Below are 124,930 nucleotides of genomic sequence, written 5' to 3'. Positions count from 1 at the left end.
CTCAAAAATGTTCAGGCGCATCATTTCGTCGTTATTTACCGATTTTTTATCACCTACAAATAGTAGGTGATATATTCCGCATCCCATTGACTTTAATGAAGTGTGGAGGCTTAAGGGCTGTGCTTGGTGGACTTTAAAAAAAAAAATTTTAATCACTTTTTCATGCGACCTTTTTACCGCATGATTCCCGCATGAATAATGGCTGTTTCCGCATCTTTTTTCCCGCATGCGGAAAACATGCGGAAAATATTAGTGAATGTGGAAAAAATGCGGAGTTTACCTCTGGCGGGAATATAGCGGTAAAATTTTGTGGAAAATTTGGCTCTTTGTGAATAGAGACCAATATACGCTATATAAATACTAAATAAATAAAATAAAGTAGCAGGATTCTGAAAATGTTATGTAGACATAACGCTGGTTTAAACTGAACGTGTAAAAGGATACCTTAGTGCTAACAAATATGCCAAAAATAAGTGTGTGTGTGTGTGTGTGTGTGTGTGTGTGTGTGTGTGTGTGTGTGTGTGTGTGTGTGTGTGTGTGTGTGTGTGTGTGTGTGTGTGTGTGTGTGTGTGTGTGTGTGTGTGTGTGTGTGTGTGTGTGTGTGTGTGTGTGTGTGTGTGTGTGTGTGTGTGTGTGTGTGTGTGTGTGTTAGTAGTAGTAGTGCAGAGTCTTACCGAACCTCCCTTGCCCCAGCATCAGTCTCCGTTTTCCTGAAAAGCCACCTGTTCCGAAGTCCGCCTTACGTGTTTCGTCCGTCAAGGACTCATCAAAGTCAGAATCAGCTCTGATGAGTCCTTGACGGACGAAACGCGTAAGGCGGAGCTTAGAGAGCCTGACGTCACTGGGAGCATACTGGGGAACGCGAGCCGGCCTAAAGTATTGTACCAGCGGAAGCGCCGCAGCGGAGATGGGACGCCGATACCGCAGTGGAGGTGATACCGCTAGGCTGATCCTAAGCCTGATATGCGCACAATTCATCTGTATGACGTGAGTGCAATCCAGCGCAGGGCATTGGCAGCTATTGTTTACGGTTTTACGCTATGTTTTGTTTTTATTGTGACTTTTAAGTGGAACTTGGATTAAACCCTTTGGAAACCTAAGGCTGCTTGTTCGTTGGCTGATTGATTCATGCGAGAGACCCACATGAAAACTGAGGTGGATCACATCTGGTGAGCCTGTATTTTAAAGGGGGTGTGTGAATAGTCGCACCGAGAGTGGAGCACGAGTGAAGCTCCATTTGCACTGGGGTGTCAGTGTTGTAATATTAACAGCAATGCACTATGTTGAGGTCTTTGTAACCCTGCAGGTTGTGGTGTAAGAAGAGGAGCGCTGTCAACATATAGATATAGGTACCCATTTGTGGCATTTTTTTCTCATTATAGGTACACTTTAAAAACAGGAGTTAGTCTAGTTGAGGTGACCCTCACCTCATAGACAACTGCCATTCCATCTGCCACGCCTTCAATAAATCACAGCAAACTCACCCCTGCTAAAATGCCCAACAAGTACATACATAGACCACTAAATTAGTAAATTCTAAAATTGCACACCAGGACCCTTGCCTTCAGCTGCTGGGTTTTGGGCATGACCCTGCTTCGTGGGCTTTGGGCATGACCCTGCTTCAGCTACCAACTCTGCCCACACAATTTTACTAACCTGGCATGAATAGTGTGTAATTGTATATTTCGGAGGGCAAATTAGTGATCTATGTATGTACTTGTTGGGCACTTTGATTTTAGAAGATTGCAAGAAGGAACAGAGGCGCCAGCAGAATAAAAATGTATCACATATAAAACCAATAAAAACGATGGGGGTAAGGGTGGACTTACCTCCCCAGAAGTCACAACATAACCACTATGTATGGTATAAAACAGGTTTTTTAATTGATACTCCAAAAAACAGTTGCAACACATTTCACGGGTCTCAAGCCCGCTTCCTCAGGCAAAACACAAAAAGGAGTAAGTCGAGATTTGTGCAAGTGGGTGCAGCGCCTCAGGCAACTGTCTTTTGGAGTATCAATTAAAAAACCTGTTTTATACCATACATAGTGGTTATGTTGTGACTTCTGGGGAGGGAAGTCCACCCTTACCCCCATCGTTTTTATTGGTTTTATATGTGATACATTTTTATTCTACTGGCGCCTCTGTTCCTTCTTGCAAAGTTCTATCCACCTGGTGGAAGGGTGTGATCATCCTGTTTTTTCCGACTACAGAGTGCGACTTCTTAGCCTGAGTGGGGACAGGCCTAATATCCCCATATGTGCTATAAGTGGTTGCCTAGACCTGGCAACCTACACTTGTGAGTATAATCCTTTCACTTTCAATCAAATTTTTCTTACCATTGGTAATACACTATTGGGGGCTCTCGGTTGTTGTTTCTCTTGTTTTTCACTTTGATTTTAGAAGTGAGGAGTTTGCTGCCATTTATTGCAGGGAGCGTCAGTTGGAACAGCAGTTATTGCTGCAAGTGTCAGTTAGAACAGCAGTTGTCTATGAGGTCACCTCAACTAGACTAGCTCCAAAACTGATAGATCACTTGTTCTGCAGCAGTGCATTGTGACATAGGGAAACACTGATATTTCTTTTATCTGGGCTGTACATCAGTTCTCCGTTCAGTTATAACTGACAGCAACTGATGTAAACCAGGTGCTCACTAATGATATGATCCTTTTGGTGATTCCTACTTTCATTATTTGCTACTACCTCACCCCATGAATCTAATGGCCCATACTCACAGGCTACAATTGTCACCCGTGAGTATGCGCCGTTGCACGGGCGCGCACCCCGAACTGTCGCCCGTCGCTGATGTCGCCAGGCGATTGAACTGCTCAATCGCCTGGCGACAGTCGCCGCCGCAACTCCGCCGCAACTGTCGCTAGTCCGCGTGAGTACGCGGACTAGCGACAGCAACCTCCATTGAAGTATACGGAGGTTCCGGCGGGGGGAGGAGGAACGTCCGCGACAGCTTCCGTCGCGCCGCTGATCCCTCTTCCGCGTGTGTACGCGGAGGGACCTGGCGAGGAGCTGTCGCCGACCTGTCGCCCACACGCTCACGTGTGCTGGCGACAGGCCCTAAAAGTTGCCCGTGAGTATGGGCCATTAGGGCCTGTTTCCACTACTCGCAAGTTCTGGATGCAAGAAAACTGACTCCAATTAATGCCTATAGACCTGTTTCCACTAAACGCGATTTTTCTGATGCAGATTTCCCACTAGGCATTCATTGGAGTCAGTTTTTGCATCCAGAATCCGCATGTAGTTGAAATAGGCCCTAAGAATATAATTGTTGAAACCAGGAAAAACAAATACAAAACAGCATACCCTTCTAAAATCTTGTTACAAGAGTTTTTTCTTACTGGAAGAAACATTACGAAGGTTCTACTTCTTCAGGAAAATTCTTGCCACAAGTGGAATGCCCCAGTGATATTGAGGAACAAAAAGGTCCATGGACATAATCTGCTGATATGGAGGTGCAGAACAAAGTGTCAGTCCTTTGCGAAACAGCTGTCAGACAACTTTCCTCCCCCCACTGCTGTAACCTGTGTGTCGACCCGGTCACAATAAAGGGCATTTTTATGCAGCAGTGCCCTTCTCTCTTCCTTGATTGACTTTGTCAGTCCTTTCCATCAGTAAGGCCTGGTGCACACCAAAAACCGCTAGCAGATCCGCAAAATGCTAGCAGATTTTGAAACGCTTTTTCTTCTTTTTCTGCAGCGTTTCAGCTAGCATTTTGCGGTTTTGTGAAGCGTTTTTGGTGTAGTAGATTTCATGTATTGTTACAGTAAAGCTGTTACTGAACAGCTACTGTAACAAAAAACGCCTGACAAACCGCTCTGAAGTGCCGTTTTTCAGAGCGGTTTGCGTTTTTCCTATACTTAACATTGAGGCAGAAACGCATCCGCAATCCAAAATCTGCAGCAGCCCGGGAGTATGCGTTTCTGCAAAACGCCTCCCGCTCTGGTGTGCACCAGCCCATTGAAATACATTACCCTAGTGGATCCGCACCCGCAAGCGGATCGCAAACCGCAGCAGAACCGCTCTGGTGTGCACTAGGCCTATGAAAGGGTAACAAATTCTTCCATTACGCTGATTTGAAAGATTCCACTGTAAATTGTAATTTAATTTAGACTTCATGAAGGCTGCTTTGTAGTGCTACTATAGCTTGAACATTGATGGTAGGAATCACACTATAATTTGTGGCACAAACTATAGTATGGTGGCTGGATAGTGTAATGGTTAAGGGTTGTGCCTCTGCCGTGGGAGACCAGGATTCGAATCTTGGCTCTGCCTGCTCAGTAAGCTAGCACCTATTCAGCAGGAGACCATAGGCAAGTCTCCCTAACACTGCTGCTGCCTATAGAGCGCGTCCTAGTGACTGCAGCTCTGGCACTTTGAGTCTGCCAGGAGAAAAGCGCGATATAAGTGTTTGTCTTTTTTTCTTTATATTAGCATGGTAGGAATCAGGACATAGGAAAACACTGATGGTAGGAATCACGCTATAGTAGCACTATCTATTTTTTGTCCAGTCAGTGCTGCCACCAGCAAAGCGAGGCCCCCTCAAGTGTGGCCCCAAGCAGGGGCGTGCCACGCTTCAAGCTGGAGGCGGCCAGCCTGCCCTGTGCTGCTCCTGGGGCCCCCAGTAACCTACTTAAAGCGGAATATAACCCAGCATTTCTTCTTTGCTCTAAAAGATTATTTACAACATATTATATGCAACCAGCATTTTTTTTACTAGACCAGCATTGGAAGGGTTACACACAGAGCTTGAAAGTTCAGTGCATTGAAATCTGGATGCATCCGAAGTTGTAGATAATGTTATCTTGTGTTTACCGTATATACTCGCATGCAAGCCGAATTTTTGACCCCCAAAAAAGTGGCCCAAAAGTGGGGGTCTCGGGTTGCATGCGAGCCATCACTACTGAGAGGTGCATGCAGATGAGGGCCGCCATCCTTCTGAGCACAAGAGGGCAGAGGAGTAAGAGAGATGCCAAGAGAAAAGCCACATTTAGGAAGAGGCCCAGGCAGCAGCAGTTAACAGGTGAGAGCAATGTGGCTAGGCCTCACCTCACTCAGTACAGACTGCACATCAGTAGCGCATTACAAGTCAGCCATACATGCCACTCTGCTCCAGGGGGTAGGACAGTGACACACAGCCCCCTCATCTGCATGTACATGTACAACTTCACCACAGCAGTCGCTGCAGCTGGCTGGCACAAGTTGGTAATCCCTCTGTCATTTATTCTCACAGTGGAAACTCGCCAGTAGCCGCGGCATTTCCTTATATGCGAGTCAATCATTTTTTCCATTTTTTAAGGTAAAAGTTTGGGGTTTGGCTTATATGCGGGTCGGCTTATATGCGAGTATATACGGTACTTAAATGTATCAAGTGAGGAATGTGACACATTCGCTGACTGTGCAGAAGCAGCTGGAGACAGAGAGACACTGAAAGCATGTCTGCCTTCAATACATAATGAATAAAACCAGTTATTAATAAAATGCAAAGTCAGCTCACAAAGCAAAAAACTGTACTTTTGGGAACCTATAATTTCTAAATGAATAATAATACTTAAACACAAATGCAAATATGATAACCGTATGACATATAAAAAGTAGGAAAACATGTTTTTATTGAATATTATGTCAGGGTTTTAAACCGCTTTAACCCTGTTCCATCGCAGACTCCTCTCACCGATCTCTCCTCCTGTCGCTGCGGCCACCTTGTGTCTTGTCTCCATGGTAACTGCGGCACCTCTCATGGGAATTGATTCACTAAACAGTGTTATTGAATAGCGCTGCATGAATTAGGTCCATCATTGTTTGTGGCGTTACGCGTTTTACGCGCATTAAAATTACACAGTGCGTGTAAAACTACACAGGGCACATTACAAACTGCACAGTGCGCGGTGGGGTAAACAGCGCTCATTACACATGCACAGAACTGCTGGGAACAAGCTTCAAAACTGCATAGAGCGCTATGCGTGCTGGAATTATATACAGTGGTTTGCAAAAGTATTCGACCCCCTTGAAGTTTTCCACATTTTGTCATATTACTGCCACAAACATGAATCAATTTTATTGCAATTCCACATGAAAGACCAACACAAAGTGGTGTACACGTGAGAAGTGGAACGAAAATCATACATGATTCCAAACATTTAAAAAAAAAAAATAACTGCAAAGTGGGGTGTGTGTAATTATTCAGTCCCCTGAGTCAATACTTTGTAGAACAACCTTTTGCTGCAATTACAGCTGCCAGTCTTTTAGGGTATGTCTCTACCAGCTTTGCACATCTAGAGACTGAAATCCTTGCCCATTCTTTGCAAAACAGCTCCAGCTCAGTCAGATTAGTTGGACAGCGTTTGTGAACAGCAGTTTTCAGATATTGCCACAGATTCTCGATTGGGTTTAGATCTGGACTTTGACTGGGCCATTCTAACACATGGATATGTTTTGTTTTAAACCATTCCATTGTTGCCCTGGCTTTATGTTTAGGGTCGTTGTCCTGTTGGAAGGTGAACCTCCGCCCCAGTCTCAAGTCTTTTGCAGACTCCAAGAGGTTTTCTTCCAAGATTGCCCTGTATTTGGCTCCATCCAGCTTCCCATCAACTCTGACCAGCTTCCCTGTCCCTGCTGAAGAGAAGCACCCCCAGAGCATGATGCTGCCCCCACCATATTTGACAGTGGGGATGGTGTGTTCAGAGTGATTATTATTATTATTATTATTATTATTTAGTATTTATATAGCGCCGACATATTACGCAGCGCTGTACAGTGTATATATATATATATATATCTTGTCACTAACTGTCCCTCAAAGGAGCTCACAATCTAATCCCTACCATTGCCATATGTCTATATTATGAAGTGTAAGTACTGTAGTCTAGGGCCAATTTTAGAGGGAGCCAATTAACTTATCTGTATGTTTTTGGAATGTGGGAGGAAACCGGAGTGCCCGGAGGAAACCCACGCAGACACGGAGAGAACATACAAACTCTTTGCAGATAGTGCCCTGGCTGGGATTCGAACCAGGGACCCAGCGCTGCAAGGCGAGAGAGCTAATCACTACGCCACCGTGATGCGCAGTGTTAGTTTTCCGCCACACATAGCGTTTTGAATTTTGGCCAAAATGTTCAATTTTGGTCTCATCTGACCAGAGCACCTTCTTCCACATGGTTGCTGTGTGGCAAACTGCAAATGGGACTTCTTATGCTTTTCTGTTAACAATGGCTTTCTTCTTGTCACTCTTCCATAAAGGCCAACTTTGCGCAGTGCACGACTAATAGTTGTCCTATGGACAGATTACCCCACCTGAGCTGTAGATCTCTGCAGCTCATCCAGTCACCATGGGCCTCTTGACTGCATTTCTGATCAGCACTCTCCTTGTTCGGCCTGTGAGTTTAGGTGGACGGCCTTGTCTTGGTAGGTTTACAGTTGTGCCATACTCCTTCCATTTCTGAATGATCGCTTGAACAGTGCTCTGTGGGATGTTCAAGGCTTTGGAAATCTTTTGTAGCCTAAGCCTGCTTTAAATTTCTCAATTTTATCCTTGACCTGTCTGGTGTGTTCTTTGGACTTCATGGTGTTGTTGCTCCCAATATTCTCTTAGACAACCTCTGAGGCCGTCACAGAGCAGCTGTATTTGTACTGATATTAGATTACACACAGGTGCACTCTATTTAGTCATTAGCACTCATCAGGCAATGTCTGTGGGCAACTGACTGCTGTCAGACCAAAGGGGGCTGAATAATTACGCACACCCCACTTTGCAGTTATTTATTTGTAAAAAATGTTTGGAATCATGTATGATTTTTGTTCCACTTCTCATGTGTACACCACTTTGTATTGGTCTTTCATGTGGAATTCCAATAAAATTGATTCATGTTTGTGGCAGTAACATGACAAAATGTGGAAAAATTCAAGGGGGCCGAATACTTTTGCAAACCACTGTAGGGCGCATTACTTTGAACGCGTAGAAGTTTACGCATGTAATGTTGAATGATGCAAGCATTTTGATTAGGTGGTACTCCTTAACATTTGTTAGCTGTTTTTGGCCTATATAAACTTTGCTCATCAGCACCTGCTTCAGAATAGTTTGAGACTGGGTAAGGGCTGGTGCACACCAGAGCGGTTCTGGAGTGTTTTTAAAAATGCTAGCGGTTTGAAAACTGCTTGGGTAATGTATTTCAATGGGCTGGTGCACACCAGAGCAGTTTGTTTTTTCCACAAACGCAAACCCGGGGGCTGCAGCATTTTTTTAGATTTCTAAGGCGTTTCTGCCTCAATGTTAAAGTATAGGAAAGTGTAAAACCACTCTAAGGGCTGGTGCACACCGAGCGGCTTTTTCAGCGGATCCGCTTGGTCAATGTATCTCAATGGGGTGGTTCACACCAGAGCGGGAGGCGTTTTGCCGAAACGCATACTCCCGGGGTGAGGAATTTTTTGGATTGAGGATGCGTTTCTGCCTCAATGTTAAGTATAGAAAAAACGCAAACCGCTCTGCAAAACGCCTGTTCAGAGCGGTTTTGCAGGCGTTTTTGTTACAGTAGCTGTTCAGTAACAGCTTTACTGTAACAATACATGAAATCTACTACACCAAAAACGCTTCACAAAACCGCAAAACGCTAGCTGAAACGCTACAGAAAAAGAAGAAAAAGCGTTTCAAAATCTGCTAGTATTTTGCGGATCTGCTAGCGGTTTTTGGTGTGCACCAGGCCTAAAAAACGCTAGAGCAGAGCAGTTTTCCAAGCGTTTCGTTACAGAAGCTGTTCGGTAACAGCTTTACTGTAACAATATATGAAATCTGCTACACAAAACGCTCCAAAAAAACGCTAGGCAAGTTTACAAAACCTCTCTAAACATGCCTAAAATCGCTATGAAAGGGCTGATGCACACCAAACTTTTTGGTAGCATTTTCAAAACCGCTGCCGCCTGTGAAAACGCTTGGCTAATGTATCTCAATGGGATGATGCACACCAGCGGTTTGCAGATGCGTTTCTGCCTCAATGTAAAGTATAGGAAAAGCTCAAACTGCTCTGAAAAACGCTAGATCAGAGCGGTTTTTCAGGCGTTTGTTACAGTAGCTGTTCTGTAACAGCTTTACTGTAACAATATATTAAATCTGCTACACAAAAACGCTCCAAAAATACATTAGGCAGGTTTAGAAAATCTTGATGGTATAGTTAATCAAATGTTATTGCTGACATAAATGTTTAATGTAAGACACTGTGAAGCTGCAGCACACTGTGAGTATGAATAGTATTTATGACATTTAAAAAGTATGAATAGTCCTGGACAATTGTTAAATTTTTTTTATACTTTTGCTTAAATTTTCCTTCAGTGATGGAACGATTTGAGGCTTGGCTGGAAGAGTGCATGTTAGGTAATGAATGCTAACTTTGCTGTTTTTAAAGCATGCACAAGTACATACTATTTAAATTAATAACACATAATTTTGTATGCGCATAATTCTTTACCAGCGCAAAGTAATACGCACATTAAAACCATCAACACTCTTTATTGTTTCACTACCAACCGCTATCTAATGAATGCAAGCTATACCTTACTTGCTGATAGCGCGATTGGTTGTACCATTATACAGATAATGCACAAAGCGTTATGAAATACGCACAAAATGAAATAGTGTTTATTTATTTATTTATTTATTGTACTTGTAAAGCTCCAAAATATTACGCAGAGCTGGACATTAGTTTAGGTTACAGACAATATTTAGGGGTGACATACAGCAAAATGACAATACAGGAATACAAGAAAGACCAGATCACGCAGCACAATATGAGTACAAGGTAATGCTTTGTCAGTCACTGAATGGAGCATGGAGATTAGGCAAGTTAGGTTCACTCAGATGCATAGCATGGGTTCACAGTAATGGAGGTGCATGATCAGGTAGGACACAAAAGGAGGAGGACCCTGCCCAAAGGCTTGTTTAGTGAATCAACCCCATGGCGTCAGAAGTGCCACTGGAAGTAACCATGGCGCAGGACACAAAGGCAGCGAGAGCAAGGAGGAGAGTGCGGTAAGAGCAAAAGAGCAAGGAAGCGAGCGTAGCGAAGAGTCGGCGCTGGAACTGGGTTATGTAAGTCTCCTGACTACATATACTGGGACGCCACCTGTACCTGACTACCTATACTGGGGCACCTATAGCTCGCTACCTATACTGGGGCATCACCTATACCTGGCCACCTATACTGGGGCACCACCTGCACCTGACTACCTATACTGGGGCACCACCTGTACCTGACTACCTATAGAAGTAGAAGGGTAAACGGAGTTGAATACACTTTGAATGAATATTTTAAGTAGTCCCTCATATTACATAGAAATGGTAAGATTGAAGCCAAGATACTAACCAATTACATTCACACTTGCAACTGCAGTACTATAACTGTAAAAGGAAATCAAATACATTTTTAGTGTGGCGTCAACTGGGCTCTCCTCTATATCCTTTATTTGATTTAGCCGAGGCATTATTGGAATTTACCTTTACCTTCTGCAGTATCCTCTGCAGTATTTTGTGGGAGGGAGTCTCCATTGGGCTACCACTAGCCTTCTCTCCAGAAAGGTGTTATGGAAGTGTGACCTGAAGGTGACTGCACATAAAGGAGCATACCAATAGTCAGGGGAGGGGCCACTCTTCACCTTACGTTACCCATCCCCCAATTTGCAGACTACAGCGGCATTTACCTTCTCCAGTGCTGGGTGTGGTCTCTTCATTTTAGCTTTGCACTGTACTGAATATCTGCACACAGCACCCAATGTATCACACATGACATGACCACTCAGAAGCAAATCACTGGTATGCAGCACAGCACTTAAGCACAGTGAAAAGAAGAGGTAACTGCCCAGCAAGGCAATTCAGCAATATGTGGATGGTGTGTGTGTGTGTGTGTGTGTGTGGCCGGTGCAAGTTACAATGGGGCCCTGGGGCAAAAGTCACTTGGAGGACCCTGTGATGCCCCCCTTGCAACCAATCACCCCCAGAGCCATCTGTCAGCCCTGATCCAATCCCCCCTCCTGTCACACAATATCATTAGGTGTCCATCTCATGCCCCGTAAAGGTATTTTTGGGGTTCCCATTATTCAACTCCTCCTTTTCCTATTCAGAGTATACACACAGCATCCCATTTCTCATAAGGTCACCACAGCTGGAGCGGAGGAGGGGCACCTTGGGGGCCCCCACAGGCTCCTGGGGCAATTGCCCCCTTTGCCTCTATGGTAGCGCCGGCCTTGTGTGTGTGGGGGAATTAATGTACTGCCCACACTGTCTATGGGGTGGAGGGTGCCTTTACCTGCTGGGGGTAAAATGGGTGAGGGAGGAGTGCTAAACTGGCTAGACTTGCTATAGGTGGGGTGAATTGTGCTGTACTGTCCACCCTTGCTATGGGAAGGAAGTGTTATACTGGAGACACTTGCTATGGGGTGGGGATGCTTTAATTGGTTAGTTGGGCGAGATGTTCTGTACTGTCCATCCTAAAAATGGTAAAAAAGATAAGAAGGAAGCGCTCCTTGTGTTTAAGAGTATAGATCCTTGCCTCCAAGCAGAGTGAGACGCCTTATTAGATGGTCAATTATGGTTTTATACTGGCCATACTATAGGAGGAACAGAGTGGTGTTATACTGGCCACACTTGCTATTGGAGGGAATCGGAGTGGCGTTATACCGGCCACACTTGCTATGGAAGAGACCGGAGTGGTGTTATTTTTTTTTTTGGGGGGGGGGGGGGAGGCGCCTGGTATGATGCCCACACATCTCTGAAAGCGGACCTGCTGACCTTTACAAGGTAGCTCCCTAACCCTTGATTTTCAGGACAACCATCAGCATAAAGAATCCCTTCATGTAGGCTCTTTATATGGCTGCCTCCATTAGTTTGACCCACTCACTGTCCTGCTGCACTTTCCTCATATGCCTATAATAATGGTCAGGTCTCTAATAGTGTACCCATATTGAATTACAGCCATCTCATAACATGGTACCATTGCTGTGCCCTCAATGATTTGCAAGAGCTAGGATTTGCTACCATTGGTATTCAGTCTCCATATGTACAGTGGAGGAAATAAATTTGACCCCTCACTGATTTTGTAAGTTTGTCCAATGACAAAGAAATGAAAAGTCTCAGAACAGTATCATTTCAATGGTAGGTTTATTTTAACAGTGGCAGATAGCACATCAAAAGGAAAATCGAAAACATAACCTTAAATAAAAGATAGCAACTGATTTGCATTTCATTGAGTGAAATAAGTTTTTCAACCCTCTAACAATAAAAGACTTAATACTTAGTGGAAAAACCCTTGTTTGCAAGCACAGAGTTCAAACGTTTCTTGTAATTGATGACCAAGTTTGCACACATTTTAGGAGGAATGTTGGTCCACTCCTCTTTGCAGATCATCTCTAAATCCCTAAGGTTTCGAGGCTGTCTCTGTGCAACTCTGAGCTTGAGCTCCCTCCATAGGTTTTCTATTGGATTAAGGTCCGGAGGCTGACTAGGCCACTCCATGACCTTAATGTGCTTCTTCTTGAGCCACTCCTTTGTTGCCTTTGCTGTATGTTTTGAGTCATTGTCGTGCTGGAACACCCATCCACGACCCATTTTCAGTTTCCTGGCAGAGGGAAGGAGGTTGTCGTTTAGGATTTCACGATACATGGCTCCGTCCATTTTCCCGTTAATGCGATTAAGTTGTCCTGTGCCTTTAGCAGAAAAACACCCCCAAAGCAAAATGTTTCCACCCCCATGCTTGACGGTGGGGACGGTGTTTTGGGGGTCATAGGCAGCATTTTTCTTTCTCCAAACACAGCGAGTTGAGTTAATGCCAAAGAGCTCTATTTTGGTCTCATCAGACCACAGCACCTTCTCCCAGTCACTCACAGAATCATTCAGGTGTTCATTGGCAAATTTCAGATGGGCCTGCACATGTGCCTTCTTGAGCAGGGGGACCTTGCGAGCCCTGCAGGATTTTAATCCATTGCGGTGTAATGTGTTTCCAATGGTTTTCTTGGTGACTTTGGTCCCTGCTAATTTGAGGTCATTCACTAACTCCTCCCGTGTAGTTCTAGGATGCTTTTTCACCTTTCTCAGAACCATTGACATCCCACGAGGTGAGATCTTGCGTGGAGCCCAAGAGCGAGGTCGATTGATAGTCATTTTGTGCTCCTTCCATTTTCGAACAATCGCACCAACAGTTGTCACCTTCTCTCCCAGCTTCTTGCTAATGGTTTTGTAGCCCATTCCAGCCTTGTGCAGGTCTACAATTTTGTCTCTGACATCCTTGGACAGCTCTTTGGTCTTTCCCATGTTGGAGAGTTTGGAGTCTGCTTGATTGATTCTGTGGACAGGTGTCTTTTATACAGGTGACTAGTTAAGACAGGTGTCCTTAATGAGGGTGACTAATTGAGTAGAAGTGTCTAACCACTCTGTGGGAGCCAGAACTCTTAATGGTTGGTAGGGGTTCAAAAACTTATTTCACTCAATGAAATGCAAATCAGTTGCTATCTTTTATTTAAGGTTATTTTTTCGATTTTCCTTTTGATGTGCTATCTGCCACTGTTAAAATAAACCTACCATTGAAATGATACTGTTCTGAGACTATTTCTTTGTCATTGGACAAACTTACAAAATCAGTGAGGGGTCAAATAATTTCTTCCTCCACTGTACCCCTCAGTGATATGCAGCTTTCATAATGTGCACTCATTTCTATGCAGCCCTACCTTGCCTCGGTCAGCGCTGTCTGTACCTAGAATTGTCCATGCATGGATCAATATTTCTGGCAGATAGAATTACTTTGGTCAATAGATCTGTGACAGAATTGATCAAACGTACAACCCATAAGAATCTATTTATTTTGGACTGTTCAAAGCCATTACAATCCTTTCTTCCCCAATGATGTACGCCTCAATGGCTATAGTGGAAAAGAACCCTCATCATAGTGGGCAACAGCTTTACTGCTGGCAGGGTGCATCAGTGTCATATGTTTATTATGAAGAAAGCAGAAACAAACCTAGTCTCAACTCTGACAGAACAGGCAATAAAAATATTATTACCAGTTCCCAAAGTAAACTTTATCTATTCTGAACGCTGCCATTACATAGCTGCTGTATTTATATAATCACTTCTTAGCTCTCTCTGCTCCTATAGCAGAGGCCTCATTTTCAGCACAGCTTGGAATGTATACTAATTGTAGCAGACAAAGGAATGTAAACAAAAGATAATGTTATCACCTCTAGGTGCAGCAGCAAGATTTATTGAAGAGGAAAGAGCTGTGTTTAACTGTTTGAATGCTGTTCTGCTACAAAGAAATGTTGTGGTAGATTTTATGCTGTAAATAATTTAGAGCAAAGAAGAAATGAGTTTCATACCACTTTAAAGTGGTCTGAAACTCCAACTTAGTGTTCAATAAAAAGGTTTTCCTACTTTTTACTACTTGTACAGTTATATTTGCTTTTGTGCATAAGTAATATTGTCTGTTTATAAAATTACAAGTTTCCAAAGTACAGTTTATCTACTCTGAAAGCTGCCATTGCATTTTAGACAAACTGCTTTTTATTATATATTAACATCTTCTAATTGGCTGTTCTGAGCAGCAGGGCCGGGCAGAGGTTGGAGAGGATCCAGCCTCAGGGCGCAGTGTAGGAGGGGGCGCACAATTCATTCAGCTGTCATTCCCAATTGTGTTGGAAGCAGAAAGAAATAAGAAAAGGGGATACATGACAGTGACTGCAAGCCAGATAACTAGAGATTAAGGTGTTGGGGAGGTTGGGGGCCCTGGGGCACCTATTAGTCTAATAGCAATCAGTGTGTGACGGCTGGGGTGGGAGTGATGGAGGGGCGCACTTTGGTGTCTCAGCCTTCGGTGCTGAAGGACCTTGTCCCGTCTTTGCTGAGCAGTTTGTGTGCTTGAAGCAGAGCTCTTCACAGAGCTCCTATTCACTTGTTACACACATGTAACATTGGAATGCAAATAAAGATACTGTTATCTACAGTTTGTATGCAGATTTGAAGCTGAATAGCAGGACAAAGGGCTTTGTTTAAACATTTTAGTGGGGGGGGGGGGGGGGGGGGGAGGAGAACCACACACACAAACTTAAATTAGTAGCTTTCAAGCTGTGAGGAATCTTTAAAGGTGCATACACGCACTACAGCAGCCAACGACAGGTCCGTCAGGAACAGCCTTATCAGTCCGTCGACAGTGTGCACACATGCACTACAGTCTGCTGAAAGTCCGCCCAGCGGGAGGTGCAGACGGACCCGTCATTTGCTTCTGTAGTGCGTGTACGCACCTTTAGAGCAACGTAGAAATGCTGACTTTCAGACCACTTGAAGGGCACAGGAAGGAAAAGGCTTCCTGACATCATAGTCTCTAGGCTAAGGGTCCTCTTACACTTAAAGGATACCAGATGTGAAATAACCTAGAGAAACTGAGGGAACAGGCATATACGATTACCTGTCCAATGCCTACCGCTCACCCCCCCCCCCCCCCCCCTTCCCTTTCTCTCTGCCCCTGTAATCTACCTATATGCCCCTCCGGAAGCCTCTTTCAGGTCACCAGAGTCTGGTACTACTGCATAGGCGCTGGCCAGGCTGCACACGTCCTACAGCGCACACCCATGGCTGGGAACGCTCTGCGCATGACATGTCATGCGCATGATGGCATGCCCTCCCAGGCACGGAGGCACGCTGTAGGAGGAGCGCAGCCCGGGCCAGAGCCTGCGCATAAGTGCCCAACTCCAGCAACCCGGAAGAGGCTGCCGGAGGGGCATTTAGGTAGACTGTAAGGGCAGAGAGGAGATCAGTACACTACACAACAGCATATGCCTGCTCCCCCAGTTTCTCTAGGTTATTTCACATCTGGTATCCTTTGAAAGGACCACTGTAGTGAGAAAAATATGGGGCTGCCATTCTTCACACTTATACAATACCAGTTGCATGGCATCCCTGATGATCTGTTTGGCTGCAGAAGTGTCTGAATAACACCAGAAACAAGCATGCAACTAATCTGACAAGAATGTCAGAAACACCTGATCTGCTCCAAGCTTGTTCAGGGTCTATGGCAGCAGATCTGCAAGGCAACTGGTAAGGCAGCTTCTATACAAGTCTTGCTTCGGTTGTCCTTAAATGTGTTTTAACTTTCCATAGCAGTGCATTTGACACAGGTATGGACAATGAGATTAAAGTAATTCAAAAGCATATGCAAATTTATTCAGCTTTAAAAATAGACCAAATGTCAGGCTTTGTCTTTATCATACAGGATTGAGGGGTTAGGTGTCTCCTGATCCACTAATTCAGCCAGGGGTGTTCACTCCACCTCCCTTGGAATTGCAGCCATGGCAGGTTTTTTCAAATTTCTGCCGAGGCTTTGGCCATCCCATCTACCTTACCCCCAGCTTAGCAGCCACAGGAGGGAGAGATTTGCATCACCTGCATCTAAAATTAATACATTGAATCATGAAAGAAATCCCGAGACCCCCACCACCCCAACTGACAGGCTGTGTCTTTTTATACTGGAAGTACTCTTTGGGGAGGGGGGGGGGGGGAGGGGCAACACAACATTTTGGAAGTGTATATTCATTGGAATAAAAATAAACACAATACCCCATTTATTTTTTCTAGTTTATTCATCTATTTGGTACATCAGTTGCATACAGATAAAGACACACACTATTTTCACAATATGCACAGCAGTTTAAGTTAAACTTCCTTTAGTGTTAAGGGCTTTTGTACTTCAATGCCATCCAAATTACACAGAGGATGGATCTACCTTCCCAGAGTTATAGATAGCGCACAACCACTCAATCTATGGATGTACCACAAAGTGCAAGACCTGTCACAGAACGGCTATGAGACTGGGGTTATTGGAGAGAGGTGTCAGACACCACAAGGAGTAGACAGTGTCTGGAATGTGCAGGTGAATTATACCTGTGTACTATATCAGTGAATCTGTATGCCTGTAAGAATCTAGCTCCTGTCCAGCACAGGTCACTCTTGCCTATGTTTAAAAGGATTAAACAATCACAACAATAGACTGATGATATTTTACTTCCCTTTCTCTCTAGGCTTTATGGCTGCAAAGTGAGATTTTAACAAGAAGAGATCTAGATGGTAAAATAGGAAACGTGACCAAATCACATTACAATGTGAAGATGTGCTGGACCTCAGTCGTTCTACCCAACATCCACCAGCCATCACAGCACGAGTCAGGCTCATGTTGAGTAGCAGTACAGGGAGGCACTGGGTAGGGAATGGCTGTGGTTATTCCAGGCTTTGGCTGCAGAGGGATGTCCACGTGAATGCCGATTGTATTACGAGGAGAGCAGAGTGGAGGTGTTCTGCAGGTCAGTGCTCATTGGACCGATAAGCTTAGTAGGCGTGATTGGCAACGTACAGGGACTGACCGGCTGCCCCTGAGCCATCACCGCTGTGCTCATACTTTCCACGGGCTGCAAGACCATTTGCCTAAAGAAAGAGCAGGGGGGAAAAATAAAAATAATCACAACTGAGCAAGTTAACTTCTGAAATGGTTACAAGTTGTCATTTGCATTACACTAAACCCAACACACAGTAACGTTCCCCATGTTTTGTGGCCACACCCCAGAAAAGGGGAGAGGGAATGAAAGGTTCACAGGCCACACCCTTTACCATCCACCTGACCATACTCAAGCCTCTGCAGGCGCTAGCTTAACCCCTTCAGTACCCGCGGTCTCTGGCCCCTTAAAGTGAACCCGAGGTGAGAGGGATATGGAGGCTGCCATATTTATTACCTTGTAAACAATGCCAGTTGCCTGGCAGCCCTGGTATAAGTAGTGTGAGTCAAAACCCTGGAACAAGCATATGGCAAATGCAGTAAAGCCTGAGTCAGTGTACCTGATCTGCTGCATGCTTGTTCAGGGTCTGTGGCTTAAAAGTGTTAGAGACACAGGATCAGGAGGGCTGCCAGGCAACTGGCATGGTTTAAAAGGAAATAAATATGGCAGCCTCCATATTCTCCTCAGGTTCCCTTTAAAGGACCAGAGACTGCTGTAAGAAAAAAAAAAAAAAAAACCCGGGCTTACCGATGTTAAGCTGCACAGATTCGCCACTACCGCCGCTTTCCCGTTGCGGAAGCTCACTCGCTCTGTTGTCGCTATGACAGCAGAGCTCTGTGAGCTGGTCAGAAGTTTTCATTGGTGAAATTGGGCAGGCATATTCTACCACCTGTCCTTATGCTCACTGCTCCCCCTTTCTCCTCTCTGCCCCCCCCCCCCCCATAGCTCACCTAAAAAGCCCCCCATCGATCCTCCTTCAGTCAGCACTTACTGCGCAGGCGCCGGCCGTGACTGCACTGCGCATGTGTATAACGTCACAGCCCTATGCTGTTTGACACCCTTTTTAAACAAGATGAAATAAAGAGCCATGTTTTATATGTAAAATCTTTGTGTGGAGCTGCAGACCATTTCTGTGGATCACTATAACATCACTGTGGACAGGTGGTAGTATATGCCTGCTCACCCAGTTTCTCCAAACTTTTGAGCTCTGGTATCCTTGAGCTGAACCTGGTGTGAAAGAGCCCTTATATACAGATTTGTAAAGCCAGCACTGCATGAAGTACTAAGACTGCCCTGTGGGCACTGACCTCTAACCAGTGTCCACATCCAAGTTTGCTTCCTGGAACTGGGCTTTAACCACTTTGGAGGTGGTTAGACAGTATTTTATTGGACCAGCTCCATGTTTCAATTCCCACTGTGTCACCTCTATTACATCCTCATTCCATGTGTCCTTACTTCATGCTCCCATTAAAAAGCCCTTTCCATTAGGTGGCTTTTTCATTTTCACCACCTCCTAAAAAAGTGTCTACACATGTGTCTACATCACTGAGGGTCAGTGGCAGCCAGGGTTGTGGAGTGGGAGCAATTTTCGGTACCCGGAGTCAGAAGATTTTTGTACCGACTCTACAGCCCTGGTGCCAGCCTCCAAGGACATAAATGTACTGCAAAGAATGGAGACCTGGCTCGTTTCTGGAGCAAACTGGGCCCATAGGAAGGGAAGTCACTACCATTATATTAGATTTTAATCTGCATTCTCAATCATAGTTTTCTTTACAGTTTCATACTAATGGAAATTGGAGTTACCCATTTAGAAAGAGTCAAACAAGAAAAGAGCTGCAAGGCCTGTAACATGGAGACATGTAACATTTTGACCTATGACACTGTATTATCAAATCATTTGCATGATCTTGTTTTGTTGTGAGTTTCCTGTATGTCCTACCTTGTATGTTAACCCTTTTATCTATTGTGCAGCGCTGCGTAATATGTTGGCGCTATATAAATACAATAAATATTATTATTATTATTATTAATAATAATAATAGAGAGAGCACTGGCCGGTTGTACAATGCTCAGATCATTGGATAGCATTACCTCTGCACGTTTCAAGAACTCCTCTGCAGCTGCGCTCTCATTGTCTCTCTTTCCACGCCATGCATTCAGAGCAGAGGCCTGCAGGGCACGCCCATAGGAGAAGGTGAGAGCCCAGGGCTTTAGCAGAGGACAGGTATTGATTGCATTCAAGTTAATGGTGGCTTCTTCTTCACTCTGTCCACCAGACAGGAAGGTGACACCTGTATATTTATAGAAGAACAGTCAGTTTACATAGTACATTGAATGATTTAGTTGAAGGTTTGCCTCCCCCACACGGGGGGGGGGGGGGGGGTTGACCCTTTCTACAGTATATATTGTCCAATTCCTGGCATGTTCAGTATGTAAAAAGGTAGCCATCTCTTATCTGTCACCCACAAAGTGTAGTGGCTGGTTCAAACTGCAAGAGCTGCTGATTAGAAAAGCTCTTGCTAATTCAACGCTACGGGCAATTTCTATAAAATCAAATTGCTCAAGTACACGGCATACTGCCTGCGCAGTAAACCGCATACAATGTGGGCTTGATTGACAGCATCGGTTCGCGCAGTAAGGACGACCTCAGAGTCAGCCTCTGCACAGAGACTGGGACAGCGGCGGAGAGGTCGGCATGGGGCATTCGGCTGCAAGGGGCTGGAGAAAGCCAGCTAGAGCGTTTTTTCTGGCGATGTCGGCAAACAGCTCAAGCGCTAGCGCTTGTTAAAGTGCTAGTGCAATAATAACCTATGGGCCTGTTTTCACTTGGGCAAGTTGCGAATCGCAAAAAAAAAAAAAAAAAAATATTGGATCCTGCACCATTTTCAGGCGATTTCCCGACGATCACGTTTAGTGCTATAGAAGCGGTAATTGCAATCGCCGGGAAATCGCCAAAGTGTGAATAGCGTTAATTGTCAAAAAACGCCAGAGCAAAATGCTAGCAAACGCGCTAGCGTTTTGTAAGTGTGAATGGGGCCTTAAAGGAAAATCTTAAAGGAAACCAGAAATGCTAGAACATAAAAGATGGCGCCCGCGCCGCTGTCCTCAGCCTTCTGTATTGCCGGTACTGGGTCCCATAACTCTGGCCAGTTGCTGCCAGTCTGCGCAAGAGACGTGCGCTCTCTACGAGAATTACATGTTAATTGCGGGGCTGTTGCAATGGGCTAAAGATCTGTTTTTTTTTTTATTTTTAGTTTTTTTTTTTGAGTGGATGACAGCAAGTGGAAAAGCAGCCTTACAATTGCTTAAAGGATACGTCCAAGGAGAATACAAAAATCCACTTACCTGGGGCTTCCTCCAGCCCCTGGCAGACGTCCTGTACTCCCACCGCAGCTTTGATGGCTCCCGGTCTCCTCCACTGCAGTTGCCGACCTCGCCAGGTCGCCTGCACAGCACAGTCCTGATTATGTCAGCGCGACCACTTGAGCCGCATGGTCCTGTAGCCCGCGAGGTGCCCCAGCATTCTTTTTTGCTCTTCCTTGGTCCCGCAGGTGGCTCCAATAATCTGTGACTTCAAGTGAAGTTGCGCGTGCCTGCCCCCGCCACCACCCCCGTTGCCACAAGCATGGTTCTCTAAAGACTGAACCCGTGTGGTTCAATCTTTAGAGAACCGCGCATGCACAGGCCACTTACGCTGACTGGTGTAATGACACGAATGGTGCACATGCGACTTTAAAGTCTTCAATAACCTCACCACCGACAGGACCAAGGAAGAACAGAAGAGGATGCTGGGGGACCTCGCAGGCTACGGGGGATGGAGGAAGCCCCAGGTAAGTTCAATTTTTTTTTTTTTTACTGCTCAGTATCCCTCTAAAAAGTTATTCAGTTATTTTTACCACTCAAAAATGTAAAGTGATGTATAGGTTTGACCATCAAATATATCTTTATACTGTTAAGGAACCCTGTAGTGAGAGGGATATGGAGGCTGCCATATGCATTTCCTTTTAAAGTGGCAATTGCCTGGTAGTCATGCTGTTCCTTTTGGTTGTAGTAGCGTCTGAATCACACACCTGGAATAAGAATGTGGCTAATATGGCCAGACTAATCACAGCACCCGATGTCCGTACAATTTCTGTGTCAGCGGCTGAACGTATTAGAGACATAGAATCAGCAGGACTGCCAGAAAATTGGCATAGTTCAAGAGGAAATATGGCAGCCTTCACATCTCTCACTTATAGGGTTACTTTACAGAAGAACTAGGACCATTTGAAAACCACACACAAACACACACACAGCTAGGCCTCACCTGGGACAGCAGGGGGAACAGTACGGCGAAGAGCAGTAACAGTTGCCATAGCAATCTCCTCTGAAGTATATTTTTTAGGGCAGGCATGGCCAGCAGTTACCATGTTTGGCTTCAGTAGTGTCCCCTCCAGATACACGTGATGGTCACTCAGAGCCTTGTAGCAAGCAGCTAGAACCTGTAAAAAAGGAGGAGAAAATCTAAGTGTGGTGTGTGTGTGTGAGAAAGCGAGGAAAGCGCTGCATTCTGCCTCAATTGAAGATAATTGGGGGGGGGAGGAGATTTGTGCAGCAATTGCTTTTTTATGAATACATTGTATTTATCATTTTCCGGCTCAAAGAGTTCACTTCTTCATTTTTTACTTAAGTGCGCACTGAAAGACAAAATCCTCTGCCTTTTGAAGTAAAGCAAGTAAGCCACCAGCATAAACAGATCAAGGCATACAAACCTTCTCAGTGACATACTGGCAACGTTTCAGGTCATGGTCTCCATCAGGAAGAATCTCTGGCTCCACAATGGGGACAATACCATTCTGTAATAGGAGAAATAGGTTAAGAAGGAGAACAGGTTAACCTAGTGTGTACTGAAACAACAACATCCTATGTTCTCTGCCAAACTGTGGTCTTCATGAAAAGGACCATTTACCTGCTGACAGATGCTGGCATAGCGAGCAAGGACATTGGCATTCTCCATGATGGCTAGAGAGGAGGGGGTGTGCTCGCTAATCTTTAGTACACATCTCCACTTTGCAAAGTCTGCGCCATCCTTCTTGTATTGAGCACATCGCTCTGACAACCCATCCAGACCTATCCAACAGAAAGATAAGCGATATCACCATAGTGAGATACCTCTTGGCTTTTTATTGATGTTTATCACCATCTAAGTTCCAACCCATTTCTACACCAAGGGACTAAATTAGTTTACATTGAGTTAGGTCCTCCTCCATCCTCTCGATCTTGCGCTGGGACCCCAAGAAGCAGCACCCACACGCATGTGCACTAGCTCCACTCCAGTGGAAACAGCCAAGCCCAATCGGGTCTGTGCTACTGGCGTGGACTCAGCTTCTTTCCAAAGTAAGCAAAGCTGAACGGAGCTACTGTGCCTGCAGACAAGCTCTCTTTCGGGGGTCCCAGTGCTGGATCAAAGGACGGGGGATGCCTTTTTGACTGCAGAGGCTTCCCTCTGCCCCAAAGAGGTGCCCTTTTCCTTACAGGTACACTTTAAAGTGAGCCTGTATCAAACTCAAGATGCCAAGGCAGGGTGGGTGGTATGTGGCTTTATTTCCAAAAGTGCTCCAAAATAAATAATGGAAATAAAGAGACCTAGGGGTGTCAAATTCCTTTCAGATAAATTAAAAGTAATTTGCATTATCCAACAATACAGTTTAACTGTTTAGTTATGTGTATTAAACTGTACATTCTGTACTCCAGTTACATACCTTGTGTTGTGGTTTCACCATCAGTACCAGCAAGGGGAACAACCCCTTTGTCCACCTGCCAGACACACAAGAATTACAAAACATTAGCAAAGGTGGAGTCAGTATGTATGAAGCATGAGGAACGATAAGATGTAAAAGTATGTAAAATGTCAGTTGAACTTCCTCATCTCAGTCCAGTGTTCTGCTAACTGAGCGCTCTTTTCCACTGACTGTTGATAGGCAGTGAAATGCCTCTCAAACTCAACTGCTCACTGCTGCCTAGTAACTGCATGATAACTGCTTACTTCTGCCTGGTAACTGCTTGCTGAGCACACAGCTCAACAGTTCGTGGAAAGGAGGCCCAAGGAAGGTCAATGGCGCTTTGAGTCCGCCAGGAGAAAAGCGCAATATAAAATGTTGTTAGTCTTGTCAATGAGATGCAATCAATTCTGAGCTGATGAATAAGGCCTCCTTTCCACGGACTGTTGAGCAGTGTGCTCAGCAAGCATTTGGCAGGCTGCAGTGAGCAGTTACCAGGCAGCAACAAGCCGTTGTAAGAGTTTGAGAGGCATTTCAATGCCTAGCAGCACAGTAACCAAGCAGCTCAGGTCACCCAAAGCTGCTTGGTTACTGTGTTGTACTGGTCCAAGCCCCATCTCATACAGCCTTATCAATCCCTGCCATGTACTGATGAGGACCAAAAGTCTACCTGTGGGTTTGATATGGCTGTGTAAAATTTAAAGCTATAGGCTTGCTATACACCAGCGGTTCTGGATGCGAGCTTAAAGGGATACTGTATTGCAGATTTCCTTTTGTCTTAAGAAGGCAAATTGCACCAAGCTAGTAGCAGGGCTGTGGAGTCGGTCCAAAAATCCACCGACTCCTCAGTTTAGGATTCCACCGACTCCAACTCCTCTAATTTGCATATTACAATTTTGTTGATTAAAAGTATGTAACATGAAATTCGTCTCTTAACTGCCAACGCTTAGGAATTTTACAAGACAACTGAAGTGAGAAGGATATGTAGACTACTATATTTATTCCCTTTAGACTAAAACTAGTCCTTGGTAAGAGTACTTGTAAAAAGGTACAAACATCATCTATCAGGCCCTAGGCAATGTAAGTGTGGGTACATGTAAGAATGATGTGCAGGTACTCTGCAGGGGAATGAGGAGATTGTAAACAGACAACACCTCTGTGTTCAATGTGCACAGCATTCTCAGTGGATTCCCTGCAGCTCTGTGGGGAGTGCATATGTAGAGTATAGTACTACTGTGTAACAAAGTAAACCTGAGACAGATGAAATTAAAGTTTTATACATACCTGGGGCTTCCTCCAGCCACCTTCAGGATAATCAGTCCCTCGTTGTCCTCCTCCACCACCACCTGCTTGAGCCAGTCGGGCGTAGTGCGCATGCACACACTCCGCCGCCAGGAGCATACTACACCTGTGCAGCACTATTGCGCAGGTGCAGAATGTTCCTGGCTGTGGGAGCGGCATGCGGCCGGACAGCGCTGACTGGCTGAATTACCAGGACTCATAGCAGAAGATCCGGGTGGTGGAGGACAGCGAGGGACTGATTAGCCTGAAGGGGGCTGGAGGAAGCCCCAGGTATGTATATAAAAAAAAAACAAACAAAAAAAAAAAATAAATAAATAAATAAACTTTACTTTTCATCCGTCTCAGTTACCCTTTAATTTGTAGTCACCAAACCAAATTTTAACATATCAAATTATTTGATTTCATCAGCAAAGGGAGTGCATACATTTGCATAAATCAGCATCAATGCAGAATTATTTCCATCTCGTTGACCATCTCTATTAGAGACACAGCTACACATCAGGCTTTATTCTTACAGCATAGATGTAAATATATATATATATATATATATATATATATATATATATATATATATATATATATATATATATATATATATATATATATATATATATATATATATATATAGAGAGAGAGAGAGAGAGAGAGAGAGAGAGAGAGAGATTCCTGTGTACACATCATATATACAGTCACAATCAGATATGTATATCTGACCTTAAAAATACGGGGACTGCTTTATTGAAGCAGCACAAGTAACTAATTTTGATTGATTTCATTTTTGTGGACTAAGCACAGCTATTACTGTATATATACACATTATTTTTAATGGCTATTATCTGAGAAATAGAACATTTTATCATATTTTCTATTTTAATTACAGTTACAAATTCATTAGGAGTCGGTGCATTTTTTCCCGACTCCACAGCCCTGGCTAATAGGAGGGCTTTTTGGTTCCTTTTATCCCCTATACATTCCTAGTAGTTTGGGTCACCCTGAGCGGCTTGGTTACCGTGTTGTATCAGTTCATGGAAGAGGCCTAATTATGGCAATTTTTAACGCTTCTTCATGGAGCTTGAAAATTAACCAATCAAATCCCACCTCTGCTTCATGCGACATAAATTAGCATACACTATTTGCACAATTCTGCATTAACATAGACTTGCATCCATGACCATCCCTACTGTCAAGCATAAGCCCTAGGAGCCACCATCAGCGCTTTTCTGAAAAGCTCTTGCTAATGTAGTGCTATGGGCTGGTGCACACGCGATAACAGATCTATTTTCCAAGCCCCCCCCCCCCAACAAAAAGGAAAAGAGTCGCTAGGCACATTGCTGGAATCTTATCACTTGAGAAAAAAAAAAAAAAAAAATTAGCATTTGTGGTTACACTAGCGCTTTTAGGGCTGGAACCCACAGGAGCGCTTTTGGCAGCGTTTTGGCAGCACTGCGATACGCTAGCAGTTTGCCAAAACGCTGGGCTAATATTAATGGATGGGCCAACTTCCACAGGAGCGTTTGCGTTTCTCAGAAACACAGGACGTGCAGCATTTTGGGAGCGTTAGCGCTTCAATGTAAAGTATTGAACCGCTAGCGGAAACGCTCAGCAAAACCTAAACTGAGCGGTTTTGCTAGCATTTTGCGGTTCAGCACACTGTAACAAAATGAAAAATAATTCACAGGACCAATCAGGATAAAAACGCTGGGCAAAAAAATACAATGTTGCAAAACACGACCAAAAACGCGCATGAATCCGCTTGCAAACCGCTCAGACAAAACGCTAGCGGTTGCGGTTTGCGTTTGCGGATTTCAGTGGGTTCCAGGCCTTAGGTGTGCACCAGCCCTAAGTGTATGGCCCTACTTGCGGGTTGAGACTTTCTAAAAATCCCCTATAGGATTGCATTAGCAAGAGCTTTACAAATGACTAGAGATTAGAAAAGGCCGCTAGTGGGTTCCAGGCTTAAATCTTGCAGTCAGGCTGTACAACCTAACCAATTATTGGCGGTTAACATGATAGCTTATCTAACACCACAGGTTAGTTAATCTAATCTAAATAAAAAAAAAAAAAAAAAAAAAAAGATACTAAAATGTGAAGAGATTTTGGCATTGATGCCCACTGCTTTGATATGGTAAAACTCAGCAACCAGAATTTGCAGTAGAATGGTCACACGTCTTGCCATTTAAGTGGTTGCTATTATTACATGCTGATTGCCCTCTGGCTCATACATAAAGCTGCGAGATCCTAAAGTAGGTTTCTGGGTTATCTCAGTCTTCCCCATCAGCAGCTCTAAGAATAGCTGCTATACAAGTGGAGGAGTTGATAACTTGCCCTTTCCCTGATCTTGAAATGCCAGCATAGGCTGTATGGCTCATTCCCTGTAGTGAAATATCTACCATATTTATAACACCAAGCATTGGGTATAGGCAATTAGGCATAGCAGGGAATAAACAGTGCACTGGACCTCCTGCCTATCACCTTTGACTAGAGATGGACAATGGGAAGAAATTTTGACTTAATGCAGAAGTATGCAGCTTGAAAATGTACAAATCCAATTCCACCAATGTGGAACGCCATTGGCCCATTATCAAGCTGCATACATTTGCACAAAGCTCCATCAGCTCTGAATTAATTTCCATCTCATTGACCTACTTTTAAAGCGGACCTGAACACAGAACTTCTGTACTGTAAAAGATAAGCAACAACTTAACCTTTAAAGAAAAATTTTACAGCTGATAAAAATCCTACAATAAATCTGTCACGTGTCTACATCCTGCTTTCATGGAAGCAGACATAAGGTTAACATCCTGTCTTTACAAAGGGGAAGAGTTAGACAGGCTAAACTCTCTGAACACATACAGGGTGCATTTCTCTACATTATCCTTCTGTCCTGTGCAAGAGTTCAGGTCCACATTAACTACATGGAGTAGGCTCATAAATTACTGTATTCAGTCAGCTTGTGTGCCATGTTGCAAAGCACAGCCTGAATTCAGGCTACGATACACGGATCTGATAAACTACATATGCAAAATAATCCCATTTTCTGTTGACATATTTTAGCACCATCTTGATTTATAACATTTTCAATTTATATTTTAGGTTTACTGGTCCTTTGTCTACATGTTCTAGTCAGAGATCCACTCCAAAGATGGAAACAGGCTCAGGTCCGTTCATCTTGTGAGTCTAGCCCATAAAAATGTTGCTATAAATCATTGTATTCAATCAGCTTTGTTGCCAAGCCATAAAACACAGCCTGACTTAACACTTGTGTCTTTGTTCTGAATAGGTTTTCAAAGTCACAGGATTGCAGGGTTGTGGAGTCTGTACAAAAATCATCCAACTCAGACTCCAGGTACCTGAAATTGCTCTGACTTCACAGCCCTGCAGGATTGCTTTAAAAAGATGCATTTTAACATACTTTGCATACCAAGAAAACTTGGTAGTGACTAGTGGAGCAGGGACTGACTAGTAGACAAGACAACTAACATTTATAATCGCGCTTTTCTTCTGGCGGACTCAAAAGCGCCAGAGCTGCAGTCACTAGGGTGCGCTCTATAGGCAGTAGTAGTGTTAGGGAGACTTGCCTAAGGTCTCCTACTGAATAGGTGCTCGCTTACTGAACAGGCAGAGCTGAGATTTGAACCCTGGTCTCCTGTGTCAGAGGCAGAGCCCTTAAAGCGGATCCGAGATGCAAAAAGTAAACTATAACAAGTGACTTGTCTATATAGATCTTATCTAAAGTTTAGATAGTGTACACAGCTTTAATAGAATAGGTTTATTTCTTTCTGTGATACAATGACAGCAGCCATGTTTGTAAACATTACATAGAGGCAGGCTTATCTGCAGAAAAAAAAAAAAAAAAAAAAAAAAAAAAAAATTTTATATATATATATATATATATATATATATATATATATATATATATATATATATATATATATATATATATATATATATATATATATATATATATATATATATATATATATATATATATATATATATATATATATATATATATATATATATATATTATATATATATATATATATATATATATATATATATATATATATATATATATATATATATATATATATATATTCCCCCCTCCTCCTCCCCTCTGCCTCTGAAATCTCTGGCTAGTAATACCTCCCCCTTCTCCTGCCCAGACTGAGCTCCCATGAGCCCTTGCTACTGTCTGAAAGTGCCTTGGCTCTCTGAAAACCTGTGGGCGTGGCTTGTTTAGTTTATAGGGAATTAGAGTATTAAAACAAAACGTTTTTGGCTTGAGGAATGCCCTATAAACAATAGGAAAGGAACACAAATATGCAGTGAGTAAAAGTTCATCTCGGATCCACTTTAACCATTACATCATCCAGCCAGTACAGTACAGTGGGGGGTGAACGTCTTGTACTTTGGGCTAGTTCACATCTATATGCTGTTCCACACAGTGATCTACTCATGAAATAGCATAAACGTGCATTTGTCTGTAGTTTTTTTTGTTTTGTTTTTACAGTAGCCAGTGATTTCGAACAAGGAAGCACATTTCTAGTAGTGCAGATTTTTTTTTTTAACATTATACAAAATCGCAGATGGCTCCTGAAAATGCAGCCGGCCTATAGGAAAGCATTACTTGTGTTTTACCGTAGATATCCTTTCTTAAGTGCAACCCCTTCCTAAATGATCAATTGAATGCTATGAACAGATTGTGTAGGTAAGCTCTCATACTATATGGAAGTGGTAAAATTGGATGCGTGTGCACAGACAATTTGATTGGCCAATGTTACCACTGCCATCTAGTATGAGAAGCAACACATTTTGAATAGTATTAATAGGACTGTGTAGGTAAGCTTTCATACTACACGTGTAAAGATTGCCCAGTCATAATTGATGGAGAAGTCGATACATTCTTACTGTAATTCTTCATGTACAGGGTGTCTCGCATCCCCACATCCTCCAGAGAGTCCCCATCCTTAAGCAAAGTGTATGCTTGACATTCAAGGAGCAACAAGACAGAAGAGTCCAGACTTTTCTGACAAGAGATTTCCTTTTAATTAGGTGAAGAATAAAATGCTTCCAGAACTGGGCTTACCTTAATTCCTACAACAATGCCCTTATCCTTGATCATCTTCACAAAGTTGGTGCCACAGTCTGTCTGCTGGTACATGGTCTCATGGAAGAAGATGACACCACCGATGCAAGTATTCATACGCTCATCACCTTTGAAGAGGAGCTGACGGTAGAGGCGCCTGTTCTCCTCTGTGTTCTCTACACCAATGCCAGAAAAACGTTTGGCCATGCTCCCTGATGGAAGACACTTCTTTTAATACAAAAGTCTGTTGAAGTGTTCAAACTTAAAATAGAACTCTCTCACTCAATAATGGAGCAATTGGCTCCTTACCAAAATTGACCTCAAAGAGTAGCAAGGACAATGAACGTTGCCAATATTCACAGTCAGTCTGCCTGACAGCCCATAACGCAAGGGAAAAAACAAACAAACAAAAGACTCCATTCATTCCTCTGTACTTAGGATTTGGGTTCTTTATTTAATTTTTGTTAATCAGTTCTTTACACAGTAGGGCCGAGGCCATAGTCCTCTTATTACATCATGCACTATTACAGGAACATAGTAAAATAAGGTGGCCAAGCCAAGAAGGGGTGGGGAAGAATTTTGACAAAGTATGGATTTTTTTTCTTAATTTATTAAAATGTAACGACATACCCACCCAGTCTCATAGGTCTATAGGAGGTAGGGATAAACAATTTTTAGTTTTAAACCGAGAATCGCGATCAGGCCCAAGACGATCTTCAGATCGCCAAAGTGGCGTTTTTTTGCCGCCGCTACCCACTTTGCTCCTGGCTTTCCCCTCCACTCCTGGCCCCCTCCTTTGGTAAAGTTTCAATTCCAATCGGCCGCACCGCCTAGCCGCAGGGCGAGCCGCGGTGAAGAGGCGGCGAGCATTGCCTAGTAACACTGGCCACCAGGAAGTGATGTCACACTTCCTGGTACAGGCCACTATACAATGGCTAACCTGTAGTACGGCACCCTGACTGCCTAACCTACACTGCGGCATCCATACTGGCTAACCTGTACTGTGGCACCTATAGCTGGCTTACCTACTGTATACTGGTGTACCTATAGCTAGCTAACCTTTCCTAGGGCACCTACAGTTGGCTAAACTATCCTGGGGCACCCATTTGTGGCTACCTATACTGGGGGAACTCATACTCACTATCAGTGTGCTGATCCATCGTTGTGTATTGAAAATCGTGAATCGAAATAGCAATTTCTCACAGAAATCGTGCAATTCAACCTTTTCCTAAATTCGTTCAGGTATAATAGGAGGTCTGCATTGAATGCCCCCAAGGCCCCCCCCCCCCCCCCCATCTTGGTAGACTAGCTATCTGTATACAGAGTATGAATTTGGCTTGCTGCCCAGGTTTTGCATATTCATACTATATTGACATTTCTTCCATTTGTCTTTGCACCAGAGTATTGCTCCCTCCCAACACTCACCCACAGATTCATCAGCAGCCAAGATACCCTTTCCTCGGGCTACAATCTTCAGGGCAATATCAGACAACTCCTTCTTCTGCTCCGGACTTAGCGCTGGATATTGGTGAGTCATCCTGGAATGTCTAGAGAGAAGCAAGAACATTAAAAATGTAAGATAATGAAGTTCTTAAAAAGCAAATGTGAACCAAACCAATAACATGAGATTTCATTCTTCTAACAGAATGAAAAAATTTTTTTTAAATTGGAGCACCATCATTATGTACAGCTTAGAAGTCGCTAAACTAGGATGCGCTTTTTGGGTCAATGCAGACACCTTCAGAGTGCTTCCTCTTAATCAAAGATAATATGCCTTGGAGAGATGTAAAGAGATTAGCCTCCAAGAAAGCTCTTTGTGACAGTAATAAACAGTATCCTCCAAGTCTCATAGAAACAGCAGCATGGATAGAGGAGCTCTTTGTGCATGAGCCATCTGGTTTTAATCAGATGACATTTAGGTGGTTAATCATACATGTTTAAGACACAGATAAGGGTACCATTATGAAGGATAATAGCCCTAGGGCAAAATTTCCACTAATGTATTTTCGCATGCAAACTCATTGGATATTTATTCATTCTTTTTCCCACTGCTCATCTTCCAAATACATTGTGCAACCACCCTGACAAAACGTGCGTGTGGTGTGCATTTTATTAAGTTCTACCAAAATGTAACTACAAGCATGCAGCACCTACAGTGGGGTCCAGAGCTGTAAGGGGGCCCTAACTACTACATCACCTCTGATAAAGGGGGTCAGTCCTTCAGATAAGACGTTTTGTGGCTACACTTGTTAGGAGTGTGAAGATTACGACGTCCTCACTTGTTTTAGGATGCTTGTAAGATGGGCCCCCGGCTGTGAGGTCATCAGGGTTAGGCAAGTAAAAAGGTGTGAACATTAAAGCGGATCCGAGATGAAAAACTAAATATAACAAGTGACTTGTCTATATATCTTATCTAAAGTTTAGATAGTTTACACAGCAAATCTATCTTCAAACAGCTTCAACAGTATATTAATATTTTTTCCTGTGATACAATGGGAGCAGACATGTTTTCTGCTTGTCACTATTACACAATTACACACACAGGCAAGCTTATCTGTATCTAGGCATGCTAATCTGCATATTCTGTGAAAACTCCACTCTTATCTCCTCCATTACACAGTCAACTGATCTGTATCTGCACTGCAGCTCTCAGATTGTGAAAACTCTGCCTCTGAAATCTATAGCTAGTAACACCTTTTTCACCTGCCCAGACTGAAGTCCCACAATCCCTTGCAAGCGCCAAGGCACTCTGGAGAAGCTGTGGGTGTGGCTTGTTTAGTTTATAGGGAATTAGAGTATTAAAAACAAAACAAGTATTTGGCTTGAGGAATGCCCTATAAACTATATGTAAGGAACACAATTATGCAAGGAGTAAAAGTTCATCTCGGATCCACTTTAAGGCCTCTTTCACAGTGCGACGTTAAAATTGCATGTTAGAAAATGTTTCAACGCAGACTAACGCACAGCAATACTAAGTCTGTGCGACATTCACAGTGCACACATTGCGTTTGTGTGTAACGTGTAGTGTTATTAGAAAGTGCTGCATGCTGTGCGTTATGCACGTTATTAGATGCGTTGGACTGTTTGCACATGCTGAGTAATGATCTGGAAGCGTACTTTTCATTGCCTGTATGCTCTACTTGTACGCGAAGAAAACAGGGCATCAAGTTGCGTTGCAACTTTTTTGGGGCATTGCAATTTGCGTTGCGACTTTAACGTCGCATCAAAACGCAACGTCTTACTGTGAAAGAGACCTAAAGGATACCAGAGGTGAAAAGCTCTGGTAAAAAAAAGTGAAGGTGTAGTGGGTAAGGGGGGGGGGGGCATAAGCAGATAACTTATCACCGGCGCCTCCCGTTACCCTCAGCGACTCCAAACTCGGAAATACTGCACCGTGCATCCTGTGACATCACTGCGCAGTCACAGGGTAGCAGAACAGACATACTGTGCATGCGCAGTATGTCTGGATTAGAGGTCACCAGAGGATATCAGGATTGATTCTAGGAGAACAAAAACGCGACGGAGGGGAACAGGAGGCGTGGTAAGTAGTTGCTTACGCCTACCCGCTGCACCTTCACCTTTCGGCTCTGGTAACCTTTAAGGGGCCCCCCCATGATTTGTAGTTATGCCCCAGATGCATACACCAAAACACAGCAACAGTGGAAAATGAAAGCACTACATCCAGTTTGACTAGACAGTGTTCTAAGTGACGTTTGCAATTTGTTTGTTTGTTTTTTTTCCCCTTGTGCCTTTCACAATATGTTTACTCTTGTCTAAGGGGATTAACCCAATGTCACAATGATAAATTGAAAAAGCTACACCAGTAGTTACAGTGGCAGTTCTAGGGACAATAAAATGGGCAAGTCCCAACTAGGAAGAATGCTTGTCACTGTTGACTCAAGTAGAGGAGGCAAGAAAAGCCTGTTCAAAGCAATACATTTGAGTACCAATACCTGGTACACACAATGCAATTTCCTATCAGATTGACGGTCAAATCAATTATTTTCCGACAGGCCCGATATAATTTCCATTCGATTTTCAATCGGACCTGACAGAAATAAATTGATTGAGCCATCAGTCTAACTGAAAATTGCATTGGGTGTACCAGTTCTCAATGGTAAGGATACCATTCCCATCCCACCAGTATGAGGTTAGAGCTATGTACACGTGTTTCACCAGCCAAATTATCACTTTTGCTCAATTCAGGTGACATCTAGAGTGTGGACAGACTAACTGCAAGCCCACACCCACCTCCCCCCCTCTCCAATAAAACCCAACCTCCTCCCCCAGAGTACTAGTCCTCACCAAGTCATTATGGGATAGCATGCCATCTGACTAATGTTGAAGTTACTGCTGTCAGATGCCAAGCTGCCATAGCAACCAATACAAAAAAGGCTTTCTAACAGTACGGGTAAACAACTCTTGTCAAACAGCCGAGGTGGCAGAAAAACCTAGGAAAGAAAATGCATCTGTTACAGCTCTGCCAACTAGGACTGTGCTACTTAAAGAAGGATGAATTCCGGTATGAATAAGTAAGCCACTTTCCTTTGTACAGTATTTTTTCAGTTAAAACTCCCAAACTAGGAAAATGTGATATTTGTTACTAGGCCCAAGCCAACTATCTCCATCAGCTATTGACCTTGAGGTGTCCTTCATCAGCACCACAAAGCGTCAAAGCCTACAACCAAAGCCTCCATCTCACCTTCCATCACAATGCTGGTGAATCAGATAAGCCTTTGCAAGCCTCCATTTTTAAAATTATGTTCTACAGTTTCCTAAAAGCCTGGATAGAAGAAATCAGGTTACTCATAACACATCAAAAACAGATTTCAAAGGTCAGGGAAAGGTCTCAAGGATAACCAATGTCTCAATCCATTTAGAAGACTATAAAATATAAAATTATCATAGTGCTGCCTAACCACCCATCAAATAAAAAAAGAAAATACCCAATCATATACAAATGTTTTTTTTTCCCCCTATTCCACCTTAATCAATTGCTCAACAGCACATAGATTTCGAAGCTGAATGCATTCACACACAGATGAAAAAATAGATTCCCCTTCCTTGCTCCAAAGACGTGCCAGATCGGGTTGCAGCCATGAAAAATGGGAGGGTGTGACATGGAAGGAAAAAACTGAATTCAATATAAATCTAACAAGTAGAGATTCTACATAAGCCAGTGATGCTTTACCATCATACATACAATTAGTGAATGGCTAATTAAAGCAGTCTTTTATTCATCATCATCATGCAGAGCTCTGGCCTCAACAGCTTACATGCTACAACTGACATAAAATTAAAGCGTGCATAATGTGTAATCATGAATGGCAAGCTGCAGAGGCCAGTGATGATCACTGCAGTCTGTGCTGCGCAGGCAGGTGGGATCTCCCTCATCAGTGATGGCTGCCTCCCTGCATACTAAGAGGATGTACAGCAGCCATCTTCTAGGCTTTTCACATCCACTTGCGATATGGCTGATGGAGAACTGATACATTCAGAATCTGCTGTAAACCCACCACCAGCACCGCACACTAATGTGCACAGAGATGACCATCCACCACCTGCCACTGATCATCATTGACAGCATCACAGTCACCTCTCTGCACTAGCACATCACCTTCCACACAAATCTCCTCCAGTCTGCCACAGCCGATCACCCACCTGTGATGTACCCGCTAGGTAGATGCTGCTATGTCCCGTGTAGGCTGATTCTGCTGCAGAGCTACGTGACTCCGGAGAACTAATACCCGGTCCTGGTCACGCCCACCGAACCGATGGGGGGGGGGGGGGCGTGATGTAAGCTCGGATTCTTTCTCCTTGGTTTTTGTTGACGTCACGCCTGTCAATGAAGGCCACGCCCTCGTTGGTGTTTTGTTTCATTGGTCCTTTCTGAGGTGATGATCCGGATGATTCGAATCGGATCATTGAAAAGATCCGGATCTTTGATCCGAATCTCGGATCATTTTACTACCGAAGCATTCGGGGTGAAATGACTAGCAGGACAGGTCTTTCCCTGCTGTGGACAGGAGAAGGGGAGGGGGGTGGACACACAGAGAAGGGGAGAAGATGGACAGAGGGCAGGGGGTGGACAGAGAAGGGAGGAGGGATGAGCAGAGAGCAGAAATGTTTGCACACAATACCCACATGCTGCAATCATATGCTTTACATATATTTCACCTATATGCTCATCTGTATACTTTGACTGCAAACGTCGCACAGTGAAGGAAAGCATTCCCAGAAGATGAGTGCAGCTGTTTAGTGCCGAGTGCAGTGCAATCACAGTGCCTGCAAAGTTACTGAGCTGTGCTGAGCCAAAAGTTTCCAATGTGATCACTGTGCAGCACTACGGAACAGCCAGCCTATAATGGGCAGCACATTGCAGCCAGTATGTGTGCTCTATACACATATCTGGCAGTGGCACCCATGTCCCCTCTCTCTCATCTACCTGCTGTCCCTGCAAGGCTGCCTCGCATCCAACAGAGCGATCCATCTCAGCTCTGCTTCCAGGAGCCCGCTGCCCGCTGAGAGGGGGCGTGTCGCTTCTGGCCCCGCCCCTTTTGCGATCCGAATCGTTCATTTTGATGATTCGGATGATCGACTCATAAAATAGATTCGGATCAAAGATCCGAATCGTTCATGATCCGGACAACACTAGCATACTAGTGTCCTGCATCAATGATTTAGCTGTGGTTTGCTGACCAGGCAGGAGTTAGGAGTTCTTTTTGTGCTATTTTTATGTCAGATTCCTTTTAGTGAGACAGTTGGTTAATTGCACAACTCCAGAAAATAAATGTTATTTTAGTTTTTGATAGTAGTGTAGAAAGGGATTCGAACACCCCTGTTCCTATAAAGGTGCATTAACATTAAGGGCCTGATTCACGTAGGTCCAGTAAAACAAGAAACGCACATTTTACTGATACTAACGCCAGGGTAGTATCGCGCTTTAAGTTATTGCCACAACCTGCATTTCCTGTGTAACGTGTGCAGTGCCGCCATCAGAATTTTCTGGGCCCCATACTTGGCAAACCTACAGTGCCCCCCTCACGCCAAATAACAATTTGATAGGTAGATTGTATGGGGCAGAGCCACGTTATGTGGGGTAGAGTCAAAGCAACTTGCCTGTCGCCCATAACACCCTCCCCCCTGCATTGATGCGTGTTCACCAATCACGCAGCAGGGAAGAGGGAGATGACCACACAACTCCTGTTATGCCACAGGAGAATTGCCAGCAGAGGCTCGAGTGGCAATGCCACTGTTTGGGCCCCAGACCCTTCCTGGGCCCCATACTACTGTCCCTCTTGTACGCCCCTGATGGCTGCCCTGAAGGTGTGCATTGTTATGGTAATGGCCAGATTTACCATAAAGCACTGTAGGCATGTGCCTCCCGGCGATTGATGATGGAAAGACGACACACTTCCCTCCCAAGCTCCTCCCTCCCTTCTTCCTTATGCAGAGTCCTGATAAGAGTATAATGAGAGGTTACTCACCTGGCTCTCCACATTCCACTGATGAGAGCGCCCTTCATTCGGGGGCAACTGAATACTGAGCGTACCTTTGGCTACCTACCGTAATACTAAGGGGTACCTGTAGCTACCTATGACAGGCAAAGGAAGTAAGTCATAAGTGACAGCTGGGCCACTTGCGATGCAGTTTGGTGGGGGTTTGTAGGTTCATGGAGGGCAAAGTCTAGGGTGCCAAGACACATGTGCCTACAGGCTCCTTTGATGTAAATCTGGGCCTGTATGGTAATTCTTGTTTTCAAGAACCGCGACAGGGAGTGTTAACTCACTGTTGTCATAGCCTCTGATCACTACGCTCCATGTTCTCTTCCAGCTCTCCAATACTTTGTTGTATGTAAAAATTCAGGTTCTGATCGGAAAAACAATTCGGACAAGTCAATACTAATGGTAATGTGCAAATTATAGTTCAAGCGCGCATCATAAGTCCTAGATATCACTTTTTTTATATGATCTGATTTTTGATTCCGATTAAAAAACGTAGCAGCTTGCAGTACTTTTTTTCAAAATTGCATCGTATAAAAAATCGGAATCGCATGTAGTGTGCGAGAGGCCTCATATTCCACATCTAGTGAATTCATAAACTTCAGGAGCAGCAGGACCACTACTGAGGCACCCGTCGGGGAACAAACTTACCCAATTGGCGTGTCCACTATTAGACTGGTCAGCTCGTCAGGACCCCAGTTCCTTTATTGCTTCAATACATATCATATAAAACCGCAAATAAAATAATGGCTTTCATAGCTTGATACCTTAAAAGCCAAAAAGTTTTATTATAAAATGCACATGCTTTTTGCAGTAAAAAAAAACACCTAGGGCTCGATTCACAAAGCAGTGATAACCCAGTTAAAGACTTTAGGCGTGATAACCATTTTATCATGCCTAAACTCAGTTTAGGCGTGATAAGTTTAGGCGTGATAAGTTTAGATCGCAAAGTCCCGCGCGCAAAGCAGCGCCATTAAACTCTATGTGACGTTTCGCGCACCAGACTTTGCTCGCGCAAAACTTTTGATCAGCTGTGCACTGCGGTGTTAACCAGTTGGTGCTATAGTTATTGTAAGAAACAATATGTTGCTATTGGCAACAACACACCTTTATTCCGGCACCAGCAACTCATTAGTAAGAGCTGCAAACACGTCTCTCATCACAGCAAACAGCATAGGAGATAGAACTTCTTTAGGCATCTTCCAAGTTCCAAAGTGTTTATTCAGTCAACAGATATACAGCTAGAGTTCGTTACATCTTAGCAAAGCAGATTCTTCTGTAGTAAGTCCGTTGCGTTACAGCTTCTTGATTACCTTCCTGTTGAATGGTAATTAGGTCTTCTGTCTATACTACGTTACATCTAACTACCAAGCCCTGAGGCCTATCTAATATATACAGCATATGTTATATCAGATTATATAAATAAAGGAAAGTAATTAGGGTTCCAGTCAGTAGATAGAGAGCGTGAAAGTAAGAGTGAGCTCCGTTGGCCCATCATGAACTTTAATACTGACCAGGAAAGAGCTAACTGTGTCATCATCTGAACCATCCCCCTAAACCTATAATTGGTTCAGATTCCTCGTAGGGTAATGACACACACCTACTCAATTAATATTCCAAGTACTTCTTTACCCTATATACAAGAATGTTATGTTTGGTAAATATGGCCTATGTTGATTGTTCCCGTAGTCTATCTGTCTAGGGCAGTGTAGGCCTAAGACCTTGTACTAGGAACATCTTCTCAGTATCTGCTTGCATCATCTCTTCTGTGAGAAACTCTTAAAGGTATACTCTGCGAACAAGCCTTTTACCTAAAACTCAGTCCAAATAACTGAATCCTACTTAAATTATAACAGTTATCATGCCTAAACTTATCATGCCTAAACTTATCACGCCTAAACTTATCACGCCGAAACTTATCATGCCTAAACTTATCATGCCTAAACTGAGTTTAGGCGTGATAAAGGGCTTTTCACCAGCGTGCTAACTGTTACCACCACTTTGTGAATCAAGTCCCTAGAGTTTGTGTAGGGGCTCTTCCCTGTTACAACTTGGTTCGGCAGCATCGTGCGTCACTCGGCATCTCTAACACGCTGCTCAGTGCACTCCTCCACATTTGCCGTCAGCCACTTCCTGGTCTGTCTAGTCTCCGCTAGTGTTGGGCGAACAGTGTTCGCCACTGTTCGGGTTCTGCAGAACATCACCCTGTTCGGGTGATGTTCGGCCGAACACCTGATGGTGTTCGGCCAAACTGTTTGGCCATATGGCTGAACTAAGAGCGCATGGCCGAACGTTCCCCGAACGTTCGGCTAGCGCTGTGATTGGCCGAACGGGTCACGTGTAGTGTTGGGCGAACATCTAGATGTTCGGGTTCGGGCCGAACATGGCCGCGATGTTCGAGCCGAACTCCGAACATAATGGAAGTCAATGGGGACCCGAACTTTCGTGCTTTGTAAAGCCTCCTTATATGCTACATACCCCAAATTTACAGGGTATATGCACCTTGGGAGTGGGTACAAGAGGAAAAAAAAAATAGCAAAAAGAGCTTATAGTTTTTGAGAAAATCGATTTTAAAGTTTCAAAGGGAAAACTGTCTTTTAAATGCGGGAAATGTCTGTTTTCTTTGCACAGGTAACATGCTTTTTGTCGGCATGCAGTCATAAATGTAATACATATAAGAGGTTCCAGGAAAAGGGACCGGTAACGCTAACCCAGCAGCAGCACACGTGATGGAACAGGAGGAGGGTGGCGCAGGAGGAGAAGGCCACGCTTTGAGACACAACAACCCAGGCCTTGCATGAGGACAAGAAGCGTGCGGATAGCAATTTGCGTTTTGTCGCCATGCAGTCATAAATGTAATACAGATGAGAGGTTCAATAAACAGGGACCGGAAACGCTAACCCATCACAGATGTTCATTGTTCATGTTACTTGGTTGGGGTCCGGGAGTGTTGCGTAGTCGTTTCCAATCCAGGATTGATTCATTTTAATTTGAGTCAGACGGTCTGCATTTTCTGTGGAGAGGCGGATACGCCGATCTGTGACAATGCCTCCGGCAGCACTGAAACAGCGTTCCGACATAACGCTGGCTGCCGGGCAAGCCAGCACCTCTATTGCGTACATTGCCAGTTTGTGCCAGGTGTCTAGCTTCGATACCCAATATTTGAAGGGTGCAGATGGATTGTTCATCACAGCTATGCCATCTGACATGTAGTCCTTGACCATCTTCTCCAGGCAATCGGGGTTGGAGGTGGATCTGCACGCTTGCTGTTCTGTGTGCTGCTGCATGGGTGTCAGAAAATTTTCCCACTCCAAGGACACTGCCGATACCATTCCCTTTTGGGCACTAGCTGCGGCTTGTGTTGTTTGCTGCCCTCCTGGTCGTCCTGGGTTTGCGGAAGTCAGTCTGTCGGCGAACAACTGGCTAGAGGAGGGGGAGGATGTCAATCTCCTCTTTAAAGTCTCCACAAGGGTCTGCTGGTATTCTTCCATTTTGACCTGTCGGACTCTTTCTTCAAGCTGTTTTGGAACATTGTGTTTGTACCGTGGATCCAGAAGGGTATAAACCCAGTAATTGGTGTTGTCCAGAATGCGCACAATGCGTGGGTCGCGTTCAATTCAGTCCTAGGCCGAAGAGGTCATAGCCTAGGGTCGCAAAAACCTGTTTATTTGGGCTATTTCAATGGTAGTGATGGTGACGTACATAAATCTCAGCCATGGCCGCTAGCAACGTCTGAATTTCACGAAATGTCTCATGCAGGTAGAAGACATATTGTTAGACTTGGATTCCAAAGATGGGGTCGCTACATCTCTGCAAACCAGAGTTACAGGGGTCCAAAATTGGTAAAATCCCCCATAGGCTTTCATTGGGCCTCCTATTTACAGTTCCAAAATCTCACATCTTTTTAAAGGGCGATTGATCAGCAGTGGCAAATTTTCTAGCATTGTAGGGACCCTTAAGGGGGAACATGACTGGTGAGTTTCGGGCCCCTAGGCCAAAGAGGTCATAGCCTAGGGTCACAAAAACCTGTTTATTTGGGTTATTTCAATGGTAGTGATGGTGACGTACATAAATCTCAGCCATGGCCGTTAGCAACGTCTGAATTTCACGAAATGTCTCATGCAGGTAGAAGACATATTGTTAGACTTGGATTCCAAAGATGGGGTCCCTACATCTCTGCAAACCAGAGTTACAGGGGTCCAAAATTGGTAAAATCCCCCATAGACTTTCATTGCCTCCCTATTTCACTTTCCAAAATCTCACATCTTTTCAAAGGGCAATGGCTCAGCAGTACCAAATTTTCTAGCATTGTAGGGACCCTTAGGGGGAACATGACTGGTGAGTTTCGGGCCCCTAGGCCAAAGAGGTCATAGCCTAGGGTCACAAAAACCTGTTTATTTGGGCTATTTCAATGGTAGTGATGGTGACGTACATAAATCTCAGCTATGGCCGTTAGCAACGTCTGAATTTCACGAAATGTCTCATGCAGGTAGAAGACATATTGTTAGACTTGGATTCCAAAGATGGGGTCCCTACATCTCTGCAAACCAGAGTTACAGGGGTCCAAAATTGGTAAAATCCCCCATAGACTTTCATTGCCTCCCTATTTCACTTTCCAAAATCTCACATCTTTTCAAAGGGCAATGGCTCAGCAGTACCAAATTTTCTAGCATTGTAGGGACCCTTAGGGGGAACATGACTGGTGAGTTTCGGGCCCCTAGGCCAAAGAGGTCATAGCCTAGGGTCACAAAAACCTGTTTATTTGGGCTATTTCAATGGTAGTGATGGTGACGTACATAAATCTCAGCTATGGCCGTTAGCAACGTCTGAATTTCACGAAATGTCTCATGCAGGTAGAAGACATATTGTTAGACTTGGATTCCAAAGATGGGGTCCCTACATCTCTGCAAACCAGAGTTACAGGGGTCCAAAATTGGTAAAATCCCCCATAGACTTTCATTGCCTCCCTATTTCACTTTCCAAAATCTCACATCTTTTCAAAGGGCAATGGCTCAGCAGTACCAAATTTTCTAGCATTGTAGGGACCCTTAGGGGGAACATGACTGGTGAGTTTCGGGCCCCTAGGCCAAAGAGGTCATAGCCTAGGGTCACAAAAACCTGTTTATTTGGGCTATTTCAATGGTAGTGATGGTGACGTACATAAATCTCAGCTATGGCCGTTAGCAACGTCTGAATTTCACGAAATGTCTCATGCAGGTAGAAGACATATTGTTAGGCTTGGATTCCAAAGATGGGGTCCCTACATCTCTGCAAACCAGAGTTACAGGGGTCCAAAATTGGTAAAATCCCCCATAGACTTTCATTGCCTCCCTATTTCACTTTCCAAAATCTCACATCTTTTCAAAGGGCAATGGCTCAGCAGTACCAAATTTTCTAGCATTGTAGGGACCCTTAGGGGGAACATGACTGGTGAGTTTCGGGCCCCTAGGCCAAAGAGGTCATAGCCTAGGGTCACAAAAACCTGTTTATTTGGGCTATTTCAATGGTAGTGATGGTGACGTACATAAATCTCAGCTATGGCCGTTAGCAACGTCTGAATTTCACGAAATGTCTCATGCAGGTAGAAGACATATTGTTAGACTTGGATTCCAAAGATGGGGTCCCTACATCTCTGCAAACCAGAGTTACAGGGGTCCAAAATTGGTAAAATCCCCCATAGACTTTCATTGCCTCCCTATTTCACTTTCCAAAATCTCACATCTTTTCAAAGGGCAATGGCTCAGCAGTACCAAATTTTCTAGCATTGTAGGGACCCTTAGGGGGATCATGACTGGTGAGTTTTGCCACTGCTGAGCCATTGCCCTTTGAAATGGTGTGAGATTTTGGAACGGTAAATAGTAGGCCCAATGAAAGCCTATGGGGGATTTTACCAATTTTGGACCCCTGTAACTCTGGTTTGCAGAGATGTAGGGACCCCATCTTTGGAATCCAAGTCTAACAATATGTCTTCTACCTGCATGAGACATTTCGTGAAATTCAGACGTTGCTAACGGCCATAGCTGAGATTTATATACGTCACCATCACTACCATTGAAATAGCCCAAATAAACAGGTTTTTGTGACCCTAGGCTATGACCTCTTTGGCCTAGGGGCCCGAAACTCACCAGTCATGTTCCCCCTAAGGGTCCCTACAATGCTAGAAAATTTGGTACTGCTGAGCCATTGCCCTTTGAAAAGATGTGAGATTTTGGAAAGTGAAATAGGGAGGCAATGAAAGTCTATGGGGGATGCCAACTCTTGTCTTGTTTCCTCTAAGGACTTTATCAGATCTCTTTTTTTGTTATTAAATATTTCCTTTTCCAAGGATTTAATTTTTTGTAACAGCCTGTTTGTGTTTTCATTTCTTTTTTTCTTTTGTATAGCACTTATGAATATGACAAGTGGCAAACCATCCTTAAAGAAAATTGGTACTATGAAAATAATAGAGCTGGGAAAATAATGGCCAGAAAGATTAAAGGGAAAAGAGTGCTCCACAGAATAGTAAAGATCACACACCCTAAATCAAAAAAAGTAGTTCACCACCCCCAAGAAATAATTGATGCCCTGGCCTCATATTATGAGTCCCTTTACAACCTAGAGTCAGACCCAAATACCCACACCCCAAACATACAGGAAATTGACAAATACCTAGACAAGATTAACCTCCCTACTCTATCTGAATTCGAACAGGAAACTTTACAAATACCCTTTAACCAGCAAGAAGTCACCCGGGCTATAAATTCCCTTAAAAATGACAAGGCCCCAGGGCCAGATGGCTTTATTAATAGTTATTTTAAGAAATTTATCTCCACATTAGTTAAACCCCTTACAGACATGTATAATGAAGTAGCACTATCAGGTATCTTCCCCAAGGAGTCATTATCGGCCTTAATCACCACCATCCCTAAAGAGGACAAAGATCCATCTGACCCAAGCAGTTACCGACCCATATCCCTTTTGAACACTGACATCAAAATTTATTCTAAAGTAATAGCGAACAGAATTGCCCCTTTGATGACACAGATGTTACACCCTGATCAAGTAGGATTCACCAGACATAGATCGACATGTGATGGTACTCGAAAAGCCCTTGCCTTGATCCATAAAGTGGGACTCTGTCGGACGCCTACCCTCCTGGTATCACTTGATGCGGAGAAGGCGTTCGACAGAGTCAACTGGTTGTACTTATCAAGAGTGCTAACTAAATTTGGAATCCCTAGCTTTCTACACAAAGCAATCCTTGCTCTGTATACCCAACCTTCGGCGAAAGTATTATCTTCTGGCTCTTTATCTCAAGCCTTTGACATTAAAAATGGAACCCGTCAAGGATGCCCCCTCTCCCCTTTAATTTTTAACCTTTCATTAGAACCCTTAGCCCAAAGTATTAGAGACAACTCCCAAATACATGGTATAAAACTAAATCAATCAACTAGCAAACTTAGCCTATATGCCGACGACATAATTTTATTCCTTCAGAAACCCTTAATATCATTGCCAGCTGCTAACAAAGAAATTAACAACTTCTCCCATATCTCATATTATAAACTCAACCAAAAGAAAACTGTAATCCTCCCATGTTTTATCCCTCAGAAAATCAGAGAAACTCTCAAGAAATCCTGTAGCTTTACATGGAATGATACTGCCATAAAATATCTGGGTATATATCTGACCCCACAAATATCCCAACTTTACAAAGAAAACTACAACCCCTGGTTGAAGAGGTTTAAAGACAAACTAGAAGCTTTAGCTAAAATAGAGTATTCCTGGATGGGTAGAGCAGCGGCCTTTAAGATGATAATACTTCCCCAACTTCTCTACCTGTTCAGGAATCTACCTATCAAAGTCCCTCAAACCTTTTTTAACTCCCTACAAAAACTCCTTAACAAATTCATACTACTAAACAAAAAATCTAGATTTTCTAATAAAGTATTAACATCCCATACCTCAAATCTAGGGCTAGGAGTCCCCAATCTGGAATTTTACTACAAGTCGACCCTGCTAGACCAGTCTAGATCAATTTGGTTGGAAGATCTTACCAAACAATGGTTCTCCATAGAAGAAGAACAGCTTCCATACAACTCATACAGACTTTTTCTAGAATCTAGACTGGTTTGGCAGGTTAGACACACTAATTACAACCCCATTACAGCCAATACTATTAGATTATGGAAGGAAATATTGAAACTTTGTAAAGATGACCCCCTAGCAATAGAAGTAGATACCCCCTTAACAGCTCTTAACATGGTTATCAGAGATATAGATATGCAAACCTGGATTGATGCAGGAATAAAAAACATTACAGACTTATTAGATAATGACGAAATTAAACCATTTGAACAGCTAACGACAAGTTACAATATCCCCACTACAGACTTACCCCTATATTCTAGAATTAGCAGATTCATCAAAAAACATCATTTCTCCCCAATCATTATACTTCCCCAAATTAAGAAACTTATTCAACCAGAGGGTATTCATACTAAGGGTACATCGCTCCTCTATAGAACCCTATTATACTTGAAAGAAAAATTCCCAAAGTGGCAATTTAAAAGCTGGCAGGATTACTTGGGAGTAGAAATTAATGTGGAAGAATGGGAGCTCACTGCAAAGTCTGTGAAACAATCCTCACACTGTGTGAACCATTATGAAGGATTAATTAAAACAATATGGCAATGGTACATGACCCCAGAGAAAATAGCCAAATTTGACACAAAATCCTCCCCCCTATGTTGGAGGGGGTGCAACTTGACGGGCTCCATTGGCCACCTTCTTTGGGACTGCCCCAAATTAACCACACTTAGAAACAACATAGAAGGTTTTTTAAAGAAGTTACCTATGTCTCTGCAAGCCATCCCCTCTGGCATGGCCCTCTTACACCTGGGTACTAGGGATCTCCCACCACAAGAAAGATTGATCTATAACCATGTCTTCATAGTTACTAGGAACCAAATCGCTCTTAACTGGAAATCTGATACTATCCCCACCATGGGTGAAATTCTAAGGATTGTTGAGTCCAACCTCCTGGCGGAGAAAGCTTGGGCAATCAGGAATGGTACTATAAACTCTTTTCTGAGAAAGGCTAATCTTTGGCCCACAGTATATAAAAACTCCAAACTTTTGAAATTTTGAGTATATCCCCTCCTCTCACAGACTGAGTGAATGATTGAAGGCATGACTGATGGTTGCTTGTTGGTTCTCACGAGACAGATCCTGGAAACTGAATATGTATATGTTATATGTTATTTTTATCTGTAAATCCTCAACAGAATATCTGAGGATGTGTAACCTGATCCTACTTATCCACACACTATCTTCAGGACAACCCTGCACCCCCTGTTCAATGTTCAATGTAGAGTAGATTGTTGATTGCTAGAGTTATCTAGCCTAGTTGATCTATGGTCTAAACACCTCTATTTATACGCCAAATACCAATTAATAATCAATACAGATTCATACCATTAACAATAACAATAATAAATTTTAAACTCAACCATTAAACTGTTTGCAGCCTCCTCCTAATATTTATCAATTTAGAGCCAACCAAACAACATTTACACCCGCAACCCATATTTGGAAGACCCAGGATATGCACTACAAGGCATAATCACTCCCTGGAGTCTCTGTAGGGTGGTGTAATTCCCCCATTCTCCAGGTAGAGAGATTTTCACTAACCACTTCCTATATGGGATAATAACAACAGGATTAACATATTAAATTCAAACTACACAACAAGACTTGTTGGGATCAACAACTTATTCCCCTTATCATTATTGATGGTACATACAAAACAATAGGGGCATATCCCCAACCCTTTACTTCAACATCAAAGGTAAATACAGCTAAAGTGCGTCAAGTATCATTCTTGACTTTGACTTCCTTATAGAGTAGTGCACAATATCTCAAGCTTTGTTTTTTCTCTTACAGGTTGATTGAACACTGAGTATAGATTAATTATTTTTCTTCAACTTTATTTCTACTGATGTATAATAAAAATTGATAATAAAACACAAAATCCTCAAGATTTTATGCATATTTAAAGTAATTTCTTTATAATATATGTCAATGCTTTCTGATTATGTACTTCATTTCCTACCTAATCAACATACTGTACTATTGTTATAACTTGTATACTGCTCTAACCACATTATTTTATTTCTGTAAAATGTCTTTTTCAAAAAATGTTTTCAATAAAAAATATTGGAATTGAAAGTCTATGGGGGATTTTACCAATTTTGGACCCCTGTAACTCTAGTTTGCAGAGATGTAGGGACCCCATCTTTGGAATCCAAGTCTAACAATATGTCTTCTACCTGCATGAGACATTTCGTGAAATTCAGACGTTGCTAACGGCCATAGCTGAGATTTATGTACGTCACCATCACTACCATTGAAATAGCCCAAATAAACAGGTTTTTGTGACCCTAGGCTATGACCTCTTTGGCCTAGGGGCCCGAAACTCACCAGTCATGTTCCCCCTAAGGGTCCCTACAATGCTAGAAAATTTGGTACTGCTGAGCCATTGCCCTTTGAAAAGATGTGAGATTTTGTAAAGTGAAATAGGGAGGCAATGAAAGTCTATGGGGGATTTTACCAATTTTTGACCCCTGTAACTCTAGTTTGCAGAGATGTAGGGACCCCATCTTTGGAATCCAAGTCTAACAATATGTCTTCTACCTGCATGAGACATTTCGTGAAGTTCAGACGTTGCTAACGGCCATGGCTGAGATTTATGTACGTCACCATCACTACCATTGAAATAGCCCAAATAAACAGGTTTTTGTGACCCTAGGCTATGACCTATTCGGCCTAGGACTGCATTGAACGCGACCCAGGCATTGTGCGCATTCTGGACAACACCAATTACTGGGTTTATACCCTTCTGGATCCACGGTACAAACACAATGTTCCAAAACTGCTTGAAGAAAGAGTCCGACAGGTCAAAATAGAAGAATACCAGCAGGCCCTTGTGGAGACTTTAAAGAGGAGATTGACATCCTCCCCCTCCTCTAGCCAGTTGTACGCCGACAGACTGACTTCCGCAAACCCAGGACGACCAGGAGGGCAGCAAACAACACAAGCCGCAGCTAGTGCCCAAAAGGGAATGGTATCGGCAGTGTCCTTGGAGTGGGAAAATTTTCTAACACCCATGCAGCAGCACACAGAACAGCAAGTGTGCAGATCCACCTCCAACACCGATCGCCTGGAGAAGATGGTCAAGGACTACATGTCAGATGGCATAGCTGTGTTGAACAATCCATCTGCACCCTTCAACTATTGGGTATCGAAGCTAGACACCTGGCACAAACTGGCAATGTACGCAATAGAGGTGCTGGCTTGCCCGGCAGCCAGCGTTATGTCGGAACGCTGTTTCAGTGCTGCCGGAGGCATCGTCACAGATCGGCGTATCCGCCTCTCCACAGAAAATGCAGACCGTCTGACTCAAATTAAAATGAATCAATCCTGGATTGGAAACGACTACGCAACACTCCCAGACCCCAGCCAAGTAACATGAACAATGAACATCTGTGATGGGTTATCGTTTCCGGTCCCTGTTTATTGAACCTCTCATCTGTATTACATTTATGACTGCATGGCGACAAAACGCAAATTGCTATCCGCACGCTTCTTGTCCTCATGCAAGGCCTGGGTTGTTGTGTCTCAAAGCGTGGCCTTCTCCTCCTGCGCCACCCTCCTCCTGTTCCATCACGTGTGCTGCTGCTGGGTTAGCGTTACCGGTCCCTTTTCCTGGAACCTCTTATATGTATTACATTTATGACTGCATGCCGACAAAAAGCATGTTACCTGTGCAAAGAAAACAGACATTTCCCGCATTTAAAAGACAGTTTTCCCTTTGAAACTTTAAAATCGATTTTCTCAAAAACTATAAGCTCTTTTTGCTAAAAAAAATTTCCTCTTGTACCCACTCCCAAGGTGCACATACCCTGCAAATTTGGGGTATGTAGCATGTAAGGAAGCTTTACAAAGCACAAAAGTTCGGGTCCCCATTGACTTCCATTATGTTCGGAGTTCGGGTCGAACACCCGAACATCGCGGCGATGTTCGGCGAACGTTCGCGAACCCGAACATCTAGGTGTTCGCCCAACAATAGTCTCCGCCCAACATGTTTTGTCACGCTCATTACTCATTAGGGGCACGGGGACTAAACAGGCAAGGAAATTAAGTAAAGTCCTCCTGCTATCATTGGAGAGAATTTCTGGGCCCCGCCACTCCACCCTTTTCCTATGTCTATCAAATTAGGGGTAAAGACCTCTCCATTTCCATAGGCTTTTTTTGGCATTGCGTTGCAATCAGCCAATTGCACCTGCAGGTCGGCAGTGTGAAACCAGCCTTTAATGTCAGGATTCTAATTTTGTCAAATGCCCATTTGTGACGGTAACTTTCTTTCAATTCGTTTGGACACACAAGAACGCTCCGCTCGCCATGTTGCGAGGAACAATTAATTATAAGAATTTATTAGTTTAATAAAAACATATATAATTTTCTTTATAGAATATAACCTTCTAAGATTTTATGTGTACGTGATTTATATATTATGCATGCATGATCTGTCATATGGTTACAAGGAATAGGTATTCTAGTCTTGTTTAATACTGAATAGTTAGAATCAAAGAAATTCATAGAGTTTCTTTCCTTTTAGTTAGTATACCGTATTGCTGATTCAGATGTGTCGTACAGGGCCGGGCCGAGGCATAGGCTGGAGAGGCTCCAGCCTCAGGGCGCAGTGTAGGAGAGGGCGCAGAATTCATTCAGCTGTCATTCCTAATTGTGTTTGAAGCAGAAAGAAATAAGAAAAGGGGATACATGCCAGTGACTGCAAGCCATATAACTAGATATTAAGGTGTTGGGGAGTAGAGATGTCGCGAACCTCCGATTTTCGGTTCGCAAACCCCGTTTGTGAACTTCCGCGGAAGGTTCGGTTCGCGTAAAAGTTCGCGAACCGCAATAGACTTCAATGGGGAGGCGAACTTTGAAAAATAGAAAAAATTATGCTGGCCACAAAAGTGATGGAAAAGATGTTTCAAGGGGTCTAACACCTGGAGGGGGGCATGGATGAGTGGGATAGACACCAAAAGCCCCGGGGAAAAATCTGGATTTGACGCAAGGCAGCGTTTTAAGGGCAGAAATCACATTGAATGCTAAATTGCAGGCCTAAAGTGCTTTCAAACATCTTGCATGTGAATACATCAATCAGGGAGTGTAATTAGAGTTCTGCTTCACACTGACACACCAAACTCACTGTGTAACACACCGCAAACAGCTGTTTGCGTAGTGACGGCCGTGCTGGACTGGTGCGCACCATGGCCAGACTGCAGGCCGTGGCAGTTTTCCAGCCCATATGGTCGCCGGGCTGTGGTGGCTCAATGATAGAACAACAGTGACTGTCCAGCTGATCGAATTTGGTCTGTCCACAATGAAGCAACAACCTTATTATCTTCTTGTATGTAGGTAGGCATAGGTAGGAGTCCCAGTATAGGTAGGTAGGAATAGGTAGGAGTCCCAGTATAGGTAGGTAGGCATAGGTAGGTGCCTCAGTAGTTAGCTAGGCATAGGTAGGAGTCCCAGTATAGGTAGGTAGGCATAGGTAGGTGTCCCAGTAGTTAGCTAGGCATAGGTAGGAGACCCAGTATAGGTAGGTAGGCATAGGTAGGTGTCCCAGTAGTTAGCTAGGCATAGGTAGGAGTCCCAGTATAGGTAGGTAGGCATAGGTAGGTCCCCTAGTATAGGTAGGTAGGTAGGTGTCCCCGTATAGGTAAGTAGGTGCCCCAGTAGTTAGGTAGGCATAGGTAGGTGTCCCAGTAATGATAGTTAGGCAGGGCCTGGCTGGCTCAGTAATAACAATTACCAAGGTCCAGCTGCAACAGATAGGGCTGTGTAATGTCAGTGTCAGTGAGCAACACACACAAAAAAAACACATCAGGAAAACATTAGCTCTCAAAAGAGAGCTGAGGGGTGCTATTTTAGCAATAACAATCAGCCAGGAGCAAGCCAAGAGCCTAACTAATCTTTACCTAGGAGAAAAAATCTGCAGCAGCTCTCCCTAGACTGGCCTCAATTCACGGAGCATTATCAAACGTTTATCAAACACTTTATCAAACGTTTGATAATTTACCTCATGGGTAAAATCTCATTTTGAATTCACTAAGGTGTTATATATTTGTTGAACGTTTTATCGGTAAAACATTCGATAAATATAGAACACCTTAGTGAATTTAAAAAGAGATTTTACCCATGAGGTAAATTATCAAACGTTTGATAAAGTGTTTGATAAACGTTTGATAATGCTCCGTGAATTGAGGCCTCTGTCTATTTGCAGCAGGCACACGAGTGAGTGTCATGGCCAGCGAGCCTGCCTTATATAAAGGGGGGGGGGGGCTCCAGGGCTTAGTGTAGCCTGAATGGCTACAATGTGCCTGCTGACTGTGATGCAGAGGGTCAAAGTTGACCCTCATAGTGCATTATGGGGCGAATCGAACTTCCGCAAAAGTTCGCCTGCTCCAGGCGAACGCGAACCCTCAAAGTTCGCCTGTAACCGTTCGCCGGCGAACCATTCGCTACATCTCTATTGGGGAGGTTGTGGGCCCTGTGGCGCCTCTTCGTCTAATAGCAATCAGTGTGTGACGGCTGGGGTGGGAGGGATGGTGGGGCGCACTTTGGTGTCTCAGCCTTGGGTGCTGGAGGACCTTGTCCCGGCTCTGGTGTCGTAACAGCCTTAAAGTGGATCCGAGATAAACTTTTAATCATTGCATAATTGTGTTCCTTACATATAGTTTATAGGGCATTCCTCAAGCCAAATATTTATTTATTTATTTTTTAATACTCTAATTCCCTACAAACTAAACAAGCCTCGCCCCCAGCTCAAAGTGCCTTGGCACTCCATGTAGCAAGGACTCATGGGAGCTCAGTCTGGGCAGCAGTGTTGCCAACTCATTGTAACGATTGTGGGATTCTCTCCGTGATCAGCGCACAAGACGTGCGCTGACACTGCGGAAATCTTCCACAAGCGTATAATTTGCGGGCACCCAGCAAAAGGTGCAATGCACCTGTAGAGGGAAATTCCTGTCGACAGGTGGAGCTGTGGAGTGCAGAGGAACAGCTCCTCTGCCCTGCCACACACGCCAGACAGGAATTGCACGAAGGGAAGAAACGCAATCGCAAGAGAAGCTATTGAGAATGAGCACAGAGACAGATTGTATGTGTGTGCACCAAACTAGTCGCCAACCCGCGACGGTGCACACACCACAGCAGATATGAAGTAGGAACGCGATCGCGAGAGGTGCGATCGCCAGACGTGACAAAAGGCTACAGCAAGGCAGAGCACGAGAGTAGCAAAGGCACAGCAAATAATACAATGAGAAGACAAGGAAAATAACAAACGCTAACTGAACGCGAACACCGCACTCATTCGCAACAGTGCACGCGTTCGTGCGCGGTCTCCACGTGATAAGCACAATAGAGACAAGCACGCCTAACTAACCACCGACAGACAAACATGAAACAGAGGACGTGAGCGCTTGCTTAACGGTTACCTCACCGAGCGTTCGTAGCGGACAAGACAGACACACGAAAACAGGAGTAAGCGAGAGATAGGATCCACAGCACTAGCGAAAGAGGCTAGTGCGATCCAGGGAGACAGAACAGAAGGATCCACAGCACTAGCGCAAAGCGAGTGCGATCCAGGCAGACAGAACAGAAGGATCCACAGCACTAGCGCAAGAGGCTAGTGCGATCCAGGAAGACAGAACAGAGTAGCAGACCAGAAGGATCCACAGCACTAGCGCAAGTGGCTAGTGCGATCCAGGAAGACAGAACAGAAGGATCCACAGCGCTAGCGCAAGATGCTAGTGCGATCCAAGTACAGAGTAGCAGATAGAACAGAAGGATCCACAGCACTAGCGCAAGAGGCTAGTGCGATCCAGGAAGACAGAACAGAAGGGGCTACCAGTAACAACCGCTGTTCAGGTTAGCACCCAGACACACAGAACGATTTCCTGTCGACCACCGCTGGGACAGGACAATCGCAACAGACAAACAAAACAGATAAGCAATCCTAACTGCACTAGGGAATTTGCCTAGTGCAATTCCAGGAATTACTCTAAGCTGATCTTCAAACAAAGAGCAAGGCTGACACTCCTCCAGGAGTGTTTCTGTAACGATTGTGAAACTTTCTCCGTGATCAGCGCACAACACGTGCGCTGACACGGCGGAAATCCTCCACAAGCGTATATTTGCAGGCACCCAGCAAAAGGTGCTACGCACCTGTAGAGGGAAATTCCTGTCGGCAGATGGCGCCGAGGAGTGCAGAGGAACCAATCCTCTGTACCTCCACAAATGCCAGACAGGAATTGTACGAAGCGCAGAACGCAATCGCAAGAGAGGCGATTGCGAATGAGAACGAGCAAAGGGACAGGTTGTATGTGTGTGCGCCAATCCAGTCGCCACCCCGCGACCGCGCACACACAACAGCAGATATGAAATAGGAACGCGATCGCCAGACGTGACACAAGGCAGATCAGAATAGAATACGAGGGTAGCAAAGGCACAGCAAATAATACAATAAGGAGATACAGAAAACAACAAACGCTAGCTAACCGCGAACACCGCACTCATTCGCAACAGTGCACGCGGTTATGCGCGATCTCCACGTGATAAGCACAATAGAGACAAGCACGCCTAACTAACCATTAACAGACAAACATGAAACAGAGGATGCGAGCGCTTGCTTAACGGTTACCTCACTGAGCCTCCAGCAAGCGTAGGGGACAAGACAGACACACGAAAACAGGGACAAACGAGAGATAGGATCCACAGCACTAGCGAAAAGTGGCTAGTGTGATCCAGGTACAGAGTAGCAGAACAGAAGGATCCCCAGCGCTAGCGAAAAGTGGCCAGCGCGATCCCAGAAGACAGAACAGAAGGATCCCCAGCGCTAGCGAAAAGTAGCTAGCGCGATCCCAGGAGACAGAACAGAAGGATCCCCAGCGCTAGCGAAAAGTAGCTAGCGCGATCCCAGGAGACAGAACAGAAGAGATAGCTGGTAGCAACCGCTGCACCAGCTATACTCCAAGAACAGAGATCAGAACCATTTCCTGTCGACCACAGTAGGGACAGGACAATGGCAACAGGCAAGACAAGACAGAACAGGCAATACAGATAATACAACCTGACTGGGCTAGAAGGGGAGCCTAAAGCAACCCCCAGGAATTAACTATACTAGATAGCAATGGCTGACACTCCAGCAGTGTCCATCAGAAACAGACCATGGAAAGGAAATGACCAGCAAAGCCTTCTGGGAAACATAAAGCTCTTATAGCGCCAGTCATCAAAGAAGGCAGGTAGGGGATTTGCATAACGAATGTATGCAAATTCACCAGCAAGAGAACAGACCAGAAACTTGCAATGGAAAGACAGGTCTCTGTTCCAGAGACCTGCAGCCCACAGACTAGAGGAATGGACAAACAGCTGTCTGCCTGTGCAGCCAGCTGAGCGGATCATCACAGTTTCACAGGAAAAATCCTTATGACAAGCCACTTACTGTGGGAAACATAGCTCTTTATAGAGCAAGCCCACAAAGGATGTGGCTAGGCAATCTGCATGACAAACATATGCAAATTCCTCAGCAGCAAGCTGCACAACTGACAAAAGGTCTCTCTTCCAGAGACCTGCAGAATGCAGACCTGAACAGTGGTCAAAAGGCTGCCTACCTGCGCAGGCAGCCACGCGGATCCTCACACTCATCCCTTTAATTACTGACACATATGAATAACAATAACAATAATATTTATATAGCGCTTTTCTCCCTGGGGACTCAAAGCGCTGTGACCCTGCATTATGTAGTCTCAAAGGCTAGGGTTTTGTGGCTAGGTAAATGCAGTTAAGACACTGATTATGTGCAAATAGCCCCAGAACCTGTATCACTTAGATGTGTCAGTAATTAAAGGGATGAGTTGGCAACACTTCTGGGCAGGAGGAGGAGAAGGTTACTAGCCACAGATTTCAGAGGCAGAGGGGAGAAGGGAGCAAGAGAGGGGAGTGACAGTCTGAGGGCTGGAGATGCAGTTGCAGCTTGGTGGTGTGTAATGTATCAAACAAAACATGGCCGCTGTCATTGTATCACAGGAATAAATAAACATGAAACTATTGAAGCTGTTTGCAGGAAGCTAGAGTTGCTGTGTAAACTATCTAAACTTTATATAAGATATATAGACAAGTTACTTGTCATAATTAGTTTTTTATCTTGGATCCACTATAAGCTTTAAACAAATCTTAGAAGTTTATCGATCCCAAGTGTTTTTATTTGAGTACAAAGGTTAGGACGTCTTGGAAGTTAGAATGTACAGGATGAATAGAGATAATAACTTCTTGTGTGAATCCTTTCATATTTAGGAATACTAAATATATCATATATAGTATGTCTTGCATATAATGTTAGGAATAGACATTATTTCCATTCTATTTTATATAGATAGATAGATTTAAGCTGAGATACATATGTAATACCAGATATTAGTGTATATATAGAAGGTGTAAGGATCCCTCCTGTAACGTATTCTGTCCGTTACAGTGGAGCTGCAAACGGACAGTTCTGGCTTATCTGCTTGCATTCGGTTGTGCATTCGCAATGGGTCTCATTGTCATTTGCAATCGCTCTGCAGTTCTGGGCAGCTCAGGATGCTGTCATCATTCCACCAATTGCTTGTTGCAGCTGAGCTGCGACCAGATAGCCCTGGATTTCCTGCATGCATGTTGTTACATAATACTGCATGTATTTCGTATAGGAGTCCTTTGCATTCACAGCCAGCTAGCAAATGGTAATCAAGCCAGCTCAGGATTCAATGATTACCATTCAGCTGTGTGGAAATTTGCATACCTGCATCCATTGGCTGAGGCCAGCATAAAAGTCTGTCTCCCATTTCATACCCCGCCCGACATAGAGTTCAGCTCTCTGAGTTCTCGTTGGGTTTATGCTGTGAAAGTTGTTATTGTAAATGTATAATGCCTAGCTCTGTATTTTCATGTCTGCTGGATGTTTGCTGACCTGTGGGGGTCAGTGAAGTCCTTCTGATCCTGATAGTTAGATTCTGCCAGCACCACGTTGGCGACTGGTAGTATTCCTTCTAGCCTTGTTCTTGAGGATGAACTATAGCAACTGTTGCCATTAGTTCGCTCCGACCTGTTAGTCTTGTCTATCTCAGTGTAAATGTTGCCGTCGCTGAAACAGCGACTAGATTGGCTGAGCATTCCGTCTGTCTGTCTGTTGTCTGTCTTGTTAACTGTCATTACTTGTGCTTTAGCTAGTGAGTTATTTGAGAGCTACATTTGAGAACAACATCAGCACGATATATATGTACTCTAGTGAGTCAGTATTGTATTATTGTAATATTGCATTGTGTACCGACCTTTGCCCGCTTCTCGACTACGAATCTGCCTAATCCTTCCAATACGAATGACATCTGAATTAACGTGTATTACCCAAGCCTGTTACCGACTACGTCTGTTGTGTATTGTATCATATAGCATCTAGCCTGATAGGAGGCCCAGAGCTGCAGTTGCTCTGGGCAATCTTGCTCCCTTGTTTATTACTCCTGTGCCCATCTGTGGAGCCTCTTCCATTATCCAGCTACTAGCCTTGTTGTGCTGGGTGGTCAGAAAGTATGACCCCCCAGCATTACAGAAGGTAAGGTTTTCTGCGGAGACAGAAGACCCGGCATGTTTGCTAAAATTATAATACTTAACTTTATTGTTGATGCGACATTTCAGCTGGGGCATTCATGTTAAACAGGTATTTAAAGTAAAAACAGGTGTTTTGGGAGGCTTCGGTCTCTCTTTAAGAGAAACACCCTCCAATTCCAGTTGGATAGAGGTAATCCCCAGGGTTGAGTTGTAGATAGAAATGAGGGATAAATTGAGATGACCCACTTTGACACGCTCAAACAACAGGAGACTCTCAGACTCTAAAACGACAGAGACTCCCAGACTCTCACACACTCTCATACCTAAGTAGCCTCTTGCTAAGCTCTCTGCCATACCAGACGCCTTAACGAGGAACTCCATAGAAGATAATGTAACACAAAAAGTGCTTCATTTTTACAATACTTATGTATAAATGATTTAGTCAGTGTTTGCTCTTTATAAAATCTTTCCTCTCCCTGATTTACATTCTGTCACATGGTTTCATTTTTACTGCTGGCAGGTGATGTCAGTGGAAGGAGACGCTGCTTGCTTTTTTGGCAGTTGGAAACAGCTGTAAACAGCTGTTATTTCTCACAATGCAACAAGGCTCCCACAGTGTGATGTCAGAACCATGGTCCTGACATCACACTGTGGGAAGGTCTCACCACAATATCTGCCATACAGAGCCCCCTGATGATCCGTTTGTGAAAAGAAAGAGATTTCTCATGGGAAAGGGGATATCAGCTACTGATTGAGATGAAGTTCAATTCTTGTTACGGTTTTTCTTTAAGGCTCCAGAGAGGGAGAGATCAGGCTGACATCACAGGCCCAGTGAGACCTCACATTCCATATGATTGGTAAATATAAATTTTAATTATATTATTGCCAATTAAGTTATTTGCTTGGATATTCCTTGATTCCATATATTATATAGTCATACCTTAAACATCGACCTTCCCAGTGTTGCAAACCGGGAATAATCTGTTTACTTTAGGTTAATTTTTTTCGAAATGTTTTATTATTATATACAGTATATTATGATGTCCAAGCTTATGACTTAAAACCTTCTTGGCGGTAACCCCGAGCTGAGCTCGTGGGTAAGCCGCCGCAGAGGATATCTCAGCCCCTGGTGGGGCGATTCGCCATTTAACGTGCTGCACGCGCAGCTAGCACTTTCCTAGCCGCGCGTACAGCTTGATCGCCACCGCCGTGCGGCGATCGCCCGCACGCAGCGGCAGAAGAGGGCCCCCCGCGCCAGAGCCCTGCGCAGCCCAGACCAATGACTTCCGGGCAGCGCTAAGGGTTGGATCGGAGGCGTCTGACGTCAGGACGTCGGCTGACGTCCATGATGTCATTCCGATCGTCGCCATGGCAACAGGAAAAGCCAAACAGGGGAACGCGTTATATACGCTTTCCTCTGTTTGCTATTGATGCCGGCGACGATCGCACTAGAGGGACACATGCGCCACTCTTGTAGCTTTACATGAAACAAAAAAAAAATTTAAAAAAAATGTATTTCTGCCTATTTGGCAGAATTAATTAACCGCCAGGAGGGTTAATGGGAAAATGACAATTGAGTAATAAAATTCCTTAGAAAAATCAGGTCATTTCCAGATTCTTCCTTTGTTTTCCAGCTAGCGTGTGCGTTACAATTAAGAAATTGCAGTAAAGAAAAATGTATGCTATTTTGTGGTTGCATAGTAGAGTTCCTTCGACAGGGACAAGTCTCTTTTTCCCTTGTTCTCAAGCTAGATTGTGCCTTATTATTAAGAAGTTTCAGCGAAAGTAAAAATGTATATTATTTTGTGGATGCTCGCCTTGCTTGTGATGTATGGTCTTATCCATTAAAGAGAATCTGTATTGTTAAAATCGCACAAAAGTAAACATACCAGTGCGTTAGGGGACATCTCCTATTACCCTCTGACACAATTTCGCCACTCCTCGCCGCATTAAAAGTGGTTAAAAACAGTTTTAAAAAGTTTGTTTATAAACAAACAAAATGGCCACCAAAACAGGAAGTAGATTGATGTACAGTATGTCCACACATAGAAAATACATCCATACACAAGCAGGCTGTATACAGCCTTCCTCTTGAATCTCAAGAGATCATTTGTGTGTTTCTTCCCCCCTGCAGCTATCTTCCACTGAAGTGTCAGGTTGTTTCTTCCTACAGAGTGCAGACAGCTCTGCCTGTATGTAATTCCTCAGTATGTGAAAGCCCAGCCAGCTCAGAGGAGGATTTATCCAGCTTGTAAAAGAGAAGAGAGAAGCTGCTCTAATCTAAATAATACTCAGGCAGTGTGCAGAGAGGGGCCTGGATGGGGGAGATGCATCACAGAACCACAACACTGAAGAACTTGGCAGCCTTCCAGACACAGGCCTGACAAGTCTGACAAGAGAGAGATAAGTTGATTTATTACAGAGATGGTGATAGTAGAACGTGCTGCAGTAAGCCAGAACACATTAGAATAGCTTTTGGAACTTGTAGGATGATAAAAAACAGGATGCAATTTTTGTTACGGAGTCTCTTTAACATCTTGTGGTTAATTTTGCTTTGAAGTTTTGTATTGAGCTTATATCAAGAAGTGTCTTGTGGATTTTGTAAGAAGCAGTAATTCAATTTGCTATTGTTCTAATACATTTATGTATATATAAATGAATTAATTCTTTAAAAAAATAATTGTCCTGACTTTTCACTCCTTGTACCAAACGATTGAGAAATCTCGATCTCAAATTCAGAGTTGAGCATATGATATTTAAAGCGGTATTGTCACCATAACAATCAAATTTAAACAGCAACTGGTCTGAGTGTATTAAGTGATAAAGATGCTAATACTGCATTCAAAACTTGCATAACTTTTTCTGCTGTTATGGTTTGTTATGGTGTAGGTTTATCACCTACACTGGCCCTAGTGCCAAACAGTGCCAAACAGTTAAATGCTGGGAGTTCTTTTTATCTATAATATATTCCTCCTCTTCCATTTATTTCCCTGCCTAGCTGCTTATCAGAAACACCCTCTGGTCACTTGTGTTTACAAGCAAGGCTAAGGTGACTCAGTGATTGGATGTGTAAATAAAAAAAAGACAGTGCAGTTGTAACGATCGGTGTAGAACAGAGAGGATCTGATTACCGGTGATCTGCAGTATCACGGGGAATACAGATGTATACCAGATTATAAGTGATCTGCAGTATCACCGATAATCCGATATACCAGCTAACCTCTGTTCACCTGAGTAGAGTGTGGTGTTTGGGTGTCACAGTAACACTTAGAGGACTAGGCCTCAGTGCAGTAAGGAGTACTGCACGGATTGCTTCCGAAGACCTGAACCCTCCAAGGCGGGAGGAGTCAGGCTGACAGTAGGAAGGATAGTCTGAAAGTGACACTCTGGAGGAAGAAAGGTCGGTTCTCGAGGTCGGACAAGCCAGGTCGTTAACACACGGACAGATAAGGTACAAATACAGTAGGCGAAGGCGGAGTCTAAAGTACAGGCAGGGTTCGGCAACAGGGTATCAGAAATATCGAGGTACAAGATCAGGAGGCAGAAGCAGAGTCTAAGGACGAGCCGGGGTTCGGCAACAGAGTATCAGAAATATCAAGGTACAAGATCAGAGTTCAGGAGGATAGTCAGGCAGGCAAAAGTCATAACAGATAATCACAATCAAACTACAACTTTAGCTATCAACAGAATCTAGCTAACTGTAGGATTACAGCTCCAGCTGGTCCCGGCACACTTAAGGATCTGACTACAGGTCTGAGTGCTCCCACGTATGTGTTTGCAACGCCAGACACCAGGGAAATGACCAGCTAGCAGTATATATACACATGCATCTCTCCAGCACCTCCCTAAGTGCTTGACTAATGAGGAGTAGAGCCAGAGTCAGCTGACCAACCTGGTCAGCTGACTCACTTCTGGCTGTCATATCTTCCCTGCCTGAGTGCGCGCGCGCGCGTCACTCTAAACCTGGAGGGACTTTGTGTCCCAGCCACACCACTGTGCGGCAATCCCTCCGGTCCCCCATGCGCGGGGTTGGCCGCACCGCTAGCCGTACGGGCGGCGGCCTCCCCGCGCTGGGACCCAGTGGCGAAAGGATCGCGTGCACTAACCGCCGTGTCAGACGCGGCGGTTTCTCCACATTCCGCCATGCCTTTAGTGGGAGCAGCCGCCTCACGCTGAGCAGAGGCGGCTGCTCCTCCGCGCCTCCTTACAGTACTGCTGGACTGCTGGCTTAAGGAGGGACACGTGGAAGGACCTTACCCCACGCATGCTGGCGGGAAGATCAACAGAATAAGTAACGTAGTTGATCTTCTTAGCTACCGAAAATGGACCCACAAACCTGGGGCCCAATTTATCTGAGGGCTGTCTCAGGGTCAAGTGACGTGTGGACACCCAGACCAAGTCTCCTGGCTGGAACTTCCACTCCAACGAGCGTCTCTTGTCAGCCTGACCCTTTTGACTCTGGAATGCCCTTTCCAGATTACTCTTCACCGTCCCCTAGAGGTCTTATAATGTCCTCTGCCAGGCTTCCAGGGTTGGAAACGGAGAAGAGGCAACTGGCAAGGGGGAAAATTTGGGCGACCTCCCAGTCACAATCTGGAACGGAGAAAAACCAGACGACGAACTTTTCAAATTGTTCTGAGTGAACTCTGCGAAGGCCAGAAATTTTACCCAGTCATTCTGTGCCTCCGCAACATAACATCTTAAGAACTGCTCCAAAGACTGATTAATCCGTTCAGTCTGCATATTGGTCTGTGGGTGGTAGCCTGACGAGAAAGACAGCTTCATGCCCATTTGATGGCAAAATGCCCTCCAGAATCTAGAGATGAATTGGACTCCCCTATCAGACACTATGTTTTCCGGAATGCCATGCAGCATGTGATGAACAGGTCGGCCAGTTCCTGGGCCGAGGGGAGTCCTTTCAAGGGCACGAAATGGGACATCTTGCTGAAGCGGTAGACTACCACCCAAATGACCGACATGCCTTCAGACCTGGGGAGCTCACCCACGAAATCCATGGACAAATGGGTCCATGGCTCACTCGGGGCGGGCAAAGGCTGTAAGGTACCGAGAGGTGCCAGCCGGGAGGGTTTACTCTTAGCACATATTGCACATTCCCTAACAAATTCCCTGCAATCAACTGACAGGGAGGGCCACCAGGCACACCTGGCTACCAGATCTTGTGTTCTGGCGACTCCGGGATGTCCAGCATTTTTATGTGCGTGGAACATCTCTAGGATCTGGAGACGGAAGGGCAAGGGAATGAATATGACCCCTTCAGGCTTCCCTTCCGGGATGTCCTGCTGGAAGGGGCTCAACGTCTCCTTCAAGTCTTCCCAAGTATCTGTTGCAGCCAGCACCAATTCTCGCGGAACGATCGTCTCAGGGACGGAGGGCTGTGCTGTCTCTGGCTCAAAGCACCTGGATAGCGCATCTGCCTTAGTATTCTTACTGCCCGGGGTGTACGTAATCACGAATGAGAACCTCGAAAAAAACAGGGACCATCGAGCCTGACGAGGGCTTAACCTCTTAGACCCCTCGATGTATTCCAGATTCTTGTGGTCGGTATAAACCGTGATTGTATGCTCTGCTCCTTCTAACCAATGACGCCATTCTTCAAAGGCTAGTTTAATGGCTAAGAGCTCCCTGTTGCCTATATCGTAGTTTCTCTCTGCTGGAGAGAATCTCCGAGAAAAATAGGCACACGGGTGCAATCTACCCTGTAAGCCTGAACGTTGAGACAGCACAGCCCCCACCCCGTCTTCTGAGGCGTCTACCTCCACAATAAAAGGGAAGGAAGTGTCCATGTGTCTTAGTATGGGTGCTGTGCAGAACAGCTCCTTCAAAGTAGAAAATGCCTGTAGGGCCTCAGGAGACCAGTGAGTAGTATCTGCCCCTTTCTTTGTGAGACTGGTGAGAGGTGCAATAACTGTGGAGTACCCCTTTATGAACCTTCTACAATAGTTTGCAAAGCCCAAAAAACGTTGCAAAGACTTTAACCCCACCGGCTGAGGCCACTCCAGAACAGCGGATACCTTGGCAGGGTCCATCGACAGGCCCGAGGTGGAGATTATGTACCCCAGAAAGGCGACAGATGTAACCTCAAAAATACACTTTTCCAACTTGACGTACAGCATATTTTGTCTCAGTTTGTTTAGCACAAATTTGACATGGACCCTGTGCTCGGAGAGGTTGTTGGAGTAGATCAGTATATCGTCAAGGTATACAAGCACAAATCTACTCAACACCTCCCTGAATACCTCGTTGATTAATTCCTGGAAGACGGCTGGTGCATTGCACAACCCGAAGGGCATCACTAAGTACTCGTAATGCCCGTCGGGTGTGTTGAAGGCCGTCTTCCATTCATCGCCCTTTCTAATGCGGATCAGGTTGTATGCACCCCTCAGATCTAATTTTGAGAAGATCTTAGCGTCTGTGATCTGCGTGAATAAATCGTCTATTAATGGCAACGGATAACGATTCTTCACCGTGATTTTATTTAGGCCCCGGTAATCGATGCAAGGTCGAAGACCTCCGTCTTTTTTCTTAACAAAAAAGAAACCGGCCCCCACAGGCAACCGGGAGGGGCGAATGAACCCCTTGGCTAGATTGTCACGGATGTACTCCTGCATAGCCACTTTCTCTGGTCCAGACAAATTATACAGGTGACCCCTAGGGGGCATACAACCGACACGGAGATCGATGGGGCAATCGAAAGGGCGATGAGGAGGTAACCTATCAGCAGCCTTGGGACAGAATACATCCGAGAATTCGGAGTATTGCTCGGGAACACCCTCCACATGAACCTTGGTCTGACCTAATATCACCTTCCCTAGGCACTGTTGGGAACAGAAGTCTGACCAACTGGTTAATTGTCCTGTAGCCCAATTAATCTGTGGCGAATGAAGCTGCAGCCAGGGCATACCTAGGACAATTGTGGAGGTGGTCATATGTAACACAAAAAAACTTAAACTCTCCCTATGCAGTACCCCAGTAATGACTTCCACCTCTGGTGTCTGAGACAGCGGACGGTGCCTTTGTAACGGGGAGTCGTCCACGGCAGTAACCTGGATAGGTGGATTTACTGGGGTGAGAGGAATGCCCAACTTCTCTGCGAACTCGGAACTCATAAAATTAGCCGCGGAGCCTGAATCAATAAAGGCCTCCGTGGCTACAGATTTGTCCCGCCATGTAATCGTACAGGGGAGGAGCAATCGTTTTTCTTTTAGGGGTGTGAGCTGGGCGCCTAGGGTGTCACCCCTTACCACTCCTAGGCGGTAGCGTTTCCCGGCTTATTTTTATTTGGCTTAATGGGACAGTCTCGTACCCTATGCCCCCCTTCACCACAGTATAAACATAGTTGTTCCGACATTCTCCGTCTTCTCTCCACTTGTGTCAGCTTAGACCGACCGATCTGCATCGGCTCAGGTGGAGGCAAGACCGGAGATGATGAGACAGAAGGAGACAGAGTTACTAGGGGTGCAGCGGGAGGCACTGCGTAAGAAGTCAACCTAACACGCTGACTGCCCCTAGTCTGTCTCTGATGGCGTAGCCTACAGTCGATTCGAATGGCCGGTGAGATGGCCTCGTCGACTGTCTTGGGCTCGGGTTGGCTTAACATTAAGTCAGAGACCTCATCCGACAACCCAGACAGGAAGTAATCTAACAGGGCATAAGTGCCAAACCTGGCCGTAACTGACCACCTACGAAATTCGGCCACGTAATCCTCGACTGGACCCCTGCCTTGCCGTAAAAGCTTAAGCTTCCGCTCAGAGGTCGCAGCAAGGTCAGGGTCGTCGTAAATTACTGCCATGGCTTTAAAAAATTCCTCTACCGAGGTAAGGGCTAAGTCACCGGCAGGCAAATTGTACGCCCAGGTCTGAGAGTCACCAGTTAGCAAGGTCTTAATAAATGTGACCCGTTGGGTCTCAGTTCCCGAGGATCGGAGTCTCAACTCGAAATAAGATAACACTCTACTCTTAAAATTCCGAAAGTCAGACTTGTGGCCGGAAAATTTATCAGGTACGGACATTCGTATGTCATGACTAGGAGGGGTTCGCACCGAATTAACTGACGTCTGGAGGGTCCGCACAGAGCCTGATAGGGCATAAAATAATGCTTCGTGCTGGCCCAGTGCTTGATGGATGTTATCCACCGAAGTGGCAAGCACATTCAGAGGGTCAGCGCGTGCGTCCATCTGTCTTTTGGTCTGGCGTTCTGTAACGATCGGTGAAGCACAGAGAGGATCGGATTACCGGTGATCTGCAGTATCACGGGGAATACAGATGTATACCAGATTATAAGTGATCTGCAGTATCACCGATAATCCGATATACCAGCTAACCTCTGTTCACCTGAGTAGAGTGTAGTGTTTGGGTGTCACAGTAACACTTAGAGGACTAGGCCTCAGTGCAGTAAGGAGTACTGCACGGATTGCTTCCCGAAGACCTGAACCCTCCAAGGCGGGAAGAGTCAGGCTGACAGTAGGAAGGATAGTCTGAAAGTGACACTCTGGAGGAAGTGTCACTAACAGGACGGGGAACCGCCTCCAATAGTAAGGTCGGTTCTCGAGGTCGAACAAGCCAGGTCGTTAACACACGGACAGATAAGGTACAAATACAGTAGGCGAAGGCGGAGTCTAAAGTACAGGCAGGGTTCGGCAACAGGGTATCAGAAATATCGAGGTACAAGATCAGGAGGCAGAAGCAGAGTCTAAGGACGAGCCGGGGTTCGGCAACAGAGTATCAGAAATATCAAGGTACAAGATCAGAGTTCAGGAGGATAGTCAGGCAGGCAAAAGTCATAACAGATAATCACAATCAAACTAGTACTTTAGCTATCAACAGAATCTAGCTAAGTGTAGGATTACAGCTCCAGCTGGTCCCGGCACACTTAAGGATCTGACTACAGGTCTGAGTGCTCCCACGTATGTGTTTGCAACGCCAGACACCAGGGAAATGACCAGCTAGCAGTATATATACACATGCATCTCTCCAGCACCTCCCTAAGTGCTTGACCAATGAGGAGTAGAGCCAGAGTCAGCTGACCAACCTGGTCAGCTGACTCACTTCTGGCTGTCATATCTTCCCTGCCTGAGTGCGCGCGCGCGCGTCACTCTAAACCTGGAGGGACTATGTGTCCCAGCCACACCACTGTGCAGCAATCCCTCCGGTCCCCCATGCGCGGGGTTGGCCGCACCGCTAGCCGTACGGGCGGCGGCCTCCCCGCGCTGGGACCCAGTGGCGAAAGGATCGCGTGCACTAACCGTCGCGTCAGATGCGGCGGTTTCTCCGCATTCCGCCATGCCTTTAGTGGGAACAGCCGCCTCACGCTGAGCAGAGGCGGCTGCTCCTCCGCGCCTCCTTACAGCAGTTGTTAGTATACACCTCAGTGGGAGTGTCTGAAGACTCTGGGAGGAGGGCAGCTAATGAATACACAATGAGCAAGAGAAGGGAGGGGGGGAAACAAGAGTCAGGGAGGATATGATGTCAGCATTAGGTTAGCAAGATGGCCACTGCCTAGAATAGGATTTTCTGCTTTCCCTTTATAAAATTCACAGGGATCATACGTGGATAGCACAATACATCTATTATGTAAGTAGAAGTAGTATTTATCTACAGGTAGTCCCCGGTTAACGAACGAGATAGGGACTGTAGGTTCGTTCTTAACCTGAATCTGTTCTTAAGTCGGAACAATGTGCTATCTCTGTCCACTGTACCTCCTCTGTGCCCCCTTGTACCTTCAGTGTCCCTCTCTGTGTCACCTCTGCCTTCTGTACCTGCTTATACAACTTTAAAAGCCATTTTTTCTTTGAATTTTTTTAAATCAATTTTCTCAAAAACTACAAGTCCAATAATTAAAAAAAAATAATAATAATTGTCCTGACTTTTCACTCCTTGTACCAAACGATTGAGAAATCATTTAAGGAGCCTTAAATTCTTTTTATTACCTTTGGTTACAATGTATGTGATTTCATCAAAAATACGTGTAAATAGCCTCACGTGCTGCATGATCCATTATGCTCCACTGCTGGAACCACAATCCTTTCTGGCTGCTCACCATGTGGGGGAGACTGATTACTGCGAGCACATTTGGCTATGACAGTTGTGTGTGGACCAGTGGAGTTGGAACGACCTTCCAGAAGAAACAAAAACGAGACAGGGACACCAGGAGCCCCTGATAGTGATCTATCTCACTACAACATGTCTGGTCATCAAAAATTTTGATAGTGCTTTATGTTGATATCAACTTCAAAACTAGATGGTGTCATTTGTGCTCAAACTACATGATGATGGGGTAGAGATACAAGTCTTGACAGCTTTCTGTCCAGTGAAACTGTGCTGTTGTCTTAACAGAGAATGAAACTACAAGACCCATCCAGCCAGGTACTTTCAATATATCTATTGAAAAAAGTATAGACTTGCAATGCACAAAACACCGTACATTGCTAAATAAGGAACTGTTACATCCTGTTGACTTGCTACTTGTGGTTGGTGTGGGCTCTCCCAAGGCGTGGAGTCTAAGTGGCTACAGGTCTTCCCCATAGCACCCCACAAGGGATGATGGACCACTATCCTTATGGACTTCTTTGCTGCCTGGTAGCCACCAGGTCACGACTCTCAGGATTGCCCCACCAGTAGCAAGAGAGAACAGAAGACGCTGCGTTGTGGAGAACGATGAACAAGGTGTAATACAGAATCAGCAGGCAGAAGGGTTGTCAGACAAACTGGAATCAGGGCAGAGTACAATCTTAGTCGTTAATCAGGCCAAGGAGTCGAGACAGGCGGAGTACAATCATAAACGGAGAAACAGGCAGTAGGTCGGGGCAGATGGAGTACTATTGTGGTCAGGAACAAGCCAAGGTCAATAACGAGATATCAGACAGGAGATAAGGCGGGCAGAGCAACAAGGTATACTGCTAGCAAGCCACACAAACAGACAGCACTGGTATGCTGTCACATCCAAAATCAATCTTTATTGGTTCCATGTAAAATTATGGCCAACGTTTCGGAGCCACGTAGGACCCCTTTATCAAGGCGATATTTGCTCTGAGTCAAAGATCTGTCTGCTGCTGTGCAAGGCATTGCTGCTGCTGCGGACCCCAGATGGATACACGTCGCTGACAGCGAGTGTTAAGAGGAGCCAGACTCCAAACTTCCTATGCAGAATCTTTTGCACAGCAACAGACAGATCTTTGACTCAGAGCAAATATCGCCTTGATAAAGGGGTCCTACGTGGCTCCGAAACGTTGGCCATAATTTTACATGGAACCAATAAAGATTGATTTTGGATGTGCCAGCTTTCTTCCTTGTTGAATACTGCATAGATGGTGTCATCCTTTTTTCAGCTGTCGCACTCCCCTTAAAGACTATGGGTTTGATCCATTACTGAGTGCGAGACAATACTACCAATGTGAAGCACTGGTATGCTGGCTGAGCGAAACTTAGATAGGCCACTTTGGCACCAATTGAGGAGGCTGCATATGCGTACAGTAATCCGCATTAGCTACTGCGTGTAGGTGCATGCGTATGGGCCATTCACACCGAAACAGTGGTTGGGAACACTCACGTATATTCTGCGTCACGCTCAACGTCATAGCGCCATGGGCTAAAAGAACAAAATGCCTACTAGTCATGCGAGCCCGCGCGTGAGACGAATGCCGGACAGCATTGCGAGGAGAACACCTAGGAGGAGGTCGGTGAGTATAGCAGGAACATTTGGTATCATATGCAATAAAACAATGGGAGGCTGAACTAGGGCTGCTAGTTCCTGCAAAACTGATGTTTTAAATTGTCCTGTTTTTGCTATTTTCAGTGCAAAAGGGATGTTTCGCCGTGCAGGCAAGATGATCGGAAAATACCCACGAGGGGCGCACATGTACACGTGCACATGCAGCTGCTTTCCACCGCCAATGAGCTGTGGGGAAGTGGTTAAATCATATGGGTCATATGTGGCTGGTATGTGTCCTAAGGTCCCCAAGTCTCTTTTCCTTGATATTCCTACTTCTCTATCATCTTCTCTGTGATCACCTTCTATACACCCTATTCTGACTCTCCTGTCTAAGTTCTCCCTTCTGCAGCTGCAGTACAAATCTGTCCCTTGTGTATCTTATGCCTGATACACACCATAAAATTTCCTGTCAAATAGGTCAAATAGATTATTTCCAACAGGTCTGATCTGATTTCCAGTGGCGTAGCTATGGAGCTATGGGCCCCGGTGCGAGTTTTACATGGCCCCCCCCAAGCACTCTATATGTAACACTTGATACGGCGCAACAAAACCTGTCAAGGTCATCCACAGTATTAGAGGTGCAAGCAGGAGATGGGGAACAGTTTGTTAATGATTACTAGTATTCAAAGCATCTATAGAAGTTATTATAACCACCACAGGACCAATAAATAGTTAATACTTTGGTTGAGGAAGAGCCCCATGGGGCCCCTCTGGCCCAAGGGCCCCCGATGTGGTCGCTACCTCTGAAACCCCTATTGCTACGCCACTGTCTATGGCACTATTACTTGGCAGCTAAACTGGGACAGATATTGGATTGGGGCCTAGAATCTACTCCTCCTCTATGGTATCATTTTGAAGCATCGTCTATTTTTCATTTTTATTTGCCCTCTTTAATCACAGTGGTAACTGGTCGTGACATAACATCCCTTGAGCTGGGACAAGGTCTTCCAGCACCCAAGGCTGAGACACAGCAGTGCGCCCCTCCATCCCTCCCACCCCAGCCATCACACACTGATTGCTATTAGAGTAAGAGGTGCATATTAAGGAAAACCGGTGCACAGGCCTTACTGCAAAGATCACCCTAATGCTTAGGGGAAGGCAGGTTGACACAAACAGTAGACAATGTGGAAAAGAACAACCGCCACTCAAACCGATCATTTACTGCAAATTACAAAACTTTATTGTGGAGAGAGAAAAAATCGTAGAAACCACCCTATTAAAACAAAGAACCCCCATTATATGGGGGTTCTTTGTTTTAATAGGGTGGTTTCTACGATTTTTTTCTCTCTCCACAATAAAGTTTTGTAATTTGCAGTAAATGATCGGTTTGAGTGGCGGTTGTTCTTTTCCACATTGTCTAGAGTAAGAGGTGCCCCAGGGCCCTCAACACCTTAATCTCTAATTATCTGGCTTGCAGTCACTGTCATGTATCACCTTTTCTTATTTTTCTCTGCTTCAAGCACAATAGGGGAATGATAGCTGAGTGAGTTGTGTGCCCCCTCCTACACTGCGCCCTGAGGCTGGAGCCTCTCTCGCCTCTGCCTCGGCCAGGCCCTGCCTTACTCACAAAAACAGGATAGTATCATCCCTAGCTAAACTCTGGGTGTCTATAGCCCCTCAATTTGATTTGATATCCCCTCCTTCCTCTAGGTTATCCTTTTTGGGGAACCCTCGATTCACCCCTGCTTTTAATAGCCCTCAGGTATCTTCCTGGTGAAGAGAACGGGGGTTAACCTCAGCTAATACATTTTGGTTGGGAGGAAAAGTTATTTATTTTTCAGTCTTCAGATTTGGTAGAGATGCAAACCCCCCCCCCCCTCCCCCCCCCCCCGAAACATTGCGGTATTGTCAAATTACAAAAAAAAAAAATTGTTCCCAATTCCCTTCCCCTCCCAATATTAAACTAAAACCTTTAAATCTCTTTATTTTGGGTCTTCAAGAAGTAAGGATCTTATTTCACTACTCTATGCATTACTCTGTGAGAGAACGCGGAAAAGCCGCCGCGTGTGCTGCTGAGGAGGCGGCGAATTCCGCGTTCAATGCGGCGGTTTGCACGCGGAAGTGTGCATCTGGTAACAGGGCAGAACGCGGAAAAGCCGCCGCATGCAACAACAGTAAGGCGGCTGGTTCCGCGTCCAGCGCGGCGGTTTGCACGCGGCAGCATGTGTCTGGTGTGGCTGAGTCTGTTAGTGCACACAGGCTTAGGAATACACTCGCGCGCGCTGAGAGGCAGAACTCTTATACTGGGCAGGGAGAGATCAGCTGATCACGCCAATCAGCTGACTCCAGAGCAGGATACTATTGGTTGATCAATTAGGGGTGGTGCTGGAGAGCACTACTCAATATATAGTTACTGCTGGCCAGTCTCAAGTTGTCTGACGTTGCGAACACTACGTGGAAGCACTCAGACCTTAGTCAGATCCAACAGTGTGTTTGAACCAGGTGGACCTGGGAATGTACACTGAGCCAGATTACTTGTACTGTTATTCTGTTTATTCTTCAGACTAGTTCCAGGGAGTAGAGACCACGGACCTCACACCCAGACTAGGGAACTTGTGTTATCCATCTGTTATACTTCAGACTAGTTCCAGGGTGTAGAGACCACGGACCTCACACCCAGACTAGGGAACTTGTGTTATCCATCTGTTATACTTCAGACTAGTTCCAGGGTGTAAAGACCACGGACCTCACACCCAGACTAGGGAACTTGTGTTATCCATCTTTTATTCATCAGACTAGTTCCAGGGTGTAGAGACCAAGGACCTCACACCCAGACTAGGCATTGTTGATATCTGTTATGACTTACTGCTTTCCTGACTATCCCTTTGATCTCTGATTCGGTACCTCGCATATCTGATATTCCGTTGTCAGACCCTGCTTGCCTTGGATACCGAATCAGCCTTCTGTCTTTGTACTTTATCTGTCCGTGTGTTGCCGACCAGGCGTGCCCGACCTCGAGAGCTATCTCTCCTCTTAAGAGATAGTCTCCAGATCAGATAGTGACATCCACCTTCAGGTGTCACTCACTCTCTGGTCCTTCCTATATCCAGCCTGACTCCACCCCTTGGAGAGTCTCAGGCTGCTGGACGGTTCCTGTGCCCTCAAGAGCAGTATTCCTTTACTGCCTATGATCACCTGCTCAGCAGGTGCATTACTCAAAGTACTACTGTTACACCAAACACTCACATATCTATAGGTGTCCAGAGGTTAGCGATATATCTGTATTATCGGTGATTCTGCAGATCATCAATAATCAGGTATATATCTGCATTCTTGGTGATACTGCAGATCACCAATAATCAGATTCTCTCTGCGTGCTGACACCAATCGTTACATACTATTTGGGAGAGCTTGGGAACGTGAATTGAGAATTCATACTTCTTTATCAGACTGGTCAGTTTCATGGGCCTCAATTTCTAAGGTAGTCAAATCTAATATTGTTAAAGACACAGCTGTTAAAGTGAACCTCCGGACTAAAAATCTACTCAGCAGAACTGAAAAGGCTTGGTGTGTCCTTTAACAGTTTCACAGCATCAGAACTGTGAGAAAATGCGGAAAAGCCGCCGCGGGTGCTCAGAGCAAGGCGGCTGATTCCGCGTCCAACGCGGCAGGTTGCGCGCATGGGCCTGCATCTGCTAGCATGACTGAACGCGGAGAAACCGCCGCATGTCCTGAGAACAAGGCGGCGGATTCCGCGTCCGACGCGGCGGTTTGCACGCATAGGCCTACATCTGTCGGTATGGCTGAACGCTGAGAAACCGCCGCATGCTCTGATAGCGGTGCGGCTGGTTTCCGCGTCCAGCACAGCGGATGGGTTACAACACATGTCTGGTGTGGCTGGGACTGATAGTCCACACAGGTGCAGAAGGACGCGCGCGCTGAGAGGCAGAGCTTTTATGACAGCCAGAAGGGAGTCAGCTGACCAAGCCGGTCAGCTGACAATTGTATCAGTTCTCATTGGTCCAGCACTTAGGGGAGGCGCTGGAGAGCGCTATAGTATATATACTGGGTGCTGGTAATTTCTCTGGTGTCTGTCGTTGCGATCACTACGTGGAAGCACTCAGTCCTTTTGTCAGAATCTGTGTTATTCTCTAGACCAGTTCCAGGGTGTTGATGATCACGGACCTCACACCCCAGATTAGGAATACTGTATTTCATCTGTGTTTTGCTCTAGACCAGTTCCAGGGTGTTGATGATCACGGACCTCACACCTCAGACTAGGAATACTGTATATTATCTGTTATCCTTCAGACTAGTTCCAGGGTGTTGATGACTACGGAACTCACACCCAAGACTAGGAATTCGCGTTACCATCTTGTCTTATTCAGACTAGTTCCGGGGAGTTGATGATCAAGGAGCTCACACCTAAGTCTAGGCATTGTTTGATTATTTGTTATGACCTTCTGCTTTCCTGACCACTCTTCTGATCTCTGATTTGGTACTTTACTATATCTGATTCTCCGTTGCCAAACCTTGCTTGCCTTAGGATTCCGAATCAGTCTCTTGTCTCTGTATCTGACCTGTCTGTCTGTTGCCGACCTGGCTTACCCGACCTCGAGAACTATCTCCTCTGTTTAGAGATAGTTCACAGATCTGTCAGTGACACTCCTCCATTGGTGTCACTCACACTCTGGTCCTTCCCACTCTCAGCCTGACTCCTCCTCTTGGGGAACCTCAGGCCATTGAAGGGAGCCTGTTCTTTGGGCAGTATCTCTTACTGCCTTGCACCCTCTATACGGGTGCTCTCCTCAAAGTATTACTGTTGCACAAAACACTCATATTACTCAGGTGTCCAGAGGTTAGAGATATATCTGATTATCGGTGATACTGCAGATCATCAATAATCAGGTATATATCTGTATTCTCGGTGATACTGCAGATCACCGATAATCAGATCCTCTCTGTGTTACACCGATCGTTACAGAACGACAGACCAAATGCAAATGGACGCACTCACCGGGCGTTAATTAACGATTTGTCCGGGTCTATACAAACCCTCCAGACGGCTGTGGATGAAGTGCGATCTCCTCCTAGCACAGACATACGTATGCCTGTACCTGAAAAATTTTCCGGTCACAGATCTGACTTCCGAAATTTTAGGAGTAGAGTGTTATCATACTTTGAGTTGAGACCTAATTCTTCAGGAACTATGGCCCAAAGGGTTACATTTATTAAAACTTTGTTATCAGGTGATTCTCAGACCTTGGCGTACAGTCTGCCCGATGGAGACTTGGCCCTAACCTCTATAGAAGAATTTTTTAAAGCCATGGCTATAATTTACGATGATCCAGACATTGCCTCGACTTCTGAACGGAAGCTCAAACTGTTACGTCAAGGCAAGAGTCCGGTTGAAGAGTATGCTGCTGAATTTAGGAGGTGGTCAGTATCGGCCAGGTGGGATACCTTTGCCCCTTTAGATTGTTTCTTATCAGGGTTGTCAGATGAGGTCTCTGATCTTATGTTAAGTCAGCCTGAACCTAAGTCCATCGATGAGGCCATTTCATCTGCCATCAGAATAGATTGCCGGCTGCGCTATCAGAGACAGACCCGGGGTAGAAACTATGTGAGAATGGTATGCCACGCTGCGCCCCCTGTGACTCCACCTCCTCCCGTTTCGCCGCCACCTGAACCAATGCAGATTGGTCGGTCAAAATTGTCTCAAGTGGAGCGGAAACGCAGGATAGCAGAGCAGCTTTGTCTTTATTGTGCAGAGGGGGGTCATAGAGTATAGAATTGCCCTAAGAAATCGGGAAACGCTACTGCCTAGGAGTAGTTGGGGGTAATACCCTAGGCGTGCAATTTTTACCCCTAGATGAGAAACGGCTGCTTCTTCCTTGTACTATTTTATGGGAAGATAAATTTGAAGTCACTGAGGCCTTCATTGACTCAGGCTCAGCGGCTAATTTTATGGATTACGAATTTGCAAAAAAATTGGGTATTCCGCTCACCCCGGTAAAACCACCTATTCAGGTTACGGCAGTGGATGATTCCCCTCTGCAAGGTAACAGCCCTCTGTCGCAGACTCCAGAGGTGGGAGTCACTATAGGGGTGCTGCATAGGGAGAATTTGCATTTTTTTGTGTTACACATGACTACCTCCACGATCATTCTTGGCATGCCCTGGTTACAACGTCACTCCCCTCTGATTGATTGGGCCTCTGGTCAGCTAACAAGCTGGTCGTCCCATTGCTTTCATCATTGTTTAGGGAAGGTAACCTTGGGCCAGACCAAGATTCACATGGAGGGAGTACCAGATCAGTATACTGAATTTTCAGACGTGTTTTGTCCTAAATCAGCCGATAAACTTCCTCCACATCGCCCTTTCGATTGTCCCATTGACCTCCGGTCTGGTTGTATACCCCCTAGAGGTCACCTCTACAATTTGTCTGGGCCGGAAAAGTTGGCCATGCAGGAATACATCCGCGAGAACTTAGCTAAGGGGTTCATTCGCCCTTCCCGGTCACCGGCTGGAGCAGGTTTCTTTTTTGTCAAGAAAAAAGACGGAGGCCTTCGGCTATGCATTGATTATCGGGGTCTGAATAAAATCACAGTAAAAAATCGCTATCCATTACCTTTGATAGACGATTTATTTACTCAGGTCATCAACGCTAAGATTTTCTCAAAATTGGATTTGCGGGGTGCATACAACCTGGTGCGGATCAGAGAGGGCGATGAGTGGAAGACGGCCTTTAACACACCCGATGGGCATTATGAGTACCTGGTGATGCCCTTCGGGTTGTGTAACGCTCCGGCCGTCTTTCAGGAACTCATTAATGAGGTGTTCAGGGAGGTTTTGGGTAAATTTGTCCTCGTATATCTAGATGATATACTAATCTTCTCAGCTAACCTCTCAGAGCACAGGGCTCATGTCAGATTTGTGCTGCACAAGCTAAGACAGAACATGCTTTATGCTAAGTTGGAGAAATGCATTTTTGAGGTAACATCTGTCGCCTTTCTGGGGTACATAGTTTCTACCTCGGGCCTTTCTATGGACCCTGCCAAAGTCTCGGCTGTCCTGGAGTGGCCTCAGCCAGTAGGACTGAAGGCTCTCCAGAGATTCTTGGGGTTCGCAAATTACTATAGAAGGTTCATAAAGGGGTACTCCACAGTCATTACACCCCTCACCAGTCTCACAAAGAAAGGGGAAGATACCAACCACTGGGGCCCCGAAGCTCTGGCTGCTTTCTCCACTCTGAAAGAATTGTTTTGTTCTGCACCCATTTTGAGACACGTCGACACCTCCTATCCCTTTATCGTAGAGGTGGATGCCTCAGAGGTTGGGGTAGGGGCTGTGTTGTCTCAGCGTTCTGGGTTGCAGGGAAGATTACACCCGTGTGCCTATTTTTCTCGTGGTTTTCACCAGCAGAGAAAAACTACGATATAGGCAACAGGGAGCTCCTAGCCATTAAATTGGCCTTTGAAGAATGGCATCATTGGCTAGAGGGAGCAGAACATACGATTACAGTTTACACTGATCACAGTAATTTGGAATACATTGAGGGGGCTAAGAGATTCCCCGTCAGGCTCGGTGGTCACTGTTTTTCTCGAGATTCAGATTTGTAATTACGTATACCCGGGGTAGTAAAAACATTAAAGCAGATGCTTTATCCAGATGCTTTGAGCCAGAGACAGCACAGCCCTCAGACCCAGAGACTATTATCCCACAGAGAGTGGTATTGGCAGCCACAGAGACTTGGAAGAACTGGATGGAGACTTTTTACCTTTTCCACTAGCGCGTTTGCGCTAGCTGAATCGCAAAACCGCAAACCGCTAGCGATTTTACAATCGCTACGGTTTGCTTTTTAACATAGGAATCGCGGTAGGTCATTTCCACTACCGCGATTCGTTTTTTACTTGATCGCGATCGCGCCGCGGAGCGACTTTTGCCGCGATTTTGCTATGCAGTGCATAGCATAGCAAAATCGCGGCCGCAAACGTTGGGAAAACAGCGGAATTGCGATTCAGCAATCGCTAGCGTTCAGCGCGAACCCTAGCGACTGCTAGTGGAAAAGGGCCCTAAGTCCCTTCCAGCAGGATGTCCCTGAGGGAAAGCCTGAAGGGGTCATGTTTGTACCATTGCCGTTTCGTCTCCAGATATTGCAGATGTTCCACTCTCACAAGAATGCTGGACATCCTGGGGCCTCCAGAACACAGGACCTTGTTGCTAGGTGTGCTTGGTGGCCTTCATTGGCAACTGACTGCAAGGAGTATGTGAGAGAATGTGCAGTGTGTGCAAAAAGCAAACCCTCCCGTCTGGCACCTGTGGGAACATTGCAGCCTTTGCCCACCCCGAGTGAACCATGGACCCACTTGTCCATGGATTTTGTGGGTGAGCCTGCCTGTCATTTCTGTTCTGCGTCCTTGCGTCCTGTGTGCATGGGGAAAGAAAACTGTCTTAGGAAAAAGAGTAAGAATGATTTTAACTATTTGCATTGCCTTATTAGCATCCTTTTTGTCTATGTAACAGCCTAAAATAGAAAATTTCTTTCACATATAATGCCTAACAGTTACTCTTTAAGCAGTATGTATATGCTCTCCCTATTTTTTATTTTTCTATGAATATTGTACTGTTCATTGTTTGTTTGTTGGTATAACCACTTTCTCTTTATGCTTTAATAAAGCTTTCTTTAATATAAAAAAAGAGGATGTCTTTTCCTGGGACATCTATTAACTGGCTTCTGGCGTCAGGTGAGAGGCATGCAGAGGCACAATGGGGCTTTGTTTAGCTCAGTGTTGGAGCTGTTGGCATACTGTAATGCAGCATGCTTCCTCCTCATCCCTGCTATATAATTCCTTCCTAAAATAAAATACTATTGCCCCCTAACACCCCACCACCCTAATATAACCCCAAACTTAATTAAGTTTAAAAAAGTCCTAGCAATGCAAAGAGTAACTGATATCATTAGGAGGATGTTTTCATTTATACCATCCTGGCGTTCACTTTTAGGCAGGGTATGCGCTTGTTCCTTTAGATTCCGCAGGTGTTTTCCAGGTTTCTGGAGCTCTGCGACCGCGTTTTCCACATGTAATTTTTTCGTGTCCGTTCATGATTTTTGGGATTATGGTAAAATGCATTGCATTGGAAACTTGCGCAATGTGCTGAAAAAAGCAGACAATTGTAATTTTTTAACATGGAAAAAAGTGAACAAATGCAAAAAATAGGCGATTCCTGAGCTGGTCAATGAACCAAATAAGTGTGCTCCATGCCTAAGTGTCTCTCAAGGACTTGCTGGTATTTCTGCACTTGCATTTCCCTGTCTGTACCACCTCCATAACTATTAAAAGGATTCCCAGTCCATGAGATTAGATCAGGGGAGGACTGGGACCTTTTGGCCTGGGGGGAAAACACAAACTAGAGGCACGTTTTCACGGCAGCCCCAGCCCAAATGACATCACACACGTGCCCCACGTGCTATATGTCATTACTCACGTGGGAAATACAGCAAGGACACTCAAGGGACAGTGTGACAGGTAAACTATAAATGCACTGGCACCGGGGGGGCACATAATACATTTTGAGTTACAACAGTCGGGGTTTCTACCTCTTACACAAGTCCTGCAAGCAGCCCTTCTGGAGTCTAGGGACTGTCTGCAAGCAGCCCTTCTGGAGTTTAGGGACAGTCTGCAAGCAGCCCTTCTGGAGTCTAGGGACTGTCTGCAAGCAGCCCTTCTGGAGTCTAGGGACTGTCGAATACTTGTTAACCTAGATAATATCTTATGTAGCTGTGCACATGCAGTTAACAATGGTGAGAGACCAGACAGATATTTTCCCACGGACCCTGCAGGCAAGCCTCTGCTCTGTATCATGCTGTGTATATTTACTAGCTTGCCCGCCCTGCAATTGCACTGTAATTGGGCGTTTATTTTCCTCATTCAGCCTAGTGTTTCACATTGCCTTATACAAAAACCTAAATTCACCGGGCACAGTGCCAGCCCTAAATCATTAAATGAGAGGCAGCCTGGGGGGAAATCTCCCCCCTTCCCCCCTGGCCAGTCCTCCCCTGGATTAGATCCAGCAGTGCATTGTATCATTGTCATAGCACCAGCCCACCAACAGTCACTGTAACGCTCCTGCAGAGTCATTTCCGGGACCTTGAGATTACCTTCAGGCAGCCATCAAAGCCGGGATGCTGTGCCCATCCTCCAACACTGACTAAGACAAGTGAGGACCTTGGAGTCCCCTTGAGACCTGGAGAAATGCATTAACTGATTTGATGCCAGACTGCTGCATATAGAGTAATGATGCAAGCACTCAATCAGTGATGTAGTCACAAAGTACACATTTCATTCTGGGGCTTCCTGCGTTGAATGTATACCTGCATGATCCCTCATGCAAATCTCTGGTTTACAAGAACAGCCACAATGTGAAAAAGCTGCAAGCAGGGGGAGATGAACAGTATGCTGATGATGATTACAACTATTTAAAGCACATGTTGTGAAGATCAATCATTTGCTCTGAAGCACCAATGAATACCAAATGTAGTAGCTGAAGCAGGGCCCAGGTGGGACCCCCAGTCCTTGGTATAGGCAGGGCCTTGTCTAGCCCTTTTGTCACTCCAGGCAAGACGTCCTGTTGCACCCCCCCCCACCCCACCCCCCTTCCTGCACTCCCCTAGCCTAGTGTGTAAATGCAGAGCATAGCGCAGCACACGCTGTGCTCTCACCTCTCTACTGGAGTCCAGTGCTGTGCTTCTGCCTGTCCACCCCACATCATCAAGTAAAATTCAGTGATCATCTTAATCAGCTAATTACAATTATGCAAAATTTTGTGTAAATTTTCGCAATTACACCTATACGTAATTACAAGTTGTTAAATCAATTGATTTTGTATAATCATTCATAATTACGCATGAATTTATGCATGAATTTACACATAATTTTCTCATAATTTCATGCTGACTCTGGCGGTGAATAGCTAAGCCTCTGTACATGCTATTGCTACCATATTTGCTACGTATATTAAAGGACCTCTTTCGCAAATGAGGAAAAAAATAAAAAAGTGGTTTATGCATAAACTCTCTTCTAAAATAGTGTAAAAATTATTTTTTTTTAAATGAATGGTTTCATCAATACAACATGTAATGTAAACAGTGAAGGATGGACTGTGAGGCTGATCCATTTGTTAGGGGTGTTTTTTTTCTTACTTTCATTTCACAAATAAAACTGCTGCCTACCTAGTTTTCATTGGTGTAATCCATTGCTGGCAGGAATCGGCATTACAGCTGTTATAATAATGGCTCCATATGTGTTTATATTGTTGCCTGGCAACCAGACTCCCTGTCTGTGCAGAGAGTCAGTCTGTGCAGAGAGTCATCTGTTAACAGCTGCTGGGAGAATCAGCCAGAATCAGCCCCATCTACACCATACGATTCTTTGTCTGATTTGATTCAATTTGATTCGATTTATTGATTCGATTCAACCCAACCTGTCCAATTCATGATTCGATTCAAATTTAATCGAATCATGAATCGGATAGGTCAGATTGAATCAAATCGAATCAATGAATCAAATCGAACTGAATCGAATCAGACAAAGAATCGTATGGTGTAGATGGGGCTGATTCTGGCTGATTCTCCCTGCAGCTGATAACAGATGACTCTCTGCACAGACCGACTCTCTGCACAGACTGACTCTCTGCACAGACCGGGAGTCTGGTTGCCAGGCAACAATGTAAACACATAGAGAGGCGTTATTATAACAGCTGTAACAATTCCTGCCAGCAATGGATTACACCAATGAAAACTAGGTACGCAGTAGTTATATTTGTGAAATGAAAGTAAAAAAAAAAAAACACCCCTAACAAATGGATTAGCATCACAGTCCGTCATCCGTCACTGTTTACATTACATGTTGTATTGATGAAACCATTCATTTAAAAAAAAAAACTTTTTACACTATTTTAGAAGGATGTTTAATAATTTATGCATAAACCACTTTTTATTTTTTTTCTCATTGGCGAAAGACGTCCTTCAAGGAGAATAGTGGGTACAAGTAAAAAAATTAAATAAAAACCTTGTAGTTTTTGAGAAAATCGATTTTAAAAATGCAAAGAAAAGTGGGTTTTAAACTCAGAAAAGCGACAGTTTAAAAAAACATTTTTCTTTGTATTTTTTAAAATCAATTTTCTCAAAAACTTCAAGGTCTTTTTGAACTATTTTTTTTTACTTATACCTACTGTTCTTCTTAACATATGCAGTAGTCTTGTATCAATACAGTGGTTTGCAAAAGTATTCGGCCCCCTTGAAGTTTTCCACATTTTGTCATATTACTGCCACAAACATGAATCAATTTTATTGGAATTCCACGTGAAATACCAATACAAAGTGGTGTACACGTGAGAAGTGGAATGAAAATCATACATGATTTTCTTTTAACAATGGCTTTCTTCTTGCCACTTTTCCATAAAGGCCAACTTTGTACAGTGCATGACTAATAGTTGTCCTATGGACAGATTCCCCCACCTGAGCTGCAGATCTCTGTAGCTCATCCTGAGTCCCCATGGGCCTCTTGACTGCATTTCTGATCCGCGCTATCCTTGTTCGGCCTGTGAGTTTAGGTGGACGGCCTTGTCTTGGTAGGTTTACAATTGTGCCATACTCCTTCCATTTCTGAATGATCGCTTGAACAGTGCTCCGTGGGATGTTCAAGGCTCTGGAAATCTTTTTGTAGCCTGAACCTGCTTTAAATTTCTCAATAACGTTATCCCTGACCTGTCTGGTGTGTTCTTTGGACTTCATGGTGTTGTTGCTCCCCTAATATTCTCTTAGTTACAACCTCTGAGGCCGTCACAGAGCAGCTGTATTTGTACTGACTTTAAATTACACACAAGTGCACTCTATTTAGTCATTAGCACTCATCAGGCAATGTCTATGGGCAACTGACTGCACTCAGACCAAAGGGTGCTGAATAATTACGCACAACTCACTTTGCAGTTATTTATTTGTAAAAAAATTTTGGAATCGTGTATGATTTTAGTTCCACTTCTCCAGTGTACACCACTTTGTGTTGGTCTTTCACGTGGAATTCCAATAAAATTGATTCATGTTTGTGGCAGTAATATGACAAAATGTGGAAAACTTCAAGGGGGCCAAATACTTTTGCAAACCACTGCAACTGTGAGTGCTTTGCTATTCACCGCCAAAGTCGGCACGAATTACACGTAAATTACGCATAAATTCACGCATAATTACGAATGCTTACAGTAACTTATTAAATTAATTACGCTTTCCCCCAAAATTTCGCATTACGATTACTGTCAGGAACCGGCCCGCGGCACGCCTGCGTATACGGTTCCCGACTGCGGGTTTGACCAGATCAAGCGGGGAACAGCCTTATTCAAGCTACAAACTGCTGCCTGCTGCAGAGCACCCGTCGCGCCTCCTCGCCTCTCTCCTCCATCCCTGCATGCAATAGTTGGCAGTTGTCATGTGTGGACAGCTCTGCATCCATGCCATGCACATTACAACTGCCTTTTAGTTATACAGAAGTAGATGCAATCCCAACACTTCTACAGGGGCAATCTGAACTATTACCCAGGGCCCCAGAGCTGGCTGTTGCCCCCCTCAGTTTCCCCACAAGTTAATAGTGGTTCCCTAGCTCCACTGCAGAATACCCGTAGTATCGGAGCGAATTTGGGTTACCTCATGGGACAGTACTATCTGGGGGAACAAAGGGGCCACCTAATGCTGCTATCTTGGAAAAGGGATTGGAGTCACCTAATGCTGCACTCCAGGAAGGGGTGGTATTGGTCAGTTGAGCACCATGTTAATTTTTGTCCAGAGCTCCATTTCATTTTTTGTGCATATACCGGTCCAGGAAATCTTATATGGGATATTACCGGCAGCTCAAGGGAACAGAGTGCAGCTGGAATGTGCCAGCACCTTAGTAAAATGTATTATTATTATTATAAATACAAGACTTGAGTACATTTAGATAAAAACTGTTAATCTTGATAAGAAATAAGATTAATCAGATTTCTTAAAAGATTATAAGTTTTAATGGTAGAACATTACAAAATATTTGATTTGCATTTTTTATCTACAATATCTGGAATTAGAAAGGAGTAGCAAAAAAAGAAAGAAAAAAAAAGTGGCCAAAATGGGAACTCACCTCAATAAAGGAAAGCCTCTGGATAATCCTGAGGCTTCCTCTGTCCTCCACGGGATCCTTCCAACACTGAGTCCTCACTAAAATCATTGACAAAGCCTTGTCAACAGCTCGTGCCTGTGCAGTGTGCATTGTCTGTTTCCACAGAAGCCCGAGCAGGTCTGTGCTACTGCACAGGCTCAGTGTGGCAGTGCTTGCTCACGTACAGGAGCATCGCTGTGACATTCCAGGGGTCCCGGCATCCATGAGGGGTCTGGTGAAGGACATGTGAAGCCTCTGGAGGATCCAGAGGCCTCCCTCTGCCAAGGTAAGTTTCTTTTACAATCTGCTTGTTCAGGGTCTATGGCTGAATGTATTAGAGGAACGGAATCAGCAGGACAGCCAGGGAATTTGCTTTCTTTAAAACGAAATATGTCATTCTTCATATCCCTCTCACTTCAGGTGTCCTTCAGGCCTCTTCTCCACAGAAGACAGAATTGCGCACTTTTCAGGCAGTTTAGCCTCCTTGCTGCTGACCGCAGGCGCCATTTGGCTGCAATTACATGGAGCCGAATGGCAGCAATTGGTAACATCGTTTTTTTTCATGTTTCACATTCTTCAGCATTACACGGTGGCCAAAAACCATCTCATGCCACGTCTGAGGATGTGCTCAGATGTACTTCATGGGGGCCCTGTCCACTGCTAGTGCCAGGCACTAGCAAGCGTCCAGTCAGTGAATGGGAGCACCCGACAGGCGGTGAATTCACCGCCTTCAGCTGCTTTTGGAAAAAAGGTCTTAAAGTAAACTTCAGACAGGGGGATAAAAGGATTTATACTTAACTGGGGCTTCTGCCAGCCCCTTGTATTCCATCATCTCCCTTGGAATCTGTCCCGTCCTGTACGTTCTGCCACTATCAGCCTCTGTAGTCACAGACTACTGCACATATGCAAACCCCAGCTGAGCGCCTCTTTGATTGTGCTCCCACTGCCAGAAGCATCCTGTGCTGCCTGTAAAGTTATATAAGGCTTGTAATTGGGCAGACACAGAATGCTCCCAGCCGTGGAAGCACGAACAAGGAGGCAAGTGAGCAAAAAAGAAAGAATTCCGCTGCACCAGGGCTGGGTAAAAAACGTTTCTTCAACTTTATTGATACATCAGTGAGCACAGAAAAGGCTAGCCTTTTCTGTGCTCACTGATGTATCAATAAAGTTGAAGAAACGTTTTTTACCCAGCCCTGGTGCAGCGGAATTCTTTCTTTTTTGCTCAAGTTCCTGGCGATCCTAGATTCCTGCTCCCATGGTTTGAATGGCGATGGTTGAAGCGGTCCCTTTCCTTGCTACAAGGAGGCAAGTGGGCAGGGCCGCGCATGAGCAGTAGTCTCGACTGAGCCATATTTACCAGTCTGACAACAGCAGAACAGAGGGGAGTAGACATATAACAAGGGAACTAATGGACTATGGGAGCTGGAAGAACAGTACATCAAAAAATGGTGCCTGGAAATTTGGGCACCCAGGAAACCTGATAGTAGAATATTGGTAAATGTACCAATATTCTACTATTAAATTGTAAAGACGATCTTAAAATATGGGTACTAAATGCCAGTATTTTACTATAGCTAAATCTAAGCCTATTCTCACATTGAACCCTCCCACTACCGATGCCTGCCCCATGTTTAACCTTAACCCTTCTACACCCATGGCTAACCTTAACCCTTCCTCCACCACAGCTAACCTTAACCCTTCCTCCCCATAGGCCAACGCAGGGGGGATTACAGCTGCCCAGAATCCCCCCTCAGACCGGTGCAGTATCTGGGGACAGGCACAAGTTGAGACACCAGAATATGTGCAGGCATCCTGCTGCTCACTGCACTGCTCCCTCTCTTTCCCTGGTACAGCTAACTTTAAATGTAGCAGCAGTGTGTGTACAGAGCATGGAGCAGCAGCGTGTGTACAGAGCATGGAGCAGCAGCGTGTGCACAGAGCATGGAGCAGCAGCGTGTGTACAGAGCATGGAGCAGCAGCGCGTGTACAGAGCATGGAGCAGCAGCGTGTGTACAGAACATGATGCAGCAGCATGTGTGCAGAGCATGGAGCAGCAGCATGTGTGGAGAGCATGGAGCAGTTCTAGGGATCTTAACAGAGTCAGGTATGAGCACAGCCCTGTGCCCCTGCTGTGTGAATGCTTCACTTTCCCCTTCATTACCAATGTCAGCTGTCCTCATTATTATCTGTATCCAAACTACTCCTGACTGATCCCATTGTTGGTCGGTAGGACGAGAAGTTGCATTATGTGTACCCAGCATGATGTCCTACCATATTATTATACTATATTGTGCATGGCTGAGGGAGAACTTTCAGGAATCCCCCCCTTGAAAATCCTGGGTTTGCCCCTGCTCCCCCACGGCTAACCTTAACCCTTCCTCCACCACAGCTAACCTTAACCCTTCATCCCCCACGGCTAACCTTAACCCTTCCTCCCCCACGGCTAACCTTAATCCTTCCACCCCCACGGCTAACCTTAACCCTTCCTCCCCCACGGCTAACCTTAACCCTTCCTCCCCCACGGCTAACCTTTACCCTTCTTCCCCAACGGCTAACCTTTACCCTTCTTCCCCCACGACTAACCTTAACCCTTCCTCCCCCACGGCTAACCTTAACCCTTCCTCCCCCACGGCTAACCTTTACCCTTCTTCCCCAACGGCTAACCTTTACCCTTCTTCCCCCACGACTAACCTTAACCCTTCCTCCCCCACGGCTAACCTTAACCCTTCTTCCCCTACGGCTAACCTTAATCCTTCTACCCCCACGGCTAACCTTAATCCTTCTACCCCCATGGCTAACCTTAACCCTTCCTCTCCCACGGCTAACCTTTACCCTTCTTCCCCCACGGCTAACCTTTACCCTTTTTCCCCCACGACTAACCTTAAAGTGGACCCAAATTAAAAATACAAGATTTCAGAAAAAAAAAATATTTTCTAAATTATAATAATAAATAGCAGCCTTTTTTCGGTTGCATGATGACAAATATAAAATATTTTACATTTATTGTAGGAACCCCTCCCTTCCTTTCAAATTGCCGGACAAAATCCGGCAAACTGTGGTGTCCAGCAATGGAGGATTTGCTAATGGCTGCCCCCAGTATAACCCTAGTTATGAAAAGAGAAGGGTGAAAAGCATGCACTGAAATGCTCATAGGTTTGAAGGAGTGTTTATTTATCTTTGTATGTGTCAGAGTGGTGCAACTAAATATTTTCAATTAAAAAAAAAGTTTGGTTTGGGTCCGCTTTAACCATCCACGCCATTGCTGAAAAAAAAACCTGCATAAAAACGTCAATTTTTGGGCATCGCCAAAGGGGCATAGTGGATTTATCTATAAGGGGGGAAATGTAGGTGCAGGCAGCACCGTTGGTGCTCACATTTCCCCTCCTTACTGATAAATCCAATGGGCCCCTATGGCACCCAAACTTCAACTGCTAGCAGACGCCCAAATGTCATGCCTCCCTAGAAGAAATCCCAGGAAAGTATCAATCCTCTTCTTCTTCCCTTCGTGATAGGTACACTTTAGTCACACATCTATAGGAAGAAATATACTAGGCATTTCTAAATTCTGGGATTGAAAGTTGCAGTTCCAATACCTGCCACAAGATGGAGATTCTTGTTACGCTGATTGAAAGGTACAGACAAGAAAGGGTGTAATGCAGAGACAGGAAGTGGCGGAACGGTTTCAGACGTGAAGGGGGCGGAAGTAGAAAGGAGACATTGCTGGAACTGGCAGCAGTGGAGGTATTATATCATATCTATATATTTTTTCTATATTTACGCTTACTAATATTATTATAAATATGTTTGTTGCATGTATATAGCTCAGTGATAGTGTGTTCAGAGCGGGACAGGAGGCGTTACTCATCACCGTGCAAAGGAATACCTCCTAGTGATCTAGAACCACCTGGAACACTCATCAGTGTGCAGTAGAGAAGCTTACACTGTAATGGCCCCACCACTTCCACACACACTCTATGAATGTTACTTTGATTTGTACATGATGTGTTATGTTATTTTCTACAGTACTGTCCAGGATTTGGGGAGACATTTGCAAGTGCACACACAGGGGCAGCTGACAGAACTTGGTCACAAACATTTAGGTGCCACAGCCTGTCCCCATCTGCCCGTATTCTGTTTCCCTCAGTCTGTAATTTCAGTTCTGACTGCCACATGATTTCTCCTGAACATAAAGCCATGCTGTTTCCTCACTTGTAGCAGAGCAGTGTTTCTCAACATTTTGTAAAGGAAAACCGAAGCGAGAGGGATATGGAGGTAGCCATATTTATTTACTTTAAAAGGTACTTTTCCGTTAGCCGGCCGCAACTGCTAGGTGGCACTAATTACTATTCCCCCTCTAGGCCGCCATGGATAGTAGGGAAAGATAGCGATCGCTGAAGTGGCGTTAATTACTATTCCCCCTCCAGGCCGCCATGGATAGTAGGGAAAGATGTAACTCTGCTGCATGCGATCGCTGGAGTTACATCTTTCCCTACTATCTGGAGGGGGAATAGTAATTAACGGCACCTAGCGGTTGCGCCCGGCTAACTGAAAAGTACCCTTTTAAACAATACCAGTTGCCTGGCTATCCTGCTTATCCGGGGCCCCCCTGCTGTCTCTCAGACTCAGTAGAATCCGAGGGCATAATAAGGAGGGTATGGGGGCTGCCATATTTATTTCCTTTTGAACAATGCAGATTGCCTGGCTGTCCTGCTGATTCTCTGCCTCCAATACTTTTAGCCATAGACCCTGAAAAAGCATACAGCTCCTACTGTGAGCTGTAGCAAGACATTTTCTGCTTAAATTACACACACACACGCACACACTTGGTGTACTCCAACTGGCGATTAACTGTCACCTGAAGTGATCGTGAAACATAATTCCATACAAAGAATATTTCAGGTGTGTACAGTATTCGCAAGCCAAGGAGTCTGGTGGAAGAGAAGGGACCTAAAACCGATTTGGCCGCTCGATTAGTAATTCCAGTGCCGTCAAAAGACAATGCACAAATTACTACAGAAACACTGTAATTTGGCGGCCAGCAATAGCTGGAAGCTGAATTACATGTTTCCCCCACTATCCATTGCGGCCTGAAGGGGGAATAGTAATTAACGCCGCCGGGACTGTGTGCAGGAGCAGGATAGGCTTTATCCTGAGCCCAAATCTCCCGGCGGCCGATTCATAGATATGCTCTAAAGCAGAGACTTTGTGTCTTCATGCACTATGCTCTTACAGTGTGTGAATGTGGATACTTTTAGTAGCTGTTGCAGGATAATTTGTGCAACGTTATGTGGCATTCTTTACGCTGAAGCAGTAGCTGTCACCAGTAACACAATGGATAACTGATGCGCAACGCATGAGGTGTAATTTTTGAATGTTTCTCTGGTCTCTGCTGAACTCTGGTCCCCTACCTTTTGTGTCCCCACCTCTCCCTCTAGATTTTAAGCCTTCGGGCAGGGTCCTCCTCAATGTCTCCTACCTGATCATGCACCTCCATTACCGTACACCCATCCTATGGATCTGAGTGAACTTGACTTGCCTAATCTTCATCCTCCCATCCAGTGACTGACTAAACATTACCTTGTACTCATACTGCGCTGCTTGATCTGGTTTGCATGTATTCATGTATTATCTTATTGCTGTATGTCACCCCTAAATATTGTCTGTAACATTAACTAATGTACAGCACTGCATAATATGTTGGCGCTTTATAAATACAATAAATAAATATGGGTCAGTCTACATTTATGCATTACTAGCTGATAGCCTGGCATTGCCCGGGTATGTATTTGATGTTGGCTCTGCCCACTTTTTATAACCCTAACACACAATGACTCAATTACTCAGTGACCTAGTTTGTGAGCTTTGCGGTCTTTGGCATCAATTATTTGCATTAAAATGAAACAAATCTTATTGGCTGTTTGTGGCTCCACCCATTTTCTTGAATTTGAAACCCAGTCACCCAATGTACCAGGTTTGAGGCTTGTGCCATTAACAGTGCAAGAATGGCAGAAATTAAATATTCCCCTTGAAAACCAACAGGTGAATTTTGATTGGCTTTTGTAGGCTTCACCCACTTTTCTGAATATAAATCTGAGTCACCTAGTGACCAACTGTGCAAAGTATGAGATCCCTTCCGTAAACAGTGTAAGAATGGCTGCAATTTACATTTTCCCAGTGAAATTTGTATTTGTCTCCGCCCACTTTTTGGCTTTCAAATCCGTTCAGCCATTGTTGCGTGATTGAGTAACAAACATCCAAACTTTCGCATTTGTAATATTAGTGAGATTACAGAAAGCTTTTTTCCCCCACAATGCACTGCTGCATTTTTGTGCCTGTTGTGGGGCCAATACATACAAAAGCGGATGAAAAGGCACAGCAATTGAGACAGGGCAGAATAACTAACTGATTAGCTAAACCATATCACTCGTTAGAGTAAACAGAGCCTTAGTAATAAACGCATCTGCACAATGCTTGTCTAAGCACTGCCTATTGGTATGTATAACCATGAATGTAAACGTTGGTTTTTGTTACAGCGCTGCATGTGTGAAAAACGAGTAGAATGGCGGTTCCTGGGAAACAGTAAGTACAATTCACATTATAATGATATGTTGGGGACTAATAAGGGGAATACTGGTAAATAAGATACCTTAAAGAGGAACTGTAGTGAAAATGACCTAATGCTTATTGTTTACAATATTCATACAATATTCATTATAGATGATTTAGTCAGTGTTTGCCCATTGTAAAATCTTTCCTCTCCTCCGAAATGTATCACTGGTGGCGACCTCTTTAGTCCTGCCAGTTGATCTGTATGGAATGTTCCTTACTGAGAGTTCTATGCACAGAGGAAGATGCTGCTTGATCGGGAATCGGAAAAGGATGTTGTTTTCCACAATGCAACGGGGTTCACAGACCGCAAACTGTCAGGGCCATGCTCATGACTTCACACTGTGGGAGGGTTTTTACCACAATATCAACCATACAGAGAAAAGGTAAATATTTCTCGTGGGAAAGTGGGTATCAGCTACTGATTGGGATGATGTTCATTACTGGTTTAAAGTTTTTTTTTTTTTTAAATTCCTCTCTCTTCTGATAAAAGAGAAGATATCTTTTTGTTCGCACTTACATATTGCATATTTATACAGCACTTCTATCTTCTGCAGTGCTTTACAGAGTACGTAATCATGTAAGTAACTGTCCTTCCGAGGGGCTCATAGTCTAATCCCTACCAAAGTCATGGTACACACTGTAGCCTATGGCAATTTGGGGGAGGGACTATTATATTTGTCAGTTGGCTTTTGCGATGTGAGAGGAAACCGTAGTGCTTGTAAGAAATCCATGCTAAAGGGTAGAACCCACAAACGCCACATAGATAGTGCCCAGACCAGGAATGGAACTCTGGACTCTAGTGCTACAAGGTGAGAGTACTAGCAGCCATTGCACCACTGTGTTGCTCATGCTCTCTACAGAATTACCTTGCAGTGCCTTCCGCTGTCACCCTCAACCCAATCATACAGTGAACAGGGCAATGTATCCGAAGATGTTATATTAACCTCCCTGGCGGTTTGTTAAAATCCGCCAGGGGGCAGCAAATACCTTTTTTTTTTTTTTTTTTTTTTTTTTTTTTTTCATGTAGCGAGACAATGTCTCGCTACATGATAGCCGCTGCTGAGCAGCATCCCCCCAGCCCCTCCGATCGCCTTCGGCGAACGGAGATCAAAAGATCCCGTTCAAAGAACGGGATCTCTTGGAGGGCTTCCCCCGTCGCCATGGCGACGGGGCGGGATGACGTCACCGACGTCGTGACGTCAAAGGGGAATCCAATCCACCCCACAGCGCTGCCTGGCACTGATTGGCCAGGCAGCGCACAGGGTCTGGGGGGGGGGGCCGCTGCGGCGACGGGTATAGCGGCGGATTGGCGGGTAGCGGTGGCGATCGGAAAAAAAATTATGCAAATCGGCCCAGCGGGGCCTGAGCGGTGCCTCCCGGCGGGGAGGTTAATAATATATACAGTGGAGGAAATAATTATTTGACCCCTCACTGATTTTGTAAGTTTGTCCAATGACAAAGAAATGAAAAGTCTCAGAACAGTATCATTTCAATGGTAGGTTTATTTTAACAGTGGCAGATAGCACATCAAAAGGAAAATCGAAAAAATAACCTTAAATAAAAGATAGCAACTGATTTGCATTTCATTGAGTGAAATAAGTTTTTGAACCCTCTAACAATAAAAGACTTAATACTTAGTGGAAAAACCCTTGTTTGCAAGCACAGAGGTCAAACGTTTCTTGTAATTGATGACCAAGTTTGCACACATTTTAGGAGGAATGTTGGTCCACTCCTCTTTGCAGATCATCTCTAAATCCCTAAGGTTTCGAGGCTGTCTCTGTGCAACTCTGAGCTTGAGCTCCCTCCATAGGTTTTCTATTGGATTAAGGTCCGGAGACTGACTAGGCCACTCCATGACCTTAATGTGCTTCTTCTTGAGCCACTCCTTTGTTGCCTTTGCTGTATGTTTTGGGTCATTGTCGTGCTGGAACACCCATCCACGACCCATTTTCAGTTTCCTGGCAGAGGGAAGGAGGTTGTCGTTCAGGATTTCACGATACATGGCTCCGTCCATTTTCCCGTTAATGCGATTAAGTTGTCCTGTGCCCTTAGCAGAAAAACACCCCCAAAGCAAAATGTTTCCACCCCCATTCTTGACGGTGGGGACAGTGTTTTGGGGGTCATAGGCAGCATTTTTCTTCCTCCAAACACAGCGAGTTGAGTTAATGCCAAAGAGCTCTATTTTGGTCTCATCAGACCACAGCACCTTCTCCCAGTCACTCACAGAATCATTCAGGTGTTCATTGGCAAACTTCAAACGGGCCTGCACATGTGCCTTCTTGAGCAGGGGGACCTTGCAAGCCCTGCAGGATTTTAATCCATTGCGGTGTAATGTGTTTCCAATGGTTTTCTTGGTGACTGTGGTCCCTGCTAATTTGAGGTCATTCACTAACTCCTACCGTGTAGTTCTAGGATGCTTTTTCACCTTTCTCAGAACCATTGACACCCCACGAGGTGAGATCTTGCGTGGAGCCCCAGAGCGAGGTCGATTGATGGTCATTTTGTGCTCCTTCCATTTTCGAACAATCGCACCAACAGTTGTCACCTTCTCTCCCAGCTTCTTGCTAATGGTTTTGTAGCCCATTCCAGCCTTGTGCAGGTCTACAATTTTGTCTCTGACATCCTTGGACAGCTCTTTGGTCTTTCCCGTGTTGGAGAGTTTGGAGTCTGCTTGATTGATTGATTCTGTGGACAGGTGTCTTTTATACAGGTGACTAGTTAAGACGGGTGTCCTTAACCACTTCCCGACCGCCGTTAATACAATTGGCGGCCGGGAAGTGCACCCCGCAAGGACCGCCGTATAGACAAATGGCGGCGGTCCTTGTAGGGGCATGGGCGGAGCGATCGCGTCATCCGTGACGCGATCCTCCGCCTGGCGCCGCTCACCCGCCGCAACATCCCGCCGGCCATACGGAAGCGCCGGCGGGATGTTAACCCGACGATCGCCGCATACAAAGTGTATAATACACTTTGTAATGTTTACAAAGTGTATTATACAGGCTGCCTCCTGCCCTGGTGGTCCCAGTGTCCGAGGGACCACCAGGGCAGGCTGCAGCCACCCTAGTCTGCACCAAGCACACTGAATTCCCCCCCCCCCCCCTGCCCCGGATCGCCCACAGCACCCATCAGACCCCCCCTGCCCACCCCCCAGACCCCTGTTTGCACCCAATCACCCCCCTAATCACCCATCAATCACTCCCTGTAACTATCTGTCAACGCTATTTTTTTTATCCCCCCCCCCCCCCGCCCCCTGCTCCCTCCTGATCCCCCCCCCCCCCCCCCCATGTACTGTATGCATCTATCCCCCCCTGATCACCTGTCAATCACCTGTCAATCACCCCCTGTCACTGCCACCCATCAATCAGCCCCTAACCTGCCCCTTGCGGGCAATCTGATCACCCCCCCACACCAATAGATCGCCCGCAGATCCGACATCAGATCACCTCCCAAATCCATTGTTTACATCTATTCTCTCCTCTAAACACCCACTAATTACCCATCAATCACCCCCTATCACCACCTGTCACTTTTACCTATCAGATCAGACCCTAATCTGCCCCTTGCGGGCACCCAATCACCCGCCCACACGCTCAGATTGCCCTCTGACCCCCCCCCCCAACCTTATCAATTCACCAGTGCATTAATTACATCTGTTCTTCCCTGTAATAACCCACTGATCACCTGTCAATCACCTGTCAATCACCCATCAATCACCCCCTGTCACTGCCACCCATCAATCACCCCCTGTCACTGCCACCCATCAATCAGCCCCTAACCTGCCCCTTGCGGGCAAACTGATCACCCACCCACACCAATAGATCGCCCGCAGATCCGACATCAGATCACCACCCAAGCGCAGTGTTTCCATCTATTCTCTCCTCTAAACACCCACTAATTACCCATCAATCACCCATCAATCACCCCCTATCACCACCTGTCACTGTTACCCATCAGATCAGACCCTAATCTGCCCCTTGCGGGCACCCAATCACCCGCCTACACGCTCAGATTGCCCTCAGACCCCCCCTTATCAATTCGCCAGTGCAATATTTACATCTGTTCTCCCCTGTAATAACCCACTGATTACCTGTCAATCACCTATCAATCACCCATCAATCACCCCCTGTCACTGCCACCCATCAATCACCCCCTGTCACTGCCACCCATCAATCACCCGCTGTCACTGCCACCCATCAATCAGCCCCTAACCTGCCCCTTGCGGGCAATCTGATCACCCACCCACACCAATAGATCGCCCGCAGATCCGACGTCCGATCACCTCCCAAGTGCAGTGTTTACATCTGTTCTCTACCCTAAACACCCACTAATTACCCATCAATCACCCCCTGTCACTGCTACCTATCAGATTAGACCCCTATCTGCCCCTAGGGCACTCAATCACCCGCCCACACCCTCAGAATGCCCTCAGACCCCAGCCCTGATCACCTCGCCAGTGCATTGCTTGCATCTATTCCCCCCTCTAATCACACCTTGAGACACCCATCAATCACCTCCTGTCACCCCCTAGCACACCTACCCATCAGATCAGGCTCTAATTTGCCCCGTGTGGGCTCCTGACCACTCGGCCAAACCCTCAGATCCCCCTCAGACCCCCTTCCGATCACCTCCCCAGTGCATTGATTGCATCTATTTTCCCCTCTAACCACCCCCTGAGACACCCATCAATCACCTCCTGTCACCCCCCTAGCACTCCTATCCATCAGATCAGGCCCAATACAACCTGTCATCTAAAAGGCCACCCTGCTTATGACCGGTTCCACAAAATTTGCCCCCTCATAGACCACCTGTCATCAAAATTTGCAGATGCTTATACCCCTGAACAGTCATTTTGAGACATTTGGTTTCCAGACTACTCACGGTTTTGGGCCCGTAAAATGCCAGGGCGGTATAGGAACCCCACAAGTGACCCCATTTTAGAAAAAAAGACACCCCAAGGTATTCTGTTAGGTGTATGACGAGTTCATAGAAGATTTTATTTTTTGTCAAAAGTTAGCGGAATTTGATTTTTATTGGTTTTTTTTCACAAAGTGTCATTTTTCACTAACTTGTGACAAAAAATAAAATCTTCTATGAACTCGCCATACACCTAACGGAATACCTTGGGGTGTCTTCTTTCTAAAATGGGGTCACTTGTGGGGTTCCTATACTGCCCTGGCATTTTAGGGGCCCTAAACCGCGAGGAGTAGTCTAGAAAACAAATGCCTCAAAATGACCTGTGAATAGGACGTTGGGCCCCTTAGCGCACCTAGGCTGCAAAAAAGTGTCACACATGTGGTACCGCTGTACTCAGGAAAAGTAGTATAATGTGTTTTGGGGTGTATTTTTACACATACCCATGCTGGGTGGGAGAAATTTCTATGTAAATGGACAATTGTGTGTAAAAAAATCAAACAATTGTCATTTACAGAGATATTTCTCCCACTTAGCATGAATATGTGTAAAAATACACCCCAAAACGCATTATACTACTTCTCCTGAGTACGGCGGTACCACATGTGTGGCACTTTTTTACACCCTAAGTACGCTAAGGGGCCCAAAGTCCAATGAGTACCTTTAGGATTTCACAGGTCATTTTGCGACATTTGGTTTCAAGACTACTCCTCACGGTTTAGGGCCCCTAAAATGCCAGGGAAGTATAGGAACCCCACAAATGACCCCATTCTAGAAAGAAGACACCCAAAGGTATTCCGTACGGAGTATGGTGAGTTCATAGAAGATTTTATTTTTTGTCACTAGTTAGCGGAAAATGACACTTTGTGAAAAAACACAATTAAAATCAATTTCCGCTAACTTGTGACAAAAAAATAAAATCTTCTATGAACTCACCATACTCCTAACGGAATACCTTGGGGTGTCTTCTTTCTAAAATGGGGTCATTTGTGGGGTTCCTATACTGCCCTGGCATTTTAGGGGCCCTAAACCGTGAGGAGTAGTCTTGAAACGAAATTTCTCAAAATGACCTGTGAAATCCTAAAGGTACTCATTGGACTTTGGGCCCTTTAGTGCAGTTAGGGTGCAAAAAAGTGCCACACATGTGGTATCGCCGTACTCAGGAGAAGTAGTATAATGTGTTTTGGGGTGTATTTTTACACATACCCATGCTGAGTGGGAGAAAGATCTCTGTAAATGGACAATTGTGTGTAAAAAAAATTAAAAAATTGTCATTTACAGAGATATTTCTCCCACCCAGCATGGGTATGTGTAAAAATACACCCCAAAACACATTATACTACTTCTCCTGAGTATGGCAATACCACATGTGTGGCACTTTTTTGCAGCCTAACTGCGCTAAGGGGTCCAAAGTCCAATGAGCACCTTTAGGCTTTACAGGGGTGCTTACAATTTAGCACCCCCCAAAATGTCAGGACAGTAAACACACCCCACAAATGACCCATTTTGGAAAGTAGACCCTTCAAGGTATTCAGAGAGGGGCATGGTGAGTCCGTGGCAGATTTCATTTTTTTTTTGTCGCAAGTTAGAAGAAATGGAAACTTTTTTTTTTTTTTGTCACAAAGTGTCATTTTCCGCTTACTTGTGACAAAAAATAATATCTTCTATGAACTCATTATGCCTCTCAGTGAATACTTTGGGATGTCTTCTTTCCAAAATGGGGTCATTTGGGGGGTATTTATACTATCCTGGAATTCTAGCCCCTCATGAAACATGACAGGGGGTCAGAAAAGTCATAGATGCTTGAAAATGGGAAAATTCACTTTTTGCACCATAGTTTGTAAACGCTCTAACTTTTACCCAAACCAATAAATATACACTGAATGGGTTTTTTTTTTTATCCAAAACATGTTTGCCCACATTTTTCGCGCTGCATGTATACAGAAATTTTACTTTTATTTGAAAAATGTCAGCACAGAAAGTTAAAAAAGTCTTTTTTTTTGTTAAAATTCATGTCTTTTTTGATGAATATAATAAAAAGTAAAAATCGCAGGAGCAATCAAATAGCACCAAAAGAAAGCTTTATTAGTGACAAGAAAAGGAGCCAAAATTCATTTAGGTGGTAGGTTGTATGAGCGAGCAATAAACCGTGAAAGCTGCAGTGGTCTGAATGGAAAAAAAGTGGCCGGTCCTTAAGGGGTAGAAAGCCCTAGGTCCTCAAGTGGTTAATGAGGGTGGCTAATTGAGTAGAAGTGTCTAACCACTCTGTGGGAGCCAGAACTCTTAATGGTTGGTAGGGGTTCAAAAACTTATTTCACTCAATGAAATGCAAATCAGTTGCTATCTTTTATTTAAGGTTATTTTTTCGATTTTCCTTTTGATGTGCTATCTGCCACTGTTAAAATAAACCTACCATTGAAATGATACTGTTCTGAGACTTTTCATTTCTTTGTTATTTGACAAACTTACAAAATCAGTGAGGGGTCAAATAATTATTTCCTCCACTGTATAGTAAGCATTTTTGCAGTATTTTTTTAGTATTTGTTGCTATGGCCAGTAGTGCTGCTCATCACTATTGTTTTTTTTTTTTACACTTAGAATTTTTTATACTGGATCCAATACAGATTTTTGTATTGGATCCAATAAAAAAAAATATGAAGTTGCCGCCTGATGTGATGATGCTGGGTACGCGCGACACTAAGGGGCACACACCATCATCAGAGGGACATGATTTCCAAGGGACAGGAAGTGACAAACGCAGAAGAGGAGGAGATCGCCGCTGGGAATCGCGGAGAAGACAGGAATACACTCGCAGGGAAGCCGTGAGGTGCTGGCGAATGATCCTGTGCAGCCTAGGGGAGCAAACCGGTGGAGACCTGGGGGACCCGGCAGGCATAGGCGGCTCCATAGAGTACTAATAGATGTAATGCTGAAATCTGTGTGCAGTGTGTGACAGGTAATAGATTACATTCAGTCAGAGAGGGATCTATCTGATGGTTGAATCTGGTGGCCATTGACAGGTGTATCGGCACCTTAACAAGATATTAATAAACTCTAGTCTACAATGATTACCTAGTATCTATATCTGGCTATCTTTCTTTCAGGTATGGACTTATCTTTCCAAAGAAGCTAATGCAGAAAAATGTGTTTCTGCCAAAACACGCAGCATTTGCAGATGACTCTGATGAAGAGGTGAGTGTCGTTTATGTAGCAGCTGTCAGTCTATCCGGTCAGTGCATCAATTGGAACTATACCTCCCTCCACAAATCTATAGGAACTATATGCCCCTCCACGCACCCTCCGCTCTTCAAATAGGATGAATTTGCTTTTTCCCATTGTCCACTTAAAAACATTTGGTGCTCGGCCCCTTTTCCTATGCAGCTCCTACCCTATGGAACTCACTTCCACAAACAGTGTGAGAGGCCTCATCTCTGGACAGCTTTAAAGGGGAACTGAAGTGAGAAGAATGTAGAAGAATAATTTCTCCCTGGGGACTCTGGTACTGTTTAAAAGGAAATCCCTCTTGCTTCAGTTGCCCTTTAAGAAAAGGATAAAAACCCATCTCTTTTTCCTGAGCCTCTGAGACTGCAGAATGCATGGTCACAGTCCTTTGAGTCCCCAGTGAGAAAGTGCTATAAAAATACTATTATTATCGTCATTATATAATGTGATTAGGAGATCCTTTAATAAGCTTGCACGTTTACTTAACCAGTTTACAAACCAGTTCAAAATAACATTAAATGTTTCAGGAGAGTAATATATGAGAAAGTGCTGAAAAGTTTATAGCTTTGCCCAGAAAGAAGTAATCCCCCCCCGAGACTGATGCACTTGGTATAATGTAGTTGCAGATTTTCTAGACCGTACAAATAAATGGTGGACCAGTTGTTCCAGATATCAGACACAATGACTTTTTTGGCTGATTTCAGGGTGCAAAACTTCTTCAGCTGCAGGAACCCACTGTGGCACCATTCCTTTGACTGTTCTTTGGCTTCAGGATCATAGATGTGGAGCCAGGTATCATCCTCAGTCACTAACCTAGCCAAAAAGTCTGGTGCAGCTTAGCGTTGGATGCTTCAACTTCCTTTTTTTGATCACTGTTCAAACATTTCGGCACCCATTTCACTGAGAGCTTGTACATGTCTAGGATAGTGGTGATGACAAACCTATGAGATGTCCAGTATTTGGGCTAACTTTTTTTTTTTTGCAGATATTCACTGGTTTTCAATAATAAGTTTGTGGACAGCATCACAGGTTGGTCTGTTGAGGTTTGGGACGCCCATTGCGGGGCCCATCTTTAACAGTAAAATGCCTAGTTTTGTAATAAGATATCCAGGGCTTGACGGTGCTATAGGAAGGACACTTCTCCAGTGTGAATGTCCTTTGCTGGTTTTCCCTTGAAAAACAAAAACTTCATGAGGACCGGAACTCCATTGACGTGAAAGTTGCTTGTGCCTCTATAAAAGCATTTCACTAAAAGAAAAAACTGTTTTAGGAATCGCAAGCACCTGATATTTGCACAGCGCGTGCGCACGCACGCACTCACTCATGTGCAGTACAGAGCTGTCCATCTTTGGAAGCACTCAGGAACTGGCTGTCATATGCCCCCACACTTGTTTTTACGATTTCATCTGGAAGGAGGCAAAGCCCAGGAACTTAACAGCACCCTCTAATACCATGTTATGTGCGCTGCTAAATATATACCCCAGCAAATAAGATTTATTTCTCCAGGTATCGGTTGGAAAGAGTCTGCAGAAGGAGGCCCTAAAGAAAAAAGTGATGAAGCAGGTAGTGTGTGTGCGTGTGTGCGCTGTATGTGTCGGGTGGTTAGTGACATTGTAATGATGTACAAGGATTGCCACTGTGCTGATGAAGTCAAAGAGCTCACTAAATCTGGAGAAGTCCAGAATGTGTATGTCTCTAGAAATATCAGTTAGTGCACCTATGGTTAGAATATCTCACTCACCTGGTGTATAATCTGCTTTAGTATCTATACTCCATTTCCTTACTTGCCTTTGTTGGCTGGGAACTGAAGGACATATGGGGAGAAGATAGAATATAGAGAGAGAGGTGATGAAGAGCCTTTATTGATACTCAGAGGTGATGGTGAGGGTGGGGCACTTCAAATGAATGCTGAAAACTTGGGTTTTAGCTCTTGTGTTTTGTAATATTAGTTAAACTGTGGGATGGCGTTTTAGATCTTCTGTTTTTGTTAGCAATGATGAGCTAGATTCTCAGCAGAGATGGCCCAAAATGCAGGTCTAAGGCTGTGCAGACGCATCGCTAGCTTGTGAGCTAGCTACTTGTTTTTTTCTTTTGTGAGGGGTGGAGCAGTGCGTTCTGGACGGTATCCGTTTATTTAGTTTGTAGATATGAATGGTCCAGTAGCAGTAGAGGGTACTGTAACAAACTGTGATAAATTAACATAATGTTCATGTTTATACATTTTCCTAAGACTAAACTGGAGATCCAGAGAGCCCTGGAGGAGGATTCCTCTGTGTACGAGTATGACAAAGTGTATGATGATTTGCAGAAGAAGAAAGAGGAACAGACAGCTAAAGTGCTTACTGAGAAGGATAAGAAGGTGTGTATATACCAACCAGTTCTTTTCATAGCAGGACGTGAATATTCTATTTACGAAGTCAATGTCAAGTGACAAAAAGTCAGATACTTCTCTGGACAGGGAAGGCTCTGGATCCTATAGAACCTTCCCTGTCCTCTCTTCCTTCCCTTGTTCCTGCATTGTCACCCTCTTTGTGTGTATTTGACCAATTGCTCGAATTCATGTTTGTGAGCCCTTTGAGGCAGGCGGCTCCATACTGTGCATGCGTCAGCGTGCGCAATACTGTGCATGCGTCAGCGCACTTGCGCACGCACTCACTCATGTGCAGTACAGAGCTGCCCATCTTTGGAAGCACTCAGGAACCAAGTGTTACCGAAGCCTAGCAAGTCGTCAATTTAAGTGGGGGTGACGGCGCTGGAGCAAGGGGTACAAAAGCGGACAGAGAAGGCTCTCTAGGATCCAGAGCCTACCCTGTCCATTGGTAAGTATTTGCCTTTTTTTTGGTAGTCTCTTCACAATTTACTTTAAGGCAGATGACACCACTTTTACCCCAGACATACCGTGGAGGTGCTGGGAAGGACCTTCTTCCCAGGTAACTGATGCAAGTAGTAGAAACAAATCCGAAACTCTCCAACGGCTCCAATAAAACGCCAGTTATATTAATGTTCAAGGCAGGGCAGACAAAAATGGCTGACGCGTTTCAGACAGCAATGTGGCTTTACTCTGAAATGTATCAGCCATTTTTGTCTGTCCTGCCTTGAACATTAATAAAAGTGGAGTTTTATTGGAGCTGCTGGAGAGTTTCAGAATTGTTCCTAATACATCTGTATAGGAAGGTATGTGGGTATTCTATTCAGAACTTTTCTATATAGTAAAGGGAGGTACATGTTTTCTATGCCGATGGTATCTATATAGTTTAGGAAGGAATATCTATATTCTTCATATACGGTAAAGCACATGTTTACCGTATTTTTCGAAATTTAAGAGGCTCCGGAATACGACGAACCTAGGTTTAGAGGGCAAAAACCAGGGGAAAAATAAAATAAAAATATACTAAACCTGGTGCGTCCATGTTCCAGGAGCATCTTGTAGATGTTCTCGCCCAATCATTGTCCTGTGTCTCCATGTGTTCCCTTCAGTCCACCATGTGTCCTCCTTTGCTCCCTGTGTGGCCCACTGTGTTCTTATTTGCCCCCTTATGTCCACCTGCGTCCCCTCTTGTTCCCCTGTGTGTTGCCCTTGTGTCCCCTCCTGTTGCCTGTGCGTCCAGTCCTGGTCCCCCTGTGTCCCCTCCTGGCCCCCTGCATCTCTCCTCCGCTCCCCTGTTTAAAATGAATTAGCGGCAGAGCGGCTTACCTCATCTGGTGATTCCAGTGGCGATCACAGACCTCTAATCTTCCGCGTGGCTCCCCATAGTGAAGGCTTCTGGTGATTGCATCATCAGTAAAAGCCTTCACTAGGGGAAGCCATGCGGGACAGGAGAGGCCTGTTTATCGCTGCTGGAATCGCCGGATGAGGTGAGCTGTCTGCCGCTAATTCATTTTACGTAAGGGAGCGGAGGAGACCAGCGGGGGATGGAGGACCACATGGGGACAAGGAAGGAAGTCCCTGACGTCACGGAGAGCAGGCGGTTGGTATCGGCGTGCGATTGTAAGTCGGGGACTCCCTGTCTTTGGAATATTAGATGGAGGAACGTTTTCTCCCTATTTTTTGGGGGAGAAAAAGTGCATATTATACTCTGAAAAAATATGGTATATAGTGTAGTTCAAAGTGGACCATATTTCTCGCCGTATAAGACGCACTTTTTCTTCCCCAAAATTTGTGGGGGTCTTATCCGGTGAAGGTACGGATTTCGGGATGCAAAGGTGCGCAGGGAAGTGGTATATACAATACCTGCTCCTGCCTCCAGTCCTGTTTCGCGCGATCTTCTTCTCCCATCCACTACTGACTGCCGCTGCAGCCGCTGAACAGCTCTGGCTGGTCCTAATTAGCCGCACAGGGATTACGCAATCAGCTCAAGTGCGCCAGGGTCACGCATGCATGACCCCGGTGCACGTGTGCTTATAGCGTAATCTCCGCCGGCTAATCGGGACTGGCCAGAGATGTTTGGCGACTGCAGCAGTAGGCAGTGGTGGATGGGAGAAGAGGATCGTGCGAAGCAGGATTGGAGTCAGGAGTGCGGCGGCAGGAGCAGGTAATGTATATACTGTAATCGCACTGCCTGCACAGGGGGACACCAGCACTGGAGGACACAGTCACAACGGGACACTGGAATCGGGGGACAGGGGGGCACAGCATAAGGGGACACGGGAACAGCCAATCACTACACTTGACCATGTGCGGGTACATAAGCAGGCAACATGGGAACAGCCAATCATTAACTGTCTCCATATGTGGTCAGTGTAATAGTATGTAGTGTAAATGAGGGGATAAAAAGTCCTTAAGACGCCCCTGCACCATAGACGCACCTCGGTTTAGTTTTTCTTTTTTCCCTGATCTTTGCCCTCTAAATCTAGGTGCATCTTATATGGCGAAAAAATACGGTATATTTCAAACGACATACTTCCATATAGTATAGGAAGTCATGTGTGTTCTTCAGAGCACCCTTTCATATAGTATAGAAAGATATGTGTATTCCACACAGCACGCTTACATATAGTACAGGAAAGTTTATGTATTCTGTCTGTACAGCACATGTCTATATGGTATAAGACAGTAGGAATATCTTATAGAACACACTCTTGTATAGTCATGTGTGTGTAATCGATACAGTACACTTAGAATACATAGTATTCAATAGGTGGGTATGTGTAATCTATACAGCACATCAAAGAGGGAGAAACCGAGAGCCCAATATAGTGCAGTATGTCAAAAACAAATGTAGAAAATGTTAAGTGAGATAAATATACTCACAAACATGGGTTACCACATAGGCAACCACTGTGTAGGCAGGTGAGGAGAATAAACCTGTCCTCACTGAGGATTAAGATGTCGCTCTCTGTAGATAGGAAAGAAAGGGGTAGGTCAGTCCTCCACCTAGGGGTGGACTCAGTATTTAGGAGTAGGAGAACAGAGGCGCCAGCAGGATAAAAGTAAATAAAACCTTGGAGGAAGCGGTGGACTTACCTCCATAAAGCAGACACGAAAACGCTGTCTGAGAATAAATACATACATTTATTGTAAAGTACCCCAAGGAAGCAACGCATTTCGCAGGCTAGGCCCGCTTCATCAGGCAATTGGGTGGGGACAAAACAGCAATTCGGGTGTAGCACCTCTGTGAGTAAAGTCCATAAATAGTTGGGCAGACATTTTTTTTCTAATTTTGGTTTTGTACATTAGCACAATGAATTTGAAATGAAACAACTCAGATGCAGTTAAAGTGCAGACTTTCATCTTTAATTCAGTGGGTTGAACAAAACGATTGCATAAAAATACGAGGCAACTAAAGCCTTTTTTTTTTTTTTACACACAATCCCTTCATTTCAGAGGCTCAAAAGTGATTGGACAAATTAAATACAAGTAACAGGAAATACAATGTTAATTTCTAATACTTGGTTGAAATCACTTTGCTGGCAAGGACAGCCTGAAGACTCGAACTCACGGACATCGCCAGTGGCTGGGTTTCCACTTTTTTTAATGCTCTGTCAGGCCTTTACTACAGCTATAGCCTTGGCATTCTGCATATATTTTTTTCCACTTTCTGTGCATGTAGGCTAGTCTCGTACTGCCAGATTTGTTGCTTATTGAGTCCTAAATGCAGTTGAACAGTGTGTTTCTTCTAGCGAGATGAGGAAATGGTCATCTAGTAGTGCCTGCCAAATAGAGTGAAGAGAATGACACAAAGCTTGATCTGTAACTGCATGAGATGTCCTTGGTGAGATGCCTTCCAAAAGAGGGACGTTCTAAGGTTTTGTGTGAAGATTTGAGGATTGGCAAGTGCTGAATAGATAGAAGAAAGGCTTGTGGAAAGTCCTGTATGTGGAAAATGAAGAGTTGACTGGATTGGGGGAGAAGAGAAAAGGATTTCTACAGTAGAATTGATGTCTGGCATGGTATGTGGATGAGGTCTGTGATGTATTGAGGGGCCACATTAGAATGAGCTGTCTAGTTAGGGTTCGTTGCTGAAACTGGATCCTTTGTGTCAGGATTGTTTGTGTGTCAGTCTGTGGAGATAATGACAGTGACACACCCCATATAATGGATGGGGATGGATATAATGAAAGGTAGTTTTTTTCCCCTCTGTTTCAAGCAGAGATGTTGTGTGGGGATGTTTGTAAAACATAATTCTTAACGGGGTTGTAACACCCAAAAATAAAAAAAATGCTAAAAAATACTTTTCTAAAATAGATCCCTATATGTCCCACAATTTTAATTTTTAATTTTTTTGTTTTTTTTTTCTTTTTACTTGGTCTGGGTGCCCTTGCCTAACTTTTAAGAACTGTGTAGTGCCAGCGGGATTGTGGGAAGTTTTTTTTCTTAGCTACAGTATCAAGCTTAGTAAATTCTCTCTTCCCCCCACCCCCCTTTGTAGAATTTACAAAATTATGTAAGCCTGTTGTCTAATGCCTAGGTTCTCAACATGTGGTACATGTACCCCAGGGGGTACTTTTGATGGTTCCAAGGGGTACTTGATAAACTTGAACAAGGATAACAAATTTAGTGTGTTAGAAAGTGATAAATCTTGTTTAAACAACACCAAATTTGTATTTTAACTAATTAAAAGCAATAGTAAATGCTTGGAAATTGTTTAGAACCAATGTCATGTACTATAATTAACCAGTTCGGCCTATCTGGACAAGCTTCCTCGTCCAGATAGGCACTGCTGCTCCCGCCGCATGGTGCGCGCGATCCTGCCGCCTGCCGCTAGCCCCCTGATCAGTGAATGGGAATATAATTCCCATTCACCGATCTAACTTCCCCGCAGAAATACCGACACTTTCTATCCAGAGAGCGCGGTATTTCTGCTCCCAGGAAACTTCTTTTTTCACTGTGGCCATCTTGTGGCCAAATGGTAAACTGCACCCACATACATTTTTATTTAAACAATTATATTATTTAACATTTAAAATTAGCAGTTTCCCTCCCACACCAAAAATTACCCACATACATTTTTTATAAAAAAAAAACAAACAAAAAAAAACACAATGGTGGGGTGGCGCAGCATTGTTGTAAGATTGTTTGACAATAAAAAACAAACAAAAACAACATAAATAGTTACCCAAGGGTCTAAACTTTTTAGATATGCATGTCGAGAGTATGTTATTATATTATTTAAAATTAGAAGCTTATAAATAGTGATGGACGCAAATTGAAAAAATGCACCTTTATTTCTAAATGAAATATCGGCACCATAAATTGTGATAGGGACATCGTTTAAACGGTGTAATAACCGGGACAGATGGGCAAATAAAATACACGGGTTTTATTTACGGTAGCGTATATTAATTTGAAACTATAATGGCCAAAAACTGAGAAATAATGAATTTTTGTCATTTCTTTCTTAATCTTCCTGTTAAAATGGATTTAGAAAAAAATAATTCTTAGCAAAATGTACTACCCAAAGAAAGCCTAATTAGTGGCGGAAAAAACAAGATATAGATCAATTCATTGTGATAAGTAGCAATAAAGTTATAGGCGAATGAATGGGAGGTGAACGTTGCTCGGATGCATGAGATTTTCGGCACTGCTGTGCTGAACCGGTTAAATGTGTATTTGTCAAGGGGCACTTGTGATAATGTTTACTATGCTAGGGGGCACTTGGTGAGTCCAGGGTTTTAAAAGGGGTACATACCAATAAAATGTTGAGAACCACTGGTCTAGGTGATGTTTGCTGTTGGAGAGACAGTAAGTTGTGGCAATAGAGAGGGAAAATAAATTCTGAGCTGCGTGTTACTTTTGGCATTACAGAGAAACCATAAAGATGGAAACCTTATTTTCTTTTTTTTCCATATCATATTTCTCCTAAATTGGAGAGTGAACACTAAAAACAACAGAATAGGTAAACTAAATCAGTTAATACAGAGTTTCATCCCACTTTAAGCTATCATCTTGTAACCCAGCAAATTTTGCCACTGAGGGGCAAATCATTATTAGAGTTCTAAGATATGAGCAATTGTCATGACTCTAAGAAACTACCCGTTTCCCCGAAAATAAGACCCTGTCTTATATTAATTTTTGCTTTAAAAGATGTGCTAGGGCTTATTTTCAGAGGATGTCTTATTTTTGGGCAAACACTGGTAGTTTTCCTATACAAAATGTACATACTGCATGCCATGCTGAAACATGCAACATACACAGAGCTTGTGGTTTGCAAATAGTGGCTCTCGCAAGAATTTGATTCTGCTACTCATGTGGGTAAGAGTCTATTTCTTGCAGGCAGAGAACTCTGTCAGGCTCCCCAGAGCTATGATAGGATAAGCTATGTGTCTTGGGAAAAGGTAAAGAGCTGAAGTACTGCTGATGCTTATCACCACAGATCAGGAGGGATGGCTCCAACAAAAACACAATTTACCTGACACATATACAGGACTGTAGAACTCACATTATACTGCTGTTCTTCTGTATCCAGGCTTTGTATTGAGCGTGACATGCTGGTGTCATGTTGGCTGCTGCTAGCTAGGGCTTAAATTCGGGGGATGTCTTATATTTCAAGCATTCTTGAAATTCCTGCTAGGTCTCATTCTCAGGGGATGTCTTTTTTTCAGGGAAACACGGTATATGGAGAAGAGATGTAGAAATGTGATATTTGCATATTATCATTGTATTCTTATATTCACTGTTTAACCTCCTTGCGACCGCCTAATGCCTATTGGTGGCCACAAGGTGGCTCCCCCAGGATTGCATAACGCAGATTGGCGTTAAGTCCTGGGGGAGTGTTTGAGTGACGGTGTTCAGCTCTGTTAACAGTCTGCCAGCGGTGATCGCCGCTAGGAGATTGTTAGATGGTGAAACCGCCGTCTATTTACATTGTACAGCGCTGCGATCTACAGCAGCGCTGTACTGAGGACAGCCCTGTCACTCTGCTGTCCCCTAGAGTTGCCCACAGAGTGATCGCTCTCGTAGGCTGATGCCTATGAGAGACAATCGCTGGGATTGGATGTCGGAGGGAGAGAGGGAAAAAATAAACAGTAAATTAACAGTTTTATTAAAAAAATAAATAAAAAGACAACTTAATAAATAAAAAAATATTGCAGCGGTAATCAGATGCCACCAACACAAAGCTCTGTTGGTGGCAAGAAAAGAGGGGGAGATTCATTTGTGTGCTTAGTAGTATGGCTCTGCAGGAAGCTTTTAAAGCTGCAGAGCACTGAATTAAAATTAAGCACTGATAGTAAAAAAATAGCCTGTTCACTAGGGGGGTGTAAGCCTATGGTGCTTAAAGGGACTCAGAGCTCATGAAAATAAAAAGATTTGTACATACCTGAGGCTTCCTCCAGCCCCATACGCTCTGATCAATCCCACACGGCCGTCCTCAGTCTTCTGCAGCGCCGGTACCGGGTCCCCGCACTTCCTCCAGTCTACACAGGAGAAGTGCGCTCTTTGCGTATCTCTCCAGCAGCTGCTGGAGAGATACGTAGAGGGCGTACTTCTCTTACGTCAGACTGGCTCCGACTGACGGAAGTGACGGGACCCGGTATCGGAGCTGCAGAAGACTGAGGACGGCGGCGTGGGAGCGATCAGAGGCAGGAGGAAGCCCCAGGTATGTATAAATCTTTCTATTTTCATGAGCTCTGGTACACTTTAAGTGGTTAACCCCACAAATACAGCTTTATAATTACAGACTTCATGTCCTCCAACATTACATTTTGATTTAGTTTGACACTGAACATAATATATATTATTGCCTCCTAGCCCAAATATATCCAGAATATCCTGAAAGCTGTTGAAGTGAGGAAGAAGGAGCAGGAGCGACGGATGGAGAAAAAGATCCAGAAAGAGCGTGAGATGGAAGGAGATGAGTTTCAGGACAAAGAAGCTTTTGTCACCTCTGCCTACAAGAAGAAGCTGCAGGAGAAAGCTGAAGAGGAGGAGAGGGAAAGGAGAGAAGCTGAGTTAGAAGGTGGGAAAAGGCCATTTATTTGTTGCGTTAAGCATGTGCTGCTGCCCTTGCGTCGGCTTGAATGCACCACAACGGACCGCAATAAGTGTGAAAGGCTCCATAGACTTTCATTTCTTTTCGAACCCCCTCGTCGTAAAATAGGGTAATGCAACGCAGGAATTACCTGCAAATGTAAAAGGGACCTCAGACTTGGGACCCACTAGCAGCACTTTTCTAAGCGCTTGCCCTGACACATATTGGTGACTGCTTATACCCTGCTTTCTGGGAGACATGTCAGCAAGCTGTCCCGATTGGCTGAGCAGTATTGCCAGCCAATCACCTGAACCAAGATCCGGTGAGGCTTCATTTACCCCAGACAACTTGTGCCAGTTTTCCATTCTGAGGGCTGTCAGGTCACACCAGCAGGAGTAAAAGCACAGTAAATCACTCCAATTGTCAAAGCAACACAGGAATTGTGGCCATATTGATTCTTTCAGCTACATTGGCAGAACATTACAAGCAAAAATAGACAATGAAAGCTAGGATAACCTCTTAATTTATCTTAGGCTCTCTGCACACTGCATGCGATTCCGATTTTTAATCGGTTTTTACATCCGATTCTGATTTTTAATCGTTACTGCATGCTGCGTTTTTCCTCCGTTTTTCTGTTGATTGCATTCAGGGAAAATCGGAATTGCAAAACGGATTTGCAGTGTGCAGGAAGCCTTAAGGAGGTTAGAAGAAAAAAAAAGGGAAAACCGAGAGCCAAATATGGTGTAGTATTTTTGAAAAAGTTGGGAATATATTGAAATAAAAGTTATACTCACAAGTCAGGGTTACCACACAGGCAACCACTGATACAGCAGGTGGGGAGAATTGTAACCTGACCCCGCTCAGGTCTAAAAAAGTCGCTCTCTATAGATCGGAAAAACGGGGATACACCCCTCCACCAAGGGTGGACTAAGATATTGAGTGACAGGAGTAATAGAGGCGCCAAACAAGTGTAAAATAAATTAAAAACTGTCTAAAAGGAGGGAAATGGGTGGATTCACCTCCCCCAGATGCAAATGACCAGGCTAGTATAGCCATAGGATTTGTAATTCTATTTATTAAAACAATTCTCCAAAAATGATGCAACGCGTTTCACGGGCAAACATCCCGCTTCATCAGGCAATATAACAAGGAGAACACTGAATAAGGACCCCCTTGACTCTTTTATTCAGTGTTCTCCTTGTTATATTGCCTGATGAAGCGGGATGTTTGCCCGTGAAACGCATTGCATCATTTTTGGAGAATTGTTTTAATAAATAGAATTACAAATCCTACGGCTATACTAGCCTGGTCATTTGCATCTGGGGGAGGTGAATCCACCCATTTCCCTCCTTTTAGACGGTTTTTAATTTATTTTACACTTGTTTGGCGCCTCTATTACTCCTGTCACTCAATACCTTAAGGAGGTTAGTTTCCTTTTCGAAATCTGTCAAAACAACCTGTACCAAAATGTAATGCGACCGCGATACATCACTAGCACGTCAATTAACGTAGTAGCGGCCGTTCTAGTGAAGTATTGTGGTTGCACTACAACTATAGCGGCACTGAGAACCATCACGCATAATTTAGGAGCGCATGCTGCGCTGCCAGGCCCTTGTGTAGTCTGCGTGCGCTAAAATTAACTTGTGCTGAGCGAACGCTATAATGTTAGTGGATCAACGCCATACTCTAGGCAGCCATACACAGGTTGATTCAGGCCTGATATACCAAGCTGGTTTGGATGGTGATTGATTCCTACTGTACATGGCTCCCTCAGTCTCGATAGATTTTAGCAAGAAGACAGCAGCCTCCCTGTTTGTATTAGTCCAGGCCCATACATGAAATGTGTGTGTGTGTATATATAGATAGATAGATAGATAGATAGATAGATAGATAGATAGATAGATAGATAGATAGATAGATAGATAGATAGATAGATAGATATATAGATATAGATATATCAAAAAGAAAGAACAACCAAGAGCCCCCAATAGTGTATTGTTGATATAAGTTAATCTTCAATTTGTACAGCAGATATGGAAATACTCACAAGTCTGGGTTGCCGACCTCAGGCAACCACTCCAATCGCTTATGGGGATATTAAGCCTGTCCCCACTCAGGCTAAGAAGTCGCTCTCCGTAGAAGAAAAATAAGGGTGTACACACCCATCCACCAGGTGGGTAATGATATTTGTAGTAGTTACAGAGGCGCCAGCAGAATAAAAATTTGTAGTCTATTAAAACCAAATAAAAAATTGGGGGACCAGGGTGGATCAGTCTCCCCAATATATATGACACAACCACCATATATGGTATCCAGAAAAATATATATTTAATCAGTACTCCACATTAAATTATGCAACGCGTTTCGCGATTCCCAAGCCCACTTCCTCAGGCAAATACAAGAGCAGGAGTAACTCCGAGGTATATTGGGGAGACGGATCCACCCCGGTCCCCCAATTTTTTTTATTTGGTTTTAATAGAATAATAATTTTTATTCTGCTGGTGCCTCTGTAACTACTAAAAATGTATGTATATTAGTTTGTAAATGTTTTTCTTTTTATCTCCATTTATTTAGCTTCAATGGATGTCACTAAACAAAAAGACCTGAGTGGATTTTATAGACATCTATTAAACCAGACCGTGGGGGAAGAGGAGACCCCAGAATGCAGCATGAGAGATGCAGGGTAAGAATATGTGTGTCCTCTACAGGGATCCTGACTGCTCTGAACTTATCAGTAGGATTTTTTTCCTTTTGTATTTGTGCAGATTTTTAGTGAACAAAACTACTCCACAATTGTGGCTGCTTAACCCCTTCCCGACCGCTAAACGCCAATAGGCGTCAGGAAGGTGGCAGCCCCAGGATCGCCTAACACTGAAAGGCGTCAATTCCTGGGGCTGGGTTTTACAGGGGATCGCACTGATCTGCCCACCAACAGAGAAATCTCTGTTGGTGGGCAGAAAGCGAGGGGATTCACTCGTTTGCAGCGTTGTATGGCTCTGCAGCAAGCTACTAAAGCTGCAGAGAACTAAATTGTAAAAAATAGCCTGGTCACTAGGGGGTGTAAGCTTATGGTCCTATAGTGAGAGTTATAGGGAGGCTGCCATATTTATTTATTTCTTTAAACAATACTAGTTGCCCTGCTGATTTATCTAGCCGCAGTAGTGTGAACAACACCAGAAACAAGCATGCATCTAATCTTGTCAGCTGTGACAATAATATCAGAAACACCTGATCTGCTGCATGCTTGTCCAGGGTCTATGGCTAAATGTATTAGAGGCTGAGGATCAGGAGGACTGCCAGGCAACTGGTATTGCTTAAAAGGAAATAAATATGGCAGCCTCCATATCCCTCTTGCTTCAGTTGTCCCCGAGGTGACATGTGACATGATGAGATAGACATGGGTATGTACAGTGCCTAGCACACAAATAACTATGCTGCGTTCCTTTTTTTCTTTCTCTGCCTGAAAGAGTTAAATATCAGGTATGTAAGCTGCTGACTCAGTCCTGACTCAGGACTGATAAGAAATTCCAACTATAAAACACTTTCCTAGCAGAAAATGCTTTGTGAAAGCAGGAAAGAGATAAAAAAGGGTCAATAGTTCATAGATTTTAGCTCTGGCATACTTCATTGAATGTGTCATTGAGCAAAAACATTAAAACAGTTAAAATTAAAAAGTAGATTTAAACATACGGTAAAATAAAACAGTGGAATATCTTAAAAAGTCATTTTTAGGAGAAGGAAGATAGATACAATTGTTTATTTTATTAGTTTATTTTCACCTCGGGTGTCCTTTAATCTCCCTAGTGTTCAATTTCCCCAGAATTTCTGTGCAAAAAATGATCTAATTCATTTTCATAACTTTTTTTCCCCCTGTAACTTGCCAAAATGTGTCAAGCAAGGGTCTAGTATACAGTTCAGGAGAGCATTGACGTGTATGCACCTCAATACTGTTCACAGCATATTTTATATTGACGTGTATAACCATCAATACTGCTAGGGAGGTTAAGCCTGATGCAGCGTAGTTTTAAATACTCCGGCTCCCTTGCACTGGACACAATGTTTCCTGCTACCACTAAACTTCGGTACAGTTCCGTGCCTATTTATGCTCCTGTGGGGTCATACCAGATGGGTTATCCTGCATTTCCAGCTTATGTTATTGAGGCTCGGTGTCCATGATGCACTCACTGGTTTACCAGTGGTCTTTCTTTGGACCACTTTTGGTGTGTACCTACCATTACATACTAGGAACACCCAAGACCTGCTGTTTTGGAGAAGCTCTGACTCATTTGTCTAGTCATAACAATTTGTCTGTTGTCAAAAGCACTCAGATTCTTAAGGTAGCCAGACATCAGGCAACTTGGCGACTGATCGACCATCAGATTCGATAATTGCAATGCAACCAATTTCGGGCCAGAATTGGTTGCATGTATCAATCAGACATGCTGTCGGGTAGACTTCATGTAACGGCAAATGATATCGGGATGAGCAACGAATGTGACAAAACCACTCTAATGTATAAATATATAAATTAATACATTACTTGTCCTGTGTCATGGTGCCCGTTCATCTTCCGAATCCCCACTCGTCTACTAGCTCCATACACACCACCAGCGCATAGTATGCCGCAGTGTCTGTGACGTCACACGCCTCGCCGGCGGTGTATGCGGCTATGGAAGAGCTGTGGATTTAGAAGACGGGACAGGCACCACAGGACAGGACGCATATTTACATATTTATACATTAGGGAAACAGCGGCAGACGCGGTGGCCTCTGCCGATTCCTAAGAGTTTTCAGGCTGAAATTGATAGGGAATCGGCCTGTGGTGTATGGGCACCCAACAGATCTCTCGCTAATCAGATTCGATCAGAAAGAGATTTGTCTTTTGGTTGAATCTGCCCATCATTGCTAGATGTATGACCACCTTAACCTCTTGCCGTCTGCTCCACGCCAATTGGCGCGAGCAGTGCGGCAGCCCCAGGACCGCTCCACACCCATTGGTGTGAACAGCTGTCTATGGGGCTAGCAGGAGATCGCGCGCAGGATGCGCGCACATCTCCTGTTCGGGGGGGGAGCTCTGCCCCGCCTTTAGTCTCCGAGCAACTTAGACAGCAAAACCACTGTCTAATTGCTTTGTACAGCGCTGCGATCTGCAGCAGCGCTGTACTTGAGACAGCGGTGTGACACGGCTGCCCCCCTGGGACACAGGGAAGCGATCCGCAGTGATAGGCTGAAGCCTATCACAGCCGATCGAGCTGATTGGCTGGCGGGGGAGGGTAATAAACAATAAAAAAAAAAAAAAGAAGAGGATTTTATTAAAAATAATATAAATAAATATTTATAGAAAACAAACAAACACTGGGGGGGGGGGGGGGGGGCAATCAGACCCCACCAACAGAGAGCTCTGTTGGTGGGGAGAAAGGGGGGGGGGGGGGATCACTTGTGTGCTGAGTTGTATGACCCTGCAGCTTGGCCTTAAAGCTGTAGTGGCCTATTTAACTAAAAATGGCCCGGTCACTAGGGGGGTTAACACTGCGGTCCTCAAGTGGTTAAAGAGACTCTGTAACGAAAAAAAAGTTCCCCTGGGAGGTTCTCATCTCGGTAGGGGGAAGCCTCTGGATCCTATTGAGGCTTCCCCCGTTCTCCTCCATTCCACGGCGGTCTCGCTGCAGCCCACTGAACGCACAACCAACACTTTGTCAGGCTGCGCAATATTTACCTTTTCTGGCTCCTGCAGGGGCGCTGAAATAGGCGGAAATAGCTGATCTCTGTCGGGTCCGCTCTGCGCAGGAGACTTGCGCCTGCGCAGTAGAGCAAGCCAATACTGCGCCTGCGCTGGAGCCGGGAATGTAAATATTTATATCCCCGCCATTCGGGGAGCTTTATCGCTGCCGCCGTGGGACCGAGGAAGACGGGGGAAGCCTTGATAGAATCCGGAGGCTTCCCCCACCCGAGGAACTTTTTTTTAGGTTTAGATTTTCTTTTAGGGCCCGTTCTCACCTGAGCGGGAATCGCACGATTCCCGCTCACGGCAAACCGCTATCGGTTCTGCAGGAACCGCTACGCATTGTAGCGAGTGGCAGTGTTCTCACTGCCGCGGTTGCGGTTAGCGATAACCGCAACCGCGTTGCATGCAGCGGTTTGCCGGCGACGAGCGTTCCGCGATTAGCGATCGTGATTACCGTGCACAGCACGCTAATCGCGATCGCTCCAAAACCGCCGCAGTGTCCAGTGATTTTTCCGCGCTAATCGCGGGAAAATCACTCCCGCAAAACGCTGGCGGTAATCGCCAGCGTTCTGCGGTTCTAAGTGTGAACGGGCCCCAGACTTGCCATTTTCCTGCTTCCAGCATATCACTTTCAAGAACTGATTGTTCACTTGCAGCCTAATATAAGTTCACCTCTGGAAACGTGCCATTGTAGCATGATAACTAGCGTTGTTTACTTTACCTATCAGTGGTTTCAGGATTGTGGCTGATTACTATGCATATCGGTGCTTGGGAAGGGAGGGGAAATAATTGTTAAAAATAATTTGCAGACAGATGTAATTTTTAAAAACTGTTTATTAAACTGTATTTCTTTTTAAACATTACTTTATTTTATATTTAAACATTTACATAGTAAGTTGGATGTTTTCCGGTCTCAGATCAGTGGCAGCCTATTAAGTATCCCAGAGTTAGGAAAAAAAAAAAAAAAGCTAATTGTTCATGTATTTAATCTCTCCTTGCCCTCGGAAGTTGTATTTTGCCAGGAAAACTTTTATGGCTGTAATTAGCTTATCAGTGATGTTTATTATAATCCCCACAAGCTCCCAACAAGACAGAAGCTGTCACTTCCATGCCTAGAAGTTAACTCTTTCAGGCATCAAAATAAAACAAGTAAAACAGCCTGGTTAGTAATATGCTTTGTACTGTACATACAAGTTTATCTCATCATGTCACATATCGCCTCTGGTACACTTTAATAACTTTGTTATGGAATTAGTGTTTGTCCTCCCCTCCTTTAGCAGTTGAATGGAGGTAAAGTAGTGGGCATGCTTATGTCTTCACAACAAGTGCAGTTTCAGGTAATATTTTATATAAATCAGATCTTGCAAACAATTTTTCTTGGTGTTTGTGCCCCAACCAATATCCAAATCCATCAGTAATGTCACACAAAGATGTATTGAATCAGACAATCATTCATTGTATGTTGTAGGTTTCTTTGATGAAAAGTCTTAGTTACAGAGTTCATTTTCTTTTATTTACAGAGTTAAACAAGAGAAACCACAGGGGTTTCCTGATGAAGTCACCAAGAGCCTTGACGAAAACATTGATGCTGACAGTGATTTGAGCTCGGAGTCTAGTGATGAAGAGGAAAACACAGACAAAAAACCTCCACCCAAAACGGATAATTCTAGCAAAAGTACGAGGAGTAACCAAAGACAGAGACACTCTAGTTCCTCCAGCGAGGACCAGGATAGCCATAAAGAGAAGGAGCGATATAAAAGTACAACCCGGCCAGATAAAGACAAACCTCGAGATTACAACAGAAACTGGAAGGAAGAACGTGAGGAAAGACCAAGACATGGGGAGCACAGCGGGCGAGACAAATACCAGAGGAGAGATGACCCCGATTCACAAATGAGGGAAACAGAAAGTAGGAACCACAGGAGTACTGTCAAGGATGGGAGAAGAGAGGAAGACAAACAGAGAAGAAGGGAAGAGGAGTACTATGATAGGGACAGAACCAAGAAACAAAAAGAGAGGATGGATGACGATAAGAGAAAAGACAGGAGTGGCAAAGAACACAGACACAGAGACCAAGGAGACAGGTCAGAAAAAGAGCGTAAAGAGAAAGAGAGATCATATAGAGAACATGAGCATAAGGCAGACAGAGAACGAGCCGAAAAAGGAGACAAGGAGTACAAAGGAAGGTCAGACAAAGATCACAGAGACAAATCAACTAAAGAACGCAGGGAGAGATCAGACAGAGAGTACGAGGAGAAACGAGACCGAGAGCCTAGAGAGAGAGTAGAGCACAGAGAGAAGGAAGACCGAGAAGCTGAAGAGAAGCAGTGTGAACCTGCCAACAGAGAGTACGAGGAGAAACGAGACCGAGAGCCTAGAGAGAGAGCAGAGCACAGAGAGAAGGAAGACCGAGAAGCTGAAGATAAGCCATGTGAAGAGAAGCAGTGTGAACCTGCCAACAGAGAGTACGAGGAGAAACGAGACAGAGAGCCTAGAGAGAGAGCAGAGCACAGAGAGAAGGAAGACCGAGAAGCTGAAGATAAGCCATGTGAGGAGAAGCAGTGTGAACCTGCCAAAAGAAGCATATCTCCGCCTGCAGAGGCCCCAGAAAAACCATCAGACACAGAGAGTCAGCTGACCGAAACTGCAAACGGTGAGAGTGCCTCTACTGGTAAGTTTGCAAAGCGCAGCAATGAAGACACAGTGGTGTCAGCCAGAGACCGATACCTGGCTCGGCAAATCACTCGAGTGAAGACCAAAGCCTACGTGGAGAAAGAGGAGGACTGAGCTCTACAAATGAATCAGTTAACCTGACGCATAGCTGAATTTGAAGTTTGTGTTCTGATGAACATTAGTGCACCTCTGGCAGGGATTTTGAAATGTGCATTGTGTGTTTTCATGATCTCATCCCAGAAGTTTTGTGCAATATGAATTTCATAACTCCACTCCCCAAAAAATTTGGCAATTCCACGTTGTTTTTCCTGTAATTGATAATCATTGTTTTGTTTTGTTTTTTATCCCTTTGCTTTAAAGTGACCTTGTGACAAATATGAAAAAGTGATCAGTTATGCTAGGAACACACTATGAGATTTTCTGTCAGATTGATTATTTCTGACAGGTCCGATCGATTTTTTTTTTGTTGTTGTTTTTTTTTGTTCACTTCTATGGAAAATCGATCAGAAATCAGACCTGTCAGAAATAATCGATCTGACAGAAAATCTCATTGTGTTCCTAGCATAAGAGTAAGGTTGTATTGTATACTTATTTCCTTTGTAGTGCTCATTTATAAAAACGTGGATTTATTTCCGGTCACTCTCCATCCAATAGTGATCATAGCCACTCCCCTGCCCACCCACATGAGCACACACAGCCGTGCATTGGGGGAGAGGGTGGCTTATAGCCATGGGTGGGGGTATTCTGTGGCAAAGTCCCTGCAAAGCTATGTCCCACCTCTGGGAGCCTCTGTCTGGATCCTATCAAAGCTTCCCGTCATCCTTCGTCCCGCAGTGGTCTTGCTATGCCGCTCAGAGCGCGGCCATGTAAATATTTACCTTCCCGGCTCCAGCACGGTGGCGGCTCTCGGCTCGGAAATAGGCAGAAGTAACCGATCCCAGTTGGGTCCGCTCTACTGCGCAGGCGCAAGTCCTGTGCAGTAGCGCGGACCCAACTGGGATTGGCTATTTCCGCCTATTTCTGAGCCGAGGGCCTCTACAGCGCCTCCGCTGGAGCCTGGGAAGGTAAATATTGCACAGCCTGACAAATTGTTGGCTGTGCCTTCGGAGGGGCAGAGAGAGACCCCCGTGGGATGGGGGAAGTCGCAATAGGGTCCAGATGCTTCCCCCTCCTGAGATTAGTAACCCCCAGGGGCACTTTTTTTCAGTACAGAGTCTCTTTAAAGGACTTCGGAGGCCACAAAATAAATTTTACTTATCTGTGGCTTCTTCTAGCCCCTGGAAGTTATTTGAGTCCCTCACTGGGGTCCTGCTGGCAGCCTCTAAGGATCGACAACCTGATGGGCTGGCGTCTCATGCGCGTGAACGTGCCCACGTCATCGGGAGCGTACTGCACATTGGTGAATGTGCAGAAGATGCCGAGCCGTTGGGGGTTGGCAATCCTTAGAGGCTTCCAGCAGGACCCTAGAGAGGACTGGAGCTGCATAGAGAGACCAAATGACTTCTAGGGGCTGGAAGATGCCCCTGGTAAGTAAAACTACATTTATCTTGTAGGCTTGGAAGTCCTTTAAGTGGCTAGTTTCAAGGTAGGCTTTTCAGGTTATGATCATGAGACTTTTCCACCTGTATGACTTAATGTCAGCCTGGTTTCCAGGGTAAGACTTGTGTATTGTCAATGTAGATGGAGGCTTAGCTACAGTCCTCATACAGAGACAGCACAGGATGTTGCGGGGTCTGATTAGCTTTCTAGTCTTCTATGTGTAATGTCGGAAGATGGTGAGGCTGAGTACAATGCAGCCTTACCTTTAGAAGACACTGTGCCAAGTGTGACACAGGATTAATATATATATATATATGTATGTATGTCCCCTGTGCTTTAAAAGCCAATACTGTGATCAAAATAAAGGTTTGCATTATACATTGATATGGCAGACCAGTGGACCTCTTACTGATGCATAGTAGTCTTCCAAAAAGGAAACTCATACTCTTTACTGGGGATGGTCAGTGAGCTGCAATGATTCTGAGTGGTGTAGAAATAAGAAAACTGCATGCAAATCTTTTTTCAGTCCGTATAGACAGAATTTGCATACTCCTGTATCATATTGGAATTATTGGCAACTCATTGACTGTTGCTACTGATTAATAAAACCATTTTCTTTGTAATATATGACAGCGCCAGGGCAAGTCCCAGATCAGAGTTGGAAGTAGAAGGGTCCTATATGACCCTTTTACATGCTCATTTTTCATAGTGGCTTTGGGAACTGCTAAGCAAAATTTGCCCTGTATTTGCTGAAGATGAACACAATTGTTTGTTTTGTCACTGCAGTTTTCATATTTATAGATTTCTGTTGTTCTATAAAGTTTCTGTTCAGGACTGCTTTAGTAAACACAATATAAAAACTATTATTTTGTTGTCTTTTATCATATGCCACTGATTTTGTGACAGAGCCAAGATATACCAGTGAGGAGGCCACTTGCAAATGCTGGATAAGATCTAGAATTTACTTAGAAATGATCTGTTCATAGAAAGGTAGACGTGGCAATTGCTGCATTCTTTTAAAGCGACGCGGGGGGGGGGGGGGGGGGGGGGTGGAGAACCCTATGGCATAATAATTTGTATGTGTAGTATGGATAATTAATAGAACATTAGTAGTGAAGAAAAGAGTATCATTTTTATTTATATAGCAATCCAATCAGATCTGACCATGTCAGATAGTGTACTGGTTAAAGTAAGTGTGTGTGCGTGTATATATATATATATATATATATATATATATATATATATATATATATACACACATATACACATATATACAGACCTGGGGCTTCTATCGGCCCCCTGCAGCTGTCATGTCCCACACCGTCCTCCAATGCTGCTCCGTTCTTTGGCGCTGGTCTGCTCTTCGTCTAAGAAGACGAATAGTGCTCACTCCCGTGTGTATCAACGGGAGCTTACTGCGCAAGTGCACTACAAAGGTTTTCTTGTACTGGGCCTGCGCTGTAAGCACACGCGCAGTCACAGTCTAATTAGACAGTGGATTGGACTGGCGGGGGGAACAGAGCGTCGTTGAAGGACGGCTCGGGACATTACAGCTGCAGGGGACCAATAGAAGCCCCAGGTAAGTGTTCATTTTTCTTTTGAAACCCGCCTCTCCCCAAAGAACTCCTTTAAGGGCAGTGCCTTTGACCAGGGTGACCAGGGAGCGAATCCTGACTAGGGTCAGTACTTTTTCAGTAAGGAGTTCAAGGCAAGACTCCCTAACACTGCAGCCTCTTGAGCACATCCCAGTGGCTGCAGCTCTTGAGCCAGACAGGAGAAAAGTGCTATACAAATGTTCAGGTATTTCTAATAATAACCTGATCTGCTGCATGCTTGCTTAGGGTCTATGGCTAAAAGTATTAGAGGCAAAAGATCAACAGGATAGCCAGAGAACTGGTATTGCTTAACCACCCTGGCGTTCTGTTAAGATCGCCAGGGCGGCTGCGGGAGGGTTTTTTTTAAATAAAAAAAAAACTATTTCATGCAGCCAACTGAAAGTTGGCTGCATGAAAGCCCACTAGAGGGCGCTCCGGAGGCGTTCTTCCGATCGCCTCCGGCGCCCAGAATAAACAAGGAAGGCCGCAATGAGCGGCCTTCCTTGTTTTGCTTACATCGTCGCCATAGCGATGAGCGGAGTGACGTCATGGACGTCAGCCGCCTCCGATCCAGCCCTTAGCGCTGGCCGGAACTTTTTGTTCCGGCTACGCTGGGCTCAGGCGGCTGGGGGGACCTTCTTTCGCCGCTGCTCGCGGCGGATCGCCGCAGAGCGGCGGCGATCAGGCAGCACACGCGGCTGGCAAAGTGCCGGCTGCGTGTGCTGCTTTTTATTTCACTAAAATCGGCCCAGCAGGGCCTGAGTGGCAGCCTCCGGCGGTGATGGACGAGCTGAGCTCGTCCATACCGCCCGGCTGGTTAAAGGAGTTATCAGGCAATTATTAAAATAAGTGCTACTTACCCGTGGCTTTGTCCAGCCCCAAGCTCCCAGCACGTCTCTCGCCGCAGCTGTTCGCCGCCTCTGCCTCCTGGTCCGCGCTGATAACGTCAGGCCGACCCGGAGGTCAGCCTGTACTGCGCCTGTGGCACTGTCAATCACTGCCACGTGGACCGGAGCGTAACGCAGGCGCAGAACTACTGCACCTGCACAGTACGCTCCAATCCACGTGGCAGTGATTGACAGCGCCGCTCGCTCAGGCGCAGTACAGGTCGACTTCCGGGTCGGCCTGATGTCATCAGCGCGGACCTGGAGGCAGAGCGGGCAAATGGATGTGAGGAGAGCTGCGGTGAGGGATATGCTTGGGGCTGGAGGAAGCCCCGGGTAAGTAGCCCTTATTTTGATAAGGAATGCTTGATAACTCCTTTAAAAGGAAATAAATATGGCAGCCTCCATGTCCCTCTTGCTACAATTGTCCTTTAAAATTCTTGATAAGATGCTTTTTATGTTACATACTTTAAATCAACAAGATTGTAATATGCAAATTAGGAGTCTGAGAATCCTAAACTGAGGAGTCGCAGGATTTTTGTACCAACTCTACAGCCCTGCTGCATTGTGCATTTTTCTGCATGGTACCTTTTTGTATGTGTTCATTTTTCATGCATTTTACTTTTGTGGTTTTTAAAAATTTTCCCTTTTTTTTTTAATGGTGTAAAATACAGTATCCTTAATAAAAAAAAAAAAAACAGCATGTAGAAACACAGTCCTCTGCGTCTCCATTGAGATACAGCATGTGTGGTTTACATGCGTTTGAGAAATGCACATATGCCTTTTTTTTTCATGCAGCCCAGACTTTATGTGCAAAGATGCTAACCATTCTGTCTAGTGTGCTCCTCACCCGGCGGTTCAAGCTCTAGGCTAGGGCCATCTCCATATGGTTAATAGGATGCTGATAATGCCGGCGGCTTACATGCAGATTTAATGCAGCTTGGAATTGGGCAAATTTGGCAGGAGGTGCACTTAATTAGCCCAAATTCAAGACGAATGCAATTTACATTCTATTTTCATGCAAGCAAGAACATTAGCATCATCAGTGACCATCATAGACTGTGGCCTCAATTCACTAAGGGCAGTTTGGTAAAATAATTTACCTCCCCAACCCTCTGTGAAGGAAGAGTGAGGGACGGGGAGAGGCGGCGATCCACATCAGAAGAGGCAGAGCTACCGCAGAGAGCTCTGCCCCTTCCAGGAAGCACCGGCCAGATTACCCCCTGAGGATTTGGGGGGGTCTGCAGCCCTCGATTTTCGGGGATGTGGCTTTTTACAGCTGATGAGTACTGAAGCAAATTAAAAAGTAAATGTTGCAAAAAAAAAAAAAATTGTTTCAGACTCTCTAATTGCCTCAGGTATGCAGCGGCGAAAGAAGGGGTTATTTACCCATAAATCTGTGGTATATTGTGCGCTCCAAACAGCTTGCACGCGTCCTATTGGACGTGTTGCAAGCTTCACCACCATGCACTTCCTCCTTCCGTTTTGAAGGAGGAAGTGCGCGTAGTGAGGCTTGCAATGAGTCCAATAGGACGCATGCAAACTATTTGGAGCACACAATATACCACAGACTTATGGGTAAATAACACAAACTCGGGTCCTGCAGCATTTTTGAGATTGCGTTTCTGCCTCAATGTTAAGTATTTTGAAAGTGCAAAACCGCTTAAAAAAAGCTAGATCAGAGCAGTTTTCCAAGCGTATTTGTTACAGTAGCTGTTCAGATACAGCTTTATTGTAAAAATATAAAAAACTGCTATACAAAAATGCTCCAAAAACCGCTAGGCATGTTTAGAAAATCTCTAAACATGCCTAGAATCACTCTGAAAAACCTCTTCAAAAACTGGTAGTTTGTGAATCCGCTAGCGGTTTTTGTTGTGCACGAGCCCACGGTCACACTTATCTATGCTAATTCTGCATGTTCTTTTCCATGTCCGCAGGTTTCAATTTTGCTTTTCCGTTGAATTTGTGATTTAAAGACGCATGACAATAACAAAACCTCAAGACTAATGCAATGCCAGCAAAATACATTAGATGCACAACAAACACAAAATCACAATAACGTACGTGTGAGCGGAGTCAAGCCCATTGGCTTCTCGTTGAAGCCATGATTTTTGCTTACGGGCACTCTGATTGGTTCAGTGAAGGATTCTTCCCTTACTCCAATCACGGCCCTGCGTATCCTGGCGGTAAGCATATGCGATCGGTAGCAGTGTTGAGGGTCATTGATCTGTTAACAGGGGCCAACTGGATGTTTTAATACGGTGGGTGGGAAGTGGTTAATCAATCTGTTTTGTGGATCGATTACATCTGAAATGATTGGCTTGGTTATAAAAGTTTTATTCCATTTATGGGCCAAACCAATGCTTTCTGCTCTGATAGGTTGGTGCTGAATGGAGTTGGACTCCCCTCAGGGCATCAGCCACCCCCATCATGTTACAGGTAACATGCCAGCGCCAGACCTCCGATCAGCCTGGGACCAGCCTGGGACCAGTGAGGCAGGCTCTAGTACCTTGCGGACACTGCACGGATATGTGGAAGTGACGGCATATTTAATTTCCGCATCTGCAACGCGGTGTCCACAGGAGGTACCATGCGCCCGCTTCTCACTGGTTGCCAGCTGATCGTAGGTCCGACGCTGGACGTTACATGATAGGCAGCGGGGACAGGCTGGCGGTGCTGATCTGAGCTTTAATCACAGTGAGTGGGGTGGAGGTCCCTGTCACTACCTAAAACTGGGGAGCACCTGTCACTAAAAATGGGGGCACCTGTCACCACCTAAACTAGGAGGGTCCCTGTCACTACATAAACTGGGGGGCACCTCATTACCTGAACTTAGGGGGGCAGTTCCTGTCGCCAAACAAGGGAGGTTCCTGTCTTTACCTAACCTGCTTATTGACCACCAGGATCCCGGAAGAGTGGAAAAGATGGGGATCCCGGTGGCTGTCAGGAAAGCCCTGGAGTACCACTGGGCAGCTCAGATTACGTGCAGGACCCCAGGTAAGCCAAAGGAGCAGCGGTTTTAGCTAGCCTGGGCGTAAATCAAACACAAATATTGATGGACCTTAGACTTTGCCTTAGCCCCACCTCTTCCCGTAACAAGACACCTGGTTGTTTTTTTTTATAGCAATTGGCGACATCTCTGGCAGACAAGATGCTTCCCGCGCGGGGATGTATGGCTGTTTGGGACAGTCTCATGACTACTGTAGTTTTCTTTTAGTTCCCCCTTCTTCCTTGCCATTCCTTTCTTGGTATTTATACTCAAAAACAAAGTACATGTGTTACCAATTTACAATATTGTGGTATCAGTGTTTGAGTTGACTCCGGGAGACTTGTGCTGGGTTCATACCTAGGTCCTCTAGGTTTCAATGCTCTCATGCACACCAATTCAGGTACACCTTTTGTGGTCATTAACCACTTGAGGACCTAGGGCTTTCTACCCCTTAAGGACCGGCCACTTTTTTTCCATTCAGACCACTGCAGCTTTCACGGTTTATTGCTCGCTCATACAACCTACCACCTAAATGAATTTTGGCTCCTTTTCTTGTCACTAATAAAGCTTTCTTTTGGTGCTATTTGATTGCTCCTGCGATTTTTACTTTTTATTATATTCATCAAAAAAGACATGAATTTTGGCAAAAAAATGATTTTTTTAACTTTCTGTGCTGACATTTTTCAAATAAAGTAAAATTTCTGTATACATGCAGCGCGAAAAATGTGGACAAACATGTTTTTGATAAAAAAAAACCCATTCAGTGTATATTTATTGGTTTGGGTAAAAGTTATAGCGTTTACAAACTATGGTGCAAAAAGTGAATTTTCTCATTTTCAAGCATCTATGACTTTTCTGACCCCCTGTCATATTTCATGAGGGGCTAGAATTCCAGGATAGTATAAATACCCCCCAAATTACCCCATTTTGGAAAGAAGACATCCCAAAGTATTCACTGAGAGGCATAGTGAGTTCATAGAAGATATTATTTTTGTCACAAGTAAGCGGAAAATGACACTTTGTGAGAAAAAAAAAAAAATTTCCATTTCTTCTAACTTGCGACAAAAAAAAAATTAAATCTGCCACGGACTCACCATGCCCCTCTCTGAATACCTTGAAGGGTCTACTTTCCAAAATGGGGTCATTTGTGGGGTGTGTTTACTGTTCTGACATTTTGGGGGGTGCTAAATTGTAAGCACCCCTGTAAAGCCTAAAGGGGCTCATTGGACTTTGGACCCCTTAGCACAGTTAGGCTGCAAAAAAGTGCCACACATGTGGTATTGCCGTACTCAGGAGAAGTAGTATAATGTGTTTTGGGGTGTATTTTTACACATACCCATGCTGGGTGGGAGAAATATCTCTGTAAATGACAATTTGTTAATTTTTTTTACACACAATTGTCCATTTACAGAGATCTTTCTCCCACTCAGCATGGGTATGTGTAAAAATACACCACAAAACACATTATACTACTTCTCCTGAGTACGGCAATACCACATGTGTGGCACTTTTTTGCACCCTAACTGCGCTAAAGGGCCCAAAGTCCAATGAGTACCTTTAGGATTTCACAGGTCATTTTGAGAAATTTCGTTTCAAGACTACTCCTCACGGTTTAGGGCCCCTAAAATGCCAGGGCAGTATAGGAACCCCACAAATGACCCCATTTTAGAAAGAAGACACCCCAAGGTATTCCGTTAGGAGTATGGTGAGTTCATAGAAGATTTTATTTTTTGTCAAAAGTTAGCGGAAAATGACACTTTGTGAAAAAACACAATTAAAATCAATTTCCGCTAACTTGTGACAAAAAATAAAATCTTCTATGAACTCGCCATACTACTAACGAAATACCTTGGGGTGTCTTCTTTCTAAAA

The 124,930-nt window shown here is 44.6% G+C and overlaps 2 protein-coding genes across 3 annotated transcripts; one reads left to right on the top strand and one right to left on the bottom strand.

Annotated features, from left to right (window-relative positions):
* Positions 1-16,600: 16,600 nt before the first annotated feature.
* Positions 16,601-35,245, bottom strand: ALDOC (aldolase, fructose-bisphosphate C). The gene is made up of 9 exons (XM_068270160.1): positions 35,118-35,245; positions 30,882-31,003; positions 29,457-29,668; positions 23,048-23,102; positions 22,255-22,415; positions 22,058-22,141; positions 21,613-21,787; positions 19,398-19,597; positions 16,601-17,457 (listed from the first exon to the last, which is right to left on the bottom strand). The coding sequence occupies exons 2-9, from the start codon at positions 30,991-30,993 to the stop codon at positions 17,362-17,364; spliced, it is 1,095 nt and encodes a 364-aa protein (XP_068126261.1). The 5' UTR covers positions 30,994-31,003; positions 35,118-35,245; the 3' UTR covers positions 16,601-17,361.
* Positions 35,246-57,488: 22,243 nt separating this feature from the next.
* NSRP1 (nuclear speckle splicing regulatory protein 1) lies at positions 57,489-116,193 on the top strand. Of its 2 annotated transcripts, none has more exons than XM_068270159.1 (8): positions 57,489-57,507; positions 89,037-89,082; positions 97,128-97,215; positions 98,752-98,808; positions 99,476-99,604; positions 107,435-107,642; positions 110,229-110,337; positions 114,900-116,193. In XM_068270159.1, exons 2-8 carry the CDS (start codon positions 89,063-89,065, stop codon positions 116,164-116,166), a joined length of 1,878 nt encoding a protein of 625 aa, XP_068126260.1. In that variant the 5' UTR covers positions 57,489-57,507; positions 89,037-89,062; the 3' UTR covers positions 116,167-116,193. The 2 variants fall into 2 exon arrangements, with proteins under 2 accessions (XP_068126260.1, XP_068126259.1); XM_068270158.1 differs by lacking the exon at positions 57,489-57,507 and adding an exon at positions 86,176-86,244.
* The last annotated feature ends 8,737 nt before the right edge of the window (positions 116,194-124,930 follow it).

This window comes from Hyperolius riggenbachi, chromosome 2 (genome assembly GCF_040937935.1).
Source record: "Hyperolius riggenbachi isolate aHypRig1 chromosome 2, aHypRig1.pri, whole genome shotgun sequence".
Classification (NCBI taxonomy): Eukaryota; Metazoa; Chordata; class Amphibia; order Anura; family Hyperoliidae; genus Hyperolius; species Hyperolius riggenbachi.
This window is presented reverse-complemented; position numbering and strand designations above follow the sequence as displayed.

Coding starts and splice junctions, on each gene's coding strand:
- ALDOC (XM_068270160.1), bottom strand. CDS start 30,993: ATGACTCACCAATATCCAGCGCTAAGTCCGGAGCAGAAGAAGGAGTTG. Junction 29,669..30,881: donor GGCTGCTGATGAATCTGTGG/GTGAGTGTTGGG, acceptor GTCTTCCATCAG/GGAGCATGGCCAAACGTTTT. Junction 17,458..19,397: donor AGTTCTTGAAACGTGCAGAG/GTAATGCTATCC, acceptor CTCTTTCTTTAG/GCAAATGGTCTTGCAGCCCG.
- NSRP1 (XM_068270159.1), top strand. CDS start 89,063: ATGGCGGTTCCTGGGAAACA. Junction 99,605..107,434: donor TTACTGAGAAGGATAAGAAG/GTGTGTATATAC, acceptor ATTGCCTCCTAG/CCCAAATATATCCAGAATAT. Junction 107,643..110,228: donor GAGAGAAGCTGAGTTAGAAG/GTGGGAAAAGGC, acceptor CCATTTATTTAG/CTTCAATGGATGTCACTAAA.